The sequence below is a fragment of the Girardinichthys multiradiatus genome, chromosome 4, assembly GCF_021462225.1.
Source record: "Girardinichthys multiradiatus isolate DD_20200921_A chromosome 4, DD_fGirMul_XY1, whole genome shotgun sequence".
NCBI classification, from domain to species: domain Eukaryota; kingdom Metazoa; phylum Chordata; class Actinopteri; order Cyprinodontiformes; family Goodeidae; genus Girardinichthys; species Girardinichthys multiradiatus.
In genome coordinates this window covers 19565519-19709697 of record NC_061797.1, presented here as the reverse complement: position 1 = coordinate 19709697, position 144179 = coordinate 19565519, and the positions used below count along the sequence as shown (strand labels likewise).

At 38.6% G+C, this 144179-nt stretch overlaps 2 protein-coding genes and 2 long non-coding RNA genes across 5 annotated transcripts; 1 reads left to right on the top strand and 3 right to left on the bottom strand.

The window, feature by feature from the left end:
• Positions 1 to 49569: 49569 nt before the first annotated feature.
• On the bottom strand, positions 49570 to 91948 carry LOC124866982. Its single transcript, XR_007037961.1, has 5 exons — positions 91826 to 91948; positions 81861 to 81921; positions 52303 to 52388; positions 51421 to 51530; positions 49570 to 51309 (listed from the first exon to the last, which is right to left on the bottom strand). It is a non-coding gene; the product is annotated as an uncharacterized LOC124866982 (long non-coding RNA).
• An 879-nt stretch (positions 91949 to 92827) lies between these two features.
• pou4f1 (POU class 4 homeobox 1) lies at positions 92828 to 95835 on the bottom strand. Its single transcript, XM_047363117.1, has 2 exons — positions 95469 to 95835; positions 92828 to 95097 (listed from the first exon to the last, which is right to left on the bottom strand). The coding sequence occupies exons 1-2, from the start codon at positions 95589 to 95591 to the stop codon at positions 94063 to 94065; spliced, it is 1158 nt and encodes a 385-aa protein (XP_047219073.1). The 5' UTR covers positions 95592 to 95835; the 3' UTR covers positions 92828 to 94062.
• Positions 95836 to 97208: 1373 nt separating this feature from the next.
• On the bottom strand, positions 97209 to 102884 carry obi1 (ORC ubiquitin ligase 1). Its single transcript, XM_047363116.1, has 6 exons — positions 102558 to 102884; positions 102248 to 102383; positions 101035 to 101126; positions 99529 to 99750; positions 99290 to 99378; positions 97209 to 98626 (listed from the first exon to the last, which is right to left on the bottom strand). Exons 1-6 carry the CDS (start codon positions 102627 to 102629, stop codon positions 97246 to 97248), a joined length of 1992 nt encoding a protein of 663 aa, XP_047219072.1. The 5' UTR covers positions 102630 to 102884; the 3' UTR covers positions 97209 to 97245.
• On the top strand, positions 102267 to 141747 carry LOC124866980. 2 transcript variants are annotated; one of them, XR_007037960.1, is made up of 5 exons: positions 102267 to 102401; positions 111850 to 111881; positions 112539 to 112838; positions 130298 to 130380; positions 140987 to 141747. It is a non-coding gene; the product is annotated as an uncharacterized LOC124866980 (long non-coding RNA). The 2 variants fall into 2 exon arrangements; XR_007037959.1 differs by having other exon boundaries at positions 112522 to 112838.
• Positions 141748 to 144179: the final 2432 nt, after the last annotated feature.

Below are 144179 nucleotides of genomic sequence, written 5' to 3'. Positions count from 1 at the left end.
AATTCAGCTCAGTGACCTGCTTACTTCTGCTAGTCCACAAATTAATGGTGGAGCCACATGTGCATGAAAAACATCACAGATTATTTTACTCAGAGTGTCAACATTAACTTTTATCTCTTCACCTGAGAACTGGGTTTGTTGTTCCTCTGAGCGATACAAAGGAATAATGAATCAGTTTAGCAGAGTTATGAATCTGTCAAATCAAAGTTGAACACCTGAGAAGAATACACTCTGACACTGAATCATTAATGATTAATCATCACACATGGGGAATCCATTTGCATGTAGAGTGATGCATGCACATGTACTTATGTCTTTCCTTATCCAAGCAATATTCGTAATCCATGAGACCTAATTTTTAAATCAATGGTTTTGAAAGTAAAACATAAAAATCCAATCCAGGTGGCTATTTGTAGGCTCATGTGACATGTACATTAATAGAGAAGATAGGTGAGTAGTGCAGGATGTCAAGGTTGTTATACATAGTGGTTACGTAAAAAAAACATAGGGTAATGAGTGGTTCTCACTCTTAATCACAGATTACTCTCATGTATTTTTATTGGATATGACTAGTAGGATCTCTTTTAGAAGACCATTGGCAGCTTGACCTGAACAGGATAAAGATTAATGATACCCAGCCTGCAAAACAGACAGGGTCACACAATGTCCATTATTCAGGGATGCTTGAGGTCATAAACCAACAAAGACACAGACCTTAACTGTCATTCTTAAAGGGGTGCCTACACATAATAATAATCAAAATTGTTTCATCCCTATCCAATGTGTAGCTTCTGTTACCAACTAATGTGAGTTCAGTGCATTACACAAAAGGTAACATCGCTTATTTTCATGTCTTATTCAATACTTTTTTGAATTTAGCAAATTCTAGGTAAGGGAATTATTCATAATGAAACTTTGGTTTTATTCAATCATCTTTTCTTAGCAGTCACAAAGTAGCTGGCTGCAGCAGACAAAGAACTATATCAGAAAAAAAAAACATCTTCCATGAAAACCGACCTCTTAGAGGGCAGCCATCTGTTTGTATTGTCAGAGAGTGAAACAAAACACAGATATGAACGAGGACAAGTAAAGAAGCCTTCTATGGGGAATGAAAAAAGAACTAAGTTAATGTTAGCAATAATAGCTTACATAATATAATACATAAATGGAGAATAATAAGAGCTGTTTAAAGAGAGGGACATAGTGAATCACAGAATGTCCTCGAGCAACATAGCCGTGCTGCAGCATAACTAAATTGATGGCTCAGGGTCACTCAAACCAGTCCTTACTATAAAAAAGAAAGGTTCTTGGCTTAATCTTTAAGGTAAAGAACCTTTCGGCTTTTCGAGTTTAAACTAGGGGCTGATTCCACATGATCCTGAGAGCTGAAAGCTCTGCTTCGTATTCTCATATTTTCAGGAAACGTTCGGAAGAAGAAACGCCTCGGCAACCTGACAGTAAAGGGCTATTTTGGGAAAATATGGATTCATGAGGTCGTGAGATCTGTTGGAGCTTGGTCATTATTAGAAGTGTTTATTTTTGACTACTGAAGCTAAAACATAAAAACCCTACTGAAGGTCAAGGTTATACCTTCCAGTGTAATTAGAAGTCTAGACTGTATCATCAGGAGGCAGTTAGGTCCACAAAAGACCCTCAATCTTATCTGAATTAAGAAGCAGAAAATTAAAATTGATTAAGGCCTTTCAGTCTGTAATACAGTATTTTAGTCAAACTGATTGGTTTAATTGGACTTCACAGATCAATATATGGCATCATGCAGAAGTATTGATACCCGTATACATGTTTTGCTACGTTACAAATACAAAACTAAATGTTTATCATTAGGATTTTAATGTGATAGACCTGCACAAAGTAGCACAGAACTGTAAAGAGGAAGCAAAATTTAGCATGGTTTTTAAAAATATAAAAACTACATGGATTTGTACTTGGTCTCCTTTGTTCTTTGCTCTCTACCCCTAAATAAAATTCCATGCAACCAACTGTTAATGTCACCTGTTAATGTCACCTACATAGTGAATAGAGTCCATCTTTTTGTAATTTAATCTCAATATAAATACAACTGAATAGTTCAGAGGTTTGTTAGAGAACATTAGCAAACAAACAGCAACATGAAGTCCAGGTTTAAAGTTAAATTATAAAACAGTAGACAAGGTTTTAGGCATCTACTGGAGCACTTGTTAATCCATTATCTAAAAATGTAAAGAGTGTTGCACAACTGCAAATATCCCAAGACATGACCATCCACCTAAATGGACAGGTCAACAAGGAGAGCATAAATCAATGAAACAACCCAGATGCCCTTTATATCACAAAATGAGATGCAAAGATCCATAGCTCAGGTGGAAGAAGTTGTTGTCTTGACAAATATTAGTTTTTAACTTCATAAATCTGGCATCTATGAAAGAGTGGCAAGATTTTTTTAAATGTTTAAAGACTTACCTTCCTCTCTGCATTTCACAATCAGAATCAGAATCAGCTTTACTGCCAAGTTTGTACAGACAAACAAGGAATTTGACTTCGGTACGCTTTGCTTTGAATAATAAAGAATATCTTTTTTTAAATGTACAAATATACACAATTGACTTTACAATGGAATTTGGCAAACATGTGGATGAATGGATGCTGTACAAAAGACACCAAAACATAACTTTTTTTAGCCAACATGTAAACCGCTGTCAGCAATCAATATCACCCTAAACATCATGCCCACTGTGCAAAATTGTGGTTGGCAGCATCATGTTGTGGGGATGATTATATTTAGCAGCGACAGGGAAGCTGGTCAGGGTTAATGGGAAGAAAGATGGAGCTAAATACAGAGAATTCTGGGAAAATCCTATTACTGGCAGCAAAAGGCTAAATATTAGAGTGGATATTTGCCTTTTAGTGGGACAAGGACACTAAACATACAGCCAGAGCTACAGTGGAAGAATTAGAATAAGTAAATAAAATGATTAAAACTTGTGGAAAACAAAAAACAACTGGCATTTCTACAGCAAAAGTGATGGTGACGCATATATCCCAAAAGAGATCAGGGTCACAACATACAGGTCCTTCTCAAAATATTAGCATATTGTGATAAAGTTCATTATTTTCCATAATGTAATGATGAAAATGTAACATTCATATATTTTAGATTCATTGCACACTAACTGAAATATTTCAGGTCTTTTATTGTCTTAATACGGATGATTTTGGCATACAGCTCATGAAAACCCAAAATTCCTATCTCACAAAATTAGCATATTTCATCCGACCAATAAAAGAAAAGTGTTTTTAATACAAAAAACATCAACCTTCAAATAATCATGTACAGTTATGCACTCAATACTTGGTCGGGAATCCTTTTGCAGAAATGACTGCTTCAATGCGGCGTGGCATGGAGGCAATCAGCCTGTGGCACTGCTGAGGTCTTATGGAGGCCCAGGATGCTTCGATAGCGGCCTTTAGCTCATCCAGAGTGTTGGGTCTTGAGTCTCTCAACGTTCTCTTCACAATATCCCACAGATTCTCTATGGGGTTCAGGTCAGGAGAGTTGGCAGGCCAATTGAGCACAGTGATACCATGGTCAGTAAACCATTTACCAGTGGTTTTGGCACTGTGAGCAGGTGCTAGGTCATGCTGAAAAATGAAATCTTCATCTCCATAAAGCTTTTCAGCAGATGGAAGCATGAAGTGCTCCAAAATCTCCTGATAGCTAGCTGCATTGACCCTGCCCTTGATAAAACACAGTGGACCAACAACAGCAGCTGACACGGCACCCCAGACCATCACTGACTGTGGGTACTTGACACTGGACTTCTGGCATTTTGGCATTTCCTTCTCCCCAGTCTTCCTCCAGACTCTGGCACCTTGATTTCCGAATGACATGCAGAATTTGCTTTCATCCGAAAAAAGTAGTTTGGACCACTGAGCAACAGTCCAGTGCTGCTTCTCTGTAGCCCAGGTCAGGCGCTTCTGCCGCTGTTTCTGGTTCAAAAGTGGCTTGACCTGGGAAATGCGGCACCTGTAGCCCATTTCCTGCACACGCCTGTGCACGGTGGCTCTGGATGTTTCTACTCCATACTCAGTCCGCTGCTTCCGCAGGTTCCCCAAGGTCTGGAATCGGCCCTTCTCCACAATCTTCCTCAGGGTCCGGTCACCTCTTCTTGTTGTGCAGCGTTTTCTGCCACACTTTTTCCTTCCCACAGACTTCCCACTGAGGTGCCTTGATACAGCACTCTGGGAACAGCCTATTCGTTCAGAAATTTCTTTCTGTGTCTTACCCTCTTGCTTGAGGGTGTCAATAGTGGCCGTCTGGACAGCAGTCAGGTTGACAGTCTTACCCATGATTGGGGTTTTGAGTGATGAACCAGGCTGGGAGTTTTAAAGGCTTCAGGAATCTTTTGCAGGTGTTTAGAGTTAACTCGTTGATTCAGATGATTAGGTTCATAGCTCGTTTAGAGACCCTTTTAATGATATGCTAATTTTGTGAGATAGGAATTTTGGATTTTCATGAGCTGTATGCCAAAATCATCTGTATTAAGACAATAAAAGACCTGAAATATTTCAGTTAGTGTGCAATGAATCTAAAATATATGATTGTTAAATTTTCATCATGACATTATGGAAAATAATTAACTTTATCACAATATGCTAATATTTTGAGAAGGACCTGTAAGTGATTAAGCACAAGCGCAACATGAGAAAGACTGACACATGTAAAAGCATCTGAGGGAAAAAAGTGTATGCCAAATCTTGGATTTTCATTAAAGTGATAAGCAAACTTGTGTGTTTAGATTGTAGTGAGGCGGTAGCAGGGATGAAAAAGTCAGATGTGGAATAGGAACAAGCATGTCATGCTTAAGGAGAAGAAAATGACAATGGCAGACTAAAAACGTTTCTGTGCATTGTCGGATTTTGATGCACAACAAAGACATTATAGGAGCAAATTCTGTGGTTAGTCAATCACTGGCCAAAGCTTCATGTAGAGGAAGCATTTGTAAAATAATACATCTTTGCTCCTGCAGAACTTCTAGCTTGTGCCAACCTAAAATTATATGAATGCATCAGTTGTCTAAAAACATTTGGAGACAGGACTGATATAGCAAGTCATATTTAGAAAACACTGAAGAACACTGCAAGAACTTTTTAGTATTTTTCTCTTGCCTGTGATGAGACAATAGATGTCAACAATACTGCACAGGTAGCTGTTTTTGTGTGCTGGGTCACCGCAGAGTTTGATTTTAAAAAAAAAGGTACATAGGAGCTGCTGTTTTTATTAGCATGAAAAACCAAAGGGTAACATCTGTTCCATCACATTGTCCCGGCTACGAACAAATTTGAAGCTAAGCAGCCTCACTACATATGGAGCACCAGTAATGGTTTGTGGGCAAAAGGGATCGACTGAATTAATTAAAAATGAAATGAGCCGCCTCGGTCTGCATCCTGGTGATTTAGTTACAGTATATGCACTGTCTCTGCCAACAAGAGAATTTGTGTTCTCATTCCCTGAAGATGACCAAAATGATGAGAACTCTCATTTCCAATGCAAACCTTAGCAAAAGCAGAGGGCTAAACAGATCTCAGTTCAGGGAGGGGCTCATCAAGCTAGAGTCACAGTATTGAGATCTGGTTTGCCATACTGGAGTACGAAATCTAAGTTGCACAAACATGTTTGACTATTCTATTGTCTGAGGGTAGAAGTATAACTGATGCTGGAGATTAAAAGGAAACCTGCTGTGGAACGATAACCAGTGTCTCTGTGATGTGGTACTTTTAGTGGACATGACCACGCAGCTGCTGAGCTGAACATCAAAATGCAAGGTCTCAATCAGCTTCTGAATTCTCTCTGGTGGGAAGACATTTGAAGGGAAGTTAAGCCTGAAGCAAAATCTGCTGAAAGGGGAAACACTGTGAACTTTCCCTCTCAAAAGCCTTCTGTAATAAGCGAAGGCATGCCCTCAAGTTTGTATCTTTGTTTGGAACAACATACCACTGTGGGCAGTTTTTGTCTCAACTGACTCTGGCAAAAAATCGGTTCTACTCAAGACTCAATGACCTCAACTGCAAATGGCATCAGCATGTTTCCCAGCACACATAAGACTCCTGGCTAAGGAGAGGTAGCTGAACCATCATATTAGTTAAGTGTGATGAATGTAGCCATTGTCGTACAGAATATGAAAATGATTATTATCTCTTTATGTCACCCCGACAGCAGTGATATAAGTTTTAAAATACATCAACTGTTTACACAAATAAAAACATTTTTTACTTCTTAAATCTCAAATAAAAATGTTAAATTGAAAATAATTATTTCCATTATGTATAATTAACCTTACTTGCCTCATTTTATTTTTGGTGGTATTCTATTCTACTATTTTGTGTTTTGAAAGCCAGTAAACTTTAAAGTATCTCTACAAACGTAAACTGACAAATCTTTGCCAAAAATAATAATGCAAAAATTTACACTAGGATTTTATTCATTTAGAATTGTTACATCCCACTGATTTACAAATTGAGTCATGCTCTCAAAGAACTTTGTAAAAATTTAAATGGCCCCAGAGAGAGAAAAGGTTCCCCACTCATAGTTTAAATCAATGCATTTTATGTGTGCATTTTATTAATACAACCTATCTACTGTGATGTCAGACCCCACCTTGATTAAATAAAATCAGTGGAGGCAATTAGGATACCATCTTCAGATATCCTTTCTGTAGAGGAAAGTTGCCCTGGCTCATGTAGGCAACCAGTTTCTCCATATAATATGCCTGACACGTGAAAAAGTAAAATAACCACAAATGAACTAGACCTAATCTAACAGGTAAGGTTTGGTAAAACTTGATGCTTTTAGTCCATTATAACCAAGCTTGGGTTATTTGGAAAAGGAGATTGGGCAGAAATATCTGTCTCAAGATATGCACCAAAAAGGCTTGCTTGTTTAACTGCAGCAAATGTTCATTTTCATGATGATGATATTTGTGAACAAATTGTGAAAATCATGTATGATTTCCTTCTGCTTTATAACTATGTGAAAATCTGTGTTGGTCTATCACATAAAATCCCCAAAAATGCATAAAGGTTATGGTTGTAGCATGACAAAACATGACACAGTTCAAGCGGTAATGTTAATTCTGCAAGGGGCTATAAGTTAGATGTCATCTGTTTAAAAATGAAATTACTTCAAAGCAATAGGATTAAAATGAATAAATTCTACTGGATTTGAAGCGAGACGTACAGAATTGTGTTTTAATAGTATGTTATTAACATGAACTGGACTAAAATTTATTTCTGAATATTAACTGAAACTCTTAACCTGTTTTATGTGTTCTAGGATTACTTTGTGGTAAATTGGTACTACATGTATTGAACTGAAATTTGTGCCATAAGCTAGAGAAATAAGCCTACAGAAAGTGCAATGGAATTAATCCAAGCACAGAACCAGACTAAACTGCAAGCTGAAATCTTTAATGTGCAAAGATAATATTATAAGGTTTCACCCATAAAACTATAAGTAGAAGTATTTTGAGCATTTTAGCATTTTTTCGAACTGTTGCAAAGTGATATCAAACTTGAATCTCATATTTTGTTTTTGCTTGTTTGTTTTTGTACAATGGCTCCTCACTTTCTCCCCCTCATCCTTCTTACATTGAGCCTGTAGGTTTCCTTCTGGCAAACATACCAGAATGAGGTTTCATGTGTTTGCCATCCACCACTGCAGAGGTCACCTGCAATGAAAAAAAAAACACCTTGTGCGTATCTCAACAAATCCACACGGTTTTAGTTTGGAGGCATTTTACACCATGTGGATGATAGCAGTGTGCTATAGAAGGAGTGCTAAGTTAGTTTGTATACGAAGATAAAAAAATAAGTAAACAGACATTTTTGCTCTCACAAATGTAAATGTTAGTGTGTCTGAAGAGCTATGTGTGGAAAACATTTTCTTGTATCTACAGAGCAATGTGTGAAAATAATAACAAAAAATGTGGCTTCAAAGGACAAAATGCTGGAAGTCCTATATTGCCTAATTAGAGTCTGTTTTATGACATGGGGAGCCACATGTTGTCATAAGCTTTCAAAAGTCCCTGCAACCTAGGGTAAATGAAGCACAACCAGTGTAAGTCAGTGATCAAAGCAGGTTCTATTTAGATCAAACAACATGTATGTTTGAGTAAATATCTAGTAAAAAAATCACTATTTCTTATGCATATTTGCTTTATTTGAGTTGATCTGTGCAGCCGTAGATCTTAATACATAAACTTTAATGTTAAATAGGGTTGACATTCAGACAAGAAACTATTCATGTTGGTGGTATATATCTATATATGTATATATATAGATATATGTATGTATAAGCTCTAAAAGACACTGTGTTGATTGTTCACAGCATTGACTGTACACTAGAAGAAGACCTATAAATTCTTTTCATCTGAAGCATCTTTGACGGCTTCATTTTGTGTGACACTGTGACACAGCTGTCCTCTTTTCAGCAGAACACTTGTTATCTTGATTGCACGACCATAATTTTAAAAAGCAGAAAGTTCATCTTTCCCACACACCTCATGTACACCTCATAATTATTTATACAGCTATGCTTCTAGTACAAGACAGACTCCTGTCATCTGCAGAAATACTCGGATGATTCTGCAGTCGTGGGGTGGATCACAGATGGACAAGAAGATGAGTACAGGAAGGTGGTGGACCGCTTCGTGGCATGGTGTGGAAACAATCATCTCATCTTGAACGCGACTAAAACAAAGGAGATGATTGTAGATTTTAAGAGAAACAGGAATAAGTCAAAAACTATTTCTATCATGGAAGTGGAGGTGGTGGAGGAGTATAAATACCTCGGTGTTCACCGGGACAACAGACTAGAGTGGAGATGCAACTGTGAAGCCATCTACAAGAAGGGACAGAGCAGACTACTTCTTGAGGAAGCTTAGGTCCTTTGGTGTTTGCAGCAAGATGCTGCATATCTTCTATAAGTCTGTTGTGGAAAGTGTGATCTCTTCTGCCATCATCTGCTGGGGAAGCAGCATCAGAGCCAGGGACTTAAAAAAGCTCAACAAGCTGATAAAAAAGGCTGGCTCTGTTCTGGGGACTCCTCTGGAACCTCTGGAGATCATTGTGGAAAGACGGATTCTTCATAAAATGAAGAACATTATGGAGAACCCTGAGCATCCTCTTCATGAGACTGTTGTACAACAACAGAGTGTCTTCAGTCAGAGGCTTCTTCAGATCTACTATAAGACGGAGTGCTACAGGAGATCCTTCCTGCCCACAGCCATCAGCATCTACAACGGTTCTTTGAGGAAACCCTCATAATGAGCTACAACAACATTTAATTTCCCGTTGGGATTAATAAAGTATTTTTGAATTGAACTGAATTGAATGCCAGAACATACTTCTGGAAGGACCATTCGGTGAGCGATTTCGACATTCTATGCGATACCTAAAGGGAACTATAGAACAGAATGCTATCTGGTGCAAGCAAATGAGGAAAACAACATTTTGTGGAATATAAAACACTGTAGTTGTTGACTCTGATCACTGCTAAGGTTCCTGTCACCTAGTTGCTGATGATCTTCATCGCCACACAATACCATATGTATCCAACTGAAGGATGCTTATTGCCTGTTTGCTATTTCACGGAACATCCTGTGAAAAAAATCTCTCACAGTGAAAAGTAATTTTCTTTTAACGTCAAATTCATCGCTCCATGACTTTCCTGTACCTCAAGTAATGAAGCTAAAGCCTACTGAAAATCGAAAAACCCAAACAAAACAGTTCCCAATTCACACTCAGCATCTGAATTCTGAAATATTTTCCCGTGTTCATTAAATCCTGGACCTGAAAAGCCATATTTACTCTGAATCGGTTCTCGTCCTTGATATTGTGTTATTTTGTCTGTGGTAAGTACAGTGGCTTGCTGTGGGACTGCTGCTATCATAAATCTTTCTAAATGTCCTTTGCAAAAATAAAATTATGTTCAGTTTGTTTTGCTGAGATTCTCGTCTCCATCTTTGTATTTCTACAGCTCTCCAACTTTTGTAGTGTCTACTCTGTACACACCTTGTTAAAGTTGTCTATAATTACTTGCCTTGTTGCTGTATTCACTTGACTCTGATGAAGACACAGAGGGTGCAGAAATGTTAGTCGCCATAAAGTTTGCACAGTAAAGCTAGATAGTGATCAGTGAGCTCCAGCCTTCTTTGCATTTGCAAGTTTGATGTCTTTTAGCTGTGCAGAACCTGTTTCAGCCATTGTTTACTGGAAGATGTGCAGAGTGCCCCAATTTCATTGATTGTCTTCAAACAGTTTGGACAAAATTTCATCTCTGCTGCTCTCAACAAGTCAGAGTGTTGTCTTCTATTGAAAAAATCTGTACCATTACTGAAGCGAGATCAGAGACTTTCACTTACTGTGTACTGAAGAAAAATGCTGTAAGCATCATAGTTCCATGCTTACTATTCAATGACACAGGGAAATTGTCGGAGCAATGTATTTAGTCTTTCTCAAGATATCTGGAAGAACTTACAAAAAAGGAATTAAATATTTCTGGTATTTTTAAGACAAGCTCCAGGAAAAAAAAAAGACCAGAAGGGGCACAGGAGGACGGTGCAGATCCCAATCCCGTCTCACATTTCACCCAAGAAGAAAAGAGTAATTAACATCTCTAATTTCTCTCCAGATTAAATATCTATAGTTGGTAAGGGTCGTTTTTTCTCCTGCAAACAATATCAATGCATTTAAAAGTGGAAACATTTATATTATTTAGACAACTGCATTTAAAGTTGAGATGTCTTTATTAATGAACCTTGTGCCCTACCAGTTCATGCTAAAAGCAAGGAATTTATACACTGATGTTCCAAACATCAGACAAGTGACTTCCTCTAAGAAATAGTTATGTTGCCTACTTTTAATCTTAATTGCATTGTAATAAATTAGCCTATAATAAATCAGAATCAGAATCAGAATCAGCTTTATTGCCAAGTTCGTGCATACAAACAAGGAATTTGACTCCAGTACACTTTGCTCTTTTGTTCTGTTTTTGCATTACAGAATATACAAATTTACAATTTACAATGTACAATATACGAATGTTCATCAGAGAAACAGCCTGGGGGGAAGAAACTGTCTCTGTGGCGGCTGGTTTTAGTAAACAGTGCTCTGTAGCGGCGGCCTGAAGATAAAACTCTAAACAGTTTATGTGCAGGGTGTGTGGGGTCTGCAGAGATTTTGGCAGCTCTTTTCTTGACCCTAGACCTGTATAAGTCCTGGATGGAGGGAAGGTCAGCTCTGATTATTCTCTCTGCAGTCCTGATTATTCGTTGCAGTCTGGACCTGTCCTGTTTTGTGGATGAGCCAAACCACACTCAGATGGATGAAGACAGGACAGATTGAATGATGACAGTGTAGAAGATGACCAACAGCTCCTGTGGAAGGTTGAACTTCTTGAGTTGCCTCAGGAAGTACAGTCTCTGCTGGGCCTTCTTTCGAACAGTGTCTATGTGTGAAGACCATCTCAGGTCCTCAGAGATGGTGGTTCCTAAGAACCTGAAGTGGTCCACGGCCGATACAGTGTTGTTGAGGATGGTGAGTGGGGTGTATGGGGGTGGTGTTCTCCGAAAGTCCACCACCATTCCCACAGTCTTGAGGGGGTTCAGTTCAAGGTAGTTCTGACCGCACCAGTGTACCAGTCGATCCACCTGCTGTCTGTATGCAGACTCATCACCGTCCTGGATCAGTCCAATGACAAACTTAAGGAGTTTCATGGACGAGTCCAATGAGGTGCAGTCATTTGTGTACAGAGAGAAGAGGAGTGGGGATAGAACACACCCCTGGGGGGTTTGTAAATTTGTAAATTTGTAAATAATGACTTATCTATCAGAATTCACATTCTTTTAAAAGTAATTTAAATAAATGTAGAGTTTGTGAGAATTTGAACATAGAAAGGACATCATAATTTGACCAGCTGATAAGGGATGTTCCATTGTGGTAATTAATTTTGAGCAATAGGATTTAGCCATACAAAGTCAGTTGCCTGTGGACAGTTGCTATAAAAGTCAAACCCTACTGATGCATTTAATACTGACATCAAGGAATAAATCAATGCTGTTTGACCTTTAACCTGATAAGAATACTATTTGTCCTGTGTTTATAGTTTACCTAAGTGCTTAAATGTTTGGAAAACCCTCCCCTTTGCTATATTCTGGCAAGTTCTGTTTGATAGAACCCTTCTCTCAGTTTGTTGATTATTCTGTGAAAAAAATCTCTTTACCCTGCCTTCAGTCCTTGGAGACATTGGAAATGTTTAACACCATTAAAGGGCTTAAGTATGAACAGAAGAATATTCTTATTACTTTTGATGTATTTGTATACCCCATACAATAGGTCTTCATGCTCTAATGCGCCAACCAAACAATCAACCAGAGAGTGTTTTACTCCAAATGAGTTTCTACTCACTTTCTTAGAAAGGATTCTTACCATGCAGTTCTCCAAATATGGATCCTTTGTATTTCAATTCTCTAGCAAAAAGCTATGAGACGTGGGAATCCTTAATACCTAATCAGGATAGAAATTATCTTTAATGACAGTTTAATCTTCTAAAAGATTATTAATATGATGAATGAAGTTGGTCATATTTACCAGGTTTTACTTCTGAAAAATGTATAGCGGAAAATTTTCAAGTGATATCATAAGAAATTTTAAAGATGCAAATTGTTTTCCCTGGTTAGATTGGGAAAACAGTTTGTCACTGAGGCATGCTTTTATTTTGAAAACCGGTCCATAAACATGAATGTCTCTTATACTCCTTTCCACCAACGCGCTTCAAAGCCCATTCCGATTCACAGACATGATTTTGAACCTGTGACGGGTGTTTCCACCAATCAAAAGAGGTTCCGGAGCACAAATTCTTGTTCAGCTCGGGCACTGCAGAATACTTGGTACTTCTGCGCAAACGAAAAGTCACCCATAGGCGGGTTGAAGCTGCAGACAACAGAAGCAACAAGTACAGCTGCGAAAATGAATAACGTACCATATAAACATTATTTATGCTTGCAAAAACAAACTAAACGTGCATTTTATGACTAAATGTTTCCCTGTTACACTTGCGGACGCTGAACATATGCAAAGGAAAACATTTAAAATACTATTGTTCTTGCATGGAGTTGCCATCTTATTTTCTGTATTAACTGTAGTTTATGGATGCTCTCTTTTTGCATTAAAAGGAACATTGCGTTCAGCTCAGCAAGCTCTGCTGTATACCATGCTTTCTCCCCCACATTATGCAACACCCACTGTTGATGTGTCATGCTTGGTTCCCAAAACTGGTGGAAACGCATGTCAGTGCCCAACAAAACACCAAAGTTCGAAGGCACGTGAATCAAACTGGTTAAAGAACGAGAGTTCCTTCGGTGAAAAAACGCTATAGTACTTCAAAAAACTGAAGTATTCTCTCAGTTGTCAATGGGATACAGACTAACAGTGCTATCTAGCACCAAATCCACAACACTCCTTACTTCTTTAGCAACAACATGACAGAAGTTAGCAGCTGCTAGCAGCTTCTTTTCAGAACCAGGCAGGCAGCCATAATGAGAGTCAGCACCTCTTCCCTTGACCTCAGCCAATAGGAGAGAAGCTGAGGCATTGACACTGTTCCAAAGACCACCCCCTCTGTCGCTATCCTACGGTGACCGGGGGGTGCAAAACACTTTTACAAGTACCGAAACAAATTTATATTTCAGAAAACAAATTTACATTTCAGAAAACAAATTTACCTTTCAGAAAACACTTTTACATTTCAGAAAACAAATTTACCTTTCAGAAAACACTTTTACATTTCAGAAAACAAATTTACCTTTCAGAAAACAAATTTACATTTCAGAAAACACTTACGTTTCAGAAAACAAATTTACGTTTCAGAAAACAAATTTACATTTCAGAAAACAAATTTACATTTCAGAAAACTCTTTTACATTTCAGAAAACAAATTTACCTTTCAGAAAACAAATTTACATTTCAGAAAACACTTTTGCATTTCAGAAATTATAATGCTAACTAAATTATAAATAAACTTTTAAAACATATAGCACATTTCTTCATTAAAATGTAATATTGAAAAGCTTATTTATTCTCAATCACACTCTCCAGCGATACAGTTGGATTACATAAAACTGTCCATTTATTCTGGTTAACATTAATATCACCTGAAATGTTAAATCAATTTTCAGTAACAATTAAAATAATAACATAAACTGTTAGAAATCACTTGTGTTAAACGTTCACTGTGATGACTATGGGGTAAGAACGCTGTCAAAAACAATGTGTATGTAAAAACATAAATGTGTGCATATTAGTCAATAGTTGTGCATAAGTAAAATCCAAAAGATGTATTGTATATTTTCTCTGTAAGAATACAAAATAAAATGTTACAGCTTTAAGAAATTACAAACACAAAGTTCAAGTTTACAGTTGTGGTTTATTCTTTATGAATACAATATACTAAAACAATTTGTAAATACGATTTCTTTTCTATGAAAATACGAATTTACATCACTGACTTGGTGTCACGTGATCTCAGGCTCAGAATATAGTGGGTGGAGTTATAAAATGATGTGCAGTAGGTGGCAGTATGCACCTCTGAATTTGTTGCGAACCGCCAGCAGAAGAAGAGAAGAAGAAGAAGCAGCACTAGCGCCAAATAAACGGACCAAGAAACTACGGTACAAAACCAGGTAATGTTAAAAAGTTTATATATGTCTTAATGTCGTTAATATATGCTCTAGGTCCATCATCTTGGCGCTAGTGCTGCTGCTTCTTCTTCTTCTCTTCTTCTGCTGGCGGTTCGCAACAAATTCAGAGGTGCATACTGCCACCTACTGTACATCATTGTATAACTCCACCCACTATATTCTGTGCCTGAGATCACATGACACCAAGTCGCTGATGTAAATTCATATTCTCATAGAAAATAAATTGTATTCACAAACTGTTATAGCATATTGTATTCATAAAGAATAAATCACAACTGTAAACTTGAACTTTGTGTTTGTAATTTCTTGAAGCTATAACATTTTATTTTGTATTCTTATAGAGAAAATATACAATACATCTTTTGGATTTTACTTATGCACAACTATTGACTAATATGCACACATTTCCATCTTTACATACACATTGTTTTTGACAGCGTTCTTACCCCATAGTGACTGCCAGCGGGAGCTTATTGCCGGGAGTCCGGTCAGATTTCTCCAAGTTTAGTTAGCCTCACCGCCGGTAGGGCTGGCGAGGCGAGCCGGTTACTACGCCGGGAACGGAAAACTCCAAACACGTCGGAGCACATTTGAAATTAAGCGATGTCTAGATAAATCAAGCAGATATTTCACGTCTACATAGTTATATTCCCGCACTAAAAACATTGTAGAAGTTCATTTGTGTCACAGAAAGTGTAATTTTCCACAATTTACTCACAGCTTTTGTTGCTATGGTCCGCCATGGCTTCCCCTGCTTGACCAATCCGCTTCGACCCGCAATGAATGATGGGAAATGATGGGCCGCGAAGGATATTCACGACCCATCCTTCAAACCAGGCAAAATAAGGACACATTTGTCGGCAGCATTTGAGGGAGTCATAATTCATGAATTGGGACAGCCTTCGTCGCCGTGCTGTAACGTAATCGGCCTACAAATACGGCCTTCGAAGGATGCAGCCCCTGAGGCTGACTTCCGGGTCAGCCTTGGCATTGGTACATTCCCTTTACGGTTGATTTTCTGAAATGTAAAAGTGTTTTCTGAAATGTAAATTTGTTTTCTGAAATGTAAATTTGTTTAGCATCTTGTTAAATTGTTTTCTGAAGTGTAAATTTGTTTTCTGAAATGTAAATTTGTTTTGGTACCTGTAAAAGTGTTCTGCACACCCCGGCCACCGTACTATCCTGCCCCATTCATTTTTACATTTCCAGCTGCATGTTGAGGGGGAAAAGACAATACAGCAACCAAGGAATGTAAAAAAGAAAGAAGTAAATAAATGGGCTTAGGGAAACCTGTTGGAAAGAAAATACAACAGGGATATGTTAGGGGAGAAAATATACCATTGCTTAAGAAATAAAACAAATAATATATATATGTGAGGGGAAAAAAACATGTTTTAAATATATTTGGGTGGTAATCAATATGAAACAATAAAAGGGCCAGAAAAAATAAAACAGCAAAAAATTCCCTTGTTTGTGGTTTAAATAAAAATAAATTTAATGGCAGAGACACGATTTACTATGTTAACTTAAAGATTAACATAGAAATATGTATTTATATCTGATCAATTCATCAGTTATTGAATAAATCGCTTATTTTTAGTAATTTGTTGCATTTAATGAAACTCAAATTTTTATGTCTAGCTACTTTTTTATTGAGTCATTTATTTATATCTGTATGTCTTCTTAATTATGGTAGGACTTGACCTCCACAGATGAGATATATTGATGGAATCCTGCTTATTTGTAGAGGTAACAACAAATAACTGTCTGAATTTTTCAGATATAGCCCTCGGTCTACAAAGGTAGCAATAATACTATTGAAACTATAATATATTGCAAAGCTTTGAGTAGAAATACGCTATTGAGAGCTGAAAGCAACCATGCGAAGCGCCTCATTCAAAATATCCTTGTTGGTCAGTTCTTAAGATTGTGCAGAAACTGTAGTGCAACAATTTTCAACATCTATTATAACCCCAGGCAGTCAAGTCACTATTAGTTTAAAAAAATAGCTTCAGCTAGCATTACTTTTTTTCAAAAGATTTTGCACAGCTGGCAGCAAAGAAAAAAACATAGCTCTAAAACATTGGAAAATCTTAAGATGGATTCAATGTTGAATTTCATCAGCTCCCCTCTAACCCCCCCCCCCATTACATTTAAACGTTCCTCTAACATAAGAGACAGATTGGTTCATTCAAATACTAGAAAAAACCATCTAACACCAAATGCTGGCTTTCAAATCAACCCACAGGATTTTTTCATCTTGGTAACTGTTCTCAGTGCTCCGCTTCAACAGAAACTAAGTTTTTCACTCATCCACATACAGGTAAAAAAATACCCCATCAAATCCTTCATATACTGCAGTGGCACACATGTAGTGCACTGTATTCACTGAAAGGTCCCTGTGGTTTGGTTTATGTTGGACAAATATAGGAGACTCATATATCGAAGCATAAGATTCCTCTAAGCACAGAAAATATGAACAATGTCATTTGGGTTCTGGGGAATGGAGAAAATATCCTCCACCTCAAGAGGAGGTGATATAATTAAGCTTTTACTTTGCAGGAAGGTATACTGGGTTTATACTCTTAACACAGTGGAGCCCTAATGTAATAATGAAGAGCTGAATCTGTCATGTTTCCTCCAATGTCCCGTTGCTAGATATCTTAATGCGAATTTTCTCCATATTGTTGTACTGGTAAATGGTTCTTGATGCATAGGCTAGAGTGATTTTATCTTTTGCATATGTTCTTCTGTTAAAGGTTTGTGATATGTTCTGGTCTTTTCCTATTATGCATGATTTGTTGCCAGTGTGTACAGTGAACAAATGAACTGTGCATAAATCACCGAACTGTCAGAAGTAGGTTGTCAGACAATATAAAACAGAAAGAAGACACTGAGAGCACAGCAGAAATCACTTTGTTCTTATACAGTAGTAGACTGTAAATTCTCAACCCTGCATCCTGATACACAAGAAGGCATCACAAATTACACACATACTTCATAAACATGACAGGACTTGATGTTTCATAAAATGTGTTTCTTTTTTGTATGTTTTGGCACACTTTAAAACCCACACACCTGGCAACATTAGAAACAGTGTTACAGCAGCAGAAGCATTTTAATAATACCAAAATATCAGATTTAACAAAATTAGCAATGCAATTATTCCATACTATCACATCTGTGGCATTTTTTATTGGCTACCCTACAATGTGTTTCAGCTTTTATGTTGGTATAGACCCAGATTTACTTCAGACCACATATTGCGAGTTCTTGTTTTGATAACCCTGGTCAGTAGAAATTATTGGCGGAGTTGCCAAACAAGAACCATTAGTATACTTAAAAGCTTAGTTTGGATTTTTTTTTAAGTGAAGTTCTGTTAAACCTTTCCTTACCTGTAGTGTAAGGACTTTGTATCACTTTGAGCTCGTTGTAAAGGAAATAAAGAGTGGTGGAAGCTGGTAAGGAAGTCAGGCCCATGCTGACTGCTTTAACTTATGCAGCAATTAAAAACAAATAAAAACAAAACATATAACCCCTTGTTAGCAATTAATAACAGTTTACAATTTCACAAAAGACCGTGTAAGGTTTGGGCGTGTTTTGTCACACAACGTCTTTGTTCCTATATGGAGTTACGCTCTATATCAATCCAAACAACCAGGTGCGATTCTTCAGTCCAACCTAGCTCTACTAAGAATGGTGTAAACTTCTGAATTTTGCATCAATTGTGCAACACCATCGATGATGGCATGTTTCTGGCCTTTCCAGGTCTTGTAGTTCCCAAACATATCCTGGTGGCATTCACTAAATAACCTGATGAGGAATTAATCTGATGAGCTTTGTTGCTTACTTTTCCAACAGGTGATGTGGGATCTTTCCACTACAGGTAAGGCAACTATTATCGATAGTTACTTTACAAAACCCCGCTTCCGACTTCCAACTCTTCCAACTTATCAGAGTTACAAAAAGTTGTATCATTTGACCTTTGGAATGTGTTGTAATTGGTTAAAACATGATGCTGCCTCCAACTGTCTTTATTTGTTAGTGGGTAGTATATTCTTGCCATAAGTGGACAATTGACCTTAGCAGAGTTTCATGCTTTCAGAATGCCTGACTAGTTTGATTTGTTACACACCTAAACATATTTTGTTATATGTATATTAAACATTTATCAAAAACAATATGTGTGGTAAGTATAGACAAACACAAGTAAACCCCAGAGCCTGTAATTGGGCAGTCTTCTACTCTACATGCACAAGAAATTAGAAACAAAAGGACTGTAATGAACTTCTGTTTATTTACTCCACTTAAACACTAAGGATAGGCATAACCAAAACCCGTCTTTGTCTATATTTCTTTTCCCCATTTCCTGAGACTGATACATAGAATTGAATTAAATTTAACCAATAACCCAAAATATGTAAAAGCCCAATTGGAAACTTGCCTTTCAACATCTTGCAAGTGCAACGCATTTCCTTTAGAGACATAAGATTAGTCAGTCAGAGCCCCTAGATTTCAGAAATCAGGAAAAACTTAATAATCCTCACAGGGAGATGCTTTAAATTAAAAGAGTTCCCAGCAAACATAACAATTTACAGTTGAGATACCAGCGGAAGATGATCTTCTTGTTTTGCAGAGTGGATTCTGAACCTTTGGTTGGGGGAGTATGCAGCTTGTTTTTCATGGTAAGATAAAACAGCATTATAAAGCCTGCAAACTGAATCTAAAGCTGCAACTACATTTCCACTTTTAGAGCAAATTCAATGATATAAACCTCCAGAGACATCTCACAATACCAGCAGTGACACACTCCTGTTTATTAACATTATTTAAATTGTTAGTTGACTTAACTAAAATGTATTTGGTTTTAAAATAGTTTTATTAAAAAACTATATTATTTTACATAGAGACAGTATTTTCAGTTTTTGTTACAGATTCATGCAATATTTGTGGGTATTATATAATTTTATTTATAAAACTGCGTGATTATGTAGAAACAAATAGGAACCATATGATACCCTTAAAACAGATAAAACTGTTGTAAACATTGTTTCCAGTACGTCCCTCAGCACCATATTCTCCACCTCTTGTTTAGGAGCAGATCCAGGAGGACTTCAGGTGGCTTTGCCGTTGTAATCCTCATATTAGTGACACTTCATTTGAGCTCTTCTCACTAATCTCAGGTAGCGGTTACACTTAATGATTCTCCGGTGCCCTCATTCTGCTTAAGTAAATGGGAAAGGGGGAATAAGACAGACAAAGAGACGTGAAGGAAAAGAAATTGCAGAGTGAATGAGATAAGAGATGCGGTCCACTTGAGTCACTTAGCAGTGGAACAGTGCCATCTGTTGATGAGGCTGAGAGAAAAATACAGTGCACCAAGGACACCCAAAAAAAGGGACATTTATGCCTGCTGCTGAGATGCGCTCATCAATTTTTCCAAAATCACACATAAAGCTCATTTATTCTCAGACTTCCTTCCTGAAAAATAAATATGTGAGAAGTGCGTAGGAATCATATTCAGCAGCTATAATGAAGCAAAGAAAAAGAGCTGCACATGGCAGAATGAAAACGAGTCACCAGTGAATATTTTTTAATTGATCAGTCTCTTAGCAAAGCAAAGGGAGAAGGGGAAGGAAAACAAACACTCCAGAAATGTTGATTTGGAACAGGCACTTCAGAGAACAGATTAGACTATCTAATTATCATCTTTGCCTTCGGATGACGCCTTTGATGTGAATGTGACTGCAGAGTCTTTCCCTTCACTCTGTAAATAATGAGAATTCTAATTAAGGGATGGAATAATCGCAGGGCTCATGGCCTTGATTTGCTTGTTATTAGGGCCACTTAAATCCTAGGGGATGGATTGTGGGCATGTAGAAGGGCAATGTGGAGGGATGTTTGTACTGTTTTCTTTTTTCCAAGGAATTAAGGAAGTTGGGTGATTTACTGGCATGGTGGCTTTTATGTTGTCAGTAGCTATGGAAAGGCATATCAGTCATCTTAGTTACTGAATAAAAAGAATGTTGCTGCAGTTTTTCAACAAAGAGATTATGTGTTTATGCTGTGACCTGGTTTTAAACTGGTGTGGGGGTGGGAACTTTGTTGCACAATTTAGCTCTCCTCTAAACCTAGCTTGTAGTTTATATCTCATGAATAAATGTTGGTGCTGTGTATGATTACAAATATGAGGAAAAATTAAAGGTATAATTATATATGAACCCATTTTGTTACATATATCAGGCAGGAAATTAGATTTTATTTAATCCACAACGAGCTTCTTCTGGATGAGCAGTTTTATTATGATGAATTGCAACACTGTCTAGTCGAAGATAAAGTAAATTTAGGTATTTATCCAAAACACATCCCTAAAGATTTTCAACAGGCAACTTACAGTTTCACTACAATGACACGCCATTGCTACTGTACTGACCACCATCATCATGTAATTACTTTTAATTCTGTTCTAAAGTTTAATCTTGAAAGCCTTAGAAAAAAGCTTTTCTCAGAGGGATTTAATGTTGCAAGATGCTAATATTTATTCACAGTAGTGATGGCTGTATTTTCAGACCAGTAGTATTCAAATCTCATGTAATAAAACATGGCCATATTAAATTTTTTAGATCATGTTTCAATATTGAACAATTTGAACATTTAATAGGCATTTTCTAAAGATTTAACTACAGACACACAAATTACTCAGTGTTTCACTGACACTACACAAACCTTTTTTAGATAATTATGGGAATTTAACCTGAGTATAATTCACTTTGACTATTATAAGAGACTATAGTAGTGATACATCACACAATTATAGCATTTTTGTTTGTTTGTTTGATTGTTTTAAAACAGTGATGGTTGACTGACTAATCATGCAAAAAGACTGAAATACATAAAGGAAAAGTTCAACGTTAAAAAAAGTTCCACATTACCCTGTTGCAATAAAATAATTAGGGGAATAAGGGATTGCATTGCAGCAATGAATTTGAAGTGACTGATTTTCCATGTTTTGGTTTAAATCCACTCTGCAAAAGTTTGAAATCATGATGTATTTCTTGTTACTCTGCTTCCAAGGTGTTGGCTTGTAATCTTTTAAAGGGGTTTTGATCAATAATTCTCTGGGCTTCCTGAAGGTCTTCCAGAGTTTGTATTTGAACTTTCTCTGCTTCTTCACTCATTTTCAGTCTTGTCTGTCTACCTGACTATCACAGCGTGAAGTACAATGTGTATATAAAAATTTGAAAACTGAGCACACAAGATGGGGGCTGTAGCCCTATAAAACTATCTAGAACAAATAAACAATATTTGAAAGTCATGTCATTCAAGAAACAGGTAATGTTTTATCAAAAACCTGATGCAGATCCTGAGAGAGGAATCATCATTCAGTTGATCTTTTGAAGTATTCAAAGTTTTCAGCTTTTTGGCATTTCACCCTGTCTGTGCTTTATTGACATTTTATGTTTATTTCACATGCCTAAGAATTTAATTGATTAATATTTATATTATTTGTTTCTGTTTTTTATTTTTTTTATGCTGACCCTAAGCCATAGTTAGCTGGTCTCAGTTCAGCTATTATCTGCTGCATTAAGTTAAACATTTTCAGAAAACACCCATGGACACAATTACTTTACCATATTCATGCAGTCAGCTAAAGATATTCCACATTACAGTTTTTAAGACAGGCAGCAAGTAACAAAGTGCCTTAAAACTTGAGTTTGTCTGTTTGTGAAATAACCAGGGCAAATCAAAACTTTGTACTGAATTGTGAAACTGAGGTCTCCATCAACCTGTATTTTGAGTCCTAATGCTGTTTTATGCTAAGTTAAAGGAGCCTAACTTTGTTGTAATTTTTAAAGCATGAAATACGAAATATTTCATTGGGTCTTTGAAGGTCTTTTAAGGTTTTTCTGGACCTTGCCTGCTTTTATTAGTTATTGTCAGCCCCAATTTGGCTATTTTCACAATAGTGTTTTACCCAAAACTATTTCTTATTGGGTTTTACGAAAAGGTGAAAAACTCAGTTCTGCTTACTGGAGGCAGCAATTCGACCAATCCATCAGAATCAGACATGTTTGTGAGATTTTAACTCAAATAAGTAAATCGATTCAGCTGAATCATCTGGGTCAGCAGTTTTTCTAGTGAGTCTGCCATGTTTTCCAGTGAGCACCTAACTGGAGTAAATGAACCAAATCAAACAAATCAACAAGTCCCCAGTGTTTCCAGTAAGTCTGCTGATTAACCTGGTTAAAGCAAAAATGCCAGAATGAATCATTCCCCACAAAATAAGGGACAATTCAAGACTTATGCACAGTAGTGTATATCAGTTATTAATTATAGCACAGCTACCTTTTTATTTTTAATATGGAAAATTCACTGAGCATAGGTTTTTGACTACTTTTAATATTCATACATTATGTGCTTTTTACAGTTTTCTTGTTTGTACTTCTTCCTCATATAATACTTGGTGGTGCTGATTGTGGTCAAGTGGGGGAGGGATATCACATGGTGCACAGGGAAGGGAAATGTGAGATACATTCATTAACTAAATGAACTTGTGACCCAAACTAAATTAATTAACCTAAAGCCAGTTCACCTTTTGACACCATCCTGCCTTCCTGCGTTTCATGGCAGCTGACATTCTGGGATTTAAAATAACTGAAGCAATGAATCATTGCCAGGGCATTAGCAATAAGCGAAAGAAACAGGAAAATACATGGTTTGATATTTATGTATTATAACAACATCGATAGAAACGGAGGGAAATGTGCTCTGATCAGTAAAGTAAATAACAGAATGTTTACACTGAGAGAGCCAGCAGAAAAATGATTAGCTTTCATGTCTGTTATAGCCTCGGTAGACGTGAGGCAAAAACCTGCTAGGCCATTAGCATTAAAAGCCCAGAGCTTCTAATTTGCATAATTTTGAAAAGCAAAACCAATGAATTTGCCTACACAGAATTTTAAACTTTAAAGTTAGGATTATTTTATAGCAATTATATCAGTGGATAATTTTGTACTAAAACCATTTATGAATACCATGTTTTGAATCACTTTTAGCATTTTAACTTTGTGTCATTTATACATTTATGCTAATGGCACAGATTTTGATAGTTTGCAGTTATCATCATCTGAAATACAATGGCACAAAAGTGCACAACTAATATGTCAATCATTTCTCCCACATGAGTTGTGGATCTATGAAGCTTCTGCGCAGTTGCCATGGGCCTCTTGGTTGATTCACTGATTAGTGCTCTCATTCCCAAGCCTGTCAGTTCATGTAGACAGTCATGTCTTTTTAGGTTTGCAGTTGTGACATCTGCGAATGTTTTCACTTTACGAAAGGGGTTAAACAGTGATCTCGAATATGTGCGAAGCCTGGCATAGTGTTTTACAACTATACCATTTTTTCTTCACCACTTTATCCCTGATCTGTCTAGTGTGCTCCCCGGTCTTGATGGTGCATTCTCAGATGTTCTCTAAAAACAACTTAGGCCTTGACAGGGCATCTGTATTCAAACTGACAATATATTATACAGCAGTGGAGTCATTTCACTAATTGTGGGATATCGGGGTGAAGTGAGCTAAATACATATCCATCACACACTTCAGATTTTTATTTGAAAAATATTTGAAAAACATGCATAATTTTTCTTTGACCTCACAGTTCTGAGCAACTTCGTCACATAAAATACCCTCAAAATATATAAGGGTTTGTAGCTGTAACATGAAAAAATGAGAAAAAGTGTTAAGCACTCTGTATATACGTACAGCTCTCTTCTATAATTACACAAGTGTAAAGTATCAGGGGGCCAGTGTCCTCCCCAAGGACAAATGGAGAGACTGGAGATCAAACCACCGATCTTCATGTTAGAAGTCACCCACTCTTCAACTGAACCATTCTCCAAGAACAAGCAGGAAACTAATTGTTATTTTAGTCGTAACAGTGTTGGATCATCATAACATTGCATTCAGATGCCGTGCTGTGTTTCTCTACGCTGTTAAGCACAACGCTAGATGAATAAGAATCCATTATGTAAATAACTTCTTTTTTTTCCAAGCAATGCTGATGTTGCAGCTGCCATGCCGTTTTGAAGCCTCTATGTAAAAGAAATTTAATAATTAAAAATCCTCAACATCTTTAACAGGCCAACAAATATTCATGTCAGCTCTGAAAATTGGAAACATCATTTGTATGTATATTGCTCCATTCAGTTTGAAGTCTTTTGAGACTTTCTAGGACAGTATGATGTATGATAGTTAATTGTATTTTTTTCCATGCACATCACGAAAACCACTACAAAAACTGATGACCCTTTTTAACATAATGTGATAAGCAACTATTTGAACTACTTCAATGCAGTCTGCACATTAAAGCTAATTAAAATATTATTTTGGTATTTGATTAAAATATTATAATCTTTGTGGTGAAACCTAAACATACCATTGCCCTCTAACTGTGCCCTTTTCTCAAAAATGATAAAAAAAGCATTTTGATAAGTTTTTTGCCACTTTCTAGGGCCGGCTTAATATCACTCATTTGTGCTTATTTTGTACTCACATGTACTGCTCACAAATGGGATCCAAATCTGTGTTTCCATGTGATAACTTCAGAAGCCTGTGAAGGTTCCTTACAGGATTTGGTATTGTGCCGATGATGTAAAGCCCAACTTTCAGATGGATGCCTCACACACACCTTTAATCAGCATTTGATATAATGCATAATTCATCATTAAATCCCTGACTGTGAAGTAAAGAGAACATAACAGCAATATAATCCCTGGTGCTTAAGAATAATTTTATTTACTGTAGAAGGGTTTATTTGAAATAATTTAGTGGATCATAGTGAATATTTTCCGTTGCACCCGCAGCAATCTTTAGAGAGATGTGAGTTTGTAGGATCTTTTAATGTTTACAGCAAATTTCCCCAAGTACTTATGAAAAAAACAGACCATGAAAAGAAAACAGACTGCAGAAACTCTATATTTGTTGTATCTAATGTTGACTTCTAGTGTTAAGCTCCTGAGCTTCATGAACACTGTAATGTTCTGCAGGTTATTTCTGAGTTGGTTGGTTGGATGAATGGATGGATGGATGGATGGATGGATGGATGGATTTTGAAATAAGGTGTACCTTCATTGTAAGTCTGATAGAATCTATATAAGGGCAGAACACTGACTAAATAATAATGAAAGATTCTGCATTTAAACTATTGTTTCTCATCTAAGTATGCATGCAAAGTATCCACTCTAATACATTACCCACAATGTTTTCTTTTTGAAGGCAGATAAAATTCCTAATTTTTAAAAATATCTTTTATCGTTTGAACAACCCATTAATAAAATACAATAAATCAGCACAATTTGTTGGGAAAGTTGAAAGAAAATAAATTTGAGCATGCAAGAGTTCCTTTTCTACTCCACACAGATAAAATGACATACTTTCTTTTGAAATACTTGCTTTAGTTAGCCAAAGGTTCTTGGTTTTGCCAAAGTCACACAAAGGGGGCTTGAAGGTGTGGGTTACGTGTGAGCAATTGTCAGTAAAAGCTGGCTCAATAAGATTCATGCAGTTTAAAGTACTATTATAAAAACCTTTTTTTTATTTTTTATTAACAGTTCTTAATAATTTTGGGGGTTTGCATTGAAAGATAGGAAAAGCTACCTTTATTTTAAATGTTAAATTTACCATCAGAATGTTCCTTGCTATAAATATCGGCATGTGAAAAAAACCTCCATGAAAAATTCAATTTACACCAGCCGCAGTCAGTTATGTTGTTGTATTATGGTGCAAAATTTTATTTTGGAGCTAATGTTCCTTCATAGTGAAAGGTACAAAATAAATCTCTTAGGAAAGAATTTGAGTCTTCATTTTTATTGGCTTTATTTTAATGTTTTAAACCATTTCATAATTTATGCTTTCAAATGACAGTAGAAAACACATTCTTCAACAATTTAGCATTTCATGTTTTAAAATGATAGACACTATTTGGAAAACAAATTGCAAATTTTGCCAGGCTTTTTCAAACCCGTTGAGCAAATTTAATGCAGCCTGTCTAAAAAAAACACATAAATTTTCCACAAGCAATTGTTATATTTAGTATTTCATGGCCCGCACTGCACAAATCCAGAGCCAGGTGTGTGCAGTGAGTGTTCATTTGGGCTGAGATGGCAGCTGAAACAGGCACCATATATAGACTGTCACTCCTATGTTCCTCAAACAATCAACTGACAACTCTTTCTCTGGGGCTGTTGTCACCTTTGAAGTGACCCCTCATCAGGAGTGCATGTGTCCTCATGGAATGAAGGCTGTCATTTACAATGCCTTTACTGCTTATTACTGCATGGGAGTCAGTGACACCTGTCAGAAAACAGAGTGAGGAGGAGGATATGGTGCAATTCTACAAGTACCCGAGGGTGCATAACAACAACAAGCTGGACAGGACTAATAAAAAATTGTACAAGAGCTGGCAGGATATTATTCTTCAAAACTTGATTCTACAAGCATACTGTTCGTTGCATGGTGAAGGATGGAGGCAGAATATAGAACAAACCACTGGTAAAAAAAAAAAAAGAAAATGGTTTATGTTGCAAAGTTTGGATATTTTAATAAAACAAAAATACAACATTGCACCTCAGGGCAAACACAAATTGTTAATTTACCCACCCAAAATAAGGCTATTGTTAAAATAAGCTTTGTGAGAGATGGTTACTGTCAGAAAATTAAGAACAGTAGTAAAACACTTCCCAAATGCAGTTGAAGTTCATGTTGTACAGCAGAAAGGTTACATGAAACGGAATGTGACTAGCTAATGCAAAATGACACAAAGTTCAGCTGAAAATAAGCCATCTCAGAAAAAAATTTCTTAAAGTATCTTATGGTTTTGACAAAGGCCAAACAGGCAGACAATACATAAAAAGTAAATTCTAGGTAACAACCAAGTGCTTTAAATCCAGCTTCTGAAAGCAAGCCTGTTATGTGTCTGTTCAGTCTACCAAACTGTAATCAGGTTAAAGAGAAACCTTCACATTTAGCCTGGATACTGTAAAAAATACTAGTTTAAATGACCAAAAGTTTTACCACCAAGTTGCGTACTTCTAAGCAAACTGCAGATAATTGTAGCTGATCTGACTAAACAACAGAAAACTCAAATCAGACATAGATTTCTTTTATCCATAAAAGCAACATTTTTAAGAAGTATTGTTAGGCTACACTAAACTGTTTGTTTGTGCTTACTTATGCTAGGTGTCATATCAATCAAAAAAATAATTAAACATATTTATAAGGATGCAGACTGTCTGGACTGACTAAAGGGCTTCAGGCAGAGCATTTTGTCAGCATGAATCACATCATTGTTGACATCAGTCATCTTAAATGGCTCAGAACTTTGCAGCAAAAAGAACAGCCTGTTTGTTTTAACCTTTTCTCTCATTCTGTAAAAATTTGCATGTGCAAAATATCTAAAAAAAAAAACAAGGGTTAAAGAAACGTTTATCTTCTTTCAGCTTTTCCAAATACAAAAAGAATAATACCCACTCCTTCCCTTCTACATTTCTATATTTTTTTTTTATCCTGACCCAAGTCTCGAGATGCAGAAGAAACAGGGATAGATTATAAACTGAACTGCATTCTTAATGGTATTTTTCACCCCTTCTCAGTGAAATCCTGTATTTACTTTAGCACCTAGTTGCAGCATCAAGGTCTTGAGCTCATCATTTTCCACCCACAATCAAACTTTTACTCACTTTTTCTACTCACTTTGTCATTGAAATTATCAAATATATCAGTCTAATCTTTATCAAAGACAGGTCCCCAGTCCATTACAGAGCAAGAACATGTGAGAAGATCACTTTGCTTACCAATGTGCCTCACTTTGAAGATAGTAAAATCCCCAGCCAGCACAAGATTCAGCAAGTAGATTAAAGTTTGAGCCCATTTGGTAGCTTTGTGTTTTTAACATGTTTACCTAATTTAGTTTTATTTTTAGAATTCACAACGGGATATTCCCTGCATGAGATACATTTGCTGAAATGGGAATGCTCTGAGTGTTACATTGATGGACTGCTGAAGAGAGAAGACTCTGTGTGAAACATAGACTTTTGAAACCTTGAAATTGGTTCATACACTCACCTGCCGCTTTATTAGGTACACCTGTCCAACTGCTCATTAACGCAAATTTCTAATCAGCCAATCACATGGCAACAACTCAATGCATTTAGGAATGTAGACATGGTCAAGACGATCTGCTGCAATTCAAACCGAGCATCAGAATGGGGAAGAAAGGTGATTTAAGTGACTTTGAACATGGCATTGTTGTTGGTGCCAGACCGGCTGGTCTGAGTATTTCAGAAACTACTGATCTACTGGGATTTTCACGCACTACCATCTCTAGGGTTTACAGAGAATGGTCCAAAAAAGAGAAAATATCCAGTGAGCAGCAGTTCTGTGGACCCAAATGCCTTGTTGATGCCAGAGGTCAGAGGAGAATGGCCAGACTGGTTCGAGCTGATAAAAAGGCAACAGTAACTCAAATAACCACTCGTTACAACCAAGGCATGCAGAAGAGCATCTCTGAACGCACAACATGTCAAACCTTGAGGCGGATGGGCTACAGCAGCAGAAAACCACACCGGGTGCCACTCCTGTCAGTTGAGAACAGGAAACTAAGGCTACAATTCACACAGGCTCACCATAATTGGACAATAGAAGATTGGAAAAATGTTGGCTGGTCTGATGAGTCTCGATTTCTGCTGCGACATTCAGATGGTAGGGTCAGAATTTGGCGTCAGCAACATGAAAGTATGGATCCATCCTGTGTTTTTATCAACGGTTCATGCTGGTGATGGTGGTGTAATGGTGTGGGGGATATTTTCTTGGCACACATTGAGCATTGTGTCAACGCCACAGCCTACCTGAGTATTGTTGCTGACCATGTCCATCCCTTTATGACCACAGTGTACCCATCTTCTGATGGTTACTTCCAGCAGGATAACGCACCATGTCTCAAAGCATGAATCATCTCAGACTGGTTTCTTGAACATGACAATGAGTTCACTGTACTCAAATGGCCTCCACAGTCACCAGATCTCAATCCAATAAAGCACCTTTGGGATGTGGTGGAACGGGAGATTCGTATCATGAATGTGCAGCCGACAAATCTGCAGCATCTGTGTGATGCTATTATGTCAATATGGACGAAACTCTCTGAGGAATGTTTCCAGTACCTTGTTGAATCTATGCCACTAAGCATTAGGGCAGTTCTGAAGGCAAAAGGGGTCCGAGCCGGTACTAGCAAGGTGTACCTAATAAAGTGGCTGGTGAGTGTAAGCATTGTCAAGTAGAGGCTGTCTGTTAAAATATTTTTGTAATGGTCATGCATGCACATAGATAGATTTCTAAGTCTGTTAAACTGTGAAGAGGAACACCCAGACCAACATAACAGAGACTGGTGTAGCAACTAATATCAGTATGCACATCAGTATTACTTAATCTAAATATTCTTGACAATTACCTGTCATTTAACAAATTATGTAGGCACACATTTTCCAGACTTCTTCGAAAGAGCCTATATCAAATAACAACAATGTTTGCAATATCAAAAAAATCACTAAGAGTTGTTAAGACTGTACTAAATATAAAGTTTAGTTACCAGATGCCTATTGACTAATTGGACTTAATACCTAGCGCATGTTTGATCACTTATTGTTTACCTAACATCTGTACAGCCTTTACTGCCATCTCTAGTATTGCAAAAGCATAAAAGAATTTTTTTAAATAAATTAGTTGAGAGAAAAATTAATTGAGTAGTAAAAATCATTCAGTTTTCTTTATTTTCATGACTATGAATATTGTAGCTTCACACTGAAGGCATCAAAACTATGAATAAACACATGTGGAATTATATACTGAACAAAAAAATTTGAAACAACTGAAAATATTTCTTATATTCTAGATTCTTCAAAGTAGCCACCTTTTGCTTTGATTACTGCTCCGCACACTCTTGGTATTCTGTTGATGAGCTTCAAGAGGTAGTCACCTGAAATGGTTTTCACTTCACAGGTGTGCCCTGTCAGGTTTAATAAGTGGGATTTCAAGCCTCATAAATGGGGTTGGGACCATCAGTTGTGTTGTGCAGGAGGTGGATACAGTACATAGCTGATAGTCCTACTAAATAGACTGTTAGAATTTGTATTATGGCAAGAAAAAAGCAGCTAAGTAAAGAAAAACGAGTGGCCATAATTACTTTAAGAAATGAAGGTCAGTCAGTCTTGAAAATAAAGACAACTCTTTGAATGAGAAGGTGTGTCCAAACTTTTGGTCTGTACTGTATATACAGACAGTAGATATATATATATATATATATATATATATATATATATATGTGTGTGTGTGTATTCATCCATTCATCTATCCATTATCTTATTTTTTATCACGTAAAGACACAATCCAATGCGTTTTTGGTATGTTTCAATCAAAAAGAAGCAAACAAAGTGTATAAATAGTTTGGGGGGTTTTTTGCCTTTTTTCAACAGTGAATAAAGAATGTTGTCTATGACAATAATTAGATTTTACCAATATGTTGCATTTCAAAAAGTTGCCAATACAGAACTGACTGTCACAGAACTGACAGTTTTGGTTTATTTTATTCTTTTATTAATAAAATCATTATAAAAACTTTTGAAATTTTTTTTTTTAAATGTACCACTGCTGTTTAGGAATTTTTGAAGAAGGCTCTGCTGACATGTGATAAAAAAAGAAGATTAAATCACTTTGCACTTTTATCTAATCCACTATACAAGTGCATCTTGGGAAATGCCCATGAACAGACATATTCCTCTCCACACAGTACTGGTGTATGTTTGCTTGTCTTCTGCTCTAATGACTCCTATTGAATTTGGGGCAGATTGAATGCTACAGAGAGCTGGGTTTGCACTTTATCCCTTTTTTCTCTGTAACACATTAGCTGAATGAGAAACTCGAATGTTCCAAAATAGTGGACTTTTGGCTATTTTACTATACCTTTCATTCATATCTGAACATTAATTTGTGTTTGCTTTCAAATACTTAATGCATACAAATTCCACAGGAGAGATCTGAACCATTAACCTTCTAGCAGTCAGGCAGCAGTAGTACAGACACTTTTTGCTTCAGTCTGCAGTCCCACACTTTCAGAATTTGAAAATGTGTCATGCACAGTTTTCTCTAGCCTAAATGACCACATAGTCTGCCAGCATGTTGAACTAAATGTACCTCCTAAAAGCAAACAGCAATTCTGTTTAGAACATACCTAAAACAACAAAGCAAACACACACACGCAAACATGGTTTGAATAAAATATTTCTAAATGGTAAAGCTGAGATGTAAACAGTTAAACAGGTGTGTCAGAAATGACTAAAATTGTGTAGCAGCATGAGATCACTAATGGTCCAGAACATTTCTTTAAAGATACAGAGAGTAATTTTAGCTGGAATTTTTAATTACATTTTGAAGACGGTGACTACATCCTTGATAGGATTAGCCATCAAAGCTTGAAAAGATTCATCCATCTTTCTGTCAGCCATCCTCAAGGACATCAAGGCTGTGATTGGATAAAGGGAGGGAGAAAATCTTACCCGCCCTGTTGTCATTACCAATTCTACAGTGGCAGATCTATTTTTACATCAAGTAAGGAAGGAAGTAGTTTAATTCTGCCTTGATCCTTTTTTAAAGCCTAGTGGGGTTTCAGTCTGTTTAAAGAGCAAGAAGGATGTCTAATGGCTTCTTTAATGTAAAGTTGAAGTATATCTACTTCAGTGAGACCTCTGAGAAATAAATAAACTGACAAACAAGTGTGAATACTTTTCAGTCATTCTTTAAAAAATTTTTAGGCTTTGAGACTTTTTGCTATCATTTCTCTTTTACTGTCTTGGGTGGAAAGGTTACTGCATTATGATTTTTTTAAAAAGGGTTGAAACTCATTACTTTTTATACAGTGGCTACATTATTAGAAATAGAATCTTTTAAATAAATCTACACACATAAATAATCACAGAATGTACAGATGGTAGAACTTTATGGATCTGAGCATTTTTTTTCTATTTAACCATTCTGGCCAAAAATGCTACTTCTACATAAAAAAGGCCAGAAATGCCTAAAACATCAGGTACTTTTCTAATATCTGACAAAATGACCAGTTCTGTCTGATGGAAATAGAAAGGTTAAAATCACTTTGATAGTATTTGCATGAACGGCTATGACAAGTTTTTTAAGAAGTTAGATGTCTGCTTTGGAGCAGAATCAGTAGGTAGTTTCTTCCTCTGGGACCAACTACTCTGAAATTATACTAAATGAAGACACTAAGATGTTTCTCCTGCAGTTGAAATATTAACTATTCAAACCTTCACTTCAAAAGTCGAGAACCATCCCTTTAATCCTTTCCAAAGAGGGATTTATACCTCAAACTGTTGTGCTAATAGCATCTCCCTTCACTGGCACCTTTTGCTCACATTTATATGAGGCATTATGCATGCATGGATAGGAAAACTCCACATCCATCTATCCATCCAACCATCCATCCATCCATTGTCTACACCAGCTTCTCCGTGCCTGGTGTCAGCTTGGGAGTTGGTGCCTATCTCCAGTGCTCATTGGGGGAGCGGCTTGGTACACCCTGGTATAAGGTTGCCAGTGGAAAACTCCCCATCCTAATGTAAATATATGTAAATCTTACCCATAAAGCTTTTGATTACCTCAGATTAGCGTTGTTTGTGGCACACAGTAAACCTGTCCCATTGTTGCCTTTACAAAATGAAAGGAAGGCATGTTAAAAGGGTATTATTTATCCCAGCAATGTGTACCTGGAACTTTTAGAAGTTGTTTCTACAAATAAATAGTCAACATTTTTATGTTCATAAAATCCCGCTATTTAAAATACAAAGCCAAATGATTACAGAACATATCTCTTCAAGTGGCACAATATTAGGAAATCATGCAATGACAGTATTATTGTAAAATACTGATAATAACATTTGCAGTAAATTCACATCTTGTGAACTACAATATTATCTTAGTGAAGTATGGGCACCAACTGTGGTGAGACTCCATCCAACAGGCTGGAAATATTACTTGCAAGCAAAGCATTAATTCCGGATACTTAGAATACAATAACCAACAAATATTGCACACTAAAGAGTCTTTTGCAATATTAATATTGTACATGCTGATATTGCGTTTAGAATGTGATAAATTATGCACCTTATTTTTAGATTAGTTAATACTCCAACAAATATCTCTGTATACAGGTCCTTCTCAAAATATTAGCATATTGTGATAAAGTTCATTATTTTCCATAATGTCATGATGAAAATTTAACATTCATATATTTTAGATTCATTGCACACTAACTGAAATATTTCAGGTCTTTTATTGTCTTAATACGGATGATTTTGGCATACAGCTCATGAAAACCCAAAATTCCTATCTCACAAAATTAGCATATTTCATCCGACCAATAAAAGAAAAGTGTTTTTAATACAAAAAACGTCAACCTTCAAATAATCATGTACAGTTATGCACTCAATACTTGGTCGGGAATCCTTTGGCAGAAATGACTGCTTCAATGTGGCGTGGCATGGAGGCAATCAGCCTGTGGCACTGCTGAGGTCTTATGGAGGCCCAGGATGCTTCGATAGCGGCCTTTAGCTCATCCAGAGTGTTGGGTCTTGAGTCTCTCAACGTTCTCTTCACAATATCCCACAGATTCTCTATGGGGTTCAGGTCAAGAGAGTTGGCGGGCCAATTGAGCACAGTGATACCATGGTCAGTAAATCATTTACCAGTGGTTTTGGCACTGTGAGCAGGTGCCAGGTCGTGCTGAAAAATGAAATCTTCATCTCCATAAAGCTTTTCAGCAGATGGAAGCATGAAGTGCTCCAAAATCTCCTGATAGCTAGCTGCATTGACCCTGCCCTTGATAAAACACAGTGGACCAACACCAGCAGCTGACACGGCACCCCAGACCATCACTGACTGTGGGTACTTGACACTGGACTTCTGGCATTTTGGCATTTCCTTCTCCCCAGTCTTCCTCCAGACTCTGGCACCTTGATTTCCGAATGACATGCAGAATTTGCTTTCATCCGAAAAAAGTACTTTGGACCACTGAGCAACAGTCCAGTGCTGCTTCTCTGTAGCCCAGGTCAGGCGCTTCTGCTGCTGTTTCTGGTTCAAAAGTGGCTTGACCTGGGGAATGCGGCACCTGTAGCCCATTTCCTGCACACGCCTGTGCACGGTGGCTCTGGATGTTTCTACTCCAGACTCAGTCCACTGCTTCCGCAGGTCCCCCAAGGTCTGGAATCGGCCCTTCTCCACAATCTTCCTCAGGGTCTGGTCACCTCTTCTCATTGTGCAGCGTTTTCTGCCACACTGAGGTGCCTTGATACAGCACTCTGGGAACAGCCTATTCGTTCAGAAATTTCTTTCTGTGTCTTACCCTCTTGCTTGAGGGTGTCAATAGTGGCCTTCTGGACAGCAGTCAGGTCGGCAGTCTTACCCATGATTGGGGTTTTGAGTGATGAACCAGGCTGGGAGTTTTAAAGGCCTCAGGAATCTTTTGCAGGTGTTTAGAGTTAACTCGTTGATTCAGATGATTAGGTTCATAGCTCGTTTAAAGACCCTTTTAATGATATGCTAATTTTGTGAGATAGGAATTTTGGGTTTTCATGAGCTGTATGCCAAAATCATCCGTATTAAGACAATAAAAGACCTGAAATATTTCAGTTAGTGTGCAATGAATCTAAAATATATGAATGTTAAATTTTTATCATGACATTATGGAAAATAATGAACTTTATCACAATATGCTAATATTTTGAGAAGGACCTGTATGTATTTCAACCTGGAAAGACTCACAAAGAGAAGACAGGGATGCAATTAGAGAAGTTTATTAGTGAATGTTTATTTCTTTGGCGCTCGGACCCCATTGGAAGACGTGAATGCTGAGAATGACATGCATTTGAATGAACATCTTAGGGTTAGATTTAGAGATGTCTTCCCCCCTGGGATCCGATCCTGGTGGTGGAGTGGAGGCCTGAGGAGATTTGGTAGGAGTTTGGATGCCAAACGGTGGAGATGGGGTGGAGGAGGGTCAAAGTTCAGCTGCAGAACGGAGGGTTCCATGGATGAAGATCTTTTAAAGCGGAGCTTTGAAGGATGATTGACCGGGGAGAAATGCAGGCTTGACGCTGACTGGTGAAGCAGAGCCGCATGGAGGGGTAATTAGACGAAGCTGGAGGTGATGGTGAGTCTTCCATGTTGAATTTTCGTTTAAACTCCATTTCATCCATGAACACCTTGAGCTTACTGTAAAGACATATTTGTCTGTCTGTAACTTTTCTACATGCTATGTTTATAGCAGAAAGTTAAAATTTGTTGAAGCAAGGAAAACTGCAGTCTGACATAAAAACGCAGGAAGAAGCTTATGTTTTCTGAATTTGTAATGTCTGTTTGCATCTTCTGTCCTTGGTTTTATTGGCTTTGTGAATGAGATTCTAAGATAATGGCAGATAGCGCCACAAATAATGAGCACCATTTAAGGCAAAGAGCAGCACATTCTTGTTGAATAAGGCTCCCACTTTCCATCTTCAGTCTAACATGACTTAGAATGGAGTGGATCCTTTCTAAATAGTTTAACCATCATCTTATTTTGCAGAATTTATGTTACGTTTACACAAATGTGGAGCTTCTGATTTTAGTATTGAAGCAAAATAAACATTTAATGTTTTACTCTGTTTACGGACTATTTGCAGTAGCATTGCTTCAGTTGTGCAACAAAGGAATCAGCTCTCCCCATAAAAAAATATCCTTGTTCTTTGGTGTACAAACTTGGCTGTACTGTACAAATGTACATGACAGGAGCTTTAGTTTTTAGTTCTACTGTGTGTATTGACATAGCTTTGTGCATGCTGAAATGCATACACTCATGTTGCTACCTAGTTCTACGGAAGGTGGTTTACCACAGTCTGCTGCTAATCTTTGCATAACAGTCAACATTTAGCTATTTATTACGAAGCATAAAACAAAGCAGCGTCTGATCGAGATACCAGTTTTGCCAGTATTCAGTCACAGTGTTTGACATATTGATGTGCTGACCTGATGATGGATAGAGGAAAAGCACAGTCATCACTGAATTATTAGGTTGTAAAAATGAATCTCCTTTCCAAAGGAAATGGGTCAAAAAAGCCTTTAGAATTCACCTGCCATTTATCACAATGTGCTTTAAAAAATTAAATATGCTGTATTTTTGGACTCACACCAAAGTGGTTAGTGAATGATTGATGTTTTAAGTAAACTCATTCATAGCTTTTCTAATTCTTTCCTTACTTTTAATTATGTACTTCAGTTTATGTGCATATATTTTTTATGCTGTGTGGGAAGAAAAAGCACCAGAGCGTGAGCAGCTCAGAGACAAACTGAATGAAACAAAGATTATGCATGGTGTCTCCACCCTGCAGGGTAGCAGAGCGTTTCAAAGGCTGGCTGGACTGCACTGGGCAGCTGCTGTGGTGTAAAGAGCCTCTACCCTGCCAGACACACAGATGTAGAGTAATGAGTCATTGTGTACTGGAATCTTGTCAAAAGCCTCCTTTTCTTTTCTCTTCTGTTGTTTCTGTCTTTGTTAATGACTCTTTTGCTCCTTCCTCTTCTTATCATGTCCCCCAGTGTGCTAATACTTTGCTTAGGCTTAAATGTTGTTTTAATGAATTTCCATGGGTTGTTTGCGTTTGATGAAGAGCATTGATCAAGTATTTCGATGGGGACTTATGTTTGGCCACGTGGTGTAAAATAAAATGTAATAAAGTCGCATTGCACAAAGCAGCACCAAAGGGCAAAATTTGTAAAGGTCACAGCAGTGGTAGAAAGGTCTCAGCATGCAGATCGGCTGGGAACAAGGCGGAATAATTTGACAGCTAAAAAAAAAACAGTCTGTGAAAGTCTTGCAGTCATCCTTTCAAATATTGTCCTTTCTTTCAGCTTAAATAATTTTACAGAGCAATGAGCCCGTGCTTTATTTTTTTTTTTACTGAAACAAACTGGATAAGGTTCAAAAAGGCAATATATAATTTTGGACCATTTAACATTTGCATAATATATAGAATAGTGTGAAAATATGTGGTAACTTCTCTACTATATAAATAGAAAACATAATAGTGGATATTATTGCATCAGGAGTTAGGTTTTATTATTAATTTATTTATTCTTCTTTTTTTCATCAGCTATTAATTCAGCTGCACCCAACAAAAACATGCAACAAAGACTAGACGGAAGAAAAGAAATATGACTTCATGAGACTGCCAATTAGCCTGTACGAGAAGCCTATCCTGGAAACTTAACTAAAGCAGGAGGCAGCAACAAAAAGCTGCAGTTGAGACGCTTTAGTTTTAGTTTAGAGCACTCAGAAGCAGGCCGATAAGTTTGCGATCTAACATGATATGAAATCAAGATTTCATTAAGACAGCTGCTGGTGCTTGTAAACATCATCATGGCTTCATCACAGCATAACCTCTATATTATAGATGTATAAGCTTCCTATTGCTGTTTTTCAGGAGTTTGCTAAACGAGATCCTTCATGCTTTAGCTACAGAAGTCTTTGTTTACACTCTTGACCTGTGAAGTATAAACTTAAGAACACATGTTCACGACTACTTTGAAAAGTTGTTGCAAATAATAGGCTGTTCAATTGTATGCAGACCTTTCAAAATCAGAAAAGGCAATATTAGACAGAACAGCCAAATCTGTATTTTCTTTTTCTGTTTCTTCGCAGATATCACAAGGGAATGTGAGCTTTTACAACCACTTAACCATTTTCTCGCAAACGTAATTATCTTTGTAGCACAGTGTTGTTCTCATTCACCAACAGCACAGCATCTCCTCCTCCTCTCTGCACTGCAAGAAGGTTGATAAAAGAGAAGGAACCTAAAGGGAATTGGAAGAGGTCTGATAAATACATCTTTTGTTCTTCTTTTTCGTTTATTTCTTCATTTAGTGAAGTAAAGAATAAACAAACGTATATGGTGTTTGTTTGCTGATGTGGCAGCCAGTTTATGTACATTTCATGTGATTTGCTGAGATGTGTATGATGACACGTCTAAAAAAGTCACCATTAAGCTTTTTCTGATGCAGGCAAAATGTATATTTTATGTTAATATTGCCTCTTCGGCTTTCTGCATAAAATACTGGTAGTGGAACACTGGTAGTCACAAAAGTGGAGGGAAATATGGGATCACACCATTCCCTTGCAGATCAAGAATTTCTCATTGGTTACAGTTTCTGTGATAAACGTTCATGCTTACACTCACCAGCCACTTTATTAGGTACACCTTGCTAGTACCGGCTTGGACCCCCTTTTGCCTTCAGAACTGCCCTAATGCTTAGTGGCATAGATTCAACAAGGTACTGGAAACATTCCTCAGAGAGTTTGGTCCATATTGACATGATAGCATCACACAGATGCTGCAGATTTGTCGGCTGCATCCATGATACGAATCTCCCGTTCCACAACATCCCAAAGGTGCTTTATTGGATTGAGATCTGGTGACTGTGGAGGCCATTTGAGTACAGTGAACTCATTGTCATGTTCAAGAAACCAGTCTGAGATGATTTGTGTTTTATGACATGGCGCGTTATCCTGCTGGAAGTAACCATCAGAAGATGGGTACACTGTGGTCATAAAGCGATGGAGATGGTCAGGAACAATACTCAGGTAGGCTGTGGCGTTGACATGATGCTCAGTTGGTACTAAGGGGCCAAAGTGTGCCAAGAAAATATCCCCCACACCATTACACTACCATCACCAGCCTGAACCGTTGATAAAAATGCAGGATGGATCCATGCTTTCATGTTGTTGACGCCAAATTCTGACCCTACCATCCGAATGTCGCAGCAGAAATCGAGACTCGTCAGACCAGGGAATGTTTTTCCAATCTTCTATTGTCCAATTATGGTGAGCCTGTGTGAATTGTAGCCTTAGTTTCCTGTTCTTAGCTGACAGGAGTGGCACCCGGTGTGGTCTTCTGCTGCTGTAGCCCATCCGCCTCAAGGTTTGACGTGTTGTGCGTTCAGAGATGCTCTTCTGCATGCCTTGGTTGTAACGAGTGGTTAATTGAGTTTCTGTTGCCTTTTTATCAGCTCGAACCAGTCTGGCAATTATTCTCTGACCTCTGGCATCAACAAGGCATTTGCACCCACAGAACTGCTGCTCACTGGACATTTTCTCTTTTTTGGACCATTCTCTGTAAACCCTAGAGATGGTAGTGCGTGAAAATCCCAGTAGATCGGCAGTTTCTGAAATACTCAGACCAGCCGGTCTGGCACCAACAACAATGCCACATTCAAAGTCACTTAAATCACCTTTCTTCCCCATTCTGATGCTCAGTTTGAACTGCAGCAGATCGTCTTGACCATGTCTACATGCCTAAATGCATTGAGTTGCTGCCATGTGATTGGCTGATTAGAAATTTGCGTTAACGAGCAGTTGGACAGGTGTACCTAATAAAGTGGCCGGTGAGTGTATATGGCTTTGACCCAGGTGCTAGTAGGGCTAATGGAGACAGTGTAAACATGGATAATTTAAATAATGGAAGAAGGGATACTGGCCTGATGATTCTAACTGGTGGATTTTTTTAAGGTCTATTAATAGGAATATAGTTATCCTAATATTATATATCATAAAATAGTTCAACACAGCTATTGTATCAATACTAAGTCAGGAAAAGTATAGCTGCAATTTATACTTCAAGTACTAAGGCCTTCTTGCCATCACCCTAATGTTTACCTCTTTCTACAGATTCTCTATCAGACTCAAGTCAGGACTCTGGCTGAGCCAGTCTAAGAAATGTATATTATTTCCAGTCAGAAGAAACATGTTGTTAATAATTATTCATTTAAACCTAAATCTACTAGACTTGAGAACCATTTTGAGCTTAACTAATGCTAGAAAACCCTTGTTAAATTGTCTTTATGTTGGGGTTGGGGAATTCTTGTTTTTGTGCCTGACTGTGCTTAGTTCCTAGTGGGCGCTGGAGACAATGGGTGGTGTAGACAGGTATTTTCCATCCCCGGTGATGAGCCCTGGAGTATTTAAGCAGGAGGCAGCCAGTATCTCATCACTCGAGTGTTAGCCCACCGTGGTATTTGCTCAAGCCGACATCTAATCTTACTGTGCTATCCTAGCTTCGACTTAGTTTAACCAACTTGTGTCTTCTTCCAGAGAATAGTACCAGAGACTACCTGGATGGTGCCCAGGCCAGCCTCCGGCGGACTATTCCCTAGAGCTCCTCGTTTCAGACTACTGAGGATACAGACCGACTACAAGACGCTTGCAGCTGCTGAACTACCGGATCCATTCCAGCTGGCTGCTTCCAGGCTGCTACCTCCACGCTTCACTTACAGCGAGACCTGTCCACCCTCCACCGCTCGTCAGAACTCTTACTCCAAGCACTGTCCGACCAAGCACGGCTTCCAGATTAAGAGACAGAAGGGACTTTCGTACTCACCTTCGCTGTTCCTCTACCTGTCTACCTGTTTCCCTTGGGCGTTTTACTGCATGTGGGTCAAGTCAGTTCGAAAAACTTTGACACATTAGTGTCAGGATCTGCTATTTTGGTTTTTGTGCTTGTTTACTTTTGACTGTTTTGTATATTCTGTCCCTTTGGTTTATTTACTACGTTTTCCTGTGTTCTCCTTTCCCCTTCTCTGTGCCCTACTAGTTCCTCCCCTTGGCCTTAGTTCCCCTTCAGTTATTATTTACTCAGTGTTCGTTTCCCTTTATATTTGTAGTTCTTCCCAGCCTTGTTCCTAGTATAGTTCCCTGTGTTAGTCTCTATTGTTTCAGTTCCTTCTGACGGGCTAGCTTTTAGTTATTTGTTTGCCTTTATACTTGGTTCCACTTATTGTTTACGTTTTGGTTTGTATTTATTCTAAGTCATCACTTTCTCTGCTTCCCTCCCAGTTAGTTCAATATTTGTTGTGGTTTGTTTTTGCTCTCCCTTTTCTGTTAGTGTTTATCCTCAGATCCTAGTTTCCCTTTGGTTTTCTTATAGCTTTATTTCTCTCGTGTCCCTGCGTTCTCTAGTTCATGTCACCATAGTAACTATTCATTCCCTCAGTCTCCACAGCCAGTTCCCGCACCTGTTTCTACTTCTCCTCTGATTACCCTAGCTTCTCCCTCATTGGTCCACTCTCCTCCTCTCCCTGTTTATATACCCGGTTCTGCCAGTTATTCTTCACTGGTTCCTCAATTTTCCTAGTCATGTTTGTCACGTCAGTCTTCATGTTCCCTTAGGATTATTTCTGCCTCTGTACCATGACCTGTAAGTGCTTTTCATGGTACCTGAATTAAAGGATTTGTTTTCAACATGCTGCCACCCATTGCTTGTCTGTATCTTGGCCCACAACTACCCCAGACTATGACATTTAGCTGTTTTTTAATGCAAAATCTCCATCAAGGATTGATAAGCATGTGCATTTTCATTAATTTCTTCTCCTAGGAAACCCAGAATTCTTTCATTCTTGCTCCTAACACCTGAACATATTACATTCTGCCAGTAAAACGTACGTATGTGTTGCGCAGACATAAGAGTCTAATTGCTGTGTTGTATTACTCCAAACACATAAGTTATTTGGTCTTTGATTCAGTCTAATTAGAAAAAAGGCCAATGTTTTCTGCCTTTGTTTCAACACCCTCTCTATTTTTTCGCTTTCTTAGGAATGCAATGTCTTTAACCAGCTGCACTGTTTTGCAGGCAGAAAATCACTTAATTTTTTGTGGTTACTGAGCTGCAACCAATGATCTCTAGAAGGGTTTCTGGTGCTACTATTTTTTTCTTTCCCACAACTGATTAACTTCAAAGTGACCACAAATGCAAGTCTCTGAAGAGAAAGCTTTTAAACTTACTTTAAGAGACGCACTCGGGGAACGGCTTTTAAGATGGCTTTGTAGGCAGCATCTATGCAGAAGAGAAAAGCAAGGGCAGATAAAGAAATTAGCACATTCTCTAACAAATATTTGATTATTTTGTCTTTTACTTTAACACAAACTGATTATTATATTTTGCTGAAACTAAAACCTGACCAAAATTTAAAGATATATGCAGTATTTTTAGGCCATACAGTAAGCATAACATACATAGCTATCTGGATCTGGTGTCATAAACATTCAAAAACATAATATTATTCATATTTTAAAATTATTGTAAGCTTAATTGTGTCTGCTAGACATTTTGGTTTCTACTGATCAGATTAAAGCCAAATAACAACAATAAGCTTTTTCAGCCTTTTAACTCATCATATACATATAATACGGTAACAGTGAAGTTAATAAAGTGTCATTACACCAGTGTTGCAGGCTAAGCATACCCCACGTTGTCAGAGACACTTTAGGTAGCAGAACAATGTTCTAGGCCACATTTCAAAAACTGCTCTGGAAAATCTAGAATGACCCAACAAACAGCCTGAGGTATTGACTTGACCGCGAAATTCCCTGCATCCCTGTCCAATAGACCACAGCAGGAAACATCAGAACAAGCTTGATAGTTAAGGATGCTACTATAAAACCAACAACCCCCCCCCCAGCATCTTGGTGCCTCACGTCACTGGAGTCCCCCAGAGATCTTGAGTTCACAGCCCCATTATGTAAAGAGGGAGCTTTTACAAAGCATTTTGGTTTAATTGTTTATAAAAAAAAATTATTTTGCAAAACTCAATCACAGCTTTAATTTTAAGCTGTCTCTCATAGTCCACACAACCCTTTCTGCCCAAAACAACTTCAGTTGGAGTTAAAACGCAAGACTCCAGCCAAACATATTTTAAACTCAGACAATGCAGTGTGTTATCACCAGCCACAGTGCCCTCCGCTGGCTGCCAGAGCCGATGTGGTGAACCAGAGTGGCTGGATGTGGAACAGAGACAGCGTGGTCCGATAAAGCTGCAGGCATAAAAAAGAACATTTCATGTTGCTAAAACACAGACCGGCGAATTGTGTCTTAGTTCTGCATCACAGAACTGGATGTGTCTTTGCAATTTCTGCTCTGCAAATCTCTGCCATCCTGCTAGTCCCCATATTCAGTAAAACGTGCAGCACTTATGTGTACACATTTAAATAGTGGAGACTGGTGGTTGCTGTCCTTCAACCTATTGACTGGTCATGCATTTCAGCTGTCCTTTTGTGAAAAATGGCCTGGCAGTTAAAGGAATCTGGGAAGTGTTTGAATTCTGGTATGATCTGCAAGATAAAAGTTTAAACTGAGAGCCACAGAAAATACTTTCAAGGGATTGCAATAAGTCAAGGATGAAATGGAAAAAGATGGAAAGTGCATTGATTAGATCACTCAGCAAACCATAGAAAAAGACTGAGAGAGGAAATGGCTCAAAGATCGCAATTTAATAGTATTCTTTCAGACAGGCTAATCATCAGCGAGTGTGAATGACTTTGAGTTATCACCCCTTTTATTCCATCCGGATTGATCACATTATCTCCCATCCATCTCCGTATGTTCATCCCAGCTTAAAGTGGTTGTCCAAAGCACATAATGGAAAGATTAGAAGAAAACCTCTGTTCTGGCAACACTCAATATTTCCCCATTAGTGCACAGACCACTGGGATAAGACCTTTGCCACACATTAAAGATGTCAATACTGCTAATATTGTTTTTGGAAGTCTTACACCTTCTTAGAGCTACAGCTTGGGTAACCAGATCTATTTGATAAGATCTATCAAACTACTCTGAGGCTGCCAGTTGGAGACCTTAAGGTCTCATCTCTTGGAGAATGGAGATCTGTGGCATAAAAAGCGTTTTTCTTCAAAGTAGATACTGAAACCATTGGAGCTAACAAGCATCTGAATCAGAAGACAAAAAAAATACATCAAAAACTGAATTTAAGTTTTACTTTAATTATAATTTCGGTGAGGTTATTTTCATTTAATGTAAATGTGAAACTGTGAACACATTTTATTAAAAAAATTAAGGAATTGAAAATTGTTCAGAAATTAATAATAGTTGCCACAGGTTAATTTGCCATTGCATTTTACCATTTTACCAAATGGATGCTTAAATTTATTCAATTTTCTTTTTCAGTAAAACGAGTTTATTGCCTTTTTTTGTAGTTTGCACATTTGTGAATAATTGTAATGGTGTTCTTTAACCACAAGAGAGCGCCATTGAGCTTTGCCAAAGCCAAAGTTCCTGCAGCTAGTCTTCACACAGTGTATTAGTTTTGCAGACTGTGAGACAACCCACACATTAAGCACATTTGATTAAACTAAAGTGTTTATGCTTTTAATAAATAAGGGAATATGGATGGAAAAAAACTGAGACCGAACTTTATAATAATTGTTGATTTCAACTCCAGCCTGAGAGCAAACAGCCCAGGAAGGAAATAATTATTCTCTATAGTATTTTTTGTTTCATGTGTGTTTTTTCACATTTCATGAATAACTGTAAACTTAAAGAGAGTCCACAGCCCTGCGCTGTGTATAAGTCTAGTGGTTAATGAAAACATATACTTGTATGTGAGAATGTTCCCTCTGTGCCGCAATGCTGAGGTCATATCCACTGGGATGGCTCGGCCGTGTGCAGACAGGATGAGGAATAGAGCTCTACTTTCCGAGTTAGATAAATACCTCCATCCGCCTCACAAGAGCATTCATCAGGGACAACACAAAGACCAAAATCAGCCATGCATAAGCATCAATAATTAAGCAGCCACACACAACATAAGGGGGTAAAGAGAGGGTGGGGTCCTCAGTGGTCCATAAGGTTGGCTCTGGAGTGGTCCTAAATGCAGCTAATGTCTCTAAAGCTTGACACAGAGGATAAAATGGAACAGGATGCAGCTTTTTTTTGTTTTATTAAATGCTAGAATGTGTTGTGCAATGTGTTCCTTTGTCTAAACATTTACAGTGAAGCAATAACATATTCTTTCTGTCTTACGTCCATTCACCGTTTCTTTAACTTTTATAGATTTCAGACAGACCACATGATGCATAAAGAAAAAGCTTCTCAATGAAGACATACAAAACCCTGACCCAGTCTGGAGAAGCCTGAGCTTTTATTTTTTATTCATGAGGGCCACTATCAGAGTAACACTGAACTAAACAACACTGATGTCATAGCTTTTATTTCATTCAGTTTGTCAAATGATTGATACAATTCTGTTCACTGCTTTCAACCATTACTCAAAGGGTTAAACTAAAACGTACTAAATTAAACATTAAATGCATCAACAATTACATAAGTGGCACTTGTGTGGCCTTTCAAACTTCACACCATAAAATGAATAGATAAACTAGAAATTATGTGTTTATTTATTTTGTTTTATTTCTCTTCCAGTGTGGTGTACAGATGTTTTGGAAAGGCCTTTTAGGAAGATGCAGTCTTCTGCAGCTAGTTTTATTTTGGATGGGAAGGGGGCTTTGGTGTCATGTTTCTGCAGGGGCTCTGGGACAAGAAGAAGTCTAGGATTTCTTTGCGTGTCACTTTGTCCTTGCAAAGTAACTAACTCCAGCTATTTTTTCTCTCTTATCCTTGTACATCTGTATCACACTCCAGCAGTAATGGCAATTAGTTCTGGAACAACATGGGAAAATGAGCTTGGGCCATCTTGGTGAAGTTTTCATTATGTAATTTATAAACTTGCCACTAGGGGGAGGGGAAGAGCTGAAATAGGACAAAAGAAACAAAGCGGAGGGAGAGCTGTGGGGGACAGAAAAGAAATAAGAGCACCTTTAAGAGGAAAAAAAAGGTGATAATTAAGACCAAAAACATGTCTGAGATTAAGATAGAGAGGATGGGCAAAAGTAGTGCATAAGGAGAAAGATATGCAAATGAAAAGAGAAGCAATAAGAGACAGAAAAATGTTTGTAATAGTTCTTTGTTTGTTTGTTTATTTGTTTGCATGCAGGTGAGGGAGGATAACCTGTATCTCTCCCCTGCCATTTCCGGCATTTCGCTCAGCGGTGTATTTCCATTCTTGGGACATGGTGAGAGCAGTGACCTCGGGGAGACCCTGTAATTATCCTCTGTGTCTGCGACAGGCCCAGATAATCAGTCTCACTGGGAATACTGGCTGAGATCTGTGGATGAGTGATTCTAAAGGACCTAATCCTCAATGAAGCGCTCTCTTAGCTCTCACACTGATGGCTGGAGTGCTGTCACAAGATGCCTGTTTTGATACACTCTCAGGTCACAATCTGTGTAATCTGTCTTTTGTTTCTGTATTCTGTTGCTGTTTAAATTTTACTACTTGCGCTTGCATCCATTTGATTCTGATGTCCCTTTAACACAAGTTATTGTGTCAGAATTGGTTTTAGTTTCATTTTAAATTTTAAAATCAGATCTCTGTTTACTGTGTGTGTAAATTGTGACATTTTTCTGATGCTATCTGACCATGAAATACACCTGAAGCAGATTTTCCTGTCAAGCAAAAATAAGTTTATATTATTATTTTAGCTCTGATCACAAAATTAAATCAGCTTAAATCTGTTTATTGATGTTGCTCCAGTTCAAAACAAATGTCATCTTAAGGAATGTTACAAAACAAACCGGACCCAATTTATATACCGAAATATGAACAATTAGATCAATTCAATCATAAAGACAGATTGAAATTCAGTTTCTTTGTAAAATTCTGCTTTGATTCTAGCTATAATACAATGCTTTCAATTTCAGTTTATGATCTTAATACACAAAAAAAGTTGATTGATCTAAGAAAGCCTAGCTGATGGTGTCAAGTCATTAACCTTCCAGCAATTTCTTCACCTGAGCAAGCAGGTGGCAATAGTGGACAGTTAATTGCATCGAGTTGTTACATTAACACATTACTATCTTGTATCTTTTCCTATGTGAGTTATATTTTATTGTCCAGGTCTGTATGAAGACCATTTGATATTAGGATAAGCAAATAAGTAAATGTGTCACATTACAGCGAGCGCTGGTGCTTCAGATTAAAAACAAAAAAGTAAAGGTCAACATTTACCCTTTGAAGTCAGGATGTGTGTAAATAAACACAATGGTTCAACATCTCATACATTGTTTGAATAGTCTTCAAAAAAAAGGCAGAGATTGGGTACAAGCCACAAACACACAAATTAACTGGCGCACACACAAACCTAAGCTACACATAACACAAATTTTAATTTCAAGCCATTTGCCAATTATCACACATGCAAACATTTGTCATTTATTTAACCTATATTACATTATTTTGCAGTTCTCCACCCTAACTATGCTACAACAAAAACATTCCACCTTTTTTTACCCCAAAGTTTTTAACCTGAAAACTCTGTGGATAAATTCACAATATGGATGTACATACCTCATTGAAATTTCCAGTACCAAAGACACTTGTGCATCTCCACAAGACGAGCAGAGCGGCATTCCCACAGGGGGGGCCTGGGAATCAATTACCATTCTCCCGAGGCAGGGGATTGGCTACCAGAGGACCACAACATGCCAGACAGCCACACGGTCAGGCTGTCATCGTTTGATTTACACATAATCAGGTCCTAATTGTATCACATCGGTCTTCAGGTACATCTAATTTAGGAGTGAATGTGAATCCACAAGGGTTTTGGCAGCCAGAGCTATTGTGCCTCTCTGGTAATGAAGGAGAAGCAGGTGCTTTAATGTTGTTGGCCCCTGGTAGCCCTGCACTGCGAATTGCACACACTGGTGGAGGTTTGGGAGCCAGACTTTTGTGCTTTTCCAGTTTGATCGACAGCTGACATGACTGACTCTGGAGTTGCCAGACAATGCACAACTGAAAGAAGTCCCAGTGCAAGAGCCCTTCGCTCAAGAAAATCTTCAAAGGATTTCTTTTCTGCATTGTTGTCTTCTCTCGGACTGATAAAGTCCATGTTGCAGCAGCATCCTCAGGACGTTGAATACCTTAGTTGTTCTTGTGAAAGTTTACAAGAAGAAAAGTGGTGTTTCAGTTTGCTGCTACGTTACTGGGAAAGTAAAATTTATAATCTAATTACGTAGCACTCAGAAAGCTCTTACCTTCAATGGGATACAATAAATCATTTCAGCCTTGTGAGGTAATAGCTGGTATAATTCAGATTTTTTATTTAGCTTACTGTCGGATCTGTTCTGCATCCATGACATCAGAAGAAGACGGCAGACTCCCTTGAGCATCAAAATGCAGACAGACTGAAAATAAAATGACGATGGCTCTATTAATCTACTATATCATGACTCTTGATCAATATATATTTTGCTCTTGTTCAACAATAACCATGAATCAAGATAATCTCAATCTGCAAAGGTCAACCTTTTAAGATGCCAAGCAGACGGAAGGAATTATGTTTAGCATGCAGATAAAGTGGAAAAAGAAAAGAAAATTGGATTCTCTAAACAACATGAAAATAAACAAAAACCCACAATTCCTTTGTGCATAGATTAAAGTGAATTAAATGTATGCCATAGAAATGTGAGCATGTTCTGATAATCTGAAATGTGTTTTGCAAAACAATTTGGACCTTCAGCCCTAAAAGCAACCAAAATTGTTTAAATGCAGTTGGAAATTGCCACCTCCAAATAATAAAATCTCAGATGCAAATTTTTTTACAATACAGTTATTAAGGTAATGGACTGGAGCAGTTCTGGACTCAAATCCCAACCCTACATGCATAGCTTCTTCTCGTGGTACTCAGAATTTCTCCAACAGTCCAAAAATATGGTTGGTAGCGTACTGCTAATAGAGTCCCTCCACCCCCATCACCCACAAGACTTAGGCAGGTAAACAAAATAGATAGGACTGAATATACAGTACCAGTAATTCACTAATTCAAAGGATTTTCTTTATTTTCTGCATCATAGGATAATACGGATACATTCAAACTATGAATGAACAAACCTGGATTTACATGTATAATTTCGATTCTTCAAAAATTAGCTTTTTTCATATGATAGCCTCCTGAAATGTTTTTTTTTTTTCTATTAACAGATGTGCCTTGTTGGATTTATGCCCCTAGGAAACAGCCCGTAATAGATGACTAATTAACTCTAGCCAATTATAAAAAATAAAGCATAAATGATAAATATGCTTTAGTTACATTTATTTAACAAGAATCGTTAGGGATGTCACTAAGTGTCATGCCAAGGAGACTGCAAAAAACTAAGCAAAAATAAAACAACAATTGTTTCTTTAACATGTGTTTTTCCCCAACAACCAATGTACTAAAACTGAGTGTTCAGTTTAAAGAAAAATAAAAATCAGTGTTTGTTTTTGAAATCCTTTAACAATTCAGGGTAACACAAATAAGGAACCCATATACTGGATGATAATTGGAGTTATAACCTTATTGTTTGCTTACAGTTTGTAGTTTTTGCTGTTTTCTGCTTGCACGGTATAGAACTTTTTAAATAAAACAATAAGCCCCATCTCAATTGCTTACTAATCTGCACTCATCTCTGTCCTCATCCACATTTGTCTGAAACTACTCCCAGTAGCAGCTTGTGTACTTCACTGAGACTGAAATACTGAAATTACCAGTCGTTTCAGGAAAATTGAAACCATAGAGTCTCACAGTCAAACAGATTTTCTGCATTTAGGCTGCTGCTCGCAGTACATAAATACAATACAGTTCTCAGGGCTTTACAGCACCCAAAAGGAATATTCACAAATGTGGCAACACTTCACCCATTTGTTGGACCAGCAGACTGACAGAGAGGCTCAAATAAGTAGTAACACAATAGTTATAAAATGGGTCTGTGATGCACAAATGTCCTATTTCTAAGGACAGAAACACAAGAAAAGAAAGTCACAAAACAAAATGCCACCTAACAGAAAGTCATGGCAGTCAGTGGAATCTCTGAAGCTAAAGGCCATGGCAGCTACAGGTGCACCTCATTCTTTACTGCCTGACTGAGATGGATATCATCAATTTCTGTTGGTAGCGTTTGCACTAAGTTGTATCTAAATAATTCAAGAGCTGGAACGACTCTCAAATTGCTTTTATTCTGAACAGAATACAAAACAGACAATGAAAAAAATGGACATGTTTCCTTTTTTCTGTGGGTGCAGAAAGATTTCCTTGACAGAAAAAACAGAGGGTAAAACATTGTGGGCTAAGTGATTCCATACATCTCCTCTGCTTTGTACTGTGTGCTTCACACAGCAGATTCAAACGTACACAAAGCACGGTTCCATTTTTTTAACATGTTCCCATTATTGCAGCAGTTTCCCCCCTCTTTTTCATTACACAGAGTAGATGTTTTAACATTAGTCAGCATTTGTACAGTCCTAGCTGCATTCTCTTTGGAAGAAATTTGCAAATGGAGAAGCATCGGGCACATACGCAGCTCCATCACTTAGCAACTCTTCCCCTCTGCGTTTTTTCTCCTGTGATTTTGCAAAGTAAACAAACATCATTTCGAGTGATTTCTCACAATCCAACCGCTCTGCTTCTGTAGTCTGCTTTAAGCCGACTTGCTTGCGCTTGTCAGAGGATCTGCTTTAATCGCTCGGTGCTACCATGTGATGTTCAAGGCCCTCTCCTCCTCCCAGTCATCTCGTCTCTTTATCTGTCAATCACCAGAGGTTGAAAAAAACATAAAACCTTTATTTCAAGAGCTGCCTGATCAATATCATCAATCCCTCCACCACCCCTTCTCACACCCCCCCACCAGACACACATGTTCTCTCTCTTCATCTCTCCCCATCGTTCCTTTTCTTTTCTTCTCTCTCTCGTTTCTCCGCCTCTCCCTCTCTCTCTCTCGGTTGCTGCAGCTGTATCCATTTCCTCCTGGCAAAAAGGGACTTTATGAATAAATGATACTGAATTGCTGAAGGTTCAGATACTAAATAATGAATTTCACCACCAAAAACACAACAACTTCTCCAATCATAAAATAGCTCTCCCCTTCCATATTGATTGTGCTTGTGCAACCAGATGCACAGAGAGCACAGTCTGCATCCGTGCAAGGTGGAGGACCATACAGGGGAAAAAATGTACAAAAATCACATGGATCTGCTTTTTTTTTTACGGTACATATCTGATAAGAGAGGCTAACAGATGGGTGCCGATGGCAGGCACACTTTCCCTGAGCTTCAATCTCATCTTCGTCGAAACAGCGGAGTTGGAGTGAGGGAGGTGGAGGAAAAAAAATCTGAAAACTTTTCTTCACAGGACATTTAAAGTAAGTGCGGCCATCTATTCCGTGCTACGGCTTGCGATGTGTTGCTCAGAATGTGTTTTTGTGTGAGAGAGTGTGTGCGTGTCTGTTGAAGGAGAAAGTGTATTGGCTGGCGAGGCCATTTTTTTTCTTTTTTTTTTTCCACAGGTCATATTTGGTTGAGGTGCAGCTGTAATAGTCAGTTGTGCTTCAATGCTGAAATAATATTCTGATTAGTCATCTCATCTTTCTCCTATCTTTCTCCTACAATAATGACAATAATAATAATATGAAAACAAAAGCAATAGTGTGTGAACAGGAATGTGTCTCGGGGGGGGTATAGGGTTATTGTTCAAGAGGCTTTCAAATATTGTGTCCTGGTCTCACATAATATAAACATACATTTATTACATGCTGAGGGAGAACAGTTCAGTTGTAAAGGACTGAGGATGTGTGTAGATGTGGAGTGTGGGCACGGAAGAGACAACCTGAAAAGGAATGAGAAAACGTAATCAGTTAAATTGTAACTGCACCTTAAAAATTAACAGCTAAAGTAATATTTTTTTACAATAATGAAAGGAAAAACAATACATTTGTCACATAAAACTAATTCACATTTTGATATTCACATTTTTAACAAATGTGAATATCAAGCATGCAGCATACAATTTATATCTATATTAAATATCAACTTATTTTAGTTTTACATAGTTTGTAATTTTGAAAAAATATGTTGTTGTTTTACAGACTGATTTCACTAATCCAAAGTATTATTCAGTCAAAACTCATTTTATGCTAGATTATATTTTATGGAGGCACATACAGTACCAGTGTTGGGAGTGATTGTGGCAAGGAATAAATAATTGATATCTCAATGAATATGCAAATGAAACCGAGAGAAAAGGCGTGTGGTGCGTTCCCGGTGCACCAAGCTGAACAAAAGGCCTGTCTGATTTCCATCATCCAATTAGGAAATATTCAAGCCACCATGTTGGGACCGCAGCCCATTTAGAGTTGTTTGGGGGTCCTGATCTCATGCAGCTTTGGGCTGTTGTCTTCAGGAATCCTTTGAAGTAATTAAGTAAAAAATTTCCCCTGGTGGTGATTTTATTTTTACTTGTACAGATGCAGTTTGCTGCTACAGATAATAATTCAGGGAAAAGTCAGGGATTTATTTTAATGATCTTGCATCTGTTTGTGTGTAACAGATTGTAATCTCCGATGTGCAATTTATTAAAGTAGCATGTCACATGATGATCAATATCATACAATAAAAGCAGTAAAAATTATTTTCATTTCCTCTGCTTGCGCCTCTCCGTTTTGTACGCGCTCTTGTGTCATGTCCTATCTTTTTCGTCAGTTTGCGTTAGCCTCACAACCAACAAATTCAGGAAGATGGGAGCTGTGTGCAGCACTGGCAGAACAACCTTTTAGCCACAAGTCTGAGAGAAATTTTAAAATTTGATGTTAATCAAACAAGCTGAGAGCTTGACATGACAGGGGCTTTCTACTCTACTTACTCCAGTCTCTATCCATTTGGTATCACTGCTGAGCTGCAACTCAAAATTGCCCAATTTTTTACAACTCTATCAAATCAAACATGCCAATCAGTCTTTTCACATTTTAACTGCATTTTGGGCTCTGTCCACAAGTGTGACAGATTCTGTCCCTTTAAATATTTAATAATAAATGATCAATTAAAAAAGCCAGAGGAAGAAGATGCAAGCTGTAGATTTTTGACAATAAACGAGTGTTTTGAAAATATATCAAAAATACACGTTTCCTGTTCATTAGTGTTGTAGGGTAACCAGCAAAAGATGGGGAATAAAGCATAGCTTTTCAACAGGCAAGCCTCTAAATGATCTACCTCATCTTTAAGTTCAGGGTTCAGCCAGCCCCCCTTATGCCCACATGCATACACACACAAACATGCACACACCCCAAGGGACCTGGTTCTCTGACAGGAGTCACAAGGTTGAGTTGGTCATTATGGAAGTCCTTGACCAAAGCTTAACACAAACGTACAACCCTGAACATTGGTTTCCTACAATCCCCAGTGAATGATAACATGGAAACAAAATATGTGTGAACATATGTGTGGCAAGGCCAACCACCTCTGCTGTCAAATCAAATAGGACTGGCATGTTAGCCTACTACTGCTAACTAGTAAAATGATAGGCATTCTCCTGCAAACTCTGCCATGTTGTCATACACTGTCTGTGCTTCTCTGTGCATTTGGCAGTGCTTCCTAATGACTTAGTACTGCAGCAAAAAAGCTTTAAAAGATTAATCTGTAGCACATCTAAAGGTGGTTTTATATCTTATTTCCTTGTTACCTGAGCAAGATCTGAAGATGAGAAAAAACCCTTCCTTACTCTGTTGAGCCCATGAATTATTAGAGGCATCAATATCTTTAGCATATTGCCAAGGGCTTCCAGACAGTATCTGGTTTCATTATTAGTGTCAGCTCAATTATAGTTCACACCCAACTGTTTCTCAACATCTAATAGCATCAATCGACAGGGATAGTTGACGAGCCAGCTCTCTCTCACACACACACAACCAATGTGTGTGAACATGAGTTTGCACATCCCATCCGTCGGTGCTTTTTGTTGCGCTCTGTCATCCCGCTAATGCACGCGGCTGAAAGGAAGCACAGGGCTCATAATGGAGGCCATGTTCTTAGTGGCGATGAGCAGCTGATGCAGCCTGGCCCATTTTCATCAAATATTAATGGCATGGAAAAATACACCCAGACTGAGGCCTTGTCCACAGCCAAATTGAAGAGGCTGTGGGGGAAAAAAGCAATGGGGAGAAAGTGCACTGAGTGTGTTTAGAAGTACCGTCTGATGGCCATAATTAGGGCCGCTGCAATTAAAAATTCAAAAGCCCCAGTTTATTTGAGCACATGAATCTTCCGCCCACTGCTGCATTTATTTCCCCTTTTACAAACTATTTTATTTTAAAGCATCAATTGAACTGCAGTGTTTCCTCTGCAGCCCTTCTTCTGTCTTCTGCCATACTTTTCTCTAAAACAACATTCCAAGTGACACTGAACATGTTCAGGTCATCTTTTTTTAAGTTTGGCAAATGATCGGCAGCCATTAAGAGCAAAAGTGACCAAAGAGATTTAGACATCAGCGATAAATTTTAATTATTGCAAGGGGCCAATGCATTTGGAAAAGGGAGACAATGTTTTATCAGATATTTGGGCTGAAACTTCAGAATAATAAAAAAACAACATGCTAAAAATGAATTGACAAATAAAATATGTTTTCCTAGTTTTTTTCTTTGACTTCTTCAGTTTTTGTACATAGCACAACCTTCGGATTTAACGAAGCTGAGATATCTAGCTTTTTGTTGATAAATTTGTTTAATTTATGGTATGAACGGGAAAATTTTCATAGTTACATTATTGGCTGTTTTTATTAACAAAACAGTAGAAATACAATTGATATTGTTAACACATTCATACATTTACTGCTATTGAATTTGATTGACTTGACTTGACTTGACTTGACTTGACTTGACTTGACTTGACTTGACTTGACTTGACTTGACTTGAATTGAATTGAATTGAATTGAATTGAATTGAATTGAATTGAATTGAATTGAATTGAATTGAACCATAAGTAAGGGAATATAGCAAATAAACACATTTTTGAAATCAGGAGAAATTAAAATTAGTGCATTGTGGTGCTGTATTTGCATCTTGACAACATAGTGCAACCTTTAGCACTAAAACATGACTAAAGCATGAGATATTTGGACTATTATTTTTATGAACCTACAAAGAGTCACTTCACCTTTTGCAAATCTTTAACTGGAGATGCAAGATAATTTCCTGCTCTTTGGCACTGAAGTGTATTCAGTTCAATTAAAATAAACATAAAGAACTGCACATATTATAAACAGGGTTATACCAGAGAGACATGCTGTTGAAATTCTCAGAAACTACCCTATTGTAAATTAATTGTGGTGCTGCGTTTGTAGCCTGGCAACAACAACATCAAAAAATGTCAAATTGAATTGACTAATACTTATTTTTCTGGTTTCTTCTTTTTACTCCCTCTCTTCTTAGCATTACTGTTGTGACTAACAAAGCTGCTAATGTATGAAATACATAATACATTCTTTGTGTGAATATACAGAAAGTCAATTCACCTTTTGCATTGTAGGATATTTTTCATTTTTATACTATTTGATGTTTCTTCTTAGCAAGAAGGTGAAATTGTTTAAATCAAAGGAGACATTCTTTGGGTTTTACTGCATGCACTGCTCTTTTGAATCGAAATGAATCAAATCAATGTGAATTATACCGAACTGAATTAGAAATACAGTAAAAACTGGGACGCAGCACGTGTTACAAGCCTGACTAGAGAAATTATTGTAAAAACGAATACAAATACTTTTTACTCCTTTTCTTCTTGCAAGTATCACAACTTTTGGTACTAATAAATCAAACAGAGCTTGAGATATCTGGACTGCTCTTTGTATGATTATACAAACAGTCACCTCACCTTTTGTGTCAGCATCACATGGATAATATGAACAATGAAAAATCGTGAGATAAATGGTAGGCTTTTGGGAAAACATCTTGCTCTCGTGCTCCTTTGTCACCTTTGCTCTTCGTATTATCTTTCTGCCTTTTTCTAAACATGTTCTTCTCTTTCGTCTTTGCCTACCTCAGTCTTTCTGAGTTGTGCTCACACACAGACATGACACACATTTGAGCAGTCTATTTCTCTTTTGAATAACACCTCTTTTATTAGTTTGGGTCCTTTCTCTCCTCCCCGCTTTAAACAGAGAGGGGAGATGGGATTCTAAAGAGCTGCCAGGGGCTCAGTTTGCACAGCGCTTTGATGTCATTGAGATGCTATGAGTGCAAACTGCACACACAGACTCCCGCACCGACTAGACACCTCCACATAGCCAGACAGCATACCCCTCCATCACGTACACACACATCCAAACATGCATACTGTAATAGTGTGCTTGTAGCTGCAAAACAAGACTTGGATGTTCACATTTTTGCATCTTTTTTTTCCTTTTCTCTCACTGTCCCATGGTAACATTTACTCAGTTTCATGGTTTTTCATGAGGAAATTGTTGTATTTTATGTAAGATTTGCCTTAGTTTGCTCCCTAACCTCACAGACAGTTGATAATGTAGGAATAATGATTAAACAGTTTTAGATAACCTGCTAGGGAATAAATTCACACACACTGGTTTTCATCTGTAATCCTGATAGGTTAAGAAGATTATATTTATCTTTTCAGTTGGAGGTCAAGAGCCATGGGAAATAGAGGGAACAATCAGAAGTAGGTGCATGTCTTCATTATGTCCAAATGAGGTTGGGATAAATTGGACAAATATGACACGTGCCCATTCAGCACGTCATATTCATGACCCTATTAAAGTGGACCAGAGTCATTTTCAGAGCAAATTTGATCAGATTTACCCACAGCACTGAAGCTGATAAGCGTTATGTGAGCTACAGCGAAATGAAAGAGATGAGATGAAAACTAAAGGGATGGGAGAGTAAAAAGTGACAGGAACTCATTGATATTCCAGCCTGTACGCTGTGATTCTTTAGTTTAGTGTTATATAACTCACAATTCCCACTTAATTCCTCTCATGCAGACTGTCAGTGTGTGTGTGTGTGTGTGTGTGTGTGTGTGTGTGTGTGTGTGTGTGTGTGTGTGCGTGTGTGTGTGTGTGTGTGTGTGTGAGAATCACAGAGCTTCCAACCCTGACTAACAAGCATATGTTAATTATGAGGGAGATCACAGGCAGGTCATCCAGCACTCTGCCACTAAAAAAGGGGAAAGATGCATCACTGGAGGGCATAACCAGGGCTGGGGGTGGGTACCCCACCGTCCTACACCAGCTCTCCTGTTACTCTCTCCCCAGTCTCTTTTGTGTGTGTGTGTGTGTGTGTGTGTGTGTGTGTGTGTGTGTGTGTGTGTGTGTGTGTGTGTGTGTGTGTGTGTGTGTGTGTGTGTGTGTGTGCATTATTTAAAAACATGAAACTTAAAAAATTTTCAACTGGGTGAGCTCTTCAGAAATCGGATCGCACTTATGCAGCATGAAGATGACCTGTGATATGTCTCTCTTTAACTGCCACCAGTAGAGTAATTTTTATGACAATAAAGCATAAATAAAAATAAAATTTGTATTTATTATGTCCTCCAATGTAATTATTGTTCAAAAATTTTCAAACTGATTGTATTTATTATGGGCAAGTTGGCTGCTGTTCAAGAGGGGGTCTCTTAAATCCATTTTGCTTGTAAAGTTTGTGAACATACTTTCACCAAATATACACTATGTTTTGAAGTAGAACTAACTTTCCAATATTAGATTTAAATGTTTTACTTGCTTTCTTACATGTGCTTTTCTTTTGAATTAAATTGAAATTAATTAACATAAGCATCCCTCCCCAAATTAATTTTTTTAAACCCTTAAAAATATATATAATTGTGAAGTTTAAATTAAATGACAGTACTGTAAAAGTTGGGAATCTAGGAGAACAATGTGCAGTTGAATTATTCTGAAACTACCACAAATGTAGAGCAGTGCTGTATGGTCTCAATCGATGTCTCAGGCAGAATTGGCCAAATGCAGTCCGTAAGTGAATAATGAGAATGTCTCATAGCTAGCACTTCAACAATGTTCAACAACAGTAAAGTGACACTTCTTCAAAGTGACATTTCTAGGCTTTCACCAAATGTTGTTAGCAAGCACTGTCGTCACTTTAATGTTACTTTTGCAGCTACTTCTGTGTCTCTGTGAGCTCATAAAAGCTGGTCAAGAGAAACATTGGAAACAGTTTGAGCTTTGTCTTAAGCTGAATTTAATGGAAAAATGAACATATTCAGAGTGGTAATCATTTGAATGTTGGAACACGGTTAGAGTTATACAGATTTTAAATTAGCATGACCTTTCTTGTTTATGAATTTGAACCAGCCACAGCCTTGCACGCCATGGTAAAAATTATGGCTGACAGTTTTTTGATAGAGCAAATTGCTTGGGATGTCTGCAGGTTTTCATGAGCCTTTGGCCCATTGCACTCCAGAATGAGACAGTGAATTAAGGTGATTGAGCTTAAAGATAATGGTGTGCAACAATTAAAGAAAAGAAGCAGGTCAAGTTGGAGACATGCATACTATTAAAAGCTGTCCTCCCTCTTTTTAGCAGGAAATTACATCTATACTAATGGTCAAAACAAAGCAAATATGCTATTAGGAAAACTTTTATTTACCTGCACTTTAGACCTGGGTTAAAAAACAGTAATCATTACACTTGAAATCTTTACTGGCAACTTAGTTTGTTGATTCATGTTCTTTTTTTTTTTTCAAAAGGTTGATACACACAGCTCTTGACTCCCCAATAAGATTATTTAGTTTATTTCAAATCTACTTAAATTGTTTTTTTTTTTTTGGTTTTTTTTGCAGTCTTGAAATAGTGGCCTGCATTTTGTTTAACAAGGCTGCTACAACTCTTAGGTTGTGAGGAATCTCTTCTCTCAATCTTTCAACAAGCAGTAATTGTTAGTCATGCCAAAGCTAAAACTGCATCCTTTTAGTTTGCATACCTTTGTCCCTCTCTCACTATTCCCCTGTGGCTTCCTGATCCCCCCATCTATTCTTTTTTTCCTTTTCCTGCGCAACCCCCCTTCATCACACACACACACATGCAACCAACCGTCCCCCCCCCCTTACTCTGTACCTCCTGCCCCGGCCTCAGGTCTTGCCCCAGAGCACATTGATTTTGCTGTATACCCAATTACTGCTCGTAATCTATTCATTTCACCACTGCCAAAAAGGGCAGCAGCTGTCAAACTACACCACGCTAGAAAACTGGTGGCCATGGTTGGTGATATTGGAGCTCAACTCTAATGCTGGGGAAGTTATAAAGTTGAAAGTTCAGATTTTTTTGTTTGTTTGTTTGTTTCAGGTCTAAAAAACAGGTAAAAAATGGTTTCTTCAAAGCAGGTGAGGGTAAACTGAGCTGATTTTGAGATTAAGACGAATAACAAAGAATAAACACTCACAAGTGCTCCTACTCGTACTTGTCGTCTTCCGCTTTATCCAGGACCAGGTCGCGGGAGCAGCAGACTCAGCAGAGACGCCCAGACATCCCTCTTCCTAGACACATCCTCCAGCTCCTCCGGGAGGAGCCCAAAGCGCAGGTCCGACTTAGTGCCGGCAATGCGAACCAAACTCCTGCTCCGCTTGTACAGAGACCGGATGGCCCCTAATAAAGGGCCCACAATTCCATACTCCTGGAGCACCCCCCACAGGGCACCACAAGGGACACAGTCGAATGCTTTCTCCAGGTCCACAAAACACATGTGGACCGGTTGGGCAAACTCCAATGAACCCTCGAGTACCCTGTAGAAGGTACAGGTCCTTCTCAAAATATTAGCATATTGTGATAAAGTTCATTATTTTCCATAATGTCATGATGAAAATTTAACATTCATATATTTTAGATTCATTGCACACTAACTGAAATATTTCAGGTCTTTTATTGTCTTAATACGGATGATTTTGGCATACAGCTCATGAAAACCCAAAATTCCTATCTCACAAAATTAGCATATTTCATCCGACCAATAAAAGAAAAGTGTTTTTAATACAAAAAACGTCAACCTTCAAATAATCATGTACAGTTATGCATTCAATACTTGGTCGGGAATCCTTTGGCAGAAATGACTGCTTCAATGCGGCGTGGCATGGAGGCAATCAGCCTGTGGCACTGCTGAGGTCTTATGGAGGCCCAGGATGCTTCGAAAGCGGCCTTTAGCCCATCCAGAGTGTTGGGTCTTGAGTCTCTCAACGTTCTCTTCACAATATCCCACAGATACTCTATGGGGTTCAGGTCAGGAGAGTTGGCAGGCCAATTGAGCACAGTGATATCATGGTCAGTAAACCATTTACCAGTGGTTTTGGCACTGTGAGCAGGTGCCAGGTCGTGCTGAAAAATGAAATCTTCATCTCCATAAAGCTTTTCAGCAGATGGAAGCATGAAGTGCTCCAAAATCTCCTGATAGCTAGCTGCATTGACCCTGCCCTTGATAAAACACAGTGGACCAACACCAGCAGCTGACATGGCACCCCAGACCATCACTGACTGTGGGTACTTGACACTGGACTTCTGGCATTTTGGCATTTCCTTCTCCCCAGTCTTCCTCCAGACTCTGGCACCTTGATTTCCGAATGACATGCGGAATTTGCTTTCATCCGAAAAAAGTACTTTGGACCACTGAACAACAGTCCAGTGCTGCTTCTCTGTAGCCCAGGTCAGGCGCTTCTGCCGCTGTTTCTGGTTCAAAAGTGGCTTGACCTGGGGAATGCGGCACCTGTAGCCCATTTCCTGCACACGCCTGTGCACGGTGGCTCTGGATGTTTCTACTCCAGACTCAGTCCACTGCTTCCGCAGGTCCCCCAAGGTCTGGAATCGGCCCTTCTCCACAATCTTCCTTAGGGTCCGGTCACCTCTTCTCATCATGCAGCGTTTTCTGCCACACTTTTTCCTTCCCACAGACTTCCCACTGAGGTGCCTTGATACAGCACTCTGGGAACAGCCTATTCATTCAGAAATTTCTTTCTGTGTCTTACCCTCTTGCTTGAGGGTGTTAATAGTGGCCTTCTGGACAGCAGTCAGGTCGGCAGTCTTACCCATGATTGGGGCTTTGAGTGATGAACCAGGCTGGGAGTTTTAAAGGCCTCAGGAATCTTTTGCAGGTGTTTAGAGTTAACTCGTTGATTCAGATGATTAGGTTCATAGCTTGTTTAGAGACCCTTTTAATGATATGCTAATTTTGTGAGATAGGAATTTTGGGTTTTCATGAGCGGTATGCCAAAATCATCCGTATTAAGACAATAAAAGACCTGAAATATTTCAGTTAGTGTGCAATGAATCTAAAATATATGAATGTTAAATTTTTATCATTACATTATGGAAAATAATGAACTTTATCACAATATGCTAATATTTTGAGAAGGACCTGTATAGAGCTGGTCCAGTGTTCCACGGCCGGGACGAAAACCACACTGCTCCTCCTGAAGCCGAAGTTCGACTATTGGCCGGACTCTCCACTCCAATACCCTGGCGTAGGCATTACCAGGGAGGCTGAGGAGTGTGATCCCCCTGTAGTTGCAACACACCCTCCGGTCACCCTTCTTATGAAATGGGACCACCACCCCAGTCTGCCAGGCCAGAGGCACTGTCCCCAACCGCCACGTAATGTTGAAGAGGCGTGTCAACCATGACAGCCCCACGACATCCAGAGACTTGAAGTACTCAGGGCGGGTGACTTCAGCCTGGGTGATTAAAGAGTCCAACTCCGAGTCCCCAGCCTCTGTTTCCACCAGGCAGGATTGAGGAGATCCTCGAAGTACTCCTTCCACCGCCTGATAATGTCCTCAGTCGAGGTCAGCAGCTCCCAACGCCCACTGTAAACAGTGTTGGCGAAGCACTGCTTCCCGCTCCTGAGGCGCCGGACGGTTTGCCAGAATCGCTTCGAGGCCAACCGGTAGTCCTTCTCCATGGCCTCACCAAACTCCTCCCAGGCCCGAGTTTTTGCCTCTGCCACCGCCTGGGCAGCAGCATGCTTGGCCTCACGGTACCCGTCAGCCGCCTCAGGAGTCCCACAAGCCAACCACAGCCAATAGGACTCCTTCTTCAGCTTGACAGCGTCCCTTACTGCCGTTGTCTACCACCGGGTTCGGGGATTGCCGCCGCATCAGGCACCACAGACCTTATGGCCGCAGCTACGGGTGCCGGCATCAACAATAGATGTGGAGAACATGGTCCACTTGGACTCTATATCTCCAACATCCCTCGGAATCTGGTCAAAGCTCTGCCGGAGTTGAGAGTTGAATACATCCCTGGCCAAGGGCTCCGCCACACGTTCCCAGCAGACCCTCACTATGCACTTGGGCCTGCCAAGTCTGTCCGGCTTTCTCCTCCTCCAGCGGATTCAACTCACCACCAGGTGGTGATCAGTGGACAGTTCAACCCCTCTCTTCACCCGAGTGTCCAAAACATGCGGCCGAAGGTCTGATGATACAACAACAAAGTCGATCATTGACCTCCTGCCTAGGGTGTCCTGGTGCCAAGTGCACTGATGGACACCCTTATGTTTGAACATGGTGTTCATTATGGACAATCCGTGACTAGCACAAAAGTCCAATAACAAAACACCACTCATTAAGATCGGGGAGGTCATTCCTCCCAATCACGCTTCTCCAGGTGTCACTGCCATTTCCCACGTGGGCGTTGAAGTTCCCCAGCAGAATAATGGAGTCCCCGGGAGGGGCTCTATCCAGCACCCCTGACAGGGACACCAAGAAGGCCGGGTACTCCGTATTACCGCTCGGCCCGTAGGCCGAAATGACAGTCAGAGACCTGTCCCCAACCCAAAGGTGCAGGGATGCGATCCTCTCATCCACTGGGGTAAACCCCAACACGAGACGGCAGAGCTGGGGGGCAACAAACAAACCCACACCAGGCCACCACCTCTCCCCGTGGGCCACTCCAGAGTAGAAGAGAGTCCTGCCCCTCTCAAGGAGATGGGTTCCAGAGCCCACGCTGTGCATGGAGGCAAGCCCGACTATTTCTAGTCGATATCTCTCGACTTCCCGCACAAGCTCAGGCTCCTTCCCCCCCAGCGAGGTGACATTCCACATCCCTAGAGCCAGCCTAAGCATCCGGGGATCGGGCCGCTGAGGTCTCCACCTTCGTCCGCCGCCTCTTTGCACCGGTCCCTCACGGTTCCCCCTGCAGGTGGTGGGCTCACTGGGGGAAGGCCTCACGTCTCTCGTTCGGGCTTGGCCCAGCCGGGTCCCGCGAGGAGAAACCCAGCCACCAGGCGCTCTCCGATGAGTCCCGACCCCAGGCCTGGTTCCCGTGTGGGACCCCGGCTCCACCGTACCGTGCGACGTCACATGCCTTGATTTAGTAGTCGTCATGAGGGGTTCTTGAACGACTCTTTGTCAGACCTGTCACCTAGAGCCTGTTTGCCATGGGAGACCCTACCAGGGGCATTGAAGGCCCAGACAACATAACCTCTAGGATCATTCGAGCACTCAAACCCCTCCACCATGTTAAGGTGGTTGTTCAAGGAGGGGACTCACAAGTGCTTGGTACTGATATTACAGGAAGACAGTTTAGAATAACCTAGGTTTTTTGTCAGTAAGACATCTTCCTGTTGTTTTAAACCTTTGATAGCTCATCTCCGCATGAGTGCTACAGACTTTGCAAAGATATTTAAATAAAAAAGGTGCAAAAATTATACTGTAGAAGTTAAAGGTTTCAATGATACCAACTGATTAGTAGACAAAACCCTTACATTTGTTTGCATGGCAAAATCATCCTTTTGTTACAAAGTGTAAATCCAAGTGTTTTTGGCATTTAGCTCTGGGTGTGATACAGTAAAAATGGACCTGTTTTTTAAATGTTAAATCACAACTATGTACAAACACTTAAAGAAAGACATTCAACAAAGCATTTAGAAAGTATATGAACAAAACAAATTTTTGAACAGATTCTTATGAATGAAATTAATCCATATTTTGGTAATTAATCAGCATATAGCTCTGACAGTGCTTTCAGCTTTATTAGGGCTCCAACCCCGCAGAGCAAGCAAAGGGCGGCATGGCCGATTGCCTCCTCCCAGTGGAACAGGAACTCTATTATAGTTTTACTGTTTATTCATTCTTCTTCTTCTCTGCTAAACGCCATTGGGCAGAAGAACCAGAAAATGCTAGAAAGATTGATTCTACTACAGCAGTCTAGTAGAAGAAGGAGGTCGCTGTTCAGAGACAAAAAATCCCCCCCCCCTCACCCAGATCACAGGGGTGTAATAAGTAGAAGAAATCTATATAGCCAAATGGCTGAATGGATTATCATGAAATTTGGTGGGTATTTTTAGGATACCACCCTGAAATTATGTAACCAATATGGTAATGATTGACCAAAGAGGACATGGCTTATTTGCAAAAATATAAGTTTGACCTTTCACTTTTGAGTTTAGCTATTGCTGTTGGATAGAAACTGTTTTTATATCTACTTGTCCTTGCTTTGATTAATTTGTAGCGTTTGCCTGACGCTGACAGCTCAAACAGAGCATGACCCAGATGAGAAGTGTCCTTTATGATATTATGAGCCTTTTGGAGAACGCGGGAATTGTAAAGTTCTTTAAGTGTGTGGAGAGGGCAGCCAACGATCTTTTTTGGCCATGATAGTGACCCTCTGGAGCGCTTTCTTCTAAACGACTGTGCAGCTGGTGTTCCACACATGGATGCAGTCGGTCATTATGCTAGTCATTACAACTTGCATAGAGTTTTTACACTTAATGCCCTTCCTGAAACAGACAGGATTCGAACCCAGATCCTTCAAATCAAAGACACAAACTTATCTCGCTACACAACCACTTAGGGCTCTGGTTATTATGCTCTTAATAGAGCGGCGATAAAAGGACACCAGCAGGCTCTTTGTGATGTTATTTTTCCTAAGCACCCTCAGGAAGTAGTCAAGTCAAGTTTATTTATATAGTACAGTCTATATTTTATAAGTACAGTCTCTGCTGGGCCTTTTTCAGCAGCTCAGAGGTGTTCCTGCTCCAGGTGAGGTCCTCCTCGATGTGGACTCCACGGAAGCTGAAGTGAGCCACACTCTCCACACAGTCCCCACTGATGATCAGTGGTGAAATCTCCATACTCTTTTTCCTATAATCAGTTATCATCTCCTTCATCTTGGAGATGTTGAGAAGTAAGTTGTTTTCTGTGCACCACACTTCCAACCGTTCCACTATGTCCCTATACGGAGACTCATTCCCCCCAGAGATGAGCCCCACAATTGTGGTGCAATCTGAGGGATTTGACAATGGTATTGTTGTGGTAAGCAGGGTGCATTTGTAGGTGTAGAGGGCGTAGAGCAGGGGGCTCAACACACAACCCTGTGGAGAGCCAGTGCTGAGGCTGCGACCTGACAGGAAGCTGTGGATAAACATGCAGGAGGAGTGTGGCATTCCAGAGTCCCTCGGTATGTCCACCAGTCTGTGGGTGGTGATGGTGTTAAATGATATGGTCCACAAAAAGCAGCAGCACATAGCTCTCCTGTTGTTTTAGATCGGACAGCTGAACATGTAGAGCTGTGACTACTACGTCCTAAGTGCTGGAGTGGTGTGATGGTAGCCCTTATCAGACATTCAAGCATTTCATGACCACTGGGGTCAGTGCAACTGGCCAGTAGTCATTAAGGGTGGAAATGTGGGATATTTTGGACAAGTGAACAATGGTCAAGGGTTTCAGATAGGGTGGGACTGTGGATTGGGACAGGAAAAGGCTAAAGCTACCAGTGAGGACTGACCAGCTGGTCAGCGAAGTTCCTCAGCACCCATCAGGGGACACCATCGTGTCCAGCAGCCCTGGAATTAGATCTCCACCATAAATTTATTACAGTGTAACAACAATGGCAAACACATACATGACAATAAACACAGATATTATTTCTAAAATATCAATGCACATGCCTGTGTTAGAAAAAAAAAAGTCAAATATATCATGTTAGCCCACTTCTGGTAATTTCTGAAGTTATTGAAATAAAGAATTTTGGTTAGACCAAAAGGTTTTAACCAATTTTAGTTTATTGACAAAATACACCAAAATTGTAGTGTGTCAGAAAAATATAAACCAATGATACTTTAAGTGAATTGGGTAAATAAGTACTAACATAACTTTAATCTACCAATCAGATTACTTGCATTTTTTTAGTTTGCTAGTCATTCTAAGACATGCAGTAGGCTACAGCAAATTTCATACAAAGGTTTATCTTCCTTGCTTTCTTGCAACAATCCTATATCTCTTACACCCTAAATATTAATAGATCAGATAATAAAATTAACATATTTATACCCCAGCAATCTCAGCCATTACAGTTTTTTTGTAAACTGTTTTGTTGTATTTTAGGGTATAATGTTTTTGTTGGTAACCAGCAGCTGACAGAAACTTAGCATTAAACTTAAATGGTACCACACAGTTCAATGCCCCTTTTCCACTGGCTCTTTTTAGGCGGCAAAGCTCCAATCCACTTGGTTTCTCTTTACTCGGCACAGTTCCTCTTGTCTCTCCATGGACTCACTGACGGCTAGGGTTATGGCTTGAAGCCCTGCCTCCAGCCATCAGTGTAGTGCACTGTGCTGCTATTAATTTTACTGTCTGACATTGTTCCGTTAAAGTAATCTGCATGAAACTAAACAAAAAGTAATAAAACATAAACAACACGAATAAACAAAATACAAATAATGTTTGTCTTATTGCATATGCGAGAATGTCTTATATGTATTTTTATTGTATATAACGATCCACGTGGAGAATTATCTGGAACACAGCCCAGCCAGAACCAGAATAGGGCACAGGGGTTTTGATGTGAGGGGTGGTATGGCAGGAGGAGCAGAGGGGAGAGACGCTGCTGTCTGGACTGCTGAAGCTCCAAAGTTTGCCTGAAGTTTCAATTTTGGGCTTTATGAGGAAGGTTTTGTCTCAGCCACTGCAATAACGAGGACAAGGACTTTAAAGCACAAATTCGTGGACTTTTGACCGCGGAGAAGTAAGTTTTAGGTTGGATATTTGCGGATTCACCGGGGTCTTCCTCCCATTTGTTACATTGCAGGCAGTCTGATTACAGGCAGCTGTTCTCTGCCTGCTCTTCAGACGCTGGTTCGCTTAAGGACCGTCAATACATTTCCATACCAAACACGCTGTTTCATGGTGGTATGGCTTTGTGTGTTTTGGGGGAAGTGTGTGTTCATCTGAACAACTGATTTTGTGTGTGATCAGCTGATTTAATTAAATTCAATTCAATTCAGTTTTATTTATATAGCGCCAATTCACAACACATGTTGTCTCAAGGCACTTCACAACAGTCAGGTTCATACATTCCAAGTAATCCTAACAATTGAACAGTGCAGTCAGAGTTAGCTTTTTATTCAAATTGGATAAAAAGATTTTCTATCTAAGGAAACCCAGCAGATTGCATCCAGTCAGTGACTTGCAGCATTCCCTCCTCCCGGATGAGCATGTAGAGACAGTGGACAGTCACTGGCGTCGACTTTGCAGCAATCCCTCATACTGAGCATGCATGTAGTGACAGCGGAGAGGAAAAACTCCCTTTTAACAGGAAGAAACCTCCAGCAGAACCAGGCTCAGTATGAGCGGCCATCTGCCACGACCAACTGGGGGTTAGAGAGAACAGAGCAGAGACACAAAAAGAACACAGAAGCACTGATCCAGGAGTACTTTCTATGGGAAGGAAAAGTAGTTATTAAATACAGCGACCCACCTGCGTGTGATTTAGAAAGTTGATGTGTCCTTTTTCTTTTCTTTAAGCCTTCAGGCAGGGTTTATGAATTGTAAATAGTACATTTATATTTCACATTGTTCTGGCCATTGTGGTCCTTAATATTATTGTAGTCTCTCTTGAGTTTCATTATCTTTTCCCTGTACTACCTCAGTGAAATCTTCTCATTTCTCCTCGTCCCATGGTCAATCTTTAGTCCCTACTCAGACCCGTTCCTACCTGCTCAGGAACAGAGACCAAAAGAGTGGGTAAAAACAGTAATGGAAACACTCACAAGCAGGCCGAGTGGAGTGGAACCGGGCTAAATGGAGCCAGTGGAAAAGGGGCATAAAATGTGTCGCATACAGAAATCACAACCTGACAATCATACCCATAGAAATGCACCTCTCGGGGCACCCAGGGGTAATAAGCATCTGTTTGTTTAATCTGCTGGTGAGTTCCACTGGGCGTGCTTAATTAGCAAAATTAATTTGTTAAGACATTAGCGTCATTAGAGATGGCCAAATGAAGCTACATTGCTTCATGCAAATGAAGCAGTGGATTTGGCTGCCTGTGTTACCTCAATTAGACCCTTTCTTTGATATGTGCCTCTTTTTTCCTCGGTGTCCCTTATCTTTCCTCCTCTTTCATCTTTCTATTCTCCTCATTATCACTGTCAGGTTTCACAAATTATAAAATACTGCTATTGTTTGACAGCGAGGTGGGAGCATGGAGAGGAGGGAAAGTAAGGTTCTGAAACTGCTAATCCTAAAAAAACTGTGGTTTTCATTTTGGGCTTGCTCTTCTGAGCATCCCCCATCAACGCAACCAGCAAATATGATGGGTCTTGTTTGGTTTATGTGTCAAATTGGGAGCATTTCTCCCTGTGTGTTTGTGGAGTAATTAGTCTCTGGAACACTGCATGCCTCATAAGTCTGTTTAAGGGTTAATGAGGCCCCAGCAGCGTCCCAGCATGGGTTGGTGGGGGTTATTTATGTGGGTCTGCATTGGTATAGGCCTAGCTTCAATAAGAAACCACCCATAGGACTTTCCTTTGAAGTGTCAGAGGGTCCCCCCTTGTTCCGGGGGGCTCCTGTTTCATTTGTTTGAGTGGCAGCATAAAATATAGATGAGCTGCCAGACGACACAATCTAAGCACCCTTCCACCTAAATACCCCTCCTTTGCACATCTCTTCATCCTCACCCTCAACCTTATTCACAGATTAACCAACCCCTGCCCAACACAAAATAATCACCTCCCTTTTCCTCCTAATCTGGCTTTTAGGGTGACAGTAAAATTAGACACAGTAAGCTGTATTTGTGGTATTCTTTTGCCAAACACTAACAATAAATGAACATATTGCCACCAGAGGAGCACTTAGGGTTAGCTAGAATGCAGAATAGAGGCACAGGCAAAGTTGAAAACGTGTATTTGCAAGTGATTGCCCTGAGGTATTGTATTCGTAATGAGTGGTAATGTAATAGAAGTGCGACAGATACTGCAGCTTTGGGGATTTGTATTTGTGTACTCCATTGTGGCATGGCTGTATTTCTTCTTGTTTGGCCCCAGTGGGAGCCCCAGTGGTCCATTTGAACATCATGTCTAGTGATAAAGAAGTTTTCTTTCAGCTGCGTCCTCAGAAAATAAGGCTATTATCGAAACAGTAGTATTTTTGGGGGGCAACCTAAACAGTGGTTTTGTTTTTTGTGTTTAGTACCAAACACATATCTTTTCCGTCTTTAAAATAGCAACATATCAGTTAATTTTATCCTAATATTTTTTTTGGTGGATTTTAATCAAACTTCATGTTTATTTTGAACATGGAAAGCTGGTGTTTTCCTGACTAAAAATGTTCTTCCTGTTTTCAATATTGTGTAGAATATATTGTACAGGGGTTGGATAATGAAACTGAAACACCTGGTTTTAGACCACAATCATTTATTAGTATGATGTAGAGCCTCCTTTTGCGGCCAATACAGCATCAATTTGTCTTGGGAATGACATATACAAGTCCTGCACAGTGGTCAGAAGGATTTTAAGCCATTCTTCTTGCAGGATAGTGGCCAGGTCACAACGTGATACTGGTGGAGGAAAACGTTTCCTGACTCGCTCCTCCAAAACACCCCAAATGGCTCAATAATATTTAGATCTGGTGACTGTGCAGGCCATGGGAGATGTTCAACTTCACTTTCATGTTCATAAAACCAATCTTTCACCAGTCTTGCTGTGTGTATTGGTGCATTGTCATCCTGATACTCGGCATCGCCTTCAGGATACAATGTTTGAACCATTGGATGCACATGGTCCTCAGGAATGGTTCGGTAGTCCTTGGCAGTGATGCACCCATCTAGCACAAGTATTGGGCCAAGGGAATGCCATGATATGGCAGCCCAAACCATCACTGATCCACCCCCATGCTTCACTCTGGGCATGCAACAGTGTGGGTGGTACGCTTCTTTGGGGCTTCTCCACACCGTAACTCTCCTGGATGTGGGGAAAACAGTAAAGGTGGACTCATCAGAGAACAATACATGTTTCACATTGTCCACAGTCCAAGATTTGCGCTCCTTGCACCATTGAAACTGACGTCTGGCATTGGCATGAGTGACCAAAGGTTTGGCTATAGCAAGCCGTGTATATTGACCCTGTGGAGCTCCTGACGGACAGTTCTGGTGGAAACAGGAGAGTTGAGGTGCACATTTAATTCTGCCGTGATTTGGGCAGCCGTGGTTTTATGTTTTTCGGATACAATCCGGGTTAGCACCCGAACATCCCTTTCAGACAGCTTCTTCTTGCGTCCACAGTTAATCCTGTTGGATGTGGTTCATCCTTCTTGGTGGTATGCTGACATTACACTGGCTCTTGATACATCACAAAGACTTGGTCACAGATGCGCCAGCAAGATGTGCACCAACAATTTGTCCTCTTTTGAACTCTGGTATGTCACCCATAATGTTGTGTGCATTTCAATATTTTGAGCAAAACTGTGCTCTTACCCTGGTAATTGAACCTTCACACTCTGCTCTTACTGGTGCAATGTGCAATCAATGAAGACTGGCTACCAGGCTGGTCCAATTTAGCCATGAAACCTCCCACACTAAAATGACAGGTGTTTCAGTTTCATTGTCCAACCCCTGTACATTCTTACAGAGTCCAATAACAGGATGTACAATTAACCTTTGAAAATTTAATGTGTAAAGCTATCATCAAAAACCTGCATTATTGCGTCTTCAAGTATTGGTTTAAAGAGGTTTTTAAAAAAGCTGCATATTTGTACAGTTTTATGACACTTTTTTTCACTTTCATGTCTTCAAATATTTACTTTCTAAATAAAGGTCTAAAGTTTCTCTTTTATTTAGTGTATCTTAAGTTTGTTTATTTTTTTATTTTGCTTTTTTATTTATTTTTTGTGTACAAGTCTCTGATTTCTTGTTTTCCTCTGCTGCTTTACTTTCTGTTCGCACTACAGATTACTAAATTACCTGCGTTGTGTTAGTTTTTCTTCTCCTTCAACACAGGCCTGAATATTGTGCACAATAGAGAGATTCTGCAAAGTAAAGCGTTTGCTTTTCAAAGTGGAGATTGTTTTCATTTTATGGTGTGTGTTATATAGTATGATTAACTTCACACATGCCTATTATTGATTATTCTGCTTTGTCTTCACTCCATTTCCAACTTAAAACATAAGTTAATGACAGAGAGGAAAGTTTAAATGGTGTCAAAGAAAACACAAACTACAATTGTTTTTGGGAGAATCTTTACTCAAAGGCTGCTTTATCCTATTCCTATTTTATTTTGATCATTTGATGTTATCTTTTCATTTTCACCTCCTACTGACATGCCACATTGAATGCTGGGATTTTGAGTGGAATCTGAGAAGCATATATAGGGAATATGAAGACTCATTCAAAAAATTACAATATTATTAAAAAGGTCATTTATTTTTGTAACTGAACTCACTAAGTGAAATACATATATAGATTAATTACACAAAGACTAATGTTTTCAGTCCTTTATTTCTGTTAATTATGATAATTTTACGATTACAGCAAATGAAAACACAACATTTAAGATTAGAATATTACATCAGACCAATAAAAAAAAACATTTTAATACAGAAATGTGGACCTAATGAAAAGTATGTTTGCTTAAAGGTTTTGTAAGGTACTTTTAATCTGACAAGGGAGCCTCATCGAAACACATTTTCTAAATTAATGAATATGACTACTAATAAGACTTTCATTTGTTCCAGCCTGGATATTGGTCTTTGTTTTTTATATTTTTTGGCCCATTTTATTCCATTGTGTTGTTTTTCAACACTAGTTACTATTTTGTTCTATGTTTTCCATTTTCTCTGATATTCTTCATAGTTTGGTAAAATGTAAAATTTGTCTTTACATCTTTTGGCTTTTAGTCAGAGTTCGTCTCCTCAGTGATGGGACAAGGTATTTGCTCAGTTACTGATTTTTTTTTCAGTTTTTGTTTTTTCTATATTTGAAATGTAACCATGTTTCAGATGATCAAACACATTTTAATATCAGACAAAGAATACCTGAGTAAATACAAAGAGGAGTTTTCCAATGATGGTTTCATTTATTAAGAGGAGAAAAAGCTATTCAGACCATTCTGGTTCTATTTAAAAAAGTAGTAGCCCCCTAAACCTAATAACTGGTGGCAACAACTTTCAAGTGTTTGCAAAACACTTGCAATGAGTCTTTTATATCTGAAGTTTACCTAGGCCACTTCAAAACCCTCATTTATTATTTAAACATAAACCGCTTTAGATCAGTGTCCCCTTTCATAACCCCAGTGAGGTTGAATTTAAAGTTAAGTTATAAATTAATGGCATTCTCATTCAGGATTGTTAGGTAGAGACCAGAATTCCTGGTCTCATTAATTATGGCTTTTCCAGGTCCTAAAGCTCCAAAGCAGCCCCAGACCACTGGACGATGACCTTAACTGAGGCAAATGAGGCATTCTTTAGTGGTTGATCTGGGTTTTTATGTGTCCTACTGAAAGAGTATTTGATGCACTCTTGGAGTAACAATCGAAGTCAAGCAACATTTGGTAGGGTTTACCACTGTTTCATGTTTTCTCCATGTGAGGATAATGGTTTTCACTGTGGTTTACTGGAGTCTTAAAGCCATGCATTTCCATGATGATAGGTGTCAATGACTGTTTCTCGTCTGTTCTTGAATTGCTTTAGAACCGTGTTTTGAGTCCACTTCATGTTGTCAGACAGGTTCTATTTAAATGATTTCTAGATTCTACAGCTCTGACAGTAATGAGGCCTATGTGTTGCTTTTGAAATGTAATCTGTGGTTACAGTTAATTCATAATTAAACTAGGGGGCAGTTATTTTTCACATATGACTTAATTAGTTTAGATGCCTTTTTTCACCTAGTATAAAGGGTCATCATTTGAAAACAGCTTTTTGTGTTTACTTGGGTTTTCTTTCTCTGATGTTAAAATTTGGTTGATGATCTAAAACATTCAAGCGTGCCAAAAGAAAAATTAGAGGAAATCCGTAAGGGGGCAAATACTTTTTCACAGCACTGAATTTTGCTGTAAACATTAAGAAATTTACTTATTTTCACTATTTAAAATAACCTTTTACTATAGAGAACCCTCACTTAAAATTAAACCTGCACTTTCTTCCTATTCTGTGATTTTAAGAGAAAAAAAGGATTTCACTTAAAGAAGTGTGTAACTTAAATTTTAGATGTAGATTTAGATTTTAGTTGTTCACAGATGATGCTTGTTTTTTTTAAACTCATGTTTTTATTACCAATGTTCAAAAGACACTAAATCTCACCAATATCAGGCCCAAATCAAGTTATTTTTAGGCTTTTTCTTTTGTCTTTTCTTGTAGAAAATTGCATAGATTCCACATTCACCGAATCCCTAAAATTGTTGCAGTATGCTTCTTAAATATATTTCTGAAATTTAACATTTTGAGGAATGCAAGTTTATTATTCAGTTTTAGAAATGTTAAATCAAATAATGACATGATAACAAATGATAATTGCCCAGTTAGTATTGTTACATGAGGTCAACAGGCAGACCATATTGCATTTAGAAATGAAATTTCACCTTCACTGAACATCACGTCTCATAACAAAATCTTCAATTCAATCACAAATTTCAGTCATTTGATTTCAGCTGTTCATATCATATTTTATCTCATAAAATGTTAAAGTGGATTTTGTGGCATTTCCCAGCCAGATTCCTTTATATCAGTGTTTGTATCTGAAGCCTGCATCAGTCAAAGGGAAGAAAAGAGCATTAATATCTCCACATGATGACAAACTGCATTAGTTTTATTAAAGGCTACAGGGACCTCTAATTTCATTCCAGTCCACTTTGTGGAAATGACAAAATGCTATTACATTCAGCAGGTGTATCAAACATTACATAGCTACTATTTATTTTCACTTTATTTGCTTAAGTAACTCAGGGGTATCTGTACATAATTGTTTTAAGCCTGAGAGATTCCCTGTTCATAATAAATCATCTTTTTCTGCTTTGATCTCCTGGGAAGCTTGACACTGACCAACTTTAAATGGGTTCTTTGGAGTAGGTCCACTTTTGTCCACTCATTTAAAACTTTCTTATTCCTTTTGTTTTGTTTTTTTTGTTTGTATTTTCAAGAGCACAAGGGGATTAGTTTGACCTCTGCTTTACTGTATTTCTTATAAGTTTCCTTCAAAATCAAGAATAGGATTCTACACCTGTAGCCGACATGCTGGTTTGGTATGTAATTACTGGATGTATTCTTCATTTGAAACAATGAAATAACACCTTACACTTGATTAAAGGTGGTATTTAGACATAAAAGAGTTAGTAGCCATCTTTGTAATAACAGTGCTTGTTTGTTCTTTATGATTTCCTTATTTTTTTGAAAGCCATCAGGTCTATATATTTTTACCTCTAGATGTAAAAGAATAAATTAAAAGTCAATAAGAATGGCTTGTATTTTTAACAGATGCTCCATAAGCAAGCTTATGGCACAAACAAGAAAACTTTTCTTCCTACATTCAGCTAACAGGAGGGCTGAGGGTGATGATGAGGAGGAAGAAAAAGGGAGGAGTCATTTTTAATCTTGAGATTATTATATCTGGACTACTGGTTCTTCAAGCTTTATCAGATTGCTTTTCCTAATCATTGCCCCTGTGTATGTTTGATCTCCATGATGAACAGATGATTAGTTTTTCATGAAACCGTTCAAGCAAAACACTCCAGCGCAAGCTGTGGCGAGGCGCTGTTGATTTAGCCGTTTGAGCGGCAGCAGACCCCTCTGTCTGCTGCACGCCAGCCTCAAGCCTGGGACCACATGGGAGCTGGAGCGGGTCAGGCAGGGTCAAGTCTATGGGTAATGATATATCACCTGCCATATATTTAAGGTTCTGCTAACTCTCCTCTCAATTATGACCGCTCCTCTCCCCACGTTGGCCTCAGAAGCAATGAGGCGACACAATCAATTTGAGCAGGACTATGTGCTTTTTTGGCAGGGAAATGACACTATTCTGCTGCTGCAAATCAGCCGGTCCAGCCCAGATGATCCCCCCGTGTTTATGTGCATACATGATTTCCTGGACCTCTATCAGAAAATGACAGGGGGGCGGGGGATTATTTTGAACAAAATGCACCAAACATGAACAAGAGAAAAAAACGTGTCATACATAATTTTAAAATTTCTTTAAAAATGTAACTGCCACATATAGGGTTTTAAGAAATTGTACATATTGGACGAGAGGTTTTTAAGTCAAAAAAGGCTGTTGCTCTTTTTCAATTGGTTGGTTGCACAGAATAGGCATTTTGAAAGCGTCAAAAGAGCATAGCATGTTTTTGTTTGGTTATGTCAATGAAAAGAATCTGTTAACAAATAGAAAGATGAACACTTTATTTGACAGACTGATGATGACAAGATTGAAACAGTGACTTTTAAAGGCTGTGTTTTAGTGAAATGTAAGCGATTTAGATTCAATTCATTCCAGCAAAAGACAGTTGTTCGAAGGCTTAATTTGATTGAACGTCTGCTGTGCAAATCCAGCATGACACAAAGCTCCAGAACCCTCCCTTAGATAAGCTCCTGTTACATGTAAAGTGAAGCTGCACCACCCAACATCTCGGCGTAATGGGCTGACGGCTCGTGTAACCAGCAGAGCGCGGAGGATGAAAAGAAGGTGAAATGGCTTATTTAACCAACAGAGAGCAGGGAACTGCAGGGGGATCAGTTCTCTAACAGTAACTTTGCTCTGCTTGGATAAAACAGGGAGGAGACAGGAAGTGGTGCACACATCCCTGCGCTCCGAACAGAGCAGTGTGGTACATGGCACACAGCAGGGAGGCTGGAGATGAAGGCTGCACGTCGCCTGTAGTCTTTGCGCTGATTAAATACAGAAATGCACTAAGTGCAGATGCAGCAGATCATTTGGTTGTGGACTAATTGCAGCTAACATACAAGTGGATCATACCTCAGGCATCTGACAGTGTTTTTGTGTGTGTGTTTTTTTCTTTTTTTGTTGTTTTGTTGTTTTGCTTTCACATATTTCATGATGTTTCTGCCCTTGTGTAACAAACAACAGACATATATCCTGTCATCCTTATAAGGTTGCTGTTAAGCACTTTTATTGAAATCCCCAAAAAAGTAGCAATTCATCCTTTTTCTTACATAAACACATAATAAAACGTGTTTTTTTGCAAAACATTTGGGGCAAAATGAAAGTGGAAAAGTGAAAGCCCCACAAGACACATGATCCATAACAATCCAACCAAACAACTTCTTTTACAAAGCCACAAGCAGACAGTGGCTTTTTTCTCCTACATGTTATCAGGTCCAATCTGACAGACTCAATTCCAGCTCCTGATGCTCACTCACCTTTGTAGACTGTGGACAGCAAAAAAAATGTATTTGTTTTGAACAACCTTATATAGATCCCCAATTTTTTTACCATCATTTGATTCCAGATATCAAGATTATTTCAAGATTAATTTGCCTAAAAAATCATTTTATACATCATTAATAAAATTAAATTTTTCTTTCTCTAAATATTATAATAACAAGATTGGACTAACCATTGTATAAAACTAATACATATATTATCAAAATCTGTCATTTTGTTTCTATTATACTTTTGATACCTGATACTGAAACTGAAAGGTTTGTTGTTTAGAGAATTAAGGGGTTTGTCATTGTTGTCATCTTTAAAGTGATATTCTGTTAGTAATTAATTGTTATTTAACCTATCTGAGCTTATTTTCATTTAAAGAACACTTGTGTATGTGTAATTGGTTTTTAGGATAGGTAATACTGGGTTAAAACATAAAACCAATGTTGACTCCAGTCCTCAATAAATGTTTCTTGTGAAGTGCTGACTTTTTCAAATGTATTGTGATGTTTGTTTTCTCCTGCTCAGTTTGGCGCCTCTGTGATTGTTTTTGGCCTCTCTGTGGCATGAACACAAAAATCTGTTGTAGTTGTTGACTTAGACTTCTGTGGTCAGTCAAACAAATTTGGCTTTAAGTTACATAACATAACTGTAATTTTGCTTGGCCTTGAAATTGCTTAAAGGAATGTTTTTTGAGGTATGCTCATCTTAAAAAGTGGATTGTAATATTTTTTCTTTATACGTGGGTACCTGTGGAGTTGCAGTTGATTGCATCAGTTCAAAAACCCAATGAATATCCTATGAATATACAGGTCTTGCCAATATTTGAAATGCATTTGGGGGAGCACAGATCCAGATTTATTTTCAGCAACTTCTAGCTGCCTGGGGCCTCTTTGAACATCTTCATCATCTGGATGTGCAAGCAGCTTTTCATTTGTACTCAGCTGCCACCTTCACTAGAAAAGTTACAGTGCTATTCATTTATGCAGCCGCACTGTTTCCTAGCATTAGAGACAATTTTATATGTTATTTTAATAGTTGTCACGCATTGACAGGAGACATTTTGGTTTCTTATCTACCACTTCTTACCTGAAGAAAATATTTCTTTTGTTTTTGTTTTGAACTTTATGTTCAGTAGCCATTTCTATTCTACAGTGCCTACAGTATGTAATCATATTGTACAATCACTCAGCAAGTGTGGAGGCTCTCCAGCTTGTTGTTTTCACAGCAACTCTACCGGGCTAAGGGAGAAAAAAAAACTAACAAGCACTTGTCAGTTCTCAGCCATCACTCCTGACAAGCACCTCTTGTGGACTTCTCCTCTTATCTTCCCTCTCTCACACCTAGCAGTCATCTGAGAGAGCATATTTCATTGCATTTGTATGTGTTCATGTGTGGATGTACACATTTGTGTGCACCTGCATGTGTACACATGCTTGCCTCCATGCGTGTGAACATGTGTGTGTGTATCTGAGTGCCTACACATGTCAGAAACTTTACATGATCTTGTCAATGGCAAAGGCCTTGGATCACTGGGCCTTGCTCACTGCAGACCTGACAGTGCAGCTGAACTAATCAATATCTCACTGCAGTCAAAGGTGGGCTCTGCCATGAGGCCGCGGGGGTGCACTAATTGATGGAAACTCACCGCTGGCTAGCTCCATGCCCTGCGGCGCTGGAAGACGGCAAGCTTGGGCCTTCCACTGAAATGGAAGGGGAAATAGAGGACAGTAATGCCAACATCATAGCCAGAAAAAAGGAGAGAGCAGTTTAGTTTTTGTTGTTTTAGTGTGTTTCTATGTTCAGCAAAGCACAGCTTTGCATGCTGTTTGTTGGGGGACATGTTTAGACTGTGACAGTTTTACTTCTTTGAATGGCAAAAAAATATTTTTATGGAATCATTTTGGATAGCTGCCTTGAAAAACAGAACATTATTGCTTTTAAAATGTTTTTATTTAAAATGCTGGATTAATATAATCTTTTTAAAATGTTGGATTATATAAATACATTATTGAGTACTAATTACATTTGATAAGAAACTCACTTAATCTATTGCAAATTGGTGGATAAACTTATTTGCGACCTAATAACTTTAAAAAAAGTATGATTCATAGGCATATATTACTTTCATGTGAGCACCTTTTTTCACAATTGCCTTTAAAGTATTAACAGATCCAGTCATTTGTTTGTTCGCATTCCCTTTGTTCACAAGTGATGTCATGTAGTGTAGGTATTGAGTTGGACAAAAGTGCAGACAGGAACTTGGGATGAGCATGGTAAGGGTTTAATAATAAAATAGAAAACTTACAGGTGTTGAGCACGGCAAACAGAACATTGAGCACAGACAGAGAAATGAGCAGTGTAATGGACAGAGTAACAAGCAGTCTAACAGAAGAATCCAGCAATAAACAATGTAAACCAGGGACATTACAGTATATACTGAGGAAAGAGTGGCAAATGACATTAAATGCAGGTGAGTTAATCAGGGTATTAGGAACAGCTATGGAAGAGAGCAAACAGGCAGACTGAGGGAAGGTGAATAATTAACACAAAGGAAGCTGAACAAGACACAAACTACAAACAAATGGGAAAAGAGTAACAGTAATCTAAGATAAATAAATCCAAATGCACAAAGAATAGATCAAAAAAATAAACTAAGAAATTAAACACCAATTAATTAACTATTATGGCAACACTTAGCTAACTATAATGAACACAGAAAAATTATTTCAATGTGGCAAGACCTGTAGAACATAAATAAACAACAAGGAAATTATAAAAACACAAATTAAAACCAACACCCAAAAACCAAAGGATCGTAACAGGGCAACTTTCTGCCAGCTGTTTTATCCAGAAGAATCAGAGAACATAGGAATGATTACTAGAGAGAATGTGCAGTGACTTGTTTTTTTTTGTTTGTTTGTTTTGTTTAAAAATATATTGTTATGGAGCAGACTAAGCACACTGGGATAATTATCATCAATAATTGAGTAAGGGGAAATGCTAGGCAGAGCTGCATTCATTGCTGGCTAAATGTGCCTGAGAGATGGTGCAATGGACTGTCTGACTATCTTGCTAATTTGGCTCCCTTTTTTATGTGGCACTGAAAATTATCTTTATGTTTCCACCCGCTTGGCTCTAACTCCTTATGAATCGTGCAGCAAGAACATTTAGTTGTTTCCTGTTTGCACTATTTAATGCTGGTTGGCCAGTGCCTATTGATCCCTAAGACCATCGAAACAACATAAAGTAAAGGACCCTGACACATGCGGCAACATGAAGGACTTATTGTACTCATTTATGAATGTGCTTGCTTTCATTCATACTACTGAACATAAAGTTCAAAACAAAAACAAAAGAAGGCTTAGAACCTCTGTTTTTATGTTTATAACTGAATCTCCCTCACACATTTACAGTAACCTTAACTTCTTCCAGTAAACACTGCAAAATCAAACTGTTTTTTTGATTCTATGCTGTGCTACTCGTGTACCACTGGAGCACCCCAGTCTTTCGATCGCTTGACGATTGCCTATTTGGATACACTGAGATAAACATAATGTGTTGCTGGCCGGAGGGCAAAGCTTTTGTTCCTTTTCTTGGAAAAAAAGTTGCTTGCGTCTGAAATTCACCACACCTCTGATGCAGTCCAATCATAACCATGAAAAATATGTTAAGTAAAACATGTTATATTATTGCATAGCAGGAAAGTCTACCATACCAAACTCAGATCCTCATTGAACTCATGTACTCTGAATATTTAATTTGCTTATTATGTATTTATTGATAGAGTGTTATCAACTATGGATTTTTATGTAGTTTTTCAACAGCACGTATGCAGTACTAAAGAATTTCCAGCAACTGAACTGCAGCCTGTGTGTAAAGGACCAATGAGCTTTCCACAACAAAGAAAGTTTACCATCAGTACTGATTAATAACAACAGCCAAACCACCTGAGAATCAGGTGCACTTCCTGAAATGTAAATCAGGCCTTCTCTGAGACACAGACTTCTCCATCCCCTGCTGCTCAGAAGGCTTTGCCATTCACCTTTAAACAGCAGAACAATAATCAATGGAGCATTATTAATGCTCTAATCATTCATCTGCTCTCCTGTGTTGCCCTACTGGGTGCAAAGCTGTTTAAGTCATAGAGCCCATAGGTTTAAATGAAATCTGTTGCAGCTGCTACAATGATTCAGAGATAAATATATATTCTCGCTGATCATAAACGATTAACACAAATCTGATCAACCAAGCTTGTAGTTTCATCTGTGACAACATTGCTCTTAATCCCAGGTGTTTATAAGCAGTGTCATGTAGGACATTTCAGTTTTCAGCCAGAGAAGAATCATGCATGTATGCTTCAATCTTTAATAAGCAATGTTTCCCACACAAGCCCTTCCACATTCTCTCCGTGAATTTTTCATTAACCAAGTCTCTGTTTCTTGTTCATGAGCTAAAATATAAAACCCCTCTAGTTTTCCCCTGTACTGCTTCCATGTCCAACTAGCGAATTTATTGGATGTAACAGGAGTGTGAGCATTGCAGTGGCACTTGGCGAAGGGAAGAAGAGGGAGCTCGCACGCTCCTTCATTACAGGAGGCAGATGTAAATCAAACTAATTATGGAGTCACTACGGTATCGAACCCATGGAGGGGAAATGAAATGATCAGAGGCAGCTCGACGCTCAACAGAGAGAGAGAGTTAATGAAAATATTACTTACCTGGTGATATAGTGGGAACACCTCACTCGCCCATGGTCCCTCTCTGTCTCCCTCAAAGCCCCTACCACAGAGAGCATTTGTTTTAATTGAGTAATAATAAGAGTGTTACATTTGGCTGAGTCACTTGATTAGATTAGGTAATTGACCAATAAAGGCACATGATTGGCAATTATAAAATCCAATGTAGTGCTAATTACTTAGCAACTCTTAAGTGTCCAACTAACACAGAGAACATTCGAATTCTGAGCAGATGGTTATTTTAAAAGTCATAAAATCAGAGCCTAGTGAGTTCAGAGTCAGTTAACACAACACCCTCTACATATCCCATAAACTATTTCTCACACTCATTCTATCTAATATTATGCTGGAATTGGCTATTAATATTAGATTTGGTCACATGATCGATTTTCCTCTGTGTTTTTGTTCTGAATTATTCAGTAGTACACTTTATCTCCTCACCTTCCTTTCTCCCCACACTGCTGCTCAACCTCCACCCACTGCTATGCTGTGTGTGACAATGGTCACTAAGAGGCAGAGATTTGGATCCTGGCTGTTTCAGACAGCATTACTATATTATTACAATATACAGACGAGAGGGTGGGGGTGGCCCAATTAGATGAAATTGCTTAGCGGTAAGTCAAAGTAGAAGGCATCAAACTCAGTTTGGACTCCTAATGTTTTAGGTATTCAGGATGAGTTGAATTGTATGATCTGTACATTTGCTCGCTCAACTACATCACTGATGTATGCAAAAATTTAGAACATTATGAGTCATTACATACAGTTAATATTGCAAACAATGTGTTAAGAGTTAACTTCAAAATATACTTACATTTACACTCACGGACAATATATTTTCTTTTTTTTTATTATTGACAAAAGAAAAGTCAATTGTGACTACAGCTATGTGATCATCATTGTTTGTACCCATCTTAACATGTACATTTGAAACCAGTTCTTTACATACCCTGTATAAAAACTTACATAACTTTTATTCTCACTGCCTGACATTAAATAAGACTAAACTTTTTGATCTTTTAGGTCACTCGTCAAATTTAGAAGCTTAGTTGAATCTTAATTACGTTTTAAATGCCAGGTCTTGAGCCTAACATTTTGGATATCCTTCAACAAACCACTCAGGTTTGCTTACACAGGACATGTCTCCAAAAAAGAAGGCCTTTATCCCAGAGTGCAATTGCAAACTAAAATCTGGCTTTTTATTTTGTTTTTGGAACAATGGCTTCTTCTTCTCTGAGTGGCATTTCAATCCATGTTCATACAGCTTCAGCCAGCATCTTACCAATCACAGGATCAGTCCCCCAATCCATTGGTGTTTATATTTGTATGTATTTCTTTGAACACATGAATTTGGCACATTAAAGCATCTGGAAATTAAGGATGAACCAGACTTGTGGAGATCTAATAGTCTCTCCTAATATCTTGGCTGAATACATGTGATTTTTTTTGTGATGTCAAACAAGCTTGCAATGTGATGAGGTCAGTCAGTCAGTCATTTTCTACCACTTATTCCATAGTGGGTCACAGGGAAGCTGGTGCCTATCTCCAGCAGTCTATGGGCGAGAGGCAATAGACTGCCAGTCCGTCGCAGGGCAACACACAAACAACCATACACACACTCATTCATTCATACACCTAAGGGCAATTTAGAGTGACCAATTAACCTAACAGGCATGTCTTTGGACTGTGGGAGGAAGCCAGAGTACCCAGTGAGAACCCACGCATGCACGGGGAGAACATGCAGACTCCATGCAGAAAGACCCCAGGCCAGGAATTGAACCAAGGACCTTCTTGCTGCAAGGCAACAGTGCTACCAACTGTGCCACCGTGTAGCCAATGTGATGAGGTGTTATCTTAAAATAAATCCACAGGTATACTTCAAATCAACTCAAATGTTGGGAATTAACCTATTAAAAACATAAAAAGTCATGACATCCTTTTCTGGGTTTTCCTAAATTGTATTGGAAGAAACTAATTTTAAAAATCTGGTAATTATTCTCTCATTACTTTGGTGTGCAGCAAATGAAAACAATGTTGGTAAAATGTATCTTTGCATATAATGTAAATATCTGTAAATTTGTAAAATATCATGTAAATATCTGATTTCAATTGTAGGTAGAAGTTATTGACTCTTCTTAGCAATTATTTTCAGATATTGTTCTTCTAAAAACTGGGGAAATTATACAGAAGTTTACAGGAAAAGGCAGGTGTTAGGTGGATAAAAAACAGCTGCAATTCCCTGCATTACTTCCCCTCAGCTTCTTGATGTGAACTATTTTGTTCTGCTTGAAATAATGTACATATGGATGTAAACTGCCCCTAGTGAGGTGTGTCTGATAAGAAAGTATGAGATAATTCATTGATTAACTATTGTCAGGTGTGATACTGATTAATTGTAGCATAAACTATGTTAATACCCTGTTGAAATCCTCTATGGCTAAGGAAGATGCAAGACAATTTGACTTTTTTTTTTTCTTGCTTTAGTCAGTGCACAATTTTCAGGCATTTCTCTCAGCAACACCCAATGCCATACACACATCAGTTTTTATTTACCAATTTCCAAGAGGTTTGAAGGACAAATTGATACCATTAAGGCAACCGAGCCTGTTCTCTGAAAGTCTTTCTGAGATACATCAATGTGACTGCTGCTTATTACTCCAGCATAATTAGCCATGTCAACCTATGCAGCTCAATGAGGTGATCCATTCATTTAGCTACCTGTCTGGCTCGCAGCGAATGAGTGAGTGAATGAGTAAGTAAATGAGTTTTACATAGTTCTTGGCTTTCCTCTATTCAGAGTGACAGCCTAATCAGTAGTTTGTCAAAGTCGACTCCAGCTCCACCTGTCAAAGCTGTCAGTCTTCTGAGGAGCCAATGAGGTCCCCTGAGTAATAAGCAGGAGAACTGATTTCGCACCGAGTGACCTGCAAGGTGTGAAGTCAGGCCGCTGAGGACATCATAATCATTGTCAGAAGATGCGGTATTGATGAAAGATGTCAGGAATGGCTGAAACCTAACATAAGATCCTGGAGGCACTCAATGGAGTCTCTTGGGTGTGATTGTAGTTATAACACAATGTATTGTGTGGTAGTGATGCAAAGCAACTGCAACATCTGTTGGATGTAGAGAAGATGATAAGAGAAGTTGAAGGAGTTTTTCTACCTGTTTTTGTTCTGTTAACAGATAGAAGCATTGCATGTCTGATTTATCTTTTAACTGCATAAATAAATGCAACCTCTCCATGTTTTGTCTTTACTTATTGATTGGTGCCATTTTTTGAGGGGTTAATCTAAAACCTATGTTATGAGTTGCATATTCCTGCAATACGATCTAGGGGACGATATTCCAGTCTGTGTAACACGATGCTAATAAGATCAAAGGAAGGCAATCAATGGCCAGTAAGCCGTGTCCTTTTCTGTCTCTTCTCTTTCTCCCTCAGACACCTCCCTTTTCTGTTGAATGTTGTCTGATTTGGCATTCCATACATCCTGTATTGGATAAGTGAAACATGATCAGATTGTACAGATTTGCATTAAAATTCTGCTAAATTTAGGTGAGACCCAGATATATTGATTTCTTGAGAAAGTTGATATAGCTGAAGGTTTGTTTTTGTCCTCATGTCGGCTGAAATACTTTGAGGGAGTTAAAATTGGAACCCAAAATAATATTTTTCTGGTAGTCTGTTTTGTTTATCGGTAAAGGGAAATCATTATTCTCATCATCATTTTTACAGCAAGATTTAACAAGTTGCCATTGAGTGCCTATCCCCGGCATCAGTGCAACACGTTGGCCACCCAGGATAAAAGTAATTATAGCTAAGTCTCCAGCTCATATCTGAGTTAATAAAGTAAATATTAATATAGTAATTTATCCACTGAGGAGGAGGAAGTGAAGAGAAATGTTGCCTGAGAACAGAAGCATGGAGACTTAGCAAACCAGCACCCTAAGAATAAATTTAAAAAGCTCTGTGATGCTTTGACACTTCCTATAATTTATAATTCAGTAAGCTAAATTTCTGGAAGCATTCAGGTAAGATAACATTTCTGTTCCCGTTCCAACCAGCATTGTTTCACTGATACTTGTGTCAGATCTCCCATTTTTCCAGACAGCTGTCACCAGAACAGAAAGCAATGCAGTGACTGTGCAAATTTCACTTTTTTTACACTTCAATGATTTACATGTGGGCTTAAAAGTGCTCTAAAAGTATGTAGCAGTCAAAATGTTATTCTAAGGACATTGTCTATCAGGTACCTCAACCCTTATTTGTCTATCTGAAGTCAGTTTTCACACAACAAGATCTCCTGTGGTTTTAAAAACTAACTTCAGGCTATTGCTACATGCGATATGGGTGGAAGCGAAGGTAAAATACTCAGCATCTGTAGTAAAATATTCTCACAATAATTTCATTCCAACACAGAGATTTTGTGTTTACTTCAAAGTTATGTAATTTTTATGCTTCAAAATAAGTGGCCACACCTTGGTTAGACATATTTCCATTTAAAATAATATATTCGGTTTATAGCCATGAGCAGTGATGGGCTTCGAGATGTTGCATTTAAGGATGCCACATCATCTTCCAGATATTGTAGGCTCTTCTTGCTTTAGTGGACATGATCAAAATACTTTTTTTTTTTCAGGGAGGTGTTTTGAATTACTAATCTGCTTTGAAAAGAAAACGAAATGCCTCCTGTGATTTATCAGTTTTGCTTTTCTGTCTATAAAATCTTAAGCTATATCCCCTTTAATATTCTTGCTAATCAAGTTGAACTCTTCATCAAGCAGATTGTCAGTTTATTATAGAGAACATGCTATGTTTGTCTATTTATTTTTGTTTTACAATGTGTAAAATGATTATGCTGGATAACTGGATTATTTATTTCTATCATCCACAAGTTTGGATTTTTAACTTGCTATTTTACAACATTCCCATAGCAGAATAAGGCAACAATATATTTAAAAAACTTGACTGCTCTTTGCAAACATGCTAAGTTTCAGATTTTCACCTCAGTTCTGGAGAAAGTGGTTAATGAAGCAGTCTTTAGGTTGGGCAATCTAATATCATGTGAATCTATAGTGTAACATTAAATCTTTCAGAATCCAGAATGTTTGGACACTTCTGCTCTGATGTTTGCTCTAAAAGGCTGAGGGTTTCTTAAGATTGAACTGAACCAGCTCAGAACACAAATAGAGTAGTGTATATGTGTGTGTTTTGTGAAAGTGAATAAAGTCAAATAATTTAGCCATTATTAACAGAACTGTTGTATAAGTTATAATACCAGTGTTTGATCTAACTAGACTTCTGTCCTTTTGTGGCTGAAGATTGCAACTTTAGAAGAGAATCGGAACACGAAAGAGTAAAAATAAGTCTCTGGATTTATTGCTGCTGCTCTGCCACAGAGAAAGAGAGAGAGCATCAATATTTGTTCCCCTGCATGCTTAGAGTTCAGCAAATGAGTTGATCCAACCTTACCGGGCAGTCCTCCCTCTCTACCCCAACCTCTAACAACTCATGAAATATTTACAGTGCCTCACAGTAACCTCTCACTCACAAGTCCACTCTCACACATACACATATTTTTCTTTCTGTCATTCTTGCTGATAGTCATGGGATGTAAACATAAATGTCCACTTAAGCCTCGCTTTATTTTGGAGGAGCGTGTGAAGTTCAATTCACAAACCTCTCATCCCTCCACGGACGTGTTCACGAACTACTGGTAGACAATAACCTCAGTGAACTTCTGAGCAATTTCATTAAGCTTTTCTGGGGCCAGTCCATTGTATTGTGGCTGAATGTATGGATAGGTAGCTGGATACAAACTTGACACCCGGCCGACCGGCAGCTGCTGGCTGTTTAATAAACAGTGATGAATATTTGATGGTATGATGGCGTGGCCGACACTCTCCTCATTATCATGTCCGTGTGTACAGAAGAAGATATTGAATGTCTCTCCGATGGGGACCTGGACCCTGTCAGCAACACGAAATGCCCTTACATTTCCCACCACACGAAAGTCTAGACCTTAAATATGTGCAAAACTAGTTTGGAAAATAAGAAATCACACAGAAAGTGAAGTTATGGATCATACATTTGTATACATTTCCAAAACAGCCATTGTTTGGTTGAAGTAGGCTTGTCTTCGGACAGTTTAACAGTTGGCAATGCACGTGAACGTAAACACGGTAATTTTGATAACCGTACCTAAAAAACTGTTCATTAATTAGAAACAACTACAAAATTATCCCAATGGGACTGTGGAAAGCACTTCAGCACCAAGGACAGCAACATAAACAGGTCAGAAACAAAGTCGTGGTGGTGGAAAAGTGAATCATTCATTCATTCACTCCTTCATTCATTTATTCATTCATTTATTCATTCCTGACACAAATCACCACTACGGCGCACGACACCGCACGAAGTAAAGAAGCGAAAAACGATTTCCAATTTTATTGCAATGTGGAAAGAAAAAGGTCTTCTGCCTATTATAAATTATTCTGGCATTATAGTGTTGCTGCCGCAATTGCAAAAAATAGGTTTAGGTTTTGTAGTCAAGGTTAGAATGCATAGCTGTTGCTGTTTTTTTTTTTTTTTTAGAATTATGAACTTTGCCATTGTGTGTAGATATGCATCTTTATCTTTTGTTTACCTGGTTTACCTTCTCTCTCAAGCATAGAGGTTCCTGTCTCAAATGTAAAAGTGGAATAAGTCAAATAGCAAATCCGTAAATTTAAAACAAACAGTTTTTAACTCCATTCGCTTTTCTTGAGCGATGACGCTGACGTTATGTGTCCTTATATGATTTTTTTTTTCTTTTTGTCTTTTTTATGTTTCCGGTCGCGCGCCCACCTTCTGATACACGTGCGGGTAATGACGAGAGAGAGCAGGGTTCAAAGAGCACTCCGCCCGGGGCCGCGGCGGCTCTTTGAAGGCAGGGATTGAGAAATAAGTGACATTTGGGAAGTGAGGCTGGTTTAGCATCAAGTGACATTTAGGTGACGGGACGTGATTATAGAACAAGGTGAAACATCCCGCGACGATCACCTGAAGACACTGACAAGTGTTTTGATCTTTTAGTGCCGCTTTTTATCAGTTTAGTTGTCAAGCGTCGAGTTTAAGCAACTGTACAGAGGTTAAACCGTGAATATTTTTATGTGTTTGTTTCTATTTAAACTAAACCTAGCATTAGGCTATCCTGAGAGAACTTGGTGTATATTTCTGACAGCTGATACATTATAGCTTAGGCCCTAGAGGTACTAATTATCTGCTGCATGAGACATAGAACACAGCTGAATGGGTGATTTTGGTGCTACCTTCTCTAAAATGGAAACAGGTTTTGCCCCATTTTAATAGCGGTTGGTTCATACTCAGTTTGCGGTTATTCGCGATTTAGGTATTGACTTTTGGAACCTGTTCCAACTCTGACATGAGTTTATTTGTGACTAAAAATACCAACTTGAGTAGATCTTTTGGAAACTGAAAAATAAAAATGAAAACGGATTAAGATAGAAGTCGCCAATGGGTTTTTTCGTATTAAAAATTAAAAGGTGTACACCTCATGAGATTGTCAACTGGCACAGGTGGTGTACAATTATTATTATTATTATTATTATTATTATTTTTAAAAAAATTAATAATAATAATAATAATAATAATAATAATAATAATAGTTTCTTAAGACGGTTTCTTAAGACAGTTTTATTAGTTAATTTATTTACAAATTTCAAAATCACCTGCCTTGAAAGGTGATTTGAACTTTCCCCGTCATGTGTGCATGTCTCCACCAAAGGGATCTCTCTAATTGTGAACTCACTCAGCTTTGACTGTTGTTACTTCCATTTAAATGCTTGGGAATACGCATTCCGCCTATCATTCTCTTGCGTTCATAAAACTTTTTGTCCTTCCATCTCAACATTTAGGCTACAACTCCTACAACAGGACCTGAGCCTGTGTTCCACACGAATACAAATCTAAATGTCTTTTTTTTTTTTTTTTTTTTACGTTATGCAGGCGACCTGCTTATCCTTCATGCATCCATATCCATTTTTATCTGTCATTCGCTACATGACAAAAAAGGTCAGCCCCTCAAGATCAAATATTTTTCTTACTAAATGGCGGATTTATTAGACAAATAAGATGTGCGCCTGACTCTGAACCCTCTGTGATTGAAATATACCCTTGTGTCAACAGCACCGCCTCTCAAACCGGGTCCCCGGCGATAGAGGGCTGCCACGGCGGATTACTGAGCAAATATGAGTGGGAAATGAGTGCAGATCTGGGGATCTACCCATCCGCATCCCAGGTTTGACATTTCCGTCCAAAGGCCAACCTTAGTGCGCATTGTTAGATCAACGGAGCCATCTGTGGCTTCACTTTTTATCATTTATTTTTCAAGACAATTTATAAGCAGGCCTAGAATAATAATACAACAATGAGACCCGATTAAACAAATAACAAAACCATAGTCAATTTGTGAGCAATTATTTCGTATTTTACCTTCAGCGCGTCTCTTGTAATTATAATGATTTAATCCATCTTAACCTGGGTGCCTAACAGCTGCGATTAGACTAGGCTCACTTTCTTCCGCTCAGAGCTATAGTAAAAATTCGTAGGCTCGTAAATCTAGGAGCCCTGCGTAACCATAACGTGGTGAAATCATTATTTGCCGAGGTGGTGTCACAGACTCTCTCATTTCGTCTGTCAGGAATCCAATTTCCTTTTATTTACATCCGCGGTATAGATTAATTACTCCCCTGACTAGTAGCCTGCAGGAATTAAGTTATGGGATCCTTTGGAAAGCTCCGCGATTAATCCATCACGGTCTACGCAAGGAAACAACGACGGGAGGAGAAGAGGTGATTAATGCTGACGAGGTTCATACTGTGAAAAACTAATAATAAAAATAACTATTATTATTATTATGATCATTATCATTTGTGATAAACTTGTAATTTAAGGTTGCTTCTGTGGCCTGAGGAGCACACCCAAAGCATCACGGGAAGTAACACGATGGGGAGGGTTTAAGGGAGGACGTAAACGTCCTAAACGACCCAGACGTGCAAAAGGGGGAAGGCCTTTTTAGGCCTCTGCATCATGAGCACCTGCGATCAGGTGACGACCCGGCACAGAATCGATGGAGCTTTAAGGGTTATGATATCGGTGGAGCCATCGATGAAATATCCCCAACTGATTAATAGAGGGCTCTGTCGTAACGACTTGACATATGGTAGGCGAGGCAGCTGGGGACGGTACCTCAGGCATCCCCTACGGCCATTAACATATTAGAGGCTATTGTGAAGGCAGACAGTCCGACTTCATCCACCGCCCCTTGTGCAGAGAGACAGCACCCCAGAGCTGTTTGATATAGGCTTTCAATAATGCATTACTCTTCAGTGCGCCAGCGGGGCTGTTCGTGGTGCTGAAATGATGCGCCATGTGGCATGTGTGGTGCTGCCGGTGGAGAGTGTTCAGTACCAACGTTGCTGTGTGGCTGTTCGTATTGTACAAATAAATAAATAAACGATAGAGAGATAGATAGATAGATAGATAGATAGATAGATAGATAGATAGATAGATAGATAGATAGATAGATAGATAGATAGATAGATAGATAGATAGATAGATAGATAGATAGATAGATAGATAGATAGATAGATAGATAGATAGATAGATAGATAGATAGATAGATAGATAGATAGATAGATAGATAGATAGATAGATAGATAGATAGATAGATAGATAGATAGATAGATAGATAGATAGATAGATAGATAGATAGATAGATAGATAGATAGATAGATAGATAGATAGATAGATCGGATTTGAGTTTGTTATTCTAAAACTTACAATAAATAACATAAATTCTTAAGTTACAAAATAGCAAGCAGAAATACGTTAAAAAAATCCAAGTTGTTTAAGGTTAAAAAACATCTGAAATATAAGGTCTACTTACGTTGAAGAGCCGCCTCCTCTTCTGTCCATGTGGTCAAAAGCTATAGAAAGCAAAAATGAGAAGCTTTCTCTGCTGTTAAACAACGGCGTCCTCCTCACATGCCTACTTCCTCTGAAATCCCCGAAAGCCGACTGAAAGTATTGCATTTTATAGCGGCTAAACTTGATTAATATTGCATTACACGCTTCTAAAAATTCAGAGTTCATAGGCCCAGATACAGGCGAATGCGAAGGAAGAATAAAAATAAGTGCAGGTTTAGCGTTAAAACAACACGGTTAAAGGAGGGAAGATATGTTGTGATGATTTTAAATATAAAATCTGATGGTTTATCCTTTTGTGTTGTTTTTCCAGCGTCTTTCCATTTGTTCTTCTATATTTACATGCCCGCTTTAATGTTACCGCTGAGTTATTCTGACTCTATGTTAAGTGTACTGTTATGGCCTGGCTTCACCATAAATCTAATGGGCGGTAGCTTTACCTCGAGAACTCCAGACATGCAAACTAATTTTTTCTTTGCAAAGGAAAATTATTTTGTGAATAAATATCTAATTATTATTGTTATCATGGACAATGATAATAATAAAAAGGAGAGAGACAATGGAATTGAACTACACTCAGAAAGTCTGAATTGTTCTTTTAAAAAACGGATTTGTTATTATTATGATTAACAATTGAATTATTAATGTATTTATTTTGTTGATTTACGAAATATTGATACCTTCAAAATGATGTGTTAAAGGTGACTAATGTGAGGAGCTAGGAGGGAAGCCTACATTTCAAATGTATTCTTCAAATTAAACACATTTCCCATCCAAGCTTTGTTACTTGCAAAGAAATGAAGGAAAAGAAAAGTGAATTAAAAAAATGAAGCTAAAGAAGAAAAAATCATTATTTCATATAAAACAAAAACTTTGAAGTTAATACAGCGCCGTGGCTACAATATTGTGCAATAATAATCAGTCACATGAGTAACATGTCAAAACACAACCAGAAAAGGCACGGTTTTATTTTTCTCTGATTTATTAGAAGATTGCTGGAACACACTCCCCGTTGGATTTTGGCTTACAGGATGAAGAGTACCAATGAAAGTAAGAGGACAACAGAGGAGAGTGGAGCAGTTGTGAGTGAGGGAAGGAGACATTTTCCATGATGCACATGTCGCCGCAGTTTTGTAAACATACTTGTGCACAAAGTAAATAGTACTTACACAACGATTCTGTAACAGTTAACACGACAAACAACGAGGTGATCTTAATGTGAAAAACAAGCATTTAACAGTGACTTACAACCACCCACAAAAAATTAGGTCTATCAGTAGATAGCACTACTGTACGCAGTGATTTCATTTTTTTTTTTTTCTTAAATGCATAGAGAGTTTGCACTGCAAACTGAAACATTAACAGAAAATGTTTCCTTTTTTATTGTGATCACTCCTTGATGAACAACACAAGCTCTTCGTGCTCTGGTCAGTGATGCCAATGGTATCGCAAGACCCTTAGAAATTGTTTCCAAAACACAGGAGTTCGCCTCTTGTAAGTGATAAAGTGTAGTCTGTACAAACCATTTTAATCTAAACCTAAAGGGTCTTCTGTGCAAATTACAAATAAATATATCTGTAGATATGACAGCCTGCAGAGGCGTATTTACTTCCCGTGAATTAGGATTTCATGCAGGCCCAATTTGTTTTATTTTTTCGTTAGACATTAAGGTTTGCAACAAAATTTGAGTTTATAGCAGCTTCTAAACTTAGAATAAAATAACATATGAATAAATGAACAGATGCATGAATTACTCTATACCAACAGTGACAAGAATCAAACTGAAACACAGTTCAACGATAAATGAGGTAATTCGTAAATGGCTATATTTCAAATCATAGGCCTATTAGAAGAAAATAACTCGCTATATTGTATCAAGCAAATTATGTCTTTCCAAGCGTTTCAAAAGGCAATGACGACATCGCTAAACTTTTCCCCTCGCAACAACTGAGCGAAATGTGTGTAGTCTGTTATTTGCATACTTCACATTCACCGATAACGTGAAAATAAACAAGATATATGAAGCCTCTTAAAATGGGTGTCTATAGCCCATTGTGCACCAACGTGTAAAGTCGCTGGAGACAAAAGACTGAAATGTTGTCTTGTTAGAGTCCCTTGGTCCCCAAATTCAGTCACCCAAGTAACTCTTCATTTTATTATTATTATTATTTTTTTTTTTCTGTTTGTTTTCTTTGCCTATCAGTGAGTAGCTGAAAATTTCAACCTCTTTTGCTTCTGTCTTTGGTTACAAAACCACACTCGCACCACATTTTTTTTCAAGTCCAACTTTTCAGCTATAGCCGCTATTTTCTCAGAGGACGGCCGAGGCTGCACGGCGAAGTAAGCCTCCAAAGATCTCTTTTCTGGAGCTGCTATCGAGGTCCTCTTGCGTTTCTTTTCCCCTCCGTTGAAAATGTCTGGTTTGCTCATTTTCTCCCTCTGGGCCCCCTCAGCCTCCTCCAGCCAGGCCTGGAGGATGGGTTTGAGCGCAATCATGTTGTTGTGGGACAGAGTTAACGACTCAAATCGACAAATTGTACTTTGGCTCAGCGAGCCTACGCCGGGGATTTTGAGATTAGCCAGAGCGCCACCCACGTCCGCTTGGGTCACCCCCAGCTTGATCCTCCGCTGCTTGAAGCGCTCCGCGAAAGCCTCCAGCTCCCTTGGGTCTGTGTCCGAGTCATTGATGGAGGGAAGTCCGGGGTTTGTGAGCCCTGGGCCGCCTTGGCTTGCACCGTGATGGCCCGGTAATAGCCCGTGGTGGGTGAGCGACGAGTTCATGCTCATTGCCTGGTGGGAAAGGTGACCCAAGCCGTGCATGTGGGAGTGCGGGTGGGCAGAGGAGGAGGGGATGAGTCCTCCGCCGCCACCTCCACCTGCCCCGCCGCCTCCTCCGCCTGTCCCGTCATGCGCGCTGGACATCAGGGAGAGGGACGGCGAGCTGATGTGGTCCATGATGTCCGCGGGCTCCAGGTTCTGGTGGTGATGGTGGTGGTGATGATGATGGTGGTGGGCCAAGGGAACAGTGGACGTCGACGAGCATGGCACCGTGCTCATCGTGTGGTAGGTGGCGTCGGGCTTGAACGGGTGCGTCTTGCCCTGGGACACGGCGATGTCCACGGCCGCCAAAGCCTCTGCCCGAGCCAGCAGGGTCTCATCCAGACTCGCGAATATGTTGCTCTGTAGCTGCGAGGGCAACAATGAAAGGGAAGAGGAGAAGAAAGTGAGTGGGTGCTAAACAGGAAAAAGCACAAGGAAGGAAAAGAGGAAAAAGAAACGTGCATAAATGCTTCTGTCAGTCGGTACTTGTGGCGACACATAACAGAGCTGAGTATTCCTTCAGAGGCGGGAAGTCATAAAAATTAATACAAAAACGGAAAACGCCGGGTTTTTTTTTTTTTTTTTTCGCGTGAGCATGCTTTTAAAAAGATCACAGACTCTCCGAGTGATAGCTGTGGAATACATGAAAAAAACATTAAGCGCGCGTCTTGGCTGAAAGTGCCTTGAAGCGCCTCTCGTTACTACGCTCAGACAGCGCTCGTCGCTTGCGAGCAGCCGAGGCAGAGGAAGTGACAAAGAAGGTAAAGTTTTCTGGGATCATTTACCTGTGGAGTTTGCAGACAGGCTCTCCGTATAGCTTCCGAGCTGGAATGCAGGGTGGTGTACTTCGGCTCGGGTAAAGAGGGATGCATGGCAAAGTGCGGCTGTTTGCTGTTCATGGACATCATCTTGGCGAACGTCTCGAATTAAAGTGCACAAGAGGAAAAAAAATAAATAAAAACAGAGGGGGGAAAGTGCTACAAGAGCTGGAAAATAGTCATAGATAATCACAGATCCTTTTCCTATTCGGTATTGATGCAGTGCTCTTCGCTCTGTTGTGCGCCGAGTGCGGCAGCCTTGTGCCCGGAGATCACAGAGATGCCTGCAGTCTCTCAGACGCACGTATCTGTCTACTGTTTCCCCCACTGCTGGGGATGAGAGAGGCTCTTACACCTGAGCGCCTCAGATCTCGTCAAGCCCAGGCTCGGCTGCTCTCGCGAGACATAAGCTGCTAGAACAGTGAACTGGCTGACAGATAAAAACTGCTCACAGGGCAGGCAATCACATCTGGAGAGTAGTCGCTTGCGTTTTGGGGCATCTCTACCCAGCTACAGGAGTGCATCAGTGGCTGTGGCTTTCAGGCCTCATACTTCACTTCTGCCCCACCAATGACCTAATGCAGCTAAATTTGGCTTGACTTATGTGTATTGAGAAATAATTTATTTTACAATGTAATTGTCCACCAAAACAATAGAACTATCTGTATCAATTAATGTAAACCCGAAACACAAAAATGAATACTCTGATAACAAACTTAAATATGACTAATTTCAGTGTATTTTGAAGTATGTTTACATTTTGTCTTTTTAACCAGTAATAAGAAATCGAAATGTATGGTTAAAGCAATGCAAGCGGCTGTGGTGTCCTTTTTCACCCTGGATTAAAAGAAAAGGCACGGGGGTGGGGTGCACCACCTTATAATTAAGGCGCATCATTGCCAGATGAGTGCAAAACAAATTGATTTAATACATCACCAAACCTTACACAGTCTTTATCTAAATTAATTAATCCCAATGAATTAACACTTCATTAATTCAAACCACAATGGTTATCCAATTAAAATTTCATGCAGTGATTAGAGGTATGTGAAATATACACGGCACCGTTAAATTTGCATAATAAATAAGGCGCTCCCTGCTACTGTGTGTGAGGTCCTTGCAGGGTTTCGTCGGCATGAACAGGCTGTGCTGCTTCCGTTTTTAATAGCAACCTATTAATAATTGTGACGGCTTGCGAATCATGTAAAAATATGTAATGTGGGAAAAGGCACTACAAAACACAGGCCCGTCACTGTTGTTCTTCTAAATATTAATGAACAGGAGCCACACCATGTGTTCAAGGCAGTGGAAATGCAGAAAAATACAGTCTTCATACTTAATTTGCATTGCAATACTTCTTTATTTCCTAACACACTAATTTATTCTTTAGTATTTCGGAACTTCAAGACAATTTTTATTTTTGCAGGGTATTAAACAACGATCTCAACTGCTGAATAGCTGAAAACTACACACAAGTTGAAAGTAAATCTGATAAATGTCTCAGCACAAAAAAGATGCACTTCTGTACAAAACTGTTCAAGTTAGTTGCATGTTAAAGACTTTCAAGCTGAAAATATACAAAACTGATTTGCCACTGACCTACAAGCAAACTTCACAAAAAGTACCCCACACAGTGCTGTCCTAGTTTAGCTTCATTCATTTAACACTACAAGACAAAATGTAACAACAATAAATTAATACAAGGGATCAAATGCTCTTTTTTTTTATTTATTTGTCAATGCCATTACATGAGCTTTGAAAGTTTGGTGGGACTGCTTGTGTTAAAGGGACTGTGTGACTTCCTCTTTATTGGCTGGCTACCAATCAGTGCACTTCTGTCTCTTGTTGTGTTCACAGGCTTACAACTAGTGCAGCCAGAGGGGAATGAAGGGTTCACATGATCCTGATCCTGGTGTTGGGTTACTGGACTGAAGGAGCCAGAGGGAGCAGTCTTAACCTCATCCAGAGGATCAAACAACAAGTCAAAAGACATTTCTGCAGGCTGAGAAGGACCTGCACGATCTGCAGACGCAGAGGTGTGGGCACCATCCATCCCATCAGACATCTGAGAAGCAAAGCCTTTCTCGTAAGAGCCTGTTGGAGCCACGGTGACATTGCAATCGCTATCCTTGTTGTCATCCGTACACTGGTTGTTATTCTCCCTATTAATCACAGGTTTGCCACCATCGTCGGACAAGGCGCCCAGGCAAGTCTGTTGCTCTGAGACAAGAGTGTTATTCAGGTCTATGTGAGGGGAGGAAGCCAAGGAGAGCTGTGATCCCCGGCTACTGGAACTTTCTCCATCATGCATCATGGAGTCCAGCTCTGAAATCTTGTCCAGGTAAGCGGCATCCATAGATGCCTCACTGGACATCTGCAAACTATCAGACTCCTCACTGATAAGAGTAGAGGATGTGGTTCCCTTTGCCAAGCTTTCTTTACTTGGACCTGGATGTGACAGGTCCCGTAAGCTTGATCTCTCCCAAGAGCCCCAGAAATCAGATTTTGAGGATTCCATTTCACTTTGGTATAAGCCTTTAGGAAACTTTTCTAGACTGTTGATTTTATTCTCCAAGGCTGTGCTGGTCTTCTCTGGACTAGCATATTCTTCAAAATCGAGCCGTCTCAGATGAGAAACGGGTTTAAATGCGACTTTCTTCTCGCGGATGCCAGGGCTTCTCAAGGTCAGAGAGCGGAAAGCAGAGGAAGGGGTGGTGGGCAAGAAGTCAGAGGAAGTGCTTTCAGAGTCCTCGTTCTTCGGATCTCCAGTCAGATTCCTGTTGAACTCCTTGTGATCTGCTGACGGCATGAATACCAAAGTCTGGTTTGTTGAAAACGGTTGACATTCCGCTTCCGGATTGCTGCAGATGGACCTTCTCTCATTGTCGCTCAAGCTTCTCATCATCATATTTATTTTCTGATGTTGTCTGAGAACATCAGATGAACCCTTGCTATTCTCAGCTGCTTCCTGTGTCTCGAGTTGTCCGTTCTCAGACTTCCTGAGCCGAGATTCCAGGTCTTCGATGTACTGGTCGCTGCGTTCAAGAGCTCTTTTCAGGTGATCTACGTCGCGCTCATACTGTTGAACCTTAGCTTCCAGGGCTGCCACCGTGTATCGCCCAAACCTAGGGACAGATCAGTTTGTCATGAAATCAAAACAAGTCAAGCAACATTTAGCTGAATCACAGCACGTTTTAATCCAGCTTTGTCTTTTCAAAAGCATACATTTATACAATCAAGTAACTTTGAAATAAGTATAACAGAGCATTAAAAATCTGTAGAAACGGTATTTTGAAAAATATATTGCACAACTTTGTGTCTACGGGTCACTATTTATAAACTGAATTTAAATCTGATTTTTAACTAAGTTTAGCTTCTGTGTAACACCCGTTTAGTGTTTCTAGGCACAGTGCTGCCTTAATCGTTTGATCGTTTAGTGTCTGGGAACTGCCAACTGTGCCACGTCTCACTTGGTTATAATGATAAAACTGACAAACATTCACATCTGATAACAGAAACTCACTTTAATCTTCAGCTAAGTATTTTTGCCAGCCTTTTTCGAAATGAATTTTGTGATTTACAAACATTAGGAGGTTAGAAGAAAACAGACGCCTACACAAGGTATTTCAGACGAAAAGGGAACCTTTGAACAATGTGAAACCTGTTCATTAAAAGAAGGATCAAAATATTGCCAATGACAGAAGTAAACTTTAAAAAAAGGAAAAACCCGTCATGGTAGCAACAACATTTCCATTTCTGATGGCAAAAAACACCAAAAAGTTACTTACTTCTGAGGGGATCTGCTCGCCACCTCCGCTTTCAGCCTCATGTTCTCTTGTACAAGGTCGACATTTTGTGATCGCAAGGTCTTGTTCGCCTAAGAAACACAAAGAATAAAAGTCTTTATTGATATCGCAAAATGTCAACAAAAATCTGCCTAGATTGTGCAAATAAAGTGCATTCTGATCATCTAAGGCAATCCTGGACAAGTTTGGCATCATCATAATACAGACTACGGATAGAGTACCTCTCTCAGCTTGTCCATGTCCTGTTTTATCTTATCACACACGTCTGTGGCCGCTTGGAGCTTGTTTTTCCATTCTTCCATCACAAACAGAGGGACTCTCTTGTCATCTGGCTGCACTGTGCTAAGGTTGCAGGGGAGCAAAGCAGTCTTAAGTTGTTCCTCCAGGCTTTGATTTTTTGATTTTAGCTCCTCATTTTCTCTGATGAGTCCATCAATCTCTTCCTGTCAGAGATAAATTGTATGTATCTGAAAACAGGACTTGGATCGATCAATGAACAATATACATAAACCATATCAAGTATTAGTCTAAAGTTATAAGCATATGCTGTTACCATAAATTATACATGGAAAATAAAAGATGTACACATCCTTGATAAGACACATATGTAAAAATAAACTTAAGGAAAAGTTGTGGTGAAAAAAGTATGACGGATGTAAAAGATGCAATCACCCTCCACAGGTGACCCCGCAGATTTTCAGATGACTAAATCATTCCAACATATTAATTTTCTTCTAGATGAAGTATTTCTGTTGTTGATTTGAATGAACGCTTCTCTCACTGCGACACAAATTTTTTTTAACTCCTCTCCATCTTTCCTAGAGATGTGTGAAGGTTTTGGGTCATAGTTGATTAGCATTTGGAAATGGTAAACATTTTATCCAAATTGCCTAAAACCCTAGTTCCGACTGATAAAACCTAACCCAGAGCATGATCCAGCCACCATCATTGAGTATCACTGCAAGCATGGTGTTCTTCTGGGATGCTCCGTACTGGTTCTGTTACAATATGGGGGATGTTGTTTCCCGCCAGAAATTCCTGCAGCTCTTTCATTCTTGCAGTCAGCCTCTTTTTCTTTTTATCAGTTTTAGATAGATGTCCAGTTTTCCCATATTTTCTCAATGTACTGTAAGCTGTCTTCAATGTTCCATGTTAATGCTGTCGAAAACGTTTTGTTTGCTTCTCCTGACGGATACCTTTGCACAATCGTACATTGTGCAATCATTTCGATCCTCTGTAATCTCAATGATAAGTGGCTTTAGCTAGAGCACGCAGAGAGCAGGAAAATCCTTAAAAAGCAGAAGCTTATGTCATATTTTCTCCTTAATTGGTTTGCTTTTTAGATCTAAAACAAGTGAATTCTTTACAAAAATGCAACACAAAGGTGTTCATTACTCCCCCAATAAGTACACTGGAAGTTCAGTTATTTTGAGTGATGAGTTTGTAATCCCAGATCGAAGCGACAAGAAATGGGACCCCCAGGAGAGCACATATTTAAACAATTAAAACAACTCAAAAGTTTAATGAAGATGAGCGTTATTACTTTAATGCTGAAATTCTATATGGGTTAGACTAATTTCTTTTCTGTTCAAGTAGTTTTAGAAGGTACACCGAGTAGCGCTCCACAAAACCCAGCTTAAAACCCGCATTTCCCCTATATGTGGCACACTTGTCGATATCTCCACCGATTCTTAAATAAATCCTGAAAGGAATCTATATTTGACAACCTCATACTCCCGTAGAAGAAGTTCTCCTCTGGTTTTCCTTAGACATTTCCTCATAGAAGGGCTTTCCCTGTAATCACCCTCATTTGTCCCTCCTGTAGGGGGAAATAAACAGAGTTCAGTGATAAGCTGTAATATCAGAGAAGAAATATTAAACATTAAGAACAAAATTGTCAGATTGTTAAAATGTTAGCTTTTTGCCTTTCTACCAACCATTTCTGGAGCTTAACTAGAAACATCACACCTCTATTTGACAAATACAACTTTGAAAAGCACAATTCAGCCTTGCTATCTTGGAAATTGTTTTCTAACTAAACACTGAGAAAAAGATTTGATTTCAATGTGGTGTGAATTCAAAGCTTTCGTTTAGTCCTGAAAGCATCTGGCTAAATGTAGTCCACTTTAAACTTGAAAGTTTAGTTTTAAAGTCCTGCTTTACATTTAACAGGCACAACTGAAGTGTTTAAATGAGGCCTATGTTCTGAAGGGCACAAACTCAGAAGCTGAAAACTGATTTATGGCTGGATATGGATTTGTTGTTTGATGACAATAAGTGGTTATTTGATCTGTACAATCAAACATGGCAATGTTGGTTAAGTAGAAAAGAACCTTTTACTCCAAATCAAAAGGTTAGCATGCATTGGTGATGTCGTATATAACTAGTTTCTATTGCCAATCTTGGTAGTATCGAGGGCAGATGCTTTATAAGCATATAAGCATAAACAAACAAGCTCTACGTTCCGATTAAATTTATCAAATCTTTATCCAAGACAGACAATTATGATGTTTAACATTTATCTGTGCGTGTTTAGCCTGTTCAGGTTATGGATTGTTTAAGAGAAGCACAATTGTACTAATTAGTTTATCTCAAATTCCATACTGCAGTGATATATGTAATAACTTTCAATTTTCTTTTCCTAAATTTTGATTTTCTATTGTTTAAACTTGTATCCCAGCCATCTGAGTATCAGTCCATCACCATGGTGCCCACACTTCTGTTTGTCTGTGCTTCCAACCTTTATTCCTTCCTGAATGTGTTTTAAGGAGGCTCCATATTTAATGCCTGACGACAGCTGAAACATCCTTTGGACTAACTATGAATAATCTAGTTATCGCTGAAAGAAAACTACCCGATGGACACATTGTTTTGAAATATGCCTAATGTTTAGTTTGGTCTAGCATCCGTCTTGCTTTGTGTGCGATGCAGCCAACGCACCGATGATGTCCCTGCACGGGTTTTCGGCTGTGATGGGCACCCTGCAGGTGGGACACTGGCTGACTTTCTTTAACCACATCTCCATGCAGCTGGAACAGAACACGTGGTGGTTGGCACAGATGACGGGCTGCCTGACCTGCAGAAGCAAACCTCGGTGGGTTATTTATAGACTAAACCTAGCAAAGATCACGAGAAACATATTTTGACTTAGCTAATGACTGCGTCGCAAAGCAAGAAGCCGTTTGTCCTGTGTAACGTATTCATAACAAACAGATGGTGAGTTTGGTTAAAAACAGAATAACGCTGTTACCTTTCCGAGGCATATCTGACACGAAATTGGCAAGGTTAGAGAGAGGGTAGATGTCTGATAGTTAAGAGCCATATTTCCAGACAAGATAGCACAGTATGGTAGAGTCTTCCTTTGAGGCGGTACAAAAGTTTCAAATCAGGGAACCCGCTGTCCCGCCCGCCGTCTCTCAAAACTACGGAAAGCGTTAATGGCCTAAAAGGTATCTGCAAACATTTATTTAAGGAAATGGTTGGTTGCGAAGAACGATCTAAACGGAAACTAATTTGTAAAAACAAATAAAGATGTCGAGACAAGTGAGAGGTTTTCCGCCACTAACAGAAGTACAAACTATGAAAGGCTTGTGTCAGAATACTGATGGGATTTGCGGCTCCTTTAGGAGATCCGGATCATTCGGCTCCTCCCACCAGTCAAACGGTCCCTCGCCTAATTCCACTGTTAGGCTTTATAATTAACCCAAACTATGATATTTAATTCGTATGTGTGCATAATGCCTATGTATATAATAGCCTACGGCTCAAACTAATCATGACAAACTAAATATTTGTAACAAGTGACAGGACTTCTTCAGTTCAATAAGGGAAACTAATTAAATCATTACAGAGTACATTTATTCCTGTTAATTTAAATGATTATGTTTTACAGCCTAGTTAGGTCTCAATAAAAAAAAGTGTTTTAATACAGAAATGTAATATTATGACCTGCACAATCATAACAAAGAACTGACTTGACAGTTCAGTCATTGACAGCCTCTACAAGGTGGGTAAGCCACAATGGGTCACATGGTGACAAGCTTTATGGAGATGCTGATCATATTTTCTAGCTGAACATGCAATCCCCATTATTATTAGCTTTAGTGACCATGGTATCACTGTGCTTGATTTTCAAAAGGAAGATAAGATACACCAGAGGCAACCGTACAGAAAAGCTGCAGGCCAATATTAAAGCAGCCTGCGCTTTCACCTCAGCAGAGCCACAGAGCCCCCCATGCTATGCCATATTGATGCTGTAATTCATGCAAAAGGTGCCCTTACCAGTGGATTGGATGTATATTATGTACAGTACATTAACATATCAGTATAGGCGGATGTTGTTGCATTAAAAATCTTTCTTTTTATTGGTCTTCTGTAATATTCTGAGAAAATTAATTTGGGTTTTTCATTAACTCTAGGCCTTAATTAGTAAATAAATAAATGCTTGTAAATTATTATGTGTGTAATGAATGTTTCTATTATCCGTGTTTCACTTTTTAAACCGAATGACAGAATTTTGAGGTGATATTCCAATTTACTGAGATGCACCTGCATAGGTCCAGTTTGTTTCCAGAAGTTTGAACATCTGAGTTGCAAGTAAAAAAAAAAAAAAGTGTATAGTGTACCCCACTGAATTTGAACTTCCAACCAGGAACGTCAGAGGTTTCTCACCAACCTGCCTTAGAATCCAATATGACTGCCAGCCATTTAATGTCTAATCTTGTTTATGTGCTAAAAATGACTATCTGGCTTTAACAAGGCATTTTGTAAATATGGCCATCATAGGTTAATGCATCACAGCCCAGTTGGTTTGATCTTATCTGTTAGACTTGATAATTAAAATAACAATATTGCTGCCGTCAGTTCAACTTTATTCAAGCTATAGTGGTCAGTATATACCTTATACTAAAGCCTTTCATTTTTCCCCAACATTTGAATTATATTCTTGGTATTTTTTACTTTAAGTTTAATGTTATACTTTTACTTTCAAAAGTGGGAGAATTGAAAACATAAATCTTCCTCTTTTTTATTTTATGGATAATGATATGGAATGTTATCAGTAGTTATTTTTACAGAGTTTAACATTGTCTGTATTCTTATATTATACTACCCACAAAGGAAAATAAATAGCTTTTTGCTTCCTTTATTCAGCTGACATATTCCCTTTGTGCTCTAACTTGTCATTTATAGTATTTTCGTGCTATTTGATGCTAAGTAATATAATAGCTTTATTTAATCTCTTGTTTGACACGTAGTTGAGGAAAGCCAGGAGACTAAATTAGCAGTAGCAGTAAATCTAAAGGCTGCCTTACTGACCCAGTGGGCTAACAAGCTATAATAAGTGAGGTATGTTATAATTTAATACCTTTGTCTGTATAGCATATAGGAATGTGAAAAAAAGCATAATCAATAGGCTTGGAGCTACAAACATAAAAATATTGAATATTGAAGCACAAAATACCAAAGAGATTCTATGTATTATGCATTCACTGATGAGTAATAACTTTCTCAGCAATAAATAAGCATACCGTGTGCATTGATAATGTGTGCTGCTTGCTATAACCTAACAAGGCTCATATTATACACTGTCTGAATATGTTTGTTAGATTAAATAATAAAAATAACATACATTTTGCTTTGTCCACGTATTTCAGCATTTTCTGTGTCACAAAACATGAAGATACATTTACATGGTCTTCCTCTGAGTTATTGATGTTGATGCTGTGAGTTGAGATCATTTTAAATGTGCAGAGCTTGGAATGGAAAAAGTTTGTGCTTAACGTTGTGATACATTTACTATCCAGTATAAATAGGACATAGTATAAATATGCACATAGTAGACACTCCCAAATCTGCTTGATGAATTTCATAAAACTGCTGAAATTACCATAAATATGTCACAGAGTCATGCTAAAATAAGGGTGTGATTTGCATGTCAGAGGCTATGCTGAAAACCAACAACATAGTCACATTCCTATAAAAGTAAATCCAAGGTTTTAGTGAGCAAAAAAATTATATAAAGAAATAATAATAAAGAAATTAACAGATTCCCATCTTCATATAGATATTCTGTTTGACTTCTCTCATAAACCAGTGAAACTGTCAAGTCAAAAGTCTTTCAGTTATATAAATAAATTACATAGAGAAAAAGAAGCTTGAAATATGCAGCTGGGCTTGTATTACTTGTATTCCTTAAAAACAATATAACACATCCCTATATCTAACTCATAAGACCTGAATCATCTCATCTTTTAAAGCCCCTCCATATAAAAATTGTCATATATTACTTTGCAAGTCATTGTCTCAGAAGAAAATGATCAAATTTATGAATATCTATTCAGAGTGGCCTAATATTAGCATAAATTCCACTAAAATGTTTCAAATTACATCTGTACCACAGTTTAACCCTACAGGTCCATTACTCATGCCTGAGGTTATGTGTCCTGCGCGTCGTCATATCTAAAACCAGGACATCTTCTCAGAGTCTAATATGATTACAATTGACTGACTGCAAAATAACCTTGAACACTGATTCCAGATTAAAAACATCACCAGTACTTGTTGGACTGTTTTCAGTGGTTTGTTAAATAGATCTCAAGCCACCACTTGTTTACTCATTTTTCATATCCCTAGTGGCTTTAAGTGATGCTGCCTAGAGTAAATGCACATGATAAATAGGTTTTGGTTAGATAAATTACAGAAAGTAATGCAATACTGCTTCAATTTAGATGGCAATATTCTGTGTCACTGCTTACTATTTCTGTATAATGAAGCTATATTACTGTAAACAGACTTTTGAAACACCATGAAAGACAGTGTTCAAATATTTTTAGTACCTATGTCTTACGGTCTAAAATAAACTAGGTGAATGAAGGATTCTTTCAAGCACACCTTTATTTCAGTACTGCAAATGACTTCATAGAGCACCTAAAATACAAGATGCCATCAGGAAAACTTTCCAGCTTACCCCAGTAAACCAACAAACGCTCTCTGAACTGGTAAATTCATTTATTCTGATGATCTGTGAGGTAAAATAAACAAATCCATGCTGAAATAGGAGAAACAACTATTGTTCTACCAAGATTGCTTTGCAACAGGCCAGTCATTAATTGGAGACAGTCAATTAATCACAGCTGGTACAGACGGCTGCATCTATTGATCTTGTCCCAGTGCTTATTTTTCATCCCTAAATGACACCGATTGCCAGATTTGACCAACATGTGTAATGGACAGTAAAGAACCAATGACCCGAGTGTCAGTCTTGTCGCTGGTCAGGATCTCAGCCCCCTCCCCCTTCAAATAGCATCTTTACCATTTAGCTTGGAAAGGTTTAGACTGCCCTTAGAGCACAGCAGCGAAACATTGCGCTCTTGTGCTCAGATGACCTTTTCTGTTTAAGGCTTAATCTCTGACAAATGCTTGCTTTAATTAGCCTGATACCCCCTGCCTGGACCACCATCCTGTACAGCCCCTCTCTCTCTCCCACACACACAGCCCCCACCTAGCTCTGTGTGTCTGGTACGCTGAATCTCCTGCTCCGTTTGACTTTTGGGGATTTTCAGATTGGCAGACACAAACGTCAGCTGATATCTTAGGTTGTCAGGGTAAAAACTAGATGTTACACTGGCTCTTAAACGTAGAGAAACGGAAATATAGAAACAAACTGGCTTCATAAGCGTGCATAAACTAATACTTTGTTAAAACATGTTTTTCATCAATTTTAGCATTCAGTCTTCTTTGGAAGTAACCTGTTATCATTCCACATATTGAGTTGTTAATATTTGCCCACTTTGGAATACAAAAATTCCCAAATCTATCCAATTGTAAGGACATTTCTTGTCCACTGCCCACTCCAGGTGACCCTACGTATTCTCTGTTATATTTAGTTCTGAACTGTGGCCTGGTCATTTTTAAACTGTAATTTTCTTCTGATGAAGGACGCAAGGACTCACTGTGATGCAGAATAAAAAATGTCCTCCGTGTTCAGCTTTGTAGCTGAAGCTTATAGTAAAGGTTTTGAGTTAAAACTGACAGGTTTTAAGATTTGCTCATGACTTCATCCGCCTGTACACAAAGTCTAGTTCCCTCTAAGGAAAAAATAAGCCCAGAGCATGATGCTGCCACCAGCATATTTCACTGTGAGTATGGAAAGGGTAATGGTAATTTTGGGGATGCTCAATGTCATTTTTGAACTGTGGCCAAAGTTTCAAGTTTAGTTTTATCATTATTCCACAAGGTTTTAAAGGGGTTTTAGTCAGGCCTGGATGTTTTCTCTGGAACAAAAGGCTTCTGACTTATTGAGAATCCAGGAGACTGTTGTCATATATAGAACTCAACCAGTGCTAACCAGAAATCCCCCTCACTCTTTTCAGTTTTACAGTCTTGGCGGCTTCTCTGACCAGTTTCCATTTTTCAACATTTTGGAGAAATTTCTCATTTTTGCAGTGTCACTGTTGTTCTTTTCTCTCAACTAATATCTTTGTACAATAGGATACTTTTAATTTTTTTGTAGCAAACTATGGCTTCAGCTAAAGGATGCAAATGAGCAAACTTTAGGAAAATCCTGCTAGCATAGCGGAATTTTATTACAGGTTAATCAGACTATAATTGAGGTAAGCAACCAAGAAGACTGAATGCTGGAATACAATAAGAAAGTTGTTCAGCAAACAATTAGTTTAAGGATGCGTATATTAATGCAATAAAGTTAGTGAACCCTTTGTAAAGCTTATATTCCCTTTAAAATATATTTTCTCATCTAATAAATACATGATTTATGTCAATCATGATGTTAAAAGCTTGAAAATGATTCATCATGGTATTAGCTTTTTAAGACTTAAAAATCTAAAATTTTAACAGGAGTGTGTAAATTCAAACCAACCAATGTAAATTGTTCAAATCAGCAAGAACTGCAGTTAGATCAATTTGAGGCTGTATCCAAACGACTGATAGAGGTGAGAAATCTAATCCTTAGAACAACATGTAAACATTATACATTGGAAGGTTTAGGATAACATGTAATAGTAACCTTCATGGCTCATCTATTGTTAGGCAATAATTCAGAGACAGTGGGTGTGAATGTGTTTTTGTGGGAAATAATATTTATTTAATTGAAGTTATAATGAAGAAAATATTCAAATATGAGAAAAAAATAAACCAATGAAAGCAAATTCCACCAGATGCGAATTTAGGTTCTTGAACCTACAACAGAAAAAAATTGGCCATCTCATTTCAATGTTGCTAAAATTCAGTCCTCTCAAAGGCTCCTACTTCACCCAGATCCTGCAGCAGATCTTGCATGTTTCCCCGCTGCAGATTAGCAAACAGAAGTAAAAGAGATGCATGGCAACAAATCCCTGTTTTATTGGAAAGGAGCTTAATTATTAGGATGTAAGTCAAGCCGTGACTTGAGGGGCCGACTCCTCCTTGATGCGAGCCTTGCTTTATATTTATCCCCTCGTCTGCAGCGACGGCAGCAGTGCCACCATCACTACCAGCAGAGTGTGGCGCTTTTATTACATTGCCCAGAGGCAGGTTCAGCCCTGTCACAGTCACACACAGATTCGCACTCACAGACGTACACGCTCACACAAATTTACAAAGCCTGCAGGACCGGCAGCCAGTTGAGTCTCCTCCACAGCAGTTAGCAGAGTTACCCCACGTCCCAGTGCTGCCACACATGGACCCTTGGGACAACAGAGGGAGGGAGTGGGTATTATGGTAATACTAGAGCCTGCTGCTCCCGTCCCCTCTTCTGCTGCACAGCTGGGGAGAACCATCATTACAAGTATTGTAGCAATCTGTTTAAGAAAGACACGCTGGAGATGTTGGGTGACAGAGGGACGATGGGTGCTGCATACATAGATCTTGTAAAATATGATTAAAATGTGTGTGAGGGGACCAGGAATAAAATGCAAAACTTGTTATGAACACCTTATATCAAATCTACTGTCAAAATTGCCTGTTGTAAATCTCTATTCTCCCCTTTTTTACTTTTTATTTTATTAAAGGTTTCTCGTGCTGAGCTGGTCATATCTCAAGACGGGGGGCCTGTGGCACATAAGGAATAAATAGGACATAAAGTACTTGAATCTCTAATGCCTCATATAGCTTTACGAATCTATATTGTAGCGTGTCACAAGCTGGAAATCCATTAGAAAAAGACAAATTGCATGGCCGTACAGTTGTATTGCAGCACTGCTTTTTTGTCAAATGATCCCAATTTTATGCAAAAATTCTTCAAATTGGTAATTTTGTCACAAGCGTAAAAGAAATAACTACAAAAAAATGTTTGGTTCTTGATAAAAGCTGCATTGTAGACTGAAAAGTTCCTGAAGATTAAAGGAGTACTTCATTTTTGTTTTAAATATATCCATTGCCTCAAATGGATTACAATACATCACCAAAATCCGCTACAGTATTTAGAGGTATAGGATTAGACCTTCAGCAGCATTGTCAATCTCTCACTGTCAGATTACACAGCTTGTAGCCATCCATCTATTGTCGTATTTCAGACCAAATGAGAGGGCTGTGAGTCAGAATCTTCCTCACCCTCAATCATTGTCAAAGCCATTTTTAGGACACCAGGATATCCATTACATCCTCTTTTCTCCCCTCCTCTCTCTTTGACTATTTTCAGATCAGCTTTAAACAGAAAGTTCAACTTATAAAGTGTAGTCTCATAGCACGCAAAGAGGTGAAGGGTTATTTAATATTAAATTCAATTCATTTTATTTATATAACGCCAATTCACAACACATGTTGTCTCAAGGCACTTCACAAAAGTCAGGTACATACAATCCAATTAATCCTAACCATTGAACAGTGCAGTCAGATTCAGTTATTTATTCAAATTGGATAAAAAGGTTTTCTGTCTAAGGAAACCCAGCAGATTGCATCCAGTCAGTGACTTGCAGCATTCACTCCTCCTGGATGAGCATGTAGAGACAGTGGACAGTCACTGACGTTGACTTTGCAGCAATCCCTCATAGTGAGCATGCATGTAGCGACAGTGGAGAGGAAAAACTCCCTTTTAACAGGAAGAAACCTCCAGCAGAACCAGGCTCAGTGTGAGCGGCCATCTGCCACGACCGACACAGGTTTGAGAGAACAGAGCAGAGACACAAAGAGAACAAAGAAGCACTGATTCAGGAGTACTTTCCATGAGAAGGAAAAGTAAATGTTAATGGATGTAGCTCCTTTAGTTGTTTCACCAAGAAAGAAAGAACAGATAAACTCTGAGCCAGTTTTCAAGGTTAGAGTGTGAAAGAGAGCACATAGAGTTAGTTACAGTTAAACTCAGTCAATTTCCATGTCTAGGAGAAAGAAAGGGTTAAACACTGAAAGACAGGGCTATGTGGCTCATCGGTAGAGGGTGAGCATTAAGTTGTTGCCAGCAGAAGCTTGGATGATGCCCCTCTCCAGAAAGGTGTCACAGGTAGCCACAGTCAGGCCAGGTGTAGCTTCTAGGAAGAGAAAAGAGAGAACAAGGTTAAAAGCTGAAATAACAGCAAATAATGCAAAATTGGAGAGTAGTGTGAGAATGTAGCAAAGAGAGTGAAAGTGGTCATTATGTCCTCCAGCAGCCTAAGCCTATAGCAGCATAACTACAGAGATAGCTCAGGATAACCTAAGCCATTATAACTATAAGCTTTATCAAAAAGGAAAGTTTGAAGCCTAGCCTTAAAAGTAGACAGGGTGTCCATCTAGAGCCCACTGATGGCCATTGTTATACTAAAAACCACAACGATTGGGATACCTCTCTCTGTCAGATTGACCATAACCATTGGAAAAGAGGGGGGGTCATACAGGTAGTTGAAATGGAGGGTGTGTTTGCACCTCAACCATAACTGAGCTGGTTTAGAGGTAAAAAAATAAGGAAGATAGCTCAGGATAACCTAAGCCATTATAACTATAAGCTTTATCAAAAATGAAAGTTTTAAGCCTAGTCTTAAAAGTAGACAGGGTGTCTGCCTCACGGACTAAAACTGGGAGCTGGTTCCACAGGAGAGGAGCCTGATAACTAAAAGATCTACCTCCCATTCTACTTCTAGAGACTCTAGGAACCACCAGTAAACCTGCAGTCTGAGAACGAAGTGCTCTGTTAGGAACATATGGAACAATCAGATCTCTGATGTATGATGGAGCTAGATCATTAAGGGCTTTATATGTGAGGAGGAGAATTTTAAATTCTATTCTGGGCTTAACAGGAAGTCAATGAAGGGAAGCTAAAGTAGGGGAAATATCTCTCTTTTTAATTTTCACCAGAGCTCTTGCTGCAGCATTTTGAATCAGCTGAATGCCTTTAACTGCATTTCGTGGACATCTTGATAGTAACAAATTACAATAGTCCAGCCTTGAAGTAACAAATGCATGGACTAGTTTTTCACCGTCACTCCTCGACAGGATATTTCTATTCTATTCTGAGGATGAACTATTAAAAATGCATATTATCTTATAATTCCTGTTGCTAGATAAATGGAAACTATGTGTGCTACACAGATTGATCTGCTCTTTTTTTCCTTCTTCTTCTTGTGACCTAACAGAGGGGCACGTGAAGAGCGGAGAAGCGCGGGAGGTGAGTGGTCTTTTTGAAAACTGCATCGGTGCACTAATGCCTCTGAAATCTGAGCTCTTAGTGGGTCTGAAGGGCAGTATGAGACAGCCATCCTCCAGCATCTACCCCTTTTTAAAGGTGAAGATTAAATGCGAGTGTATAATTGGTGGTCTATTAGAGACTTATGTGAACGTGTAGTTTAAGATACGCTTTTGTTTTGGTTTTTTAACTGTAGAAAAAACCACTCCAAGGGTTGGTGAAATATTGTTCAACCAAGACTTTTGTCACCCTGCCCCCAGTTTACCTACCACAGATGCTTACACACACACTCACACACACCAAGAGGCCTTATTAATTATTTGTACCCACTTGACTTCATATTGTGCTTCCAGTGGCTTGGTCAAAGATTATAATTACCACTTCCCTGTTTGTATCATTTTCCATCTCCTGTGCTTTTAGTGCAGTATTACTTCTCTTGTCCCTCTCTCCCTCTCGTCCTCCCTCTCTCCCCGTATACACAAGACCAAAAGTGCAGGCACATCATTTATTGATAAGACAAAAAGAATGTAATGAAATTATCAATGTTCTTGAATTAATTATGAACATGATTAAGAAAGCTAAAATCTCAGGAGCCAGTCTCTCATTACCCATTCACTCTTAGGGATTGCTTTCATTCAGGGAAGGAGAGGCGAAAAAGCCTTCCAGCAGAGCCCACTCCAGCTCAGCTCCTCTCCCCGTGTGCCTGTCCGTCTCGTCTCTGCCGAGGCCAGCTGACCAGTCCTTCTGGGCTGACCGGCCGCCAACCAGACCGGCAGCTCTCCTGCTCCAACGCTGGTGGACTGTGATGCAGGCAGGAGCAGCCGGCTGCCTAGTGGCCTCTGACATTTGCTGGGGAGAAGAGGTGGTGTGCTCAGCGCTCTTGGTCTGCTGCGATCAAGCTTCAGGGTCTTGACCTGCATATTAAGGGAAACAGTGAAGGTAAGTGGGACTTATCACACTTTTAGGCAGACCTAAACTGCTTTTTAGAAAACTATTTTTCAGTTTTCAACTTGTCTGTCTGTTGTACTTTTGTACTGTTGTACAAAAATATCTTCAGTTTTCTCTCTTAGAGATTTGTTTTGTCAGTTTCTTCGCTTTGCTTATACAGGAAAAAATCAACAGTACTGAGAAAAATACTTACGTATAATTTTCTGCCACCATATAATAGTCATAAGGTGAATGATTTATTATTTCTCACTGGGACAATTTAAGACCAATAACAATTCATTACATATATGTAGACATAAAGTATATGACACAAGAAAAAAGTAAAATTATATATGTTTTTTATTTTATTATTTTCTTGTTTGATTTTTATTCAAATTTAGTTTCTCAAAAGAAAGTAAAATGGGCATTTATACTGTGCAATTAGTTGCACCTAAAGAAATAATTGTATCTTATTGCACAGTCAACTTGAATCCGTTGAATGATCTCGAAAAAAAAAAAAAAATGTTTTCTTTATTTACAGCTGTCTACATTAGAGGTTTGAAGATGTAATAATTGAATCTCAAATTGTCCTCCTTAGCATTTTTTTTTTTTATTAGTGTCAACCTTCTATAAAAGGATCAGTAATTTCAGTGGCATCCATTTATATTCAGAACTAGTGATAGAAATGTTCTATCAGCGCAGCGAGTCTTGGCTTCAGTCTAGCTTTTCTTTCTCTCAGTCACATGGAAGAGTGTGTTGGACAATACTCCCAAAAGTATCCAGAGTTTGAAACAAAGTCACTGTCTCTTTTCTTTTCACACTTTCTCTGCTGAGAACTCTCTGGCTTTCTCTACACATACACACTCTTAAGCACATGCCTGAATGCAGACAGATAAGTAGACACCCCCCCCCCCCCCACCGGTGCAAAACAAGAACATACTACAAAGAACATACTACAAAGAACATACTACAAAGAACATACTACAAAGAACATACTCACGACTACAAGGAGAATTGAGGTGTATTCATAATTAGATATACTTGCTTTACCCTGCTGATCTAGCATTAAATTATGAAATATAAATTTAAATTGGTATATTTTTTTGAAATAAAACAAATTCTGTTATACATATTTTGAAGTACATTTTCTTCCATTTTGGTTGTGATTTTCTTATTTTTGCTAGAAAAGAAAAGATCTACAATAAAGTGAGAGAAATCTCAGGGGTTAATGGCAATCCTCCTTGTCCTAGAGATTGATCCGAGTATTGGATCGCACATAAAGCTGCAGTTACTGGATATTACCCTCCTGCTATCGGCCTGCAGTGATGGCCTGGATAAGAAGTGCTTACCAAAGAGGATGCTCCTTCAGGGCAGATACGGTTTCCCAGCCCTCTGGGAACAACAACCACATGCCTGCTGCTTGCTCAGGAACTTTCTAAGCTCATCGAGTAAATCCAGGGACCTTATCAAGTTACTGGCCTACTGAACTGCTCAAAAAAATGTTTATACCTCTTTAGATTTTAAGCTGCAAATGGGAAGGGGCAGCAATTAAACAGCCCCTGTGTTGCACTGATAAGGATACTGATTGTTTGGCTCAGGTTTTATGTCAGATGAAATGGATAGATCATAGATTTAGTCTTTGTGCGAATGCAGTTTCATAGAATGTAATGTTGCTGACTTTAGAAAGTTTACTTTTCATTTCGACAAATTATTGTTATTGCTTTAATCGCTTTAAAGATTCACGCTTCATGACGCTATACTCAAACCATCCTCCTCTGTGTTCCCTGTAGTGGTTTGCCCTCAAAATTTAGCAGGGATTAGCTGAATCCAGATCTGTGCCAGGCTGGGCAGATCCACACATGAGCATCTGCTGCATGTCTCTCTGTAGTATTACCCATGAAGCACCTGGCTCATGCCACACAGCAGCAACTATAGAGCCCAGATGGCAGCTAAGCAGGCTAATTATTTCAACACAAAACTCTGATGTACCACACCAGCACTGCAGAGCCACTTTGGCACACTTGCTTTTTCTGTGCCTACTTCTGCTGGAGAGGATCTCTGCCATGAAACTATAAAGATGTCAAGTGGGTAATCATGAGCATAGACAGGCCTCAGTACAGTACTTGATGTCCAGATGTATATTTGGTTATTTGTGCCCCTCCTTAAGAGCTACAGAGACATGCAGATTGGTATGATGGTGTGTTGTTTTGTCCCATTACTCATTAATACAGAACTGACAACATTAGAGATTCACATTAACTCACATTGGGGTAAAATCCATGTCAGATCTCTATGGTTTCATGGGTTTGTATGTAACTGCAGTCTGTTTTGCAGTGCCTAGCAAAGCAGTCATATCTACTGAACTTTTGAACATTTTATCAGATCACAACCATAAGTTTATGTGTATTTTTTATGCTGTTAAGGAGTGTGTAATTGTCAGCTGGATGAGAAAGAAAACCTAATTTTTGACACTTTTAGGCTAATTATAAACTGAAAAGTGTGGCGTGCACTTGTATTCATTCCCCCCTAAGGCAATACTTTTTAGTATCATTTTTCTCTACAATTACAGCAGCAAGTCTAATGGGTTATGTTTCTACTAGCTTATCACATCTACACAATTTTTCCTTATTCTGTTTGCAAGCTTGCTTAAATTCAAATGAAGAGCATGGCTTGAATGTTGACTAGGTCATTTAACACATGAATATGCTTTGATCTCCACCATTGCATTGTAGCTTTGTGAGTATGTTTAGGGCCCAGTCCCTAGCAGGTTTTTTTCTTGCATTTGGTTGCATCTACCTTTCAATCAACTCTAGCCAGATTCCCTTTTCCTGCAAAAGAAAATCATTCCCACAATATGATATCACCACCACCTTTTACACCTTGGTGTTAGTGGTGTTAGCTACTTCTCTGATTAATGTCCCCCTCACCTGACTTGTCAGTTTAGGTTGACATCCATGTCTTGCCAGGTTTACAATTTGGACCATACTAGGTTACAATTGTTTAACCCACAAAATTATCCCTGACCTGTCTGCTGTAGTCCTTGGTCTTTATAATGCTGTTTGTTTACTAGTGTCTCTAACAAACCCCTGAGGCCTTTAACAGCTGGATTTATACTAAGGTTAAATTACACAGATTATTTCTCAAGTAGTTGTGACTAAATGCAGTTGGTAGTACTGGATGTCATTTAGGGGCATCAGAGTAAAGGTGCTGGAATACAAAATGCACACTCCTCTTTTTAGGTTTTTATTTGTAAAAAAGTAGAAGAAAAAATATTCTATAATCCTTGTTACATTTCACTGTGCTTACTTTGTGTTGATCTATAACATAAAACAGACAATAAAATGCATAGAGGTTTGTGGTAGTAATGTGACAAAATTGAAAAATGTTAATGGCTCTTACTATTTCTGCAAGGCACTGTGTAAGAATCCTCTTTATTGCTTTATTCTTTTATTTCTGTGAGGTACAAAAATAAAAAGACAGTAATAAACAGGTTTTCTTTCTTTATTTCTTTATTTTTGTGTGTTTCTTTCTTTGTTTCTTTCTTTGTTTGTTTGTTTGTTTGTTTCTTTCTTTCTTTTTTTCTTTCTTCATTTGTAGGCTCATTCATATATTGTTATACATATCCACATGTTATCCTCACATTATTGGGGAAATACTGTTTTACTCACTGTCCCCTCAGCTTTTATGGTAGTTCCTGATTGTAGTGTATGGCATTTAGTCTGTTTCCAATCAGATGATAACCTTAAACTACTTCCAGGTGTGGTTCAAGCCAGGCTTTAACCAAATCGTGCCTGGTGGTCTAATAACATAATATTGCTCACATCTTATCTGACATCAGAAGCTGCAAGTTTCTCTCTACATCCTCTCTGAGGTTGGTGATGAAGTGTGGTCATTAAGGCCCATCTCCTGCATCCACAACGACATCACAAGAAGAATTGCTTGTACTTGATAAAGCTGGCACATAAGGGATGTAGGTGCAGCACCCACAGCGATAACCTACTGACTCCAGCATTAAAGATTCCACCACAGGGAGGAAGGATAAATTGTGATCTATTGGCTCCTATTAGAGAAACTTATTATTTGAACTACCCTGTGTGTTTTGTATTTCTGTAGCCCTGTCTGCAGGCATGAAGAATGCACTGTGCCTCTGTAACAGAAGTACTAACATCTATGGACAAAATGTTTAACAATGATTTGCTAACTTTTAATTCAATTAGGCTTAAATGTTCTCATTCATTGCAAACATGGCAAAGTTAGTAACTTTGCCATGTTTGCATTTTGTAGAGTCTTGGTAAAAGCAGTTAAACATGAGTGAAATATCAGATCTGAGGTGCTCATGTTCCCCATAGCTCAAACAAATATCCAGAGAGATATCTGCTGCATTACGTCAGCACCTTGTGATGTAGACGTTAACTGTTGGATGTCAGTATATGTACCAAAAAAAGCTCATCTGCAGAATTGACCAGTCCCTACAGGTTCACATAAACAAGAGGAAACTATTTTCTGTACTCAAACTAAGGAACAAATTAGCTGAAATAAAGCAATAAAGAACCTAATTTGTCCCAGTATAGTTCTATCTCATCTGCTCACCCTCCTCCTCCTCTTTCCCTCTCCCTGATGTGTATCCCATCTGCTTTTGGGAGATCTCCCCAGCATGCAGGAGCAGGATAAGCACACCATTTCCCTGTCAATACTTTGCTATTAGCCTCCGCAGATCCATATATCACTGGGCTGTAGGCTATGAATGGTGTAGGGTGTTCTTGTTATCTGAATGGCCAAGGCTGAGGGTCTCCTCTGTGCCCTGGACTTTGATTTATCCAACCAATGGGTTAATGAGAAATGGAGGCTGGACCTTTACTCTTACCCTTAGGGGGAAAAAGCATGTGCAAGTAAATGTATGGATGGAGTGACAAAGGACTGCAAGGCATGTCCTAATATTTACAAAAATATTCCAGTTTTCTGAGGAGTTATCGCTTGTTGATACATAGAAGTAGAAAACATGTGTGGACCCCTTGGAGTTTCCTGGTTTTCTGCATTCATGAGTGAGATAACAAGATCGCCACATACAAAAACGTATGTGTTGGATTCTTAGAACACATCTAATACATTTAGTGTCTGTTAAACACATTCAGCCCTCATATTTACAATTGTTCCATAAATGGCAATGCAATTAATTGATTTAGGTGTGTTGTGGATGGATCTAAAATTTTATTTCAGTTCTTTTGTCACATACATGACTGTTTCAAGCAACTTTTTGGATGAGCTCTTGACACTATCACACCCATACAGGATGTATGTTTTTCGCCATAAAAGGCGCCTCGTTTTCTTCTACTATGTAGAATATGTATGCCATGTTAAATAACTGTTTTAATTGCCTGACTAGTCATTCTGTATTGGGGTGTTGTACTCATCTTAGATGGGCAGACTTCTACAATCATTTGCTAAGCTATTAAAAGGAATGTGGTCTTGTTTCTCTCTGTTTAGTTTGGAGGTTTTTTGTGCATTTAAGTGCAAAGCAAGGTAAAAACTCCTATAGGCATGTCTAGCATGTTTGTCAAAAATACAAAATAGCAGGTGCTCTACAGTTTGCCATTTTTTCACAAATCAGTGGGCTAGTCACAGCTGACTAAGCCTTTCAAAAGTAAGATGGACCATAGGATATGAAATATTAAAATGGGAATGTGGTTTTATAGTTTGGTGTTGAATGGGCTTTGGTGTAGATCAGGAGTAGTTTAAGCAAACTTTCCTGTTACATTTATAACAAAGTGGCTTTATTTGTCCCTATACGACAAAGCATCAAAGCAAAGACACTTAATTTTTTGAAGCCATCACCTTTTTCATTCGACAAACGCTTAATTAAGTCAGATGGAAAATAAGACAACAGTAAAGTTAGTATTTCAACAAATAACAGTGTAGGAGAGTCAGATACTTGAAATTATTGTAAAATTGACGAACTACTAAATAATTGCGTTTTAAAAGCAGCTGATCACACTGTGCTGTACAATCTAACCCCAACCCTGCTGCAGAAAAGGTAAAGAAAATATTGATCTCATAGCAGTTCTTAGCATGAGTGCTAACTCTGTATATGGTTTCTTTATAGTCATAAACAAATTTTGATGTGAGTATGGTAAATAATGATGAAACAGTCTTGTGCTGCATTTCAGTACTTCCATGCACCAGTGTTTTACATTGCCTGTTACTTCAATGATTTTTGACCTGCAGATATTTGGCTCCAGTCCAACAAGAAACTGTCTAATGAGCAACTGTGTCAGTGTCTCTAACAAGTCGCTCACAGCAGTCTGCCTGTGCATTTTGCAGCGTATGTGTGTGTGCTTGCGTTTGGAGGCAACGGGAAATTCTCAGTGTTGCTCACATCCAAGCACAACAGGGGAAGACAAATCACTGCCAGATAAATGTCCTACTTAACTATTACACTGTAGTGCAGTTCAGCAAGTACTCATTCTTCCCCTTGTTTCGCTTTTAAACACGCACACAAACACCTTCCTTGAAAAATCTAACATATGGTTGCATGCTTCTAGCTCGTATCCCAAGGCCAGTTTCCCAGCTGGTTCCCTGAGAGAACACTGGGGAAGGGAGAAAAACAGAAGAACATCACATTGGAAAAACAATGAAAAGGAGACACATAAAGAGAATAAGAAATAATTACAATGATGATAATAAAAGTAATAAGAAGTGAGAGAAATAATGGCAAAAATGTGATAGATAAAAGTAGATGAAGGAATTGGTTAAGTGTATCCAATTCATCTACAGATCATGCATCACAGGTTCAGACTGTTAAGTACCTGGTAATTAGTTTGCCTTCAAGGCACCAGTCATTATGAATCTGCAGCAACTAAATAGGCTCTATTGGGTTGACAGTTTCTCTGTGTGATTTCCACACAGATTGAGCCACATCATGGAAGAAATAACACTAGAATATATAGCTGAAATAAGAGGATGTGTTTGTAACTGGGAGCTTTTTTCTCTCTTAAAATTATATCACTGTGTTGCACCCTAAGCTTCGGTTTTGACTGGGACTGATGGAGGGAAAATATATGGTCTTTCAAGGTGTAACTGAATAAATTAGAATATCATTGTAAAGGTTATTTACTTCAACCATTTAATTCAAAAAGTGAAACTCGCATAGATTCATTACACACATAGTGATAGAGTATATTTCAAATGGTAATTTCTATACATTTTGATTTTCCTGGCTTACATCTAATAAAACCTTAAAATTCTGTTTCTCAGAAAATTTCAATATTACATGAGATACATTTTTTAAAAGAAAGCATTCCTAATACAGATGTGTTATGCCCATTTTATGCTGTACACATCATTTAGAAAATTGCTCATTTGACAGTTGTCCAAAAGACTGTCACCTCCTCTACAAGAACTTTAAGCCACAAAGGGTCAATACTACAGAATCTGGCAGTTCACCAAGTGGTAAACCAAGCAAGTGGAAGAAGAAACTGTGGCAGATTAAAAGCACACAAGCTACTGTACATGGGTAACCACCTTACTAAGAGGGTTGTGAAGCAAACCCCATTCAAGAGTTTGGGTTAGATTCATAAGTTGTTGACTGTGGATGGAGTCAGTGCTTCAAGAGCCACCACACAATCCAGGGCATTACCAGGGCATGGGCTACAAATTTTTCTCTCCTCGTAATAAGACACTCCTTAACTAGACACTATGTGACAAGCGTCTTACCTGAGGTGAAGGAGTAAAATGATTGGACTGTTGCACAATGGTCCAAAGTCACTATGTCTGATGAAAGTAAAGAAACCAGAGTCTCAAGGAAGAGTGCTTCCAAACTGACAGAGGTCCAGTGTTAAGTTTCCACAGAGAGTTATACATTGGTGAGCCATGTCGTGTCCTGGCTGATCCGCCTTAATACTACGCTACACTGATGCAGTAATTCTTGCAAAAGGAGCCTCGCCCCAATATTAGGTGAATATACTGTACAGTACATAGACATGCCATTTCAATAGGCTGAGAATTCAGGACTAAAAATCTAGTTGTTATTTGTCTTAAGTAATATCCTCATTTTGTCATCCAGTCAGTCAGTCATTTTCTATACCGCTTAATCCATGGTGTGTCGCCAGAAAGCTGGTGCTTCTAAACACCTGTGAGTCTGAGTGTGAGCGTGCTTGTGTATACAAGGTTTCTCCATAAAAATATGTAATAACAAGTGTGAGGAGCCACAGACCTGCCCCCCTGGACCTGGGACAGATACGGAGGAGATCCGAGCCACAGACATCCAAAGACCCCCCAGAGCACAGGAACCCGAGGAGAACCACCGCCGGGACTACCGCCACCCCCCCAGAGAAGAGCAGGGGAGAGTCCCAGGGGAACAGCCAAAGTGCAGAAGCCCCAGGGAGCTGCAGCGACAAGCCCACAGGCCCCGCCAGCAGCCGTTTACGTCAGAGCAGATCCAGCCATGGATCCCAAGACCCCGGGACATATCACTCCCCAAGCAGAGGCCCGATAGAGCCCAGGGGTTCAGGCCCTGGCAAGCAGCCACCAGGAGCTAGCCAGCACACACCAAAGCACCCAGCCCCGGACACCGAGAACCACAAAAACACCGACCACCGGCAGGTAGTGTGGCGGGGAGGAAATAGGCCCCACATTTGATGGGGGGCCTAAACTGATCCAGGAGAGGGAGCAGGTCAAGATCCAACCTGACACAAATAATAAATAATGGGCTAGTCCCCAACGACCCCCATCCTCATCTGGAGAGGGGGCCATGTACAAAAGAGGGGTCTCCATGGTCCAAACTAGCCCGCCAACCAGAGCCACCACAGGATGAAATAGTCCCAACCCCCCAGTGAATAACCTAACCCCATGAGCCCGCCACCCCCAATGAACTCCATCATGAATATCCCTACTGGGCCACCCCCAACCAGGACACAGATATCTAACACATGTCCCCGAACCCAAAGGCTATGAATCCCCTCCCCACAGCACAGGGGCACACCCCCACAGGTGAGCCAGTGCCAGCAGCCCCAGCCCATCAGTTCATGAGAGGGAAACATGCACCAGCCGGGTAACCGGACCGGGCAGGCCAACCGCTCCAGGCCAAGCACAACCTGCCAGCAGCCCCAATGCAGGTACAAGACATGTTCCTACGCCCCACCCACCCAACCGCCAACTGCAGCCCACCCCCCAGCCAGGGGCCAGAGCCACAGAAGGAATCATTAAAGGAAGGCCACCAGAGCAGTTTCTTCAAACCAAGCCAATTCTTACCAATGTCTGCAGATAATGCCTTCTCATAACTTTACAGATCCACACTTCAGAAAATTTGAACTATCCTTTTAATTGATTAGATTTGAAAGATCATAGAGATTTCTAGTATCGACCTCTGCAAAGAAGCTCACCCTATAAAAACATGCTAATTGAATACCTTCAACTGATGCAGGCATCTCAAACAAAACACCCAAGGCAGGCATAATTACTTCCCGGCAACCTTCCAGAATTAGTTCATATTGTAATTTGACACATCTGGGAGCTGAAAAAAAATCAATTTCAAACATTGATGCTAATAACTCAACAGCCCTGCAGACATCATCATCATTGCTGGTCTGCATATGTTAAGCCATGTTGCTTTCTGTCTTGAAAGAGTTAACACGTACCTCTACCTCAACATCCATCATGTTTTTCAGTAACCAGATCATAGTTTCAATCACAGGGAAGATGAGATAGTAGTCTATTAATCTCCCATATTAACCAGATCCATTTGTGAAAGCAAACGGCCCAGAGAGGCCATCCTTTTCACTTGTTGTCTCTAAATCTGATTAGCAAGTATAACGACATGTTGCTGAGGGTCACAGGAGATATAGATTGGATCTGCCTGCATTTCCACTCTCTCTGGCTGTGGTGCTCACGGAATGAACAATTTCGTTTTCCAGAACTCCTGGGGATTCCTGTTGTAGACACCTTGTATATTGAACAAGCAAGATGATGGGGGAAGGGCTTTATCTGGAGTATTTTTATTTGCAAAACACTGCTTGGTGCTTTAGATGAATTAGGATTACCAAAATATTTTTTGTTGGCAAAATGTCTGAATAATGACAGGGATTTTTTTCAAGAAATCCTTTATCGCTTTCTTCAAAATCAGAAGTTTACAAACATATTTGTACAAGTTTACAAAAGATTACTGTGTCTTTAAACATTTTAAGGAAACCCAGATGATAATGTCATAGCTTTTCAAGCTTCTGATAGATTAATTCACAACTGCTATAAGTTATATGGAGGCAAACCTCCATATGTATTTTAAGGCAACCCCTCACACGCACTGCTTTCTTATGTGACCTCAAAGAAAAATCTCGAGATATCAGCCAAGATATCAGGAAGAATAGAATTGTTACCCTCCACAACTCTGGTTCATCCTGGGGTTGTTATGATTTGGGGTTTTTTGGTTTCAGGTTTTTTCCTTATATGTTTTTCACTGCTCAAGTTTTGAATCATGCTTTTGTTTATTATTTTTCTGGTCATGTTTTAGTCTTGTTCATGTTTTGTCAAGTTTTGTTTGTATATTAGAGTCTCTGTTTTTGCCGCAGCCACATTTTGTTCTGTCTGTCAATTAAGTTTATTCATTTCACCTGCACCATGTTAATCAGTTTTGTTTTCCACCTGTACCATGCTCCATTTATACACACCTGTTCAGTTAGTCGTGGCGGAAACATTTCTCATGCTCATGTCTTGTTCTCAGATCATGTCTTGTTTTTTTGCTCATGCCTGCCCGTTTGTTGTTTTGTTCCTCCTGCTGTGAGTGAGTTTTTTTGTTATTAAATCTTTTGCACTTACCGTCACGCTGCCTGCTCGTCTGCATTCTGGGGTCCTATATCTTGCAAACCGTAACAGGGGAAGAATTTCCAGTTTCCTAAAAGTACCATATTCATCTTATGGAACAATTATATGCATGTATAAATGTATTTTGAAAAGTTCAATATCATATAGTTCAAGAAGGAGACTTTGTGCCCAAGATGAACACTTTTTGGTGCAAAATCTGTGCACGGTCTAGAAGCAACATTACCAAAACACATTACAGTTTGCAAGTTCTGTCAGGAACCAAGACCCTAAGTTTTGGGTATATTTCCTGTGGTCTGATTAAACTAAAAGTGAAGTGTTTGGCCATAATGACCTTTGTTATATTTTAAGGAAAATGGGGGAAGCTTGCAAGCCTGAGAACACCAAGTATGGGAGTGGCAGCATCATGTAGTGGGGGTGTTTCGTTGATGAACTTCACAAAATAGATGGCATTATGAGGAAAGAACATTTTGTTGAAGTAAAGACTTAGGGACAGCATATTCAATGTTTTGGATTGGCTATCACAAAGCCCTGATCTCAGTCCCACAGACAATTATTTGGCAGAGCTAAAAAGGTGTGTGAGCAAGGCAACCTACAAATCTGACTCAGTTGCACCAGTTCTGTCAGGAGGAATGGGCCAAAACTCCAGCAAACTATTGTGAAAAGCTTGTAGAAGAAACGTCAGAAAACGTTTCGTCTGATTTAATGTCAGACAGTAGGATTTAAAGCTTCATACAGTGTATATAAATATCTGGTTTCAACTGTATATAGCTAAAACTGTGTGATGTTAAAAAATTATAAATACAGTGCAGATGGGCTTGTGTTTAAGCATGTGTTTATCTTAAAAAAAAGACAGATTTTCATAAATATAAAAGCAGAACACATCCAGCCTTATCTGGACAGACCGACTGTCCAGGTGCTGGTCTAAATAAAACCAGAGTAGAAGTTCACTTGGTTAATCTGAATGCCCTCTGCTGTGTCACCTCTGAAGCAGCGAAATATTTGGATTTGCCAGGTAATAAAATAATAATAATAAAACGGTAAAACCTAAAAATTTATGTTTTTTTTCTTCACAAAGGTACATAAAAATTTCCCACAAACAAACACTAAGACCTCTGGTAAGCAGACAAAAGTTATAGTATAGTATTTAGTGAATTAGCATGATTACTTCAAAATCACTTAGTGCCTATTTATTCTTTATTTTTGTTTTAGTATTTTTACAAAAATCCTAATGACAATAAATACATATCAATACCATTATAAAAATTTTAATAATTAGTATATTATTTTTGCAGCTGTAAGAGTAATTATTGATTTTCTGTTTTAAATAAAATATTCTACATGTTTTTATTTTCGGTCAGGATTATCAACCTGTGGGAATCTCATACCACCCCTGCCTAGTTATGATTATGAGGAAAATAATCCCCTCACATGATGTCCAGGTTCTGTTTCTCTGCTTTTTTAAACAGTGGCACACATGAAAAATATAAAAAAGCTCAAAGTTTATTTTTTTAACAACTCTGACGTTCACATTACCGGTTTTGGAGCAATGTAAAGTAATTAACAGCTAACTGTATTTTTTTATGATTTTATATTTAATAATATATATTATATATATAATACATATATTTATATATTCTTAGAGCCTTAACACTAATTTCCACACATAGAAGGTTGCACATCTCTGGCCCTTTCAGAGGTCAGATTAACGTAAACCTAATACTGAAGAATACAAAGATGATGTCATTGGGCTTTTTTTAGCCTTTGCACTTCAATACATTCTGGAGGAGAGTTTGCAGTAGCGTTCTGTCAGATATCTGGTTTCACTCTGTGACTTGGCTGGGGCAATAAGGAGGAGGAGGAATATCAGGTTCCAGCTGGGAGCAGGGAGCATGGGGACAGATCTATTTACTTAGGAAAGGTAATTGATTGGGAGGAAAGGTGGTGAGGAGAGAAAGGAAGAAGAGGGGTGGAGGGGGCAAAGAGAGGAGGGTTGGGATGGCATTGATCATGTGGCTGCTCCTCCCATAACCTCCAATAAGCCTCTGTGCTTTTATTGCACCTCAGTGGCAAAAAAAAATTGTTACTTGTAAAAACAGGACAGAAGAACAACACGGGCTCAATGAATCGTTAACAGTCAATTCGCCCATTTAGATCAATTTTTTGCCTTTTTCATTAACATTTTGGCCTCAACAAAGGTTATGTCACACAACATGTCTGTACTAACAGGGCCTGTCAATAATATCTATACTTAAAATATTTTGAATGCACAAACAAATAAAAACAGCTGTCTGCTTGAGATGTCTACTAATGCTATACATGTGACAGCTTCTGGTTTAGTATTTAAGGCAAATTGCAATCATTTACCCTTTTACACCAGGCTGTAAATATACTTCAGGAGCATGCAGTGCTAGGCCACATAAAAGCAAAGAAACACAAGCACCATCATGTGCATTGTGCCTATCAATGGGAAATAGTCAGCAAGATGGAGAGTAGTGGAGTGCTTTCTGCATGCCATCCACTTTGTGTTGGATAGGGCACATTAATTATTTAACTGCAGGAGTTCAAGCTATTATTACAGTAAAACAGTGCCCTGCCTCTGGACACTTTCCTGATGCTTGTGTGTCAAACGCACACCTTGGCCTACTGTGCAAGCCAGGCCACAGTCAGGCCTACATGTTACAATAAAGTGGTTTCTAATAGGTCAACTCAAGGTGAAAAAACGGCTCTGTTGCAGGTTAATCATATAAGGCAGTCTGTCTGAAAACATTCAACTTACCAATAAAGAATCAATCTTTGCACTTTATGTTATATTCCTCTTTGTGTCTGTTCAGATTCAAGCTGAGAAGAAAACTGAATGTCTTTTATAATTGAGGAGGGGAGTCTGGAGGTGAGAGGGGGGTAGTGGTTTTTGAAGAATTTGCTTGCCTTGTCATTTGCAGTTCTCCCATCCTCACCTCCACTCCATCCCACCTAGATAGAGATTTCTCTGTTATTCACTCTTAAGGTTATGGTTTTAGATTGAGGGCAAAGTCTGGGGACGGCTGTTTGTTTTGAAGGAATCCAATGTCCGTACAGCTGTAGCAGGACTAGGATTGTTTGCAGAGTTAATGGTAGTTTGATGATGTCATTCTCAGTGACCTGAAGAGAAATTGACCCCTGTTGTGTGAGTGTTTCTAAATGCCACTCTGCACAATTATGCTTGGAGTGTCTCTGGGCTGGTGTATGTAGGGTTTGTTTTATCTGAAACAGACTCACAAAGAGACTGCACATGTGAACACACACAGAATACATACTTGCAGGTCGGTTTGCTGAAGCATACCTCCATATCTTGTGAAAACGTGTTTGTTGAATGTCAGCAGAATTTAGTTTCTTGTGTCAAGAATTAAATTATTTATTCATCAGGAGTGACTTGGACCATTTCACCTGAACATCTTTTAGATTATTCTAGGTATTGACTCTTATAGATGAATTAATTTATAGAAAAACAAGTGCGCATTTAGACATGCAGGCACACAAATAGAAAAACCTGATTTAGCACAAGTCGACAAAGAGGTATTAATGAGGGAATAAAATTGCATCCTTCAGTTGCTCTGCTTAGTCATGCTCATGAGTCTTTGAAGCAGATTATTTAAAACCTTTCCTACTGACTGATTGTGTTAACTTTCATTAGTTGAATCCTCTGCTGTTGATTTATTATGAGAGAAGAAAGCACAGCTGAAATATTATAAAGAGTTAAAGACAAAGGGAATAAAAGGGAGAAAGCAGAGAGAGCATATCTCCTGAGAGATGTATAATTCATGCTCACGACTGAGAGAGATTGTTTGGGTCTTTCTGAATAGTATTTCATACAACAGGATGATCACTGTGTGTTTGTTGAATCCTTGTCTCACTGTCTGTAGGGTTTAGATAGTCAAGTAGTTGGATTCAGTTCTTTAGGCTTGAGGCTGTCAGGGACTTATTCTCTATATCTTCACTTGAGGCAAAACAAGCTGACTGCATGCAACTGTGTGGACACTGTAGCCACAGTCACAGACATATATACATATATATATATATATATATATATATATATATATATATATATATATATATATATATATATATATGCATATGTATATATATATACATATATATATATATATATATATATATGTATATGTATATATATATACATATACATATACATATACATATACATATATACATATACATATATATATATATATATATATATATATATATATATATATATACAGGTCCTTCTCAAAATATTAGCATATTGTGATAAAGTTCATTATTTTCCATAATGTCATGATGAAAATTTAACATTCATATATTTTAGATTCATTGCACACTAACTGAAATATTTCAGGTCTTTTATTGTCTTAATACGGATGATTTTGGCATACAGTTCATGAAAACCCAAAATTCCTATCTCACAAAATTAGCATATCATTAAAAGGGTCTCTAAACGAGCTATGAACCTAATCATCTGAATCAACGAGTTAACTCTAAACACCTGCAAAAGATTCCTGAGGCCTTTAAAACTCTCAGCCTGGTTCATCACTCAAAACCCCAATCATGGGTAAGACTGCCGACCTGACTGCTGTCCAGAAGGCCACTATTGACACCCTCAAGCAAAAGGGTAAGACACAGAAAGAAATTTCTGAACGAATAGGCTGTTCCCAGAGTGCTGTATCAAGGCACCTCAGTGGGAAGTCTGTGGGAAGGAAAAAGTGTGGCAGAAAACGCTGCACAACAATAAGAGGTGACCGGACCCTGAGGAAGATTGTGGAGAAGGGCCGATTCCAGAACTTGGAGGGACCTGCGGAAGCAGTGGACTGAGTCTGGAGTAGAAACATCCAGAGCCACCGTGCACAGGCGTGTGCAGGAAATGGGCTACAGGTGCCGCATTCCCCAGACCTGGGCTACAGAGAAGCAGCACTGGACTGTTGCTCAGTGGTCCAAAGTACTTTTTTCGAATGAAAGCAAATTCTGCATGTCATACGGAAATCAAGGTGCCAGAGTCTGGAGGAAGACTGGGGAGAAGGAAATGCCAAAATGCCAGAAGTCCAGTGTCAAGTACCCACAGTAAGTGATGGTCTGGGGTGCCGTGTCAGCTGCTGGTGTTGGTCCACTGTGTTTTATCAAGGGCAGGGTCAATGCAGCTAGCTATCAGGAGATTTTGGAGCACTTCATGCTTCCATCTGCTGAAAAGCTTTATGGAGATGAAGATTTCATTTTTCAGCACGACCTGGCACCTGCTCACAGTGCCAAAACCACTGGTAAATGGTTTACTGACCATGGTATCACTGTGCTCAATTGGCCTGCCAACTCTCCTGACCTGAACCCCATAGAGAATCTGTGGGATATTGTGAAGAGAACGTTGAGAGACTCAAGACCCAACACTCTGGATGAGCTAAAGGCCGCTATCGAAGCATCCTGGGCCTCCATAAGACCTCAGCAGTGCCACAGGCTGATTGCCTCCATGCCACGCCGCATTGAAGCAGTCATTTCTGCAAAAGGATTCCCGACCAAGTATTGAGTGCATAACTGTACATGATTATTTGAAGGTTGACGTTTTTTGTATTAAAAACACTTTTATTTTATTGGTCGGATGAAATATGCTAATTTTGTGAGATAGGAATTTTGGGTTTTCATGAGCTGTATGCCAAAATCATCCGTATTAAGACAATAAAAGACCTGAAATATTTCAGTTAGTGTGCAATGAATCTAAAACATATGAATGTTAAATTTTCATCATGACATTATGGAAAATAATGAACTTTATCACAATATGCTAATATTTTGAGAAGGACCTGTATATATATATATATGTATATGTATATATATATATATATATATATATATATATATATATATATTGCAAGGCACCTGTTTGCTGTTTAATTCTGTGTATTGACACATTGTTAGTAAATTCAGCCTTAAAACTGAATGACCCATTAGCTTTTAAGGTGGTAATCAAATCCAGTAGCTTCTAATGTCAGGATGTTGTGATTTTAACATAAAAAAATCCAGTTTAAAGCTTCAAATAGAGCTGTTCTGATTAGCAGCCTTAACTTGCCTTAAGAAAAAATGAAACTATTACCAATAACTGTTTTACATCACAATGTTTCTTTCCTCTCATAAAGCCTTTTGATATATGAGGTTCTGTAATAATTTCCTTTCAGATCCCTTGCTACGTTAGTACTTTTCAATTTTTGATTAGTGTGATAAAGTTAAAGTGAGATTTACAGTTAAAGGTGAGATTTATCCTCTAATGTTTTTTATTTTTTAATATTTATACTTTCTTCCAGAAGTTTCAGAAGTGAGAAACAATGCTTTGTGGATAGTTTAAAGTTTTCCAAAAGACTTTTTCTAAAACTTTCTATTTGAGGGGGGATTTCTCTAAGTAGGCTTGGGTCTAAATAAGGTTAAACCACATTTTGGCACTGGTCAGAAATACAGTGGGGACCAGAGACTGACCTACATGTTGGAAAAACATCTGAACTTGCATCTAAATAAGTGTCAGATTATGCCTATGTTGTCTCTTTTCACCATGAAAACCTGCTACAAATGCAAAAAAAAAAAAAAAAGTTAGAAATGTCTCTGGAGTCATCCTTCTTTGTAAACTAATCCAACCAATTCTTTGTTTGCAGAATGGGTGTCACAGAAAAGCCAGCCAAACAACAAAGTCCTCTTTTACTCTGAAGAAGACAACCACCTAAGCGAGATGAAGCAGGTAGTTTTTGTTTTAACACATTCAGTCATTAGGATTTTTTTTTTGTTGCTATATTTACTGAGGTAAATGTTTTTAAAGCAGGTATTTTCTAGATGTTTTATGTTGAGAACAAACTGTGAGGCATAGCTGTACTCGTTGCTGCATCATGAATTATACAAAAAGAGGATTCCCGTGCGTGTGAAATGGCTTTGTTCACAGTTTGTGTCACATCAGTGCATGTTTAACTAGGCAAAACAAAAGCTACTCAATATTTTATTGCGCAGAGACTCACAGAGTGAGGAGACTTTGCTGCGCGGCTGTTCTGTCTCCTTCTGTCTTGTCTGTCTTGTCTTTCTGTCTGGTGTCCTGCCATCCTGGGTTTGCAAAAAAACACAGGCTCAGTAACTAGTACTCCAACCAAGAATCTTCATGTCAGGATGGTTTTTGCACAACAAAACCAACAAGCATAGACTCTGATCTGTTTTCTCGATTTATCCCTCTGAAAATAAAGGAAAAGAACTAAAACATAAAGTACATTCAAGAAAATAAATATATTTAACCACCACATTAAAAGAAAGATACTTTGACAGAAATAAAAAATGGAAAACTAATAAATAGCCAAGACATGATAAAAAATTGACTTATAAAATAATTGTTGAGCTTTATGGGAAATCATAAAATAGTTTTCAGTCCTGATTTGATACAACCAATGTCACAAGAAAATCAAGTAGTTCCAGACCTTAAGACCATAGAAACTAAACTCTTGAAGCTTGTTCTGGTCCTGGGAACACTGAATGAGCAGCTCTGTAATGACTTCGGGAGTCTAGATGGTTCATACTTGACAAGCAACTGAAATGTATTTTGGTCCAAGACCATTCAGTGCCTTATTAAAAAATAATACAAATTTAAAACAAATTTTAGAAACAGGGAGCCAAATAGGGAGCAGTGATTTAAGGAATTCCCACTTTTTCTATGTCCTGATTTCACTGGAAAGTCTATATTCTGGTAATGTTTTTTTCAGATAGTCGTAGGCTGGTGGACAAATGTGTGCCTAAAAGAACAGGTTCTAGCATTCTGTGCAGTTTTTACCCTTATTTAGTCTGATATCTGACCTTGCCTTCAAGAAACCAAAACAACATGTTTTTGGCATCAAGTTAAAGGAAATTTTCACTCTTCCACTGATAGATAGTATGGACACACTGACTCAGTGACTGTAAGGGACTGTGGTTATGTAGTTATTCATGACACAAGTATTAAGCATTGAGTTCTTAACATTGGTATAGTAAAAGACTTATAGTGGTCCATACTCTGATCTTTTTTTTGCTTTGATTTATACATTACACAAAGTTTCCAAGTCTGCCAAGTAAGACCTGAACCAATCAAGCACGAGTATGTTGTGATTGACAGTGTCAAGTCTGTCCTGTACCTGTGTTTTTTCTAGGTTAATTGTCCGTTTAGGTCCCACCAATGAGTGTAAAGTGTGTGTGGCAAATTGAAAGTTATTGAAATGGGTAACTTACGCACCATTTTTCTTAAAGAAACCATAAATATTACAGAAATAATACAGAGTAACAGAGAAATGTTATAGGACATTCTATCTTATATGTTTAGGTTTAAATCTAAGTGTTAGCAGATCACTTTGCAGTTTTTTTGCATAGGTTTTCATTTTTTGCTTCTTGCTATGATCCCATCATATTCAGTTTTCACATCTGCTTGTAGATCTTAGTGGGGGTTTTTTCTGCTGGGTCAACCACAGAGAAGATCTTAACTGTTCCCTACAATCCACTTAGTGCCCTTGTGCTAGGGTTTGTCTGATTAGGCGTTGGCTAATTAGGTCTGACTTGGCAGGCTTTTAAGTCACCCTCCATCTTCCATGAGGTCTGGGTAAAAGTTGACAGATGGATGAGACATTAAGCATCAAGATGAAGAAACAGGACTGATGGGAGTTCATGGCATGAGACCACCATCGAGTTGCTCTGCATTTTCCCACCATCATTTTTGTGGTTGTTAATTATTCAGGAGCTCATGTAAATGACTCTGGTGGTGGAACTTTAAAATATATAGTATAGTATAATACATAGTTTCAAATAACTTTGTCAAAAGGGAAGAAAAAAAAGCATTTCAACGAAGAGTGATTTAGACTTCAGTTATAGCATTCTGCAGTGCATCAAAGCAAATGCGACTCATTGCCAAGATCTTTACACTGGCTGAATCTTCCCACCCTTCTGATATGGTGAACACCATTAAGATAGACGTATCCAACAGAAATCACAAGATAAATAAGCAGCCACAGCACACACATGAATTGGTGTGGAGGAGAGGAAAGAAAAGCAGAGTTGTCAGGTTTTAATCGAGACATTTTAACTTTGTCATGAGAATATTCACAAGCTTTAAGGCACACTGTTGATGTTTAGCCTGAGGGTGTGACAGACAGGAATGGATGTTGTGCTAAGCAAAGTGTTTGATCTCCAGCATCACTGGAACGCAGGTATCAGAGAGAGGCTCATATCTCTAACAGCTGTTCAGACACCCTCGCAGGATTTGTTTTTAGATTCTGTTGCAAATGGGCAGAGAAAAATTTCCCTTTGAAGAACTCCTTCTTCCCCGTTAGATCTCTCTCAAAAGTCACATGCTGTACTGTCAGAGCGGGTCTTTGAAACAAGGTAAACACATTTAAGTCAACAGGCTAAACATTGCTCTCCAAAGAGGGGCATAAGTGTGTGTTAATAGGCATCACAACACAATTACATGACCTCTACATAATGGAAGTCAAATCAATGAATGGATCCTGCCCCCTACTGTCAATGATGGACATTACATCTATAATCAATTAGCATGCATTCAATGAGGAAAGACTGAACAATAAAAATATTTTCTTAATTTGGATCTTTGGGGTTCAGTTTCTGTTCAGGACCCAACAAGTCACCAATAGCAAAACACTTAACACAAGTCATTCATATAATGTGATTAGCCAATTCATATTTATTTGGCAAGTGTCTGCAATGATAAAAGCTCCTTACATGTCAATTTAACTTCCAGTTTGTATTTTTGCTCATTCTGTTTATCTATCTAATAGATAGAAGTCAGAAAAATCAGACTTGACCATTTGCTCCCTGTAAAATGCAGTGAACACAGCAACCTCTTCTGGACAAACAGTAAAACAAGCAGAAAATGAAATACATCTTGTTAAATCAAACGTAAGCTACACTAGAACAAAATTCACAGAAATATAGCAAAGAATTTGATTACAGTTATGCTACTGCTACCAATTTATTGTAAAGTTTAGCAATACGTTTATCGTTTGAAGTCATGGATTCTTCCAGACACCCACAGGAAATAAATTCCCAAATATCTTGAGGGGCATCCCAGCAGATAATTTAGGAGAAAACAAAAATCACATTATTGCCTGGGGAAGCATTAAAAAGTATTCCATGATCAATGCATCTGATTAGTTCACCTTGACGCCACACTAGTGAGCTAATCATGCCAAAGGGATCAATGGAGCACTCGTCATGGTGCCTTTTATTGCTTCTGTCTTTGGATAACTACAAAGTAAATGACTGGGTACTAAAATAAGTCATACTAGGATGTGTGCTAAACTTTGTATGTGCTGCATTGTTCACATGGGAATCTGCACTGCCAGTTCTTAATCAGTGAAATGTGAAAAACAAGTCCCTATTACACATACCTCTCTGACTCTCTTATCATCATATTCATCTGAGCTGATTATTTCATTTCCAGATCATTTTCCTCAGTCTATAAACTTCACAGCCCTTGTGGCAAATCCTTGTGGCATGATCCTTACTGCTGTCTCTGTTTGCCTCCTTCTTTCACTGAGCTCTACAAGACCAGCAGATGTTGTGCATTGTTCCTTTCAAAGAGAACCTAATTGCTAAACAAAAGGTGCTGGCGTGTCCTGTCAAGTATGCTTGTAAATGCTTTACAGCCGCAACTCTATTGCTACTTAAGTGGCTAATTATAAAAGGAGAACAAAAGTCTCTAATTAGGGTTGGAGAGTGGAGAAGGAGGAGGAGACTTTGCCCCTACACCCTTCTTTTACACAGAGCTCTGATACTATCAGCTGAATATAAATTAAAGTTCCCTGGCACTTCTATTTCTCACTGTTGAACTGAAATCAGAGATGTGTAGATGTTTCCTGCACCCAACAATTATATTTCTCATTTAGTATTTGATATTAGCTCTAACTTACTAATTTGTCTTATAGAATATCAAAATAAATCTTAATTCTGACGTTAATTTGAAACATATGTGCTCACAGTGTATAATGGGCGTCTGATCCTAAGGGCACATATTACATTTTACTTTCCATTAATTATTATGAGTTTTGCATGAATGTATAGGTAGCATTGTACTATTGTACTGAGGAGATGGATCATTATGACAATGGATTTCTGGATTTTGCATGTTTTCTCTGTGACATTACTCACACCCCTATTGGGTTGGATAAATACAATATTTATATATAAACCACAGTAAAAATAAAAATAAAATAAACAAAAAGTAAATAAAACACAATAGAACACTAGGATTATATATATATATATGTATATATATATTTATTTCTCATTGTCCATTAAGCAGAGTCATGTAACTGTATCACCTCCTCATTGGATGATTTGAATTCTTTCTTCAAAGATTTTATTATACTTGACAAGCTACAAATGCCTCCTCCAATGTGTGCCTGTGCAGATTCCTTGTTCTGCCTCTGCATTTATAAAAATGTCCCTTGGCCTGCTGACATGTTTAAGTTTCTTTATGCATTGGAGTGGCTGGGTGAGCCTGTCTGTGAGAAAACAGAGAGCCTTGACACTCTGTCTTGACAAAGTTGGGTAATTAACGACAGCGCCTATTAAAGGGAGAATATTCAGCCAGTGATAAATGGCTTTAATAACAGGACCATGTTCTTGCTAACAGAGACAGATCCTGCCGCCACCGTCAGCCTGCCCACTAGATAAAACTACCCAGACTCCCATCTCAGCTCCCTCTTCATCTTGCCTTTTCCCATCGGCAGTCTCGCATCTGCTCTGTTCCCTCTTTTTCTCTCTAACTTTTGAATTCTTTTCTCTCAGAGCTTCCATCTTTCTTGCAGACTGTTTTGTCTCCTGCAAATGTTGTTTACCATTTCAGGGACAAGTCTCGTCAGACGTGTTAACAGATTCAAACTGTGAAATGTCCTCCTAGAACAAACAAGTCCAACCTTTCCAGCCTACCTGCATGCATGGCGCTGTGTTCGTGTTTCTGCATGTTTGTCTTATAAAACATAGTTAGCCTTTTTGTGTAAGGGCCATGCAAATTGGACAGTTAAGAAGCGTTTGGACCGATTTATGTTCCAGTGCAGCGCTTTAACAGGCCTACGCTACTGCTTTATGTGCCCTGGTGGGGTTTGGGGCAGGGCCTGACCACAGGGGTCATATTCATCACAGCCTCGTATTGTGAGATGGGTCCAGATGTCGTCCTCATTAGAACAGCACTGAGAAATTTAAAAGACAGAATGAGAATGAGTTAAACAGCCTCTTTTCCAAACAAAGACATGATGATTTTATGGTGTATCAGAAGGAGTGTTTAGTATGTGCAAAAGTGAATATTGTTCATTATTTAAGATAAACTTAAGATTATCAATGCTGATAAACTATGTTTCAAATGTACAAGTCAGTGAAAATGCTGCTCATTAACCTCTTTAGTCTGGCACTGTACTGAATTTTGTTTGGAGATTGATTTTCCTGAAGACCCAGATTCTGTGAAAAAGACTGAGCGCATTTTGTTTACATAAGCTTCTTCAGTGCAGAAAAACATGCTACTGGAGAAATAATAATCTGTATATTTTCCCAATGAACTGAAAAATGTCTCTTTGCAGTTACAGTATCTATATGTCTTCTTAACGAATAACTTATATTGGTGCAAAAATTGTATAATATAGCACACTATCAACATTTAATGCATGACAGTAATAAGCTGCACTTTGTTTTCTTGTCGTCCAGCAATCTAATAACCAAATCTCTTCGCATGTGTCTTTTATTCAGATTTGCTCTGTCAAACACTGCTTAGAATTTTAATGGCAATAGCTAAAGTCTGACACATTCAGGTTCGGGTCCTGTTCAGAGGACATGAGCACAGGCCCACTTCACATGTGGAGGAGCATCTCCCCATAGAGGTTGTAGCATTTTGCACTCTCCTGCAAGACCACAAGCAGTGAGTCAATTAAATTCACATGAGAATCTAATTAGGAACCCCCACTGAGAAGCGGACTCGGAGGTAGCATTCATTGGGGAGCAACGCTGCCAAGACCCTGACACCCAGAGAACACTCTCTGCAAATGAATCGAGAATGACCAAGGAGTAGCTCTGTGACTGACTTGGACCTCTGCTTCCTTGAAGGCAAGAATATTCAGAGCTGATTGCTCTCATTAAACTTGTTACAGTGGTATGATTAGAATAGTTAGTGTGTGGTTACTTTGCACACTTGACAAATTTGAATTGAATGTTTAATATTTATAAAGTTCATGCGACCTCCTAATGGGCGTTTTAGTTTTGTGTTGTACATTCTGACAAATAGAAAACTACACACCATACCCATTTTTGGTATGTATGGAAAGCTGAACATTTTAAACATGATTAAAACAGGGGTCAATTCGCTAATTTATTCTGAATTCAAGAAGAAAAAGAGACATGACTGGATCTAGTGTTATAATTAGGGGGGATAATAACACTGAGTGAATTATTGCACTCTTGTTATTTGAGTCTGTCCTCTGCTGCTCATCAGATGAGATATCCATGTGACCATAATTCTTATTCTGGCAGCAGCACATTGACTGATATTGTTTAAATTACACCTCCTTGGGCAAAGCATTTGGAAATGCTTTGCAGATGGGAATTCATCACAAAATGTCAAGAAGAAAATGAAGGGCATCAGAGCTTGATTGCTACGGCATAAAAAGTATTATTTTCTCGAAGGAAGTGAATGATGTTATTAGAAAGAGTCATCATGCACGAAAGACACTTAAAAAACTCAATGTCTTATGTGTGTAAGATAGCATAAAGTGGGGTTATGGTGGCTGTTATTCCACTGACAAACAGAAAATGATGTCTAATGATTAAATGAAAACTGACTTCCATTAAGTGTTTAAAGTAAATGTAATATAATGTAAAAGGTTTTCAGATCCTGCAAGTAGTTTTTTTTTTGATGATCTAGTTTTAGTGGCAATTTCAGCCCAAAACAGATTCAGATTCATGCTTCGTTGTCCTCAAAGGGAGATTTACCTACAAAGGCTGTTCCAACATTTACAAAAACATACAGTACAGTTAAAGTGGTGGACATGACAAGTGCTTTAACAAAACATTGATAGAGTTTTAGTTGCTATGATGAATTCCCAGACATTGTTTTTAACATCTGCTGAGGGTATTGAGAGCTGTGATGGCAGAGGAGACAAAGACTTTACCAAGGGGAGATGTTTTAAAGGATAACTGCCTGTCTCTATGACCAGAGGGGAGGATTGTGAAATATGAATGTAGAGGATGATGACGGTCGTGACTGAGCAACAAGGCTATGTAGGTGATGGCAGTGTTAACGAGGACTGGCAGACTGGGATGAGGAAGACAAATAATTTTGGAACATATATGAGTAATTTTCAATATTTTGTTTTTATTGTTGAGAGGAAGCAACATGAAATAACAGGAAGCAAAACAGAGCAGCATGGGGGAGCATCAACACCCCACTTTGTCCAAACACTTGTGTCATCAGAATAATTAACTTTACATTCGTGAGTCATGCAGGCACTGTGAAGGTCTCACTTTTCTCCACATAATCAGTTAGTGGTTTACTCGTGAGGTGGAAGCCATATGACACTCCCCTCAAACTCTATCAGTGTATCTACAGCTGGGTTTCTCATCTCATTTGGTCCAATTAACTCATCTCAAACTAATGCTACACACTAGGTGATGGAAGGGAAGTTAAAATACTGACAAACACTCAGAGGGCAGCTGCAATCATTTGGTTCTGACACACAAACAAAATTGAGAGGAAGCGAATGTTCACACGTAAACATCGGAAGGAACGATTGGAGAGGTTATTGATTTGACGTGATCTGTGGATATCAGGAGAGTTTTTGTAAGAGAATACATAAAAAGTAAAAACCCATTTAAAAGAAAGTTTTGGGTTGTTCCTTCCTGTAAATCCATCTAATTTAAAAGTTCATCTGTTCGCCATAGATATGGGGTCCAATAAGACTCTTGAATACAAATTCTACAAGGTGAAATATGTCAATTGTGTACATTATGGTGATCCCACCCATGTATATAGTACACATTGAACACAATGATTTATCACTTTTATAGGTACTTTAAGTACCTAATTTAACATTAAGTTAATGTGCAATGTTTTTAAACTTTACAACTGGGACAATTGATATGATTTCATTGTTTAATATGACAGTTGCACAATGACCATGAGTTTTTTATCTTCTTATTTTACCTCACATATTTACATTGTACTGTTGTGTTTTTTTTTTTTTGTCGTGTAAAGACACAACTATGATTACTTATTAATCTCTCTTGTTCCTTTTATTTTCAATCAGATTGTGTGCATAATTAATAGTGCTGTCTCCAAAGTGGAATGGGATATACCTTTGAGAGGTCATTTGTCACCCAGTCCTAGTAAGTTAACAGTATCAGTGTCAATTTACCCTTGTATGTTCTATAAACAGCTACAACGGATGTCGAAATAGACAGGTTTTTTATGTTTCCTATGTAAAAAATAAGAACAATGACAAATGTAATAAACTGGAACACACTAAACTTGACATTATAGTGCTTGTTGAAACAACAACATATGATATTTTTGTTGTTGCCCATGGTTGTTGGAAAAAATTGATAATAATGATAAAGTCACAAAACTAATGGGTGTGGTGACAGTCACATATTTCTAATTGGGAACTGCGACTCTGTTTTTGCTATTTTTATGATCATTGAGGACAACCATACAGTACATCAGAATAGATCATACTATACAAACAAATTATTTTTGTGCCATTAAGAATACCTCTAACATTGGAAGAAAATGGGATTTTTGGGTGTATTTACTTGCGCACTTCACACAGCTTTGTTCTGAACACTTTGAAGCATTTGAAAAGACAGTTAGTACAGCCTAATTGCCATTTTTCCTGCATCACAAAAGGGGTTGTGAAATACAAGCCCTCCTGTATGAAAGGAAATAGTCCCTCTGTCCCCACTCTGCATGTTGACAATTATTCCAATATCAGGTATTTTATCCTAATCACTTCCAAAAACAGAAGAGATTCATGTAATGTTGCTCCAATTCCAGCTGCTTGACACACTGCTCCAAGTCCTATCGCTCTCATTCTTCCGTCTCGCCTTTGCTGTGACAGCTTTGGCCTTTAAGCTTAGCACTGTTATCACACGAGCTTCACATTTTAACAAGCATGTCATCACCATCTTCTTGCTGAGTGCTCTGTCGCAATGACTGACAGCTGTTTAAACACATCCTGCTGCAGATATGAGCCTCACTTCCAATAATGCAACACAAAAGAATGTCAGCAGCACCATTTAACTTTATTAGTTTTAAAGCCAGTGGCTACAGTTTTTTATGGCCTACTTTCTTGAACCCCTTACAGTGAGATACTGCTGTCTAAACTGTATTATATGTTATAAACTTCCACAAGTACGCTGCAGCAGCTATATGGGAATATAAAGAACACATTCACTTTTTATGGCACACAATTCAATGTAAAATCTTGTGTTGATAGTGTTCTATAGGCTGCTGTGTGCTTCTACAGATGGGTAACAACAGTGTTAGTGAAATATCCATCTGTCTCTTACACAATCGGCTTCTTGTGCTCACCTTTGAATAGCAATATTTTGTACATATGCCTCTATTGTAGAGCTACCCTACATAATAACTGAACTGTAACCCCACATTTCTGGCCTAAAAGATATGATTCCACATCTTTTGGTTTCTAATGCTGTTTACAACCATAATGTATCTGAATTCATCTCATTAGCAAGCTTTGCTTTCCCACTGACCCTGTAGATCTCTGTAGTTGTAAAAAATAGTGGCAAAACTGAATTTTAAAATATCATCCCTTTAAACAATCATTACAAAATACAACAAAGCGGACTTTATCCAATTTCACCGGCGTATTAAACATTTTGCAGTGACTGGATCTCAGTTTCCGAAAGTGCCCAAAATGAATTACATTATGGATTATCATGTAATTATGGATCTTTCCAAAGACTGATAGGGCCGGAAAATTGAGTTCTGAATATTTCATAATGCACCGCACCATCTTTGTAGAGGAAATTATTTAATGATAGCATGCTCATTTGCAGAATGGATAAAGGTTCATTGCTAGTCACCAGAGTGCTGTAATTGGAAAGCTGCCATGATTCAAAGGAATTGTTCAAAGAAGAGCATGTCTGCTCAATAACAGCGAAATCAGTGCACCGATCATACCGTCACACACCCAAAAATGGTTGAAATGATGACCAAACCTATTGTCCTGTTGCTTTGTTCTTGTTCTGTTAATTGTACCATACATTTTATAAATGTGACTTGCAAAACAAATGTGATCAATGTTTGTTTGTTTTTTCTGCAGATGAGACCAGGCACCTTTCCATCATCAGCCACTGCAAGCTTCTACATGAAGTCCAATGATTTTAACTTAAAACACTAAATGAAAGCATTCATTTGGAGGAAGCAGGAAAACTAAAGAATCTGCAGACTAATTTAGCACACAATATGACCTACTATGATCTGTATTACAAATCCTAAAGAATAATAAATTATGCTCTCCCTTGACCGTTTTGACTGAAGTCTAGAAGAAGGATTTTTATCCCATCTAGAAAACATGAGCAAACGGCAGTTTTGAAAAATATCCTCTTTCAAGACAAATCCAAATGTCAGAGAGACAGATATTTTACACACAGAGAGTGATGCCTTCTGGGCGTCAAGCTGAAAAGCTTCGGAGTAACATTTTTTCCCAGTTGGAGCAAACTGCAATTACCCATCATCAAGTATAAAAAGCAAAATGATTGCACTCCTTTAGCCTGGAGAGGAACTTGGTCACTGTTTGCAAAATCCCACAAAGAAGGCTCAAGAAAAGTGTTACTGAGATCAGATATACTGAATTTATGTCACTATGATTAGTCAGATAATAAAGTCATCTGACAACCTATTTAACTACTACTGTTTCCATAGCTCCAAACCATAATGTAAATGAGTAGTTCCATATTCAGAGGTGTAATTGTTTATTAAATATGGTGCATCTTACAGATGTGAACGTTTTATCTTTATGCATTTGTAGACCGAACATATTTAAATTGCAACATAAACAAAATTAAACATTTGATGCTATTAGATTTATGTTTATCCATTTTTGACACATGTAAACATCAGCTTCGAACAGAAGAATATGTACAACACAGTGGTACATACTACAGAAGTACTTTCATACATACCAGTATACATTGAAGGGAAAATTAAATCCCTGCGCAAGTAAATTCAGACATTTTTAGTTCTGTTATAATGCATTTGCTATGAATAAAAATCTATAACTGTTTTGATTTGGTCTATGAAGAATACAATTTTACAGATGAAAGGCTGAACAAAGTACTGTTGCTCACAGCAAGATATCCTGGTTTAAAGCTCAGCTCAGGCCAGCGGTGTTTGCATGTTCTCCCTAATGCCTAGGTAATATTCAGATCCTCCAATTTACTCTCGCATTTAATTGTCCTTAGGTGGGAATGTGTCCATGCACGGTTGTCTGTCCCGTTTGTTTTTGTGTTGTCCAAGGGTGTATTTTTATCTGCTGACGGCCGAAGATAGGCACAAGCCCAATGTGACCCTGCAAAGATTAGGAAAATATTTAGATACTTGATTGATCGTTCACCAAATGATTTGGTACCAAAAAAAGTTACATGCACAAGAACAAAAGAGAATCTTTCATTCTTTTAAATGTTTTATTATTAATTTATAATTAATTTTACAGAACATAATTTCATGATGATAAACTCAAGAAGCTAATATATGGTCTTAATTTTTCACTGAATTGCTTTGATGGGTTACTAACCTTTTCTCTTTATAATGCCCAGACATGTTAAAAATAATACACATCAGTTTGCATATTTTTCCATGGTAGTTCAGAAGATTCTTCTTGTTTGTTAATATATTGAAATGTTCCTTTTATTCCAAGCTTCTGTAAGTAATTGTCATATAAGCTGGACTTTGGCAGGGCCTTGGTTTATAATCTTCCTGTATTTCTTTGCATCACATAAAGAGGCATATATTTTAACAGTTCACAGCTCTTCATATAACTACGTCTATGCATGTAGACTAATACGAAATAACAGATGAGTTCAATTTTGCTTCAGCGATGATTTTTTTTCCCCAACTTGTGAAACAATGATCTCATGTGGATTTTCAGCACTCTGTGGCTGTCTATGCTTTCAGTTCAGTTTTCATAAAATACTTGTCATGATTCTTAATGCTTGTCCTTTCTAAAAGTAATGCGGTTTATAAAATATGATGCATCTTTGAATAATTTGCCATTTAAGTGAATTTGCACTGCACATGCTCATTTCTTTTGTTAGCAGGAAGTAAACAAGTTTATCTGCTTAAAACTTCTTAGATCATTTTATAAATAAATGATGAACTCCTGTATATACTTACTGAACCACTTAGAAAGGGATCAGTGTGAATTTTCAAGGCATTTTCTCAAAAAAATAGAAATCTCTGGGCTTGGTTTATCAAAGAAATTTCTCAGTGTAACAAATGTGTGTATGTGTGTGTTTGTGTATGTTTGGATAAGTTTTCAGCCATGCCTACTAGTAGGGGCTCACAGCTCTCACTCAGAAGACCACAGAGATGAAGCAAGTTAAGCTGCAAGACCTGTTTGGCTTTAAATTTTACAGGATGCTAAATGCCAGTCTCATGAATAATCAAAAGAAGAACAAAGTCTTCATCGCCCCATGGTTTGTTTTGACGTTTTTTCTGTAGAAACCGCCTTCCCAGTACTTCTCAATGGGATTCAGCCAAAGTGGGTGATTCAACCAGTCCGTCAGTGCAGGTAAGTTGTTTATTGGAAAGCAGAATATGTGAGAAGTAAAATCAATAAAAAGAAGGGAACTAAATGACAGGAGATGTATATATAGCTAAAGTAAAGATAAGAAGGAATGAAAGTGAGATGATGTAATTAGGAATCGAATCTCAACTTTTTATTCCTGCTGTGCCAGCTCATCTTCATCAGGGTGCAGGCCATGTCAGGGCCTGGCATGACGTCAACACGGCGAACTGATCTTAACTCCTCACCTCGAAGCCACCTTCAACCTACAGTGCTTTTAGGTATCTCGTCAGTCCAGCAGAGAACCACGGGGCTCTTCTCTTAGCATGCAAATGAGACAAGAACAAATGTCCCATCACTTCTGGGGCTCCTTGTCCCAAAGTGTTTAACACGCCTCCTGTCAACCCCTCCACCCCACCCTGGCAGCTTCAAAAACCCTTCTGCACCTCTTTGACTCTTTTTTTCTTCCCTCTTATGTTCTTTAAATGAGCTCTCCAACTCCACTTCTTTCTCACAATTCAATTTTACAAGGCCATTATCCCGGGTGTAATGTGGAGGTTAAATATATCGGGGCAGACATTATGTGAAAATAATTAGTGCTAATGAATAATGCACTCATTCAGCTGATGAAGGATGGTTGTCAGGGTAATAGACTGTGAGGGAGGGGCCTCTATGACAAATGAAATTAAAATATTTAAGTACTGTTTTATGGTATTACGAGACCCTCAAA

Excerpts from the sequence above, each read along its gene's own strand:
- pou4f1 (XM_047363117.1), bottom strand. The coding sequence starts at position 95,591 with ATGATGTCCATGAACAGCAAACAGCCGCACTTTGCCATGCATCCCTCT. Across the intron at positions 95,098-95,468 it reads CCTGTCTGCAAACTCCACAG|CACCCACTCACTTTCTTCTC; the intron begins GTAAATGATCCC and ends TTTCCTGTTTAG.
- obi1 (XM_047363116.1), bottom strand. The coding sequence starts at position 102,629 with ATGGCTCTTAACTATCAGACATCTACCCTCTCTCTAACCTTGCCAATT. Across the intron at positions 99,751-101,034 it reads TTCTTCTACGGGAGTATGAG|GAAGAGATTGATGGACTCAT; the intron begins GTTGTCAAATAT and ends TATCTCTGACAG. Across the intron at positions 99,379-99,528 it reads ACATGGACAAGCTGAGAGAG|GCGAACAAGACCTTGCGATC; the intron begins GTACTCTATCCG and ends TGTGTTTCTTAG.